This window comes from Atractosteus spatula, chromosome 7 (genome assembly GCF_055471065.1).
Source record: "Atractosteus spatula isolate fAtrSpa1 chromosome 7, fAtrSpa1.hap1, whole genome shotgun sequence".
NCBI classification, from domain to species: domain Eukaryota; kingdom Metazoa; phylum Chordata; class Actinopteri; order Semionotiformes; family Lepisosteidae; genus Atractosteus; species Atractosteus spatula.
In genome coordinates this window covers 38,080,769-38,203,279 of record NC_142712.1, presented here as the reverse complement: position 1 = coordinate 38,203,279, position 122,511 = coordinate 38,080,769, and the positions used below count along the sequence as shown (strand labels likewise).

Sequence of the window (122,511 nt, the reverse complement as noted above, 5' to 3'; positions counted from 1 at the left end):
GTAGCCCACCATGCAGAATACTATTTTAAAATACAGTAAGACTCTTGGGACATTCCTGACGCGGTACAATTGCGATGTTAACTCTAGTCCTTAAACACTTTGCTTTCGTAAAGAGTCCTCATCACACTATTATGTAGTACAAAAATGTTATACCAATGACCGTTTCCGTACAGTCTAGAGGTAAAATGTAGCACGGAGACTATAGGACTGGCACCGATAGAATTAAGCAGGCAGGCCTTCGGCAAAGGTGCCAAGGTATGTGCCGTGCGTGGTGTGCGATGGTGTACGTGTTGGTGTGTGTGTGTGAGAGAGAGAGAAATCGAGAGAGTCGTTTGATTAGATGCTCAGAAAGCAACATACTGTACACGGGCCTTCGGGTTGTGGCAGCAAGACGCACTCGTGTGGGTGGCTTCGAGGAAATGGCTCGTGCTCGCCATCTAGTTTTCTTATTTGTTTCTGTTGATTCCCGATGTCGGAGCTTGTGATATTTTGGGAATTGCAGCAGCAGCACGAGTTAGCTCTACCGAGTACGCATCAGCGAGCACAGCGCCTCCTGTCACTTCAGCTGTTACCCTGAGGAGTCTTTATTGGATTGGTAACAAAAAAGCGCGGCCGGTAACACTAACTTCGAAAACATTGAATTTCTTCAAAAAGACAACATCATCATTATTTACATCATAAATATTCTATGCCAAATCTGTACCACCGTTATGTGTGGGATGAAATCAAACTAAGAATAGAGTTGAACGACATGCCGCAAATTCGCCTTTCACTCTGTAAAGATGTTGTCAACGTCTTCTTGTTTTATAACTTGGGCGAACAAATCCGTGTTAATGGACTGGCATTTCTGTGTGCCGTCAACAGCGGAGTACTGTGTGAATGCTTGCACGGCCCGCCTTTCTAGGAAATTATTATAATTATCTCGATGTTGTCCCTAAAATTATTTTGCAGCCCGTGTTTATTTGATTCAGGTTCTCAGAAATAACCTGTTAGTAGACGCGCAAAGACTGGTAGCTAGGCAATTTGATTTTCTTTTCGGTTTACATACATGTAGCATCTGCAATGCCAGACATTTAAGCCACCGTCAGTAAAATGCGTAAACGGGATAATGTCATATATTGAAAGAGAAGAGGTTAACGTATTGCTAACTTATTAATATTTCGACATTTCCCCTTTAAAAAGTGGCTCATTCGTGTCATTGTTCCCTGCTTTATTTGGTACCATAAGGTGTGTGTGTGAGGGGTGTGTGTGTGCTTGTGTGTGCGGTATTAACATGCGATTATTACACAGCGTTCTTCCTACTTGTTTGGTTAGAGACTGTCGGTTTTGCTCTTATGTCAGGACGTCTCTCCCCTTACAGCTTAACTGAACGGCGGCGCCGTCCGTCGCAGAAACAGCCTTGACACGGTTAATCGGACGCTTTCTTCAGGAGTGGATAATTACAGAAAGGGATCGATACAACTGGCTCCTACAAGGGACTATTCCTGACGCAGAAGAACTGGGGCACAATTCACTCCTCGCTTGTCTGTGTTGAGAGGCGAGGGGAGAGGAGCGAGTCACGCCAGGCTCGTGAGAGAAGGTGCAACTTGGACAATAGCGAGGATACAGACGGGGAATAGCTGGGAGAGTAGCCCTCCTCTCTGGAAGACTACTACCGGGGACCCAGTCGTATTATGGAATCGAGGTATAATATTTTTGCAGGCTTTGCAACCCTCCACACAGTACTAAATCATGAGAAATCATCATACTGTTCGGCTTAGGCTACTGTTAAAGGTTAAATTGGAGTAGTGGCTGAAACGCACACGGCATATTATTTTAAGTGGGTGATGGAACATTTTTTTTAAACGTTGAAGAGAGACACCCCTTTTTAAAGAAAATAACTTTGTATATAATAAAGCACTATTATATTTAAGCTAAATACTGTTAGTAGCGGTTCTATTCTGATGAATATGTGTATATCTTTAATTTATCTTACCTTGTACACAATTGTTCCTTGTACTTATACAAGGAACAAGGTCTCCCTGTATAAGGGCATTATTATTATTATTATTATTATTATTAATAATAATAACACTAATAATAATGATAGTAATAGTAATAATAATAACCCTGTTATTGAGATTTTTAGCATATTGAAATTCTCATAAGCGAAACCATATGAAGTTGGTCCCTGTTGCATTGCTCAGAGCTGTTCTTGAGCGACAAAGTTATTCAGAGGTTTTATTGCACCAGTGTGTATTTAAACGACCGGATTCCTTAATCACAATTTTCCCCTAAAAATACACGCCTACCACAATATTGTATATGTCATGTATGAACTAAACCATACAGAGAATGCACAGGCAAACACACACTGGGTATATGCTATAAACAACCGTTTGTTATAAAGAAGTATTTGATGTACAGTACAATGTAGGCGTACAGTAGGTAGTCTGTGATCCTTGCTTGGAAAATTTCTGTGTCTATCATAAATTTTGTTTCACGTTTAGCCTAGAGAGAGATAAAACCGTAAAATGTTCCCTTTTCCCTATCGGATTGTGTAGTTAACAGACAGACCCCAGTATGAAGTAGGATATGATTGCGGTGGTAACTAGTGCCCATTTTTGGAATACAGATAGACGTGCATGCTATACACCGATAATGGAAACTGGCTTTCTGACTCACTGCAGATGAGGATGGAGCCGAGAAAAGCGCACACATTTTAATAGCCAGCGTCTGTGATGCTTCATGCGCGCATATACATTGACATCTTTAAGCAGCCTACAGTACTTAGAAATGTTCTAACACGCGCCTGTACGTGTTTTTCTTTTTTATAGGGAGTGGAAAGGGATGGGGAGAGGTGTCCGGAGCTGTCACCAGAAATCGTGATCTCCCTTTTCTCTTTTCTTTTTCTTTCTTTTTTTTTCGCCGTGGGAAGGAATTGTGATATGAAATGTGCGGAGTCGGTATACCGCTGGAGCGCTGGAAAAGCCTGAGTCCAGGAGATGTATGCGGAGTGAACAGTGAAGACGCGCCTTTCCAGAGCCTCGCGGCGAGGGCGCTCGGACATGCTGCAGACTGTGTCGGAGGCTTCAATATCTGTACCCAGCGTCTCCCTGCAACAATGCCGGGGTTCAAGCAACCTGTTATCTGCATCTAGACTGGGATGTTACTGCACTTCTGACGAGGACGAATAATACAAACGATGGCGTTATTCTTTCAGTGAGACGAACACCTTTGACGGCTGCTGCTGATTTCCCGTTAAACTCGGTTCAAATAACATTAAAGAATACGCTATCTAGATAAAGCAAATTAACTCAAAAACTTGGACCGACGTCCACGTTTGGATTTTTACGTTTCTCCTACTTGTGTTTCTTATGCTTTTGTCCAGGAGATGCAAATGAACGAACGCTCTCCTTCATTTCAGCTGACCGGATTGCCTTCCTCCTTAGATAACTTTTTAGTTTCTGGTTGATTTTTTATTATTTCTATTCTCGCTAGTCATTGTTCTCGGAGGGATTTTCCGGAGGATTAGGCGACCTTTGGAATTGCCCACCGGGGGACTCGGGAGAATGCAGGCCGGTGTGAGAGCGCTGTGTGCCGGCAGCGGAGCGTCTCTCTGCTGCCTTCTCCTTCTCTGGGTCATCTACTCGCATTTACTGAAAGAAGGCAAGTGTCCCTTGTCTTAACTTGCTCTTATTGATGGTGAACAGGGACGATATTCTCTCCCTTTCCCCGTCTCGCCCTTTAGAGTATCATATTATTCCTCGGGCACTTTTTATTATTTGCTGTCAGTAGCTTAAAAAGAATGAGCTGCTTTAGTTTCAAAGTTACTGTAAATGTAGTAAGAGACAGTGCCAACAGAAAATGTCCGGACTCGCTAAACCGCACTGGAGCACCAGAAGTGCCCAGCGTCTTTATGCGCCGACTTCGGATTCCAGCACTGCATTCTTTAAGAGGTACCCTGTACCAACAAACAACAGCTGCTTGGGTTTACTTTAAAATGTAATTTGTGAGCGAAACAATAATAACAATTAGTAGTGAAGTCTGTAGCTGAATGTGCAGTTCCAAGAAAGAGAATGAAACGCTACACCCTTCTCATTGTAATGCCATATGAAAAACGAAACATAGCAGTCACTCCCTGTAGCAGACGGTAATAAGAAATGCGATATTATATATGGTGCTTGTACTAATTAAATCTAACATACAGATTTGTTTGTTTTATTTAATTTTTTTCAAATGCATTTTACTGGTTGAACGACATAGCCCTTGCAGTTAATTAAGATCAGTCATATCAGTCATATCTCCGGCAGTCATTAAAACAGTGCGTGACTTTAATAAAGCTTACTACTAAACATTTTTACAACAGGCATTCTTTTCTTTTTGGCAAGTCACGGTAGTAATTAGCATCTCATAAGGTATATAGAATGTATACAACGTGTATGCATATGTGTTTATGTGTAGCGCAGAGCGTGCTTTTATGAGTTTTTCTAAATCCAGGGTTTTGAGCAGTAGTCTGGGATGCGGGAATGTTCCTGCGGTGTAGCCTTCTGGCTGTCAAAACGCCACAGAATGAGGGCGCTAGTGATCCAGGGAGTCTCTGATTGCAGCGTGGTTGTAATCGTCTATTTAAAAGCGTCCTGTTGCAGAGAGCCGAGGAGGTATTTTCTGCTTGTTTGGAAAGCGCAGTAAGACGTTTTGCAAAGAGGCTGATTTCAGTTCAACAGAGAAACTACTCAGGCTTCATTAGGCTCAGGTGTGTACGCCTACCCGTCTGTATCTACTCCATTGTGTACTCCATCATCATTAGTATGTTTGTAGGGCAATTTGTTAAAATCTTTAAAATTTTTACTAACCTACTTGCAATTATTTCAAGAGCATGAAACAACCCGAGCCTGTTTTACCTTTTCCTTCACTTTTGTTTTGTGTAGTATTTTATACAGAACGGTGCCACTCTCAGCCTAGATCTTTTATCTTGGCTTGACTTTGTATTTTACTTACCATGTTGAACACAAAAAGGAGGTGACTTACACTATTTCCAATTCTGAAAAGTAGCTGCGTGGCGGAAACTTCTCATGTAAACACGGAGGTTTTGGGGCGGGACAAAAAACGAGTCACACTGACATTTTTGTGATATCAACCCTTGTTTCTCAATTTCGACTGAAACTCACTCACCCCTGAAAAAGAAAGAACGAAAGTCAATATTTTAATATGGCAGGAGGGTGTGATGAGACTACAATAATAAAGTGCAGACAGATTGTGAAAGGTTGTATCCAATGTTCTTCCATGTCTCTGCGTGTAACAAGTAAACATTAGAATTTTGCTGAATATCTGCCCCGTGCGATGCACAGAGCCAGGCTGCTGTATATATTTTAGGTCTGTTCTGTTTTGTACTTAGTGTTTTTCCACAATTGCAGGATCTATGCTCCTTTTACTGTGGCAGTATACTGTAATAGAAGGGGTCTGAGCAGCAGTTAGTAGTGTGAACCTGTTAAAAGTTGGAGTGCCTTCTAACATGAGCATAGCAGCTGGAGTCTTGGCGCTTAGGAGCCTTTGCATTGGTGTAGAATCTTTTTGTTGTATGGGGAAAAAAAAGTAACCAGGTTCCTTCTTGGAAAGACTGCAGAAGCCGAAGCTTTATATGGAGCCGGCAATCTCTCCCTTCAGGCAGTTCTTGGAACATGTTTGCGACCCATTAACGATACATCATCACCTAAGGCATCTTTTATCTTGTCAATATGATGGAATTGCTCGTTCGTTTTCATGCTTGGTACAGTGTTTCAGACTCTACTTGATCCCTTCACATCACTTTCTGTCGTCCTGGTTTACCTCCTGTGTTTTATGGTCATGCAGTGTTCAGAGAAGATGCACAGCACCGGAGCAGCAAGAAACAGAAACAGTTTTATGAGAGATGTTGTGCACAGTGGTCACTTATGCCATGCAGCTCTCACAACACAACTGACAGCTTGTCAGATTTACCTTGGCCAGCTGGTGGCTTAGTAGCAAGACAGATTCTTACGGTTGCAGAGATAGAAACCTTTAAGGAACATGCTATAAAATTAGTTTCCAGCATTTGAAAAATGTTTTTAAATGAGTAACAGTTGAACAGTAATGGTAGCGATAATGTAGAAGTTTGTAGAAGTCATTGCTATAATGAGGCAGTAGCAGGGACCATCCTTTGTTATAAAACAAGGGCTTTACAAAGCAAATAGATGGAAAAAAAGAAAATCCCTATTGGTTGAAGTTTCCATGTCTGCTCCGTAGAAAGACTTGATTAGAAAGTTTAATATGTGAACCATCAAAGAGTTTTGCAAGGCAATAGGCTGGCTCGTTGATAGAATTCAGAACGCTTTGCAGCTTGTCATTTTTTTTATTCTTTTTTTTTTCCAAGGCTGTGTCTTTAGCATTTCAATTTGCATAGTGATTTTTCCTCCTCTTTGGTATTATGGCGAACACAAACGGAAAGCAAATCAGAGTACTGGGGTTCGCTCTTTTTTTTTTCCAACTTAAAAATGCAATAAAACTGAAAAAAAGCCACTCTTTGAAGAATTCATCCTGTCTTCTGCTCTTTGAAAAGCACAAGGTATCAGATTAGATTTGAACATTGGTAGTCCTTCACGGTTTGGCATATTAAAGGATTGTGGTCAGTCAGGAGAATGAATACTCATTGGGTTTTTGCATGTTAAAAAGCAGGGAAAGTTTGATTGAAGTGAATTTGCTAAGCACGATGGGTATTAGTGCTCACCTTGTAGACGAATATGATTACATATAGGATCCTTATCCAATGATAAACTCCAGTGGTGATAAAGGAACAAAGCAAAGATCAAAAGTGAAGCAAAAAGTATTATGATGTACAATAAAGCCCTTTGATAATAAAATGGAGTTAAAATGATCAATTTCAAGCAGTACTTCAAACTACTGTTTCCAACCTTAGGCATCCTGAAGAGAGCTAAAGTGATGCAAACAGAACGTCTGCACTTAATGTTGATAAACATATGTACTGTATGAAAGCAGCAGTGTAGCACAGTGGATACAGCTCTGGACTGGAGGGTCATGGGTTTGAATCCCAAGTGGTGAGGCTGCTGCTGTGCCCTTGTTTAAAGTACTTTACTCACAATTGCTATAGTAAGTGCCCTGCTGTACAGATGGGGTCCTCACCAGGTCGTCATTGTAAATGAGAATCTGTTATAAATTGCATCAACAGACTTGACAAAGAGCTCAATGTTTCGTGATTTTGTACCAACAATTCCTAGTACTTACATACAATTCAAGCCATAGGGGAGAGAGAGGACAGGTGAGGTACAGCTCTTTCCTTCAAAGGTACCAGGATTTAAATCCTGGTGGCAACCATTTAAAGTAGCCAATCAATCCTGTCTGTGGGAGGTGAAAGAAAACTGGAATACCCAGAGAAAACCCATGCAGAGAGGATTCCAAGACCAGAACTGAACACAAGAGCTGGTAGTGAAATTGCAGCATCACTACCAACCATTCTAACATGTGCTGTCTGCATATGATGGTCAAAAGATGAGTCAGTTGTTCAGTATTTCATTTCATTGTTCATTTTGTTTGAATCTTTCGATGCATATTTTCTGTGCTTCTAATTGCTCCTTTGGGAGATGACACTGTGCTTTGCTGCTGTTGTCAGTTAGGCTGCTTTTCACAGTGCGATGAATGGACGAATTGTGTGGAATCGCAGCAGAATTTAATTCCACTCCTACTAAAAATGTGGTCATGGCACGGAGAGAGGTCAAGTGTGTGCTTTGGCTCATTCTCTTCTTCAGACTCATTCGATACAAGATTTTATTTCACACAATGCCAAGGCCAGTCATGTTCGATCCCATTCCCCAAGACAGAATTTAGGATTTAAAGTATAGTTAAGGTAAACACAGATTTGGCTGGTTAGCGCTTAAAGGCAACGAAACTGGCTGAAGGTGTTTACATAACTCAAGTGTGATTTCTGATTAGGAGCACTGTCATTGTCCAAGCACTTTTTCCGAAAACAAACTTTTCATTACATTACCCTGTGTTTCATTACATAATTGAAAAACCTGAGTGACACTGCTTAAAAGGTATTTTAATTTAAAAGGGAGATCAAAGTTGATATTTTGACATAGCAGTGTCGCGTTAGAAACCCCATTGGTCTGACATGGAAAGTCTATGGCTGGGTTATTTATGGGCAAGCTTAACCCAGCTATCCTCAAATGGCCATCCAGGAGACAAGTAGTGTGGGCTGATCAGTTAATTGGTTTGATCTTTTAAAACACCATTTAATGCTCTATGCCATTTTCAAGAGTTACCCCCTCAGGATGTAACTGACATTCTCTTAAAATGCAAATGGGCTGGTCACTATTGTTGCAAAGTCTTTAACTTAATGAGATGCAGAACTGACGTTTTAGGTGATATCGCTGTGCCGCTTTCTGACTGCAGACAGACCTGAACTGTGTTGGCCCAGATCAGAATATTGTCCTTGGTGTTTTGTGCGACAGGATAGAGAATCTAAAAGTATCTGTGTGTTTAGGAATGTACAGTATGTCACCTGCTGATTTAATTAAGAATCAATTCTGAAGTTCTGGAGAAGGCCCCTTGCACACTTTGTCAAGTTGTGATTTTGATTTCTGGACAGGTGGCATTGCACACCTGAACTTCAGATAAGCTTGAAATGCCAGGATGAAGGTACCCACAGTGCAGTCAAAGTGTCAGCCAAAAAGACAATGAATTCCTGCTGATGAGGGAATTGCATTTGTGAAAACAGATTGGGTTAAAAAGGTAATGTTGACATGAGCGCTGGGACCTCACTGTTGCTCAATGATGAATTCCCTCATCCTTGGCTAATGAAACAGTGCCAATGGCATCGTGATACATCTGGCTGGACTCTTTCTCAGCTGACTAACCCATCTGTGTGCTCAGTGTAAGTGTGTGTCCCGGTGTGTGTGCGGAAGAGAGTGTGCACAAAATGTAAGCTTTGCATTCTGACACTCTATCACAATATTGGCCAGGGCGTCTTTTCTCTATCAGCAGAATGTGGGCCACAAAACGTCCTTACATATTGGGTGTATATTTGTCTGCATGCCCTTTCTGAAGGGCAGCTTCTGACAGGGGCATAGGTTCAGTTTTATATTGTATGTTTAGATTAGAAGGTGCTTATTCAGCTCTTATGATAGCTGCAGAAAGTGCATCTCTGCCTGTTGCTACTTGTTTTGCCATCATTTGTAAATTGACAGTCCATATAAAGCTCTTTATGTGTCTCCCAGCCTTGGGCAATTGGATAGCAATAATTAATGTGCGCTTAAGATAAGATGCTTAAGCCAGTTGTGGGAAATGCTAAGGTATTGCTTTTCATTAAGTGTCAGAAACAACAAATGCTGATCCTTTTATTTCTCTATTTAAAAACAAAATGTTTAATTTAAGATAAAATGTCAGAATTTCTGATTATTGCTTATTCTTAATTTAAAACAGGCCTTCTTTTATTATGGCAAAGCCCAGCATGATAGAGCATGCTGGTCTCGCAGAGTTGATGTCCTGAATTAATTACTGTATCTCTTCAGGGCTAGAAACTTCAGCTAAAGTCATTAGAACATCATTGCTATTGTAAACGTAGCCCTGATAAGATAAAGCGCTAGGATTGGGGGTTTTAATAAATCACAATGAAGACCAGCTAAAGCCGAAAATGACTAGATTAGATTCCTTTGCCAAAAGTAACAAAGCAAGTAAAGCCACTGTAATAATAAGTACACATTAAAGGTTAAGAAAACTGTCACTACTGATGAGACGGTTATCTGTGTATAGAGTATTTGACAGATGTGATTAATTCTCATAGCAAAAGTATGACGTTCTGACATACTTTTCGCGGTGACGTCTTTTTCAGCAGCGCGCTAGTCATTAATTCACTGGAAAACAGTAATTCAATAAATTTAACTGCAAACATAGATAAATAATTAAATCCGCACGGATTAAACGGAAAATCTTCCCATTGTAAGGAATAAGGGTGTCTGTTAAAATCTTAGACATGTGTTACCTGTTCGAAACGGGTCGCAAATTTAGACGTACCTGCAAAATCAGTACATCTCCTTTTTAGCCCTGCGTGTTTTAAGAAAGATCATTCGAAAACGTTAGCACAACCTTTAGCTCCATTTAACCTAATTCGCTTTCAGGTTCTAATGAAAAAGCGATTAAATGGATGTTTAAAGAATTTTTTTAAATGTCATTTGAGTGCTGCACTATCTACGTGAAATCTGTTAATCTCATTTTATCATTAATTTCTGCAGTTCATCCCAGATGCCCACACTTGTAAAAAAACGTTTTAGGTGTTAGTTATTTTTAAACACTTTTAAGAAATGCGGGTAGTGACAAAAGGAAGACATTTTTTGGGATTCCCATGGAAGAACGGAAGGCTTTTAGTAGCATTAGTTTTTAGCTGAACGTCTTTTTAATAGAATCAACAGAGCGCATATTATCACTACTCCAAAACGAGTCCTTTAAGTGTCGACACAGTGAGCAACGCAACTATTTTTAGCGATTTTTTTTTACTGGACAACACCTCTACAATCTTTGTGTGCGCCTTCTTACTTTATTTTTTCCTACTTTATTTTGACCTCCTAAAACAACAAAGACAGAAGGTCAGAGGTTAGGACGAACGAGAAGGTTCGTTCGCGTCTGTATGTGCGGGTATCCGTAATGAAGGTTTCAGATGTGTAAATGTAGTGAAGTGAAGGCATTTTGGTGTTTGTGAAGAAATGTGATTGGTGAGCTTTCACCAGAGTCAGAAACGGGAAGGGACGTCCCTGCCTTTCTGCCGTGCGACCTTACCTGGTGTTTGCAGTGTGTGTGTTATAATTATAATAATTAATTAATAATTGCAGGTTATAACCTGTTATAGCAGGTTTACTCCGTCTGTCTCTTAGCTGTCCGTGTTCTCAGCCATCAAGACGGCAGTGAAAGTTGGATGGACTGCTTTTTCTTACCCCCCACCGTCTTTTTCTGATCACTCACAGATGACACAGATTCAATATCACAGTTGCATATTGCTTGGAAGTTGTAATTTCCATTTTAATGAAGATAGATATCTACAGTATTCCTTATGTACTGTATACATGATGTACATACAGTATAGGGCAGCATGGTGGCACAGTAGCATTGCTGCCTCACAGCACTGGAGCCCTGGGTTCAATTCTGGGCCTGGGGTACTATCTGCATGAAGTTTGTTTGTTCTCCCTGTTAATCTCTGTTTGTTCTCCAGTTTCCTCCTACAGTCTGAAGACATACTGTACTGTACTGGTACTGCAGACTCTTTACCTTCAGGGAAAATTAGCCCTAGGTGTGAGTGTATGCATGTCTGTGTTTGTGTCTGTACAGTACAGTTTGTGTCCTGCCTTGCAGCCATTGCTTGCTGGTGTAGGCACTGGCTCCCTCTTGATGCTGTATTGGATAAAACAGAAAATGAATGGATGTATATGTGTTCAAGAAATCTCTTATTACTGCCCATGTCGGAAAGGTGACTCTATATCTGCATGTGTGCACACACTAGGTGCCATTTTAACACTGAGCTGGAGTTATTCTCACTATTATCCAAATTGCTTGCAGTGTCCTTATGGTCTTAATGAGAAATTGAGGAAATATATTTGGCTAATTACTAGGGTGTCTTGATAGGCAACTGCGGTAAGGTTGTCTGAAAATCACATTTTTAAAATGTTTAAAATCACTTTAAAACTATAACGTTTTAGAATACATAATGGTGCCTTGGAAATTTCAGTATGCAATCAACTGTGCGTTGCACAGGTACTGATCAGTTCTGAGGAGTTCGATACATTTTTAAATTGCATTATACAAAGTGCTTTTTCATGCCAAGGCAATCCCAGGGTGCTTTTGAATAGTAGAACAAAATGTAGGTACCTTACCTAAGCAAGCGTTTACAAAGCCTTGTAGCAGTGCTAACCGGAATGTGTGAATTTCATTGATTGCTGTTTTGTCCTGTTGTTTGTAAATTCAGCCTGTGTTACTTTCAGTACTGTATGTGAGCGATGCACAGTGTGTAGGTCCGTGTGCATTACATCCACTTTCCAGCTCTCTTTTATTTTTTACAGTCCCTAACTAGGAAGCGTCCCTTCTCGCACTGCTGTGAATTGTACTATGACAGGTCCCTAACAAAACGTTCAATTTATCATCTGAACGACAGAAAATCAAAGCCCAGCCGCTTGTCCACAGCTTCGACTGGGCGCCTGCTATGGCAGATGGATGGGCTGTCAGGACAGAGAGGTGCTTGTTTATTTAACAATAAATTTAGAAATGGCTGTGGTTGCAGTATGGCCTCCCCCTCACTTCCCTTTGGCATATCTGGGTTCAGAAAATGAGAAATACATTAAGGTCAAGCAGGTTAAGAGGTGTGCGAGACCCTGGAGTTTCAGCTTTCTGTGCTAGGCTTTGTTCAGGCAGGGGAATCTCAGAATATTTGCAATTGTGTCCCCTTGTGATAAATTTAAGTCTAAATCTGCAGCAGTGCAGCAATAGGTAATAAAGCTGTAAAATAAAAAGGACATTTATATAAAAAGAAAAGGTTTTAAAAAATCAATTTCCTTGGATTTGAGAGCCCATATTTCAGAGCTCCCCAAAGAGGACATTCTCTTTAAGCATTTGCTCATGTCAGTGCCTCCCGTACTGTCTTCTACCATGCAAAGCTCTGTGATATTTCTGGGCTGTTTGCTTTTACTTTTCCAGGGATGCAGACCCTGAGAGTTGAAAGGCAGGCTATCATGATCTTTAGCTAAATGGATGCAGGAATAACTTCCAAATTAAAAAAAAAGAACAGAAGGGTGGTGAACATTTCTTTAAAAAGTGCATTAGTTGCAAAATTTCCATCAGGAGACTGCTTTGCGATTTTCTAAGCAGTCTGGGCTTCAGCAACATTGTAACTTAAAAAATCAAATTATGCTAATTTGAAAAAGAATAGAGAGTTCTTGTATTTATGAAGGTTACATTAGAGGATAGGTTTTTGAAAAATTAACTTTTTGCTTAGTGTGCTTGCCAAGTTTTTCTGCAGGAGCTCACACTTTTATGATTACCAAAGTACCGTAGAGTGAAATATAAGTATTCAATCAAAGGTAAGTATAAATATAACATAAGGGAATATTTTTTATTCCAGATATTTTTAGATTGTTTGGCATTAGTAAGAGGCCTCATTTGCTAAATTAATTACATATGTTACATATTGCATTTAAGGTGAATTATGTTAATTTTCATTTCTTAACAGAAATACACTGAGCAAAAATAAATCACTAGTTTTAAGAACCTCATCACTTTATGAGCAGGTAAAGCATTTTTATGCATGTATTTATTCCCAGGAAATTTTTTGAGAGAATTTATTAATTTAAGAATTTATTCCTTTTATCTCTTGAGAAGATCTGAGAGAGATGGACTGCAGTAAATTGCTTTGTGCTCATTATCATTCAAACCTCAGACTGATGCACTTAATAAATATGTTTAGCCAGCCATCAAGGCAAGTATTGATTCCAGGAGTGGGAGATGAATTAATGAAGTGTGTCAGCACTTTGGATGTTTAAGTTTTCACTTCAGGGGGTCAGATCTGTCCCACTGGGAAATGCTTTGTGATAGTTTTCGGTGAGCTCTGTTCTGGTACCCCCGACCTTTGCCAGAGAGGCTAAGCAGGCAGCCGCAGTGTCCATTGGCCACAAACTCACGAGGAAGAGCCTCATGTCAATATTCTGTAATATTCTGTGCAGGAAAATGAGCTTAATTTCCTTAAGTAGGAAGTTAAAAGAAGTGGTTGCCCTAGCTGTCACCAGGAAAGACAGAGAACAGCAGCAGGGCAGAACAAATCAATCAATGGTTGATTTTCAGTGGTTAAGCCACTGAATAACAGGCCGGCGTTTCTAATTATTATACACTCCCGTAGGGCGCAATGGTGGTGTGGCGGTTAGTGCTGCTTCCTTGACGCTCTTGTATCTTGGGTTTGAATATAGTTCGGTTCTAAGGTGGGGTGTCTTCTGTGAGGCGCTTGCATGTCCTTGTGGGTTTTCAGCAGGTGGTACGGCATCCTCCTGTGTTTCATAAACATGCTGGTTAGGTTCATTAGTGTTTTTAAAAGGTTCCTTCAAGGGTGCAGCGCCATCTTATTTCCTGTTCTTTCGTGTTGGGCTTGCTAAGCTCTGGGCTGCCAGGACCCTTACAAGGGATTTTTGCCTGGACTCCTACCTTTCTGATAATACGTGATTACACTCCCGTAGACATGAGTCCAGTAAAAGATCCGACTGGTAGTAATAAAGAAATGGTAGTGAAACACATACATTTGTTTTACTCCCATCAATCAAAGGCTATCCATAATATGCCTGTTTAGGCAGCAAGTCATCCATTCTCTACCTTCGGTTCAGTTCTGCAAATGACTTTAGGGTACTATATTGCAGTATGATAGGAGTTAGAGTAATCCGATCTTTATCGCTGGGATTTCTGAGCAAGTAGAATGAACAGAGAACCTGGCCTGAGATGTGTCTGAACAAGAGTTATGGGGATGAGACTAGTATAGACCAGGGACTCCTGCTTGGACTGGGATCCTTCAGGAATTCATACTGAACCTCCTCAGACAATGTGAGTTGGCCAGAGTTGGATTTATTTTTCAAGCTGAGATAAAGACGAACATCCCACAAAACAAATAGCTGTCTCAAGTACATGTTTAGTGTTCCCACCCGGATTCCAACAAAAGAAGTATGTAATTTTTCCCTGTATGTTGACAATGTGATGAAACCTACAGAAAAAAAAGTACCCACCCTTCACAGCTGCAAAGCAAAAAACAAGTCAATATCTCTCACCTCTCAGTGAGAGCTTGTTTAGGTGTTTATAAAGCAGTCAGGTTTCTGAAGTTCTCGGTGAAGTTAAATCAGTGGCTGTCTGTAGCAGGCTGAGAGCGACAAGGAGTTCAGCGGGGGTCAGCTGTCTGACCTGCTGGATGAGGTGCTGACTCGTGCTCTGTCACAGTGCTCTGCTGTCAGTGTGAGTGTTTGAGCTGGAGAAGAACTCATTTCATCCCCACAGACAGCTCCCTCTCCTGCCCTAGTGTATGCATGGCTTCCCTTCATGTGAGTGAGAGGAGAGTAAGTGACCTGATCTTAAAAACAAAACTAGTAATATACACTTTAGCACTAGGATTTAATCCCCATTAAATTACTGTGCAGGCTGTGTTATGATGTGGGCTGAGATGACCAATTTCTCTTGACCAATGAGCTATAACCTTTCAATACAGGCTGCAGGCAACAAATATTACTACAACTACAGTACCTTTACTGCTTCTACTAATACTGCAACTACTGCTAATATTATTGCTACTACAGTAATACTACAGGTACTGGTTCTACAGAAATACAGTGGCTACTGCTGCTATTAATACTCCCTCTACGACTACCAATACCAAATGAATTTATGAATTTGAATGCCACTGTATAATATTTCTTAAAAAGAGGAAAATGAATCCATATTTTTACAAAATATGGCTGGATTGCAGTTGTCCTTATTTGAACTAGGACTGCATAGGCTGCTGATCTGACCAAACAGTGCCAGGTTCTGTGGCATTAAGATTTCTTCACCTGTGAAGATGGCTTTAAGCAAAAACAGTCAATTCCATCCTGCCTGCTCCTTCTCTTACAGTGGTGCAGATGAGCATGTAAAAACTGTCATCATGTTTTGCTTTTATGACTTTTTTATTCTCGTTTTGTTCTAGTTTTTGATTTTTTTATTTCTCACTGCGCAGTAATGAAGCTTACTAACCCAGGCAATTTGGTCATAATCTAGATTTCAGGTCAAAGAATAGTAAAAAAAACTGTCAAGCAAATGAATGTCTCTGTTAAAGCAATCTATGAAACCTGTTACCTGTTACATGTATAGTAACTCCAGCCTTTGTGTCTTGCGTCTGTGGTCAGTCAGCTTATACTGGAGGAGTAAGTGTAATTTTATGCACTTAACAACAGTGTAATATTGTTAAGAACATTTACCAACAAGAGTTGGCCATTACTTCATTAATTAGTAGCTAGTAGCGATAGAATAGGTTATCAGCTATCATGTGTGTAGCTTGTTCCACATTCCCACATCCCTTTGGTTAAAGAACTACCTCCTGCTCTTGTTTAAAAGCACTTCCATGCAGTCTGTCCTTGTTGCCAACCGTCTATCAGGTCAGGCTAAACAAGCCCAAGCCTTTTCGGTACTGGAATGGGAGACCTGCTAGGAAAATCCAGGTTGCTGGTGTAAGTGGTGTTGAGGAAGTAGTCCTCCCACTGGACTAAAATTTCCAAAACAACACCCTGGTATGGCGACCAGGGAAACGGCACTATAGAAGGTGACTACTTTGGCATTAAAGGTCCCATGCCGCTATTCGTAAGAGTAGGTATGCTATTCATGTTTCCCAGGCTAAATCCCACTCTTTACCTGCACAATCTGACCTCCCTAAAGTTTCCCCTTAATGTGCTGTAATAGTTGATGCAATAACTGATTTCACTACCTGATCTGTTGTGTAATGGGAATGCTGGTGCACTACTTCAGTGGCGTGTTCCCTGTATTTGTATGACATTTTGGGATTCTTTAGGATTAACAGCTCTATACACAAGTGATTTAGTTAATTATAATTATTATTTAAATAAATGGCCTCTGTACTTTCATTTTAGGACAAGGAACTAGTCTGAATCCAAAGCTTCAGTACACTCTTTCTATACTAACCCAAAACAGCTGTGTAAAACTATAGACAGCATTAAACACATGGATCCCAATAGATTAAATGCATAATTTAGATTTATTGTGTTTTTCTGGCATTTGGAAAAAAAACAAAATTCCCATTAGCCATCATCACAACCATTATCACTTTCAATAACTGCACAGTGGCCCTGATCCTATCCTGGGAAGCACTGGGTGCAAGGTGGAATACACCCTGAATGGGATGCCAGTCCATTGCAGGGCACACATACAGTAGATGCAAACACACACACACAGCATGGTCAATTTTTAATAGAAACTAATTAAACTACCGCCATGTCTATGGACTGTGGAAGAAACCGGAGCACCCCGAGGAAACCCATGTGAACATAGGGAGAACTTACAAACTCCACACAGATGGGGCCCTGGGAATTGAACCCAAGGCAGCAAAGCTAACCACTGTGCCACCAGCCGACCCAATATTCCCATTATTACCAAATACAAAGTCTGTATAGTAACTGCTCTTAAAATTGCATCCTGAAAGATCTATGTTACACTACACAGCACTGCTGCTTTGTTTATAGCAAAGGAATAGGCATAAACATCTGACATTGCAACAAATACACTCTACATGAGGATACAGAAATTATTGGATGGGCGCAAGCTGTAACCGTTGTGCCAGTCGGTCGCGAGAGAAAAGCGCGCAGTCTTCATTAAACATAACAAACGTTTAGAGGGAAGTCGGCAAGCGTCGCCCATGGCTCTGAGCAGCGACCACGGTGTGGACAGATGATGGATGGTGATGGGACAGGTTTATGACCCGAACACGCAAGCACTGGGCGAAGTGAGTCAACTCCCTACGTGCTAAAAATAAATGGCATTCTGGAGGAAAGCAGGAATCAATGCTGATGGCGTAATGGAAAAGGAATTGCTGAAACAATAGAGCGGGGCTTTAAAGAACAATTTCCCTGCTAGGGCTGTATTCATGACGCATTTTTTGTCATGCTATTTTAACTGCATTGGTTTTGAAAATATTGTCCAAAATAAAAAAAAAAGAATTGTGTCACCTGTCTGAAAGAATAGCGTGGTGGATAATTTAAGAAAGGGCAAGCTGGTGAGGACTGGGAAAATGACCAGCGATGGTTTAGCACAGCACTCACTGAAGCTCCTTAGGATGAGAGGCTGAACATAAAACCTTGTCCTTCTAGTCACAGCCATACAGAAATCTGATTTCCTACCTGGGCGCCAGAGCTATGCAGTGTTACAAATATGGTGAGACTGGGAGGTTGTGGGCAGTATCTTGATGGGATACTTCAAATCGGAAACATTTCCACATTTTCCCCAAAAAATGGAATTATCCTAATTCAAAAAGATGATAGTGAAGTGATATAAAACTAAACAAAAATTGGGGGAATACTGTAAATGTTTGTTTCTACTTTTTGGCAATTCACACATGTGACTGAATAGTTTCTATACAGTATGTGTATACAGCACTAAACAGCTGTAGACCTGCTCTACAGAAGGTCCGTCACCCTGCTGTAGGAACTCCCTCTCATATCAAGTTTAAAAAATAAAATGAAAGAGGTATTATTTTTGTGTTTTATCAAAACTTATATTTATTTTCACTGTTTTCATTTATCTTGGAATAGGTGGCTAGCTCGTAAAATATATACTGTAGCACACACAGATTCATTAACACAGTCAGATAAGATTCTATTGTTCACTAAAATGAAAATTTCCTCTGTGTGTTTTGGTTTCCTCTCATAGTCCAAAGACATACTAGTAGGTTAATTTCCCTCTGGGAAAATTGGCCCTACATGTCTGTGTTTGTGTCAGTGTGTCTGTCCTGCAATACACTGGTGTCCCATCTAGGGTGTACCCTGCCTTGTGCCCGTTGCTTATTGGGATAGGCTCCGACTGCCCCATGGCCCTATATTGGAAGAAACCTTTAGGAAAGGGATGGATTGATATATCCTTGTTGTCAAATTCTTCTTTAGTTTGTACTGTCTTTCCATATCCCATTTTAATCCTTTTGACATGAGATCCCACTTCAATTCCAGAGTATTTGTATGCGGTTCTGGTTTACTGTTTTTGAAAACTTCTAATCACCAGTTCTGGACTACATTCAGACTAAGGTCTGAATCTTTGTAGACAGTCTTTAAATTTTTACTGTGCATGTTCTTATTTGGATTCATGTTAAACTCTAGCCAGCTAATTGAACCTATGTTTACTTACTACACTATATTAATGCAGATTAAACTGGCTCTCCATCTTGTGTGTGGAGTGAACTACAGAACCACTAAAGAATTGAGTCGGCTTCAGGACTACATTACAAAACTGTCTATCGAAGTAGCAATTCATTAAAAAAACAAATACTTGCCAAATAATTTTTCAGCGAGTTAAGAAACTGGTGTAAATCAGTAAAAACTGAAAAGTTGGTCATTTATAAATGTTAAACCAAAAATTCAGATCACTGTATACAGAAGAGGAATTTTCCTTTCAAGAGGCAAGCTGCCCTATAGTAATTAAAACAAAATAAATTGATTTTTCTGATATTGCCATTTATGTCTGCTGTTAACATACTGCTACCTTCTGAGACGCTTTGCTTTGCATCTTCACAGTATTCCAATCGGACCTATCTAAAGGAACACATAGGTGAAAATACATACAGTGTATTGATGTTTGTTGTTTGCACCGTAGCATTAAGCATCCAAAGTTTGACAATAATATTGACTATTATAATGCAATATAGCCTGACAGTAATATCCACAGAGATACTCCAGGAGGTTAATCCAATGACCCCAGTTCTAGCTGATGCCATTCCATATCCTTGTGGGACTGCCCCTAGCAACCACAGTGCTGTCAGAGCCAAGCCGAATCATCCAAACAGTTGCAAGAGATTGAGGCTGTATTTCACAATTAAAGAACATTGTTTATCCCTGCTAATTGTAATGAGCTCAATAAGAGTGCCAAGTAATAAAGTTAAAAATAACTGAAATGCTTCTTGCTGATGTAAGGATATAAGAATGTTTACAAAGGAGAAGAGACCATTTGACCCATCTAGCCCATTTGATAGCTCAAAGCTAATTGATCCAAGGATCTCATTCAGCCAGGTTTTGAAAGAAACCAGAGTATCCACTTCAACAGCATGGCAGGGCAGCTTGTTCCATACTCACACAACCGTTGGGGTAAAGAAGTGTCTTCCTGATCTTGATTTTGCATTTACTTCCAGAAAATTTCCACTCTAGTTCACTTTTCAGTGTTGATTCTGATGAAGGCATTTGGTTTGATTTTATCAATGCACTTAAACCCTGTATTGAGTCACCCTGTTGTTTTCTCTGTTAAAGACTAAAAAGGTTCTGTTCCTTCAGCCTGGCAGTCTTTAACTGTGTGTAGTACAGTGCAGATAGGGTCTTTTACCTTTAATCAGTATGTTGACCACTGTATGCTGTATTACAATGGGCACCTCTGACATACAGATGGCAATAGAACTATTACAGAACACCAACAATTTATTAATATATTAATAAAAGAATGGTCTCTGAAAAGGTGTGCGAAATGGGTAGTTTTTAAGTTTACAGTGTTAGTGGGAACTCGTATATTACAAACCTATATGTCAAAAACCTAGTGCTTTGAGACTCAATTTTATTCTTCTTTTGAACTCACAGAATGCAGTATAAAAGTTGGACCTTTTATTTGTTTAATAGAACTTGCAAAAAAAAGGCAGATACGGCACTGTTAATTCTTTTGCAGAATATCCTTTGTTGAGCACTTCCTTCTTGGATTTTTGAAATGAAGTGAATCATTAAGCCAGTTACTGTAGAAGGGCTTTCTGTTTTTTAAAACAAATTCTTTATGAAAACTTTGAATGTTAGGGGAAACATAACTAGGCAGCATATCATCTCCAGGTTGATACTGTTCTTCAAGAAGGCAAGAGGTAAAGAAGGTAATGAAGGCCTTACATCTTAGTGCTTGGAGCTGTAAGTCCACAGTGCTCTGCAAGCACAGTGTTTTTGCAGACTGCAGCAACATTTGCCTTTGTGGCTGGCTGACCCCCAAAACAAGGACAAATCCCGAACACACTCCACCGTCCTCCAGGTTAGCCCTGAACAAAATTACATTGGGATATGCAAATGGAATTCACGGTCGGGTGGTCATGCCGATTCTGCTGCAGAATGCTGAGTAGCTAAGTGTATCCGAACATGATGGTTAGTGTGCCATTAAAGAAATTTATTACCTGCTCCTAACAGCCACTGATCAGTGCCACTAACTACAAATGGACATTATTTGATATTTATTTATTTTTGGCCTTGCTGGCTTTCATGGAAGGAGCCAGTGTTATCAGCAGGGTGTTTAAATTGATTTGCGAACTTGGTCATGCTGCCCACAGAGCTGCTTACTGTGGCACATGAACCTGCTGTATCCTGGCAGTCACAGGCTTAACAGAGCGTGTCCTGCAGTATACTGTATCTATCCTTCTCTGCCATGGCATTGCTTTTAGATAATAATTAAAGATCTGCTGTACTTCCATTTGGATCTCTTTTAAATCTGCGCTTCTATTCTGCCTTCTTTGACAGAACAGAAACATTTGCATTTGGTATCTTTGCTGTGCTTACAAAATGAAAGCACTTTCAAGCCATGCCTCCCTTGAATCTGAACCACGTTGTCACCTTTAACTCAGCCTGGGTTCAAGTGAATCTTCATTATGTCTGCCAGTCACCAATCCCGGATGTGCCTCTTGAGACTTGACATGGATACGGCAAAGCCAGGTTAAGCATGTCAGGGTGTTCCAGGGCAGGATAATGAAATATTTATTTACGAGGTTTTTTTGGAGCCTGGAATGGGAATACTCCCGTTCTGTTTGTCCTGATATTTTTCCCTAAAATTGAAGATTTGGATCATTGGAGAGAAAGAACTGGAGTGATTGTGCAAGTGGAACCTCTGAGGAATGGACTGGCTGTGGGACTGTGCAAGGCTGCCCTGCAAGGGGGCCACCTTTACATCACAGGCACCCAGAAGGGTCTGTCAATAACAAACCTACAGCGGTGAAGTGCTGTCTCTGGGTTACCTGTTGTCGCCCAGGGGTCACCTTCACCACAAGAGGACAGCCACAGCATCTGGGGTAGAAATGTCTGACTTTTTCCGATGGGTGAATGCTTTGTTTTAATCAGGCCTCAAGGTGTTCCAATAATGAGTGACAACCTCATTAACAACAAAGTTTTGAAAACACAAAAGAATGGATGTATTGCAAGCTTTGCCATAGCTTCTAATTGTTTGTATAAAGACATTAGCAGATCTGAAAAGGGAAGTGTGTCTGTGTAGCCCCTGAGAAGCAGATTAAAAATACTCTTCTTTCACTTCATGGCTTCACTTCAAGCTTGTTGCTGAATTCCATTAGGTGGGACAGAGTCCCAACAGATTCCGCACACGTGCACATACAGGGTGTAGGTGTACGTTGCTGAATTATCCAGACACATGTTTACGCCAAGCACACTGAATGCACAAAAACATTCATGATCGCACCTTTGCAAATGCACAACACCCACCCACTCAAGCAGGCACAGTGTTGTGTTGTTTAGGAAATCTTCCCACACTCAAAGCAAATGCAGAGAGAGGAGTAACTAAAGTTAGTTTGCATGCAGGTGAACAGGTGGTGGAGAATTTAAAATATGCCCAGTGCTCATAGGCATAGACAGTTTGCTTGAGCAGCCCAGGGCTTACTTCACTGAACAAGAGCACTCTGGCCTTTAGATGTCAGCTGTGATTGAAACCAAATGTCTCCGACCCTTGTCTCAGACGCTCTTCACACACGTATTTAGATTTGTAACTTGAAATGGAGATAAGGGCAATTGCCCTGCTGGAATTAGATGGCAGAGAACTCCTGTCATATCAATTAACTCTACCCTGCGTGATCGAATTGCTGTCTTAGCTAAGGGCACTTTAAAAAGTCTTATTTTCTTTTTCTTCCTTAACCCCTCCTCCCCAGCTTTCCTCAAACCTTATCACACGAAACAGTTCATCTGTTGTGCTCCTTTAAGCATGTGGATGGGATTTTTATCACAAGGGGCACAACCACCCATGAAGACTAAAAAATAATCGGGGCATGTACTGAGAGAAAGGCATCAGACGTTTATCTCTCCATTTAAATTACAATTACTCATGCCATTATCACAAATATTCAGTATTATGAATAACTGATGGCCAGAAATTAGTAGTGACATAAATGCCTAAATCTAAACATAATACAGTCTCAGCAGATGTAAGATTTTGAAGATTAATGATGGGTGGGTGTGTTAATAGGAGTTGGGCAGAATAAAAAATTCTCCTTTCTGGAGGGCTCTGTTGTAAGGGCAGTCTGTACAGTGTGGGGAAGAGGAAGAGAGGCGAGTTCATTTCCTCTGAGTTATGTCCTTTAGTTTAAATTGAAATATGTACTATTCCTGTATACTGTATACTGTATACTGTATGTGTACTGGAGCATTACTGGGTTCTGCGCTCATAAATGGGAGCAATGCCACTTTGGATTAAGTCTTTAGGTAAATAAATCTGTAATGTATATTTAACAGTTATTTTTAAATCACCCAATTATTGTTGGATTCAAAACTGAAAGCAGAAGGCACATCTTTATGTAAAGAGTTGTCTGGAACAAGCTACCCAGTCATGTTGTTGAAGCCAATACCCTGGCTTCTTTCAAGAAAGGCTGGATGAGATCCTTGGATCAATTAATTATGAACTACCTATCACTTGCAACTGTTCTTAAAAGAATGTGCTCAGGGCTTTTACTTTTTCCTGGCTCTTTATGATTTTTGTGATGGATGTCATGTGAAGTGAGGAGGTTCTTATGTCATGTCAGCCATGTGCTACCATTTGGTAAATCCTGGTGTTACAGTTATCTAGCAAAGTGACCCAAGTGCAGGCTCATGAAGTACAGACCCGAACGCCCTTGCCATTTCTGCCATTTGGAAGTCTGAAGGACAAATTTTAAGTAAACTTTGAAATATCATTGCTTCCATAGCCCAATCATGACCCTAAGTCTGTTTTAAGACAGTGAAGATGCAAACTTTTTATACAAAAAAGATTAAACAAATGCAAAAGGAAAAAAAAAAACCCAAATCCTCCCAGTTGCATGCAGGACCTGGAGTGCTTGGGATCAGAGCTAATGGCATAATCTGACTCATGCGGGAAGTTCTTTTGCAGACACTCCTGTAAGACATGTGTCTGTCTGTATTTATAAATCACCCAATGTTCTGAATATGAGGAAATTCCCAGAAATTCACAACAAAAGAATGTTTCTACAACATGCCACACACATACTATACAGTGCTGTATATTTACTATATATTGTATGATGATACAATGATTAATGATTACATACTGGCACAGGAGACAGCATAAGGACTTAAAGTCACAAAGTATCTTTTCCATTCAATGCTTCCTGGGCCAGCAGTGTTCAGTCTGACATGACCCCATGACTTCTTTCATGTTCCTGCAAAGCTGAACAGCGAGCTGTCCTAGAATCCTCAGCTGTGGTCAGTTGCTGCACAACAAATTACACTGCACCTGAGCCTCCTGTCCTGCCTCCCAAGGAATAGCAGAAGCTCAGGGCTGGGCAGGCATGCTCATCCAGCCTAGTGATGATGGGAGCTCTGGATGGGGGCAAAGGTCATCTCCCATTCCATCTGCCATAATACGCTTGTGATGATGTCATCAGGCTGCAGAGTGGGAGATATAGTGCAAATGGCACTCCTGCTACACAGTATCTGGAGATTTCTGAAGAATATCTGAAAACTGCTAGTTGTGGCATTTTCTATATTTCTGTGACATGCTTATTGAGTTTATTGCCTGCCTTTAGGCAGCAGGAGATACTGTTGGTAGAAGGTTACAGACTAGGACAGGTGGCCATGGATGTTGTTTTGTTCCTGTGATGATTCTCATTATATATACGTACAGTACGATCTGTGTGTCTATCAGTCTGGTGCAAGCAGTTTAACCAAGGCAGATGAGAATTCAGAACATTTGGAAATGTTTCTGTAATACCTCTACTTAACAGCCTGTTATAAAATTATGCAGTGCAATCTCTCCTCCATTAATGTAGTTTGAACATTTCTATAATAAGCAATTAATAATTATTTGCATATGCATACATACCACTTTCCATCACAAGGGATCTCAGAGTGCTTCATATACATTGTAGGAAGGGACCCACTTCAATCCTTCAATCATCACTGGGTATAAATACAAAGTGAAAATTGTATTTCATCATTGAATTTGGAGGGTAATTGTTTTGGGATGGCTACAATAAACTAGACCCAGAGCAGTATTTAGTCAGAATACCAGGTTTGTCACCCCTGTTTTCAATGGGTTCTTTGGCATTTGTTTTTAAGTCTTATATCTGTTTAAGATTCTGATGATTGTAAACTAAAGATTGCTTCTGTACATGACAAGCTTGATTTCTTGTGAACTGTGTTACCAACCAGGTTTTTATAAAAGTAGAAACACCAGATGTGGCTCGGAGTAAATTGTTGAGGATTGTAAAATAAATATAATAGCTCCTGATTTAGACTAAGGCTCTCGCACAGCTTTGATAGTATATCCCAAAACTTTTATAGAGGATTGGATGGGACATTCTACTTCTAATGGGTGTTTCAAAGGGCCTGAGAGGACACTAGACAGGACCACAGCTGATATTACTGACATGAGTTTACGCCAGTGAACCTACACTGTGCCCCAGCACAGATCTTTGATTTAGAGTAATGGAGCGAACCATTGGACACCCATTATAGATTTACCCCATGTCAGGTGTTTCCTGACAGTTTTGACTGAAGGAGAGACCTGCACCTTATCTGGAGGTGACAGAGAGATGAGGCAAAGTGAGGGCTTTTTTGGCAATGGTACCGACATTCTGAGAAATGTTTCAGAGTGTGGTTATTGGAATGTCAAGAGTAGGACTGATGGGTAGGCCTTTGTGCAATTAGAATTTCAGGAAAGCTGTTCTGAGGCAGCTGTCCTCAGGGATCTGTCAGAAGGCACCCGTGAGGGAAGACAGATTATGTGACCAAAGTCCCTTTCCATCTGCCTGTAGTGTATGAGTCTTGAAATGACGGTGATAGAAGAGATTGGAAGGTCTCCCTTATATGAGGGAGGACTGTGCAGCACCTCAGTAAATACCTCTGCTTTATAAGAATGTTTAACATCTAATAATTGGTTACTGATTTAGTGGATGGCTGTCCCATACATGTGAGAAATAACTGAGAAAGATGCTCCTAGCTGAGACCTCTGGCCTGATGACAAACCCAGTTTGCATGATGTACTGTACAGCATGCATCTCCAACAACGGTCCTGAAGGGCCCCAATCCAGCTGGTTTTTAATGATTGGTAGCACAGATAGATTATTGATGAATCAAACAAGTGATCTGTGCAGTTATGAGTTAATTCTGGTCCTTGAGCACTGAAGTGTACACCAAGTTTAGTCCTAAAGATCTTTAAATTACACAATTTACAAATCAATTGTCTAATTGATCACAGTGGAATTGTTCCATGTCTCTAGAAATTGGTCATTTAATTGTGACCTACAGCAATTGGGCTGTGCAGGACCAGATATCCTTGATGTAGAGAATAGCAGATAGAATTCTGATTGCCCTGCTTTTCCAACAGTACTGTACCCTTGGCATGCACATCCTCCTTCTGTATGATTGTCTAGAAGAGGTCCTGTGTGAGTCTAGCTTTGTGATGCTGCTGTGTATGTACAGCATATGTGCCATTTTTTGCTGTGTTCTGTCACATTGCAATTCCCTGTGCTGTTCACTTTAAAAAAGGCAGGGCTGAGTACATGTAAAATTTGTAATGCATTTTACCTTAGTTTGTGCTTTTAAGGTTCTGATTTTGGCAGGGCATTATTTTAAGGATTTTGTAATCAAGTGCCATTTAAAATATCAGGAAAATATGAATTAATCAAGTGCTATTTAAAATATCTACCAGGATAATATGAATTCACCATGACCAGTAACAATTTATTTGAAACCCTTTGCATCCGTACAGCTTATATTGTTTCACGTATTAATAAACAGAGGCATTAGTGGGGGAACACTCAACCATCTTTAATAATGACAGAAGGTTTTATATTAAAATACACTTCCTTTTGGTCTCAGTATGAGATGCAAAAAAGTGGTCATTTATGTGGAACTGCTGTGGTTGATTAATTGCTGTGTTAGCAGCTTTTGACCAAAGCTTGTCAAAGAATGTTCATTAATTCAGTTAGTTCAGCTGAATCAGGACCAGTTGGGGATGCTAATTAAATAAAAATGGCTTTCTCGCTTAATAATTACCAGTGTTTTAAAAGTTCCATTTAATAAAAGCCAACCAATTCAGTGCCCATCTAACTGTGTCAGCTGGAGAGAGGAGTGCCACCTTATCAGCCTTTACAGTCAAATACTTTGTTAAGATCCTTGCTAGGAAGAAGGAAGGTTCTGTAGCACCCCTTGATTCAAAGTGTCCCCTTGATGTTTTGTAGAAAAGCAATTGTTGTGCCAGATTTAATTAAGAATGAATTGTGTTTTGGTGCAGACACTAAAGTTTGCCGTTGCTCCTTCCAACCAGAATATTGCTAGTTTTATACAAAGCATGGAAGAAATGTAATTTTACAAACAGCTCATTAAATATCCCCAACATTTGGATATATTTATATCACATATTTTGATTGGTCTGGACAATGAAAGCAGAAAGTCAGAGTCATTCCATGTTGGTGAGAGTGTCTAATCTTTGTGTATCATTTTTACGTTTGTGCCAATGGAGGCAGAGATATAAAATTATGTGAAATCAGAAATCATTTGAAGTTTTTGTACTGTCACTACGCAGGGTAATCCATATATTTGTAAGTCATCAAAAACAGAAAATTGTATCTTTTCTGTTTTGTTTTGATGTTTTTGGAATAAGCAATTGTTTTCAACCCCCAACCCCACACACTCAATAATTCATCACCACTTCTCAATCAATCCACATTTCATCTCTTGTCATGGCACAGCAGAGATGAAGTCATTATGCACACATTACCTGGCTATCACAAACCCATGTTTCCCAATGGGATGTTTAGTCGATTGTTTTGCACAACTTGGGGAAACCTGGTCAACTAATGATATAACCAGGATTTCAGCCAGCACTGCTTGGAAAAGGGAATTTTTTGTAAAAAAATTGTAGATTTCCCTATTTTTCTTCTTCATCTGCTCTGGGTGTCAGTCTGAGCCCTCTCATCTTTGTAAGACTTTATCTGTCTCTGCAGTACATAGTATTTAAAGTGTTTGTTGAAGTTGCTGCAGTAATTTTGAGATTTCTTGATAAGTACCTTTGCAATTAAGAAGGATTTTATGCCTACCTTTTAGTTGTTGTAATAAGGTGGACTGACCTATTATGTATTTAGGTAGATTTCATTCTTTATATCTGTGGCGTGAAGTCTAGTTTACAGAGCTACAATTTTCTTCCACCCATCACTCAGGCTCTGCTGCAGTGCTCAATTAGCAGGACTTAGAGAGCTATTTGAAATGGGTTTATTTAAGCAGCCATTGACACTATGAAAACACCACAATGGAGGGGTGTTGCTGAATTTCAATCAGAACAGATCAAACTGTGCAAAGCTCTTACATGCTCAGATCCCATAAGCATCCTTACAGACAATATAGAATTTTCCAGATCTGTTTACAGAACTTTAAAGCCTGTATTCTGTTTTACATAAAAATGTGAATCAGGCTCTGAATGCAACACCTGCTTCATTTGTTCTTCGTCCTATATAACCACATACTGCATACGGTATTTTTGAAGTAACGTTTGTTTTTGTTAGGCTTAAGACAAAAAATGTCTGCGTCCAGGCTGCTCATTTTAAAATGTCAGGACTCAGGACTTCTGAGAAGAATGTTAATGTATTTAGTAGTATGTATGGTATGTATCCATTTAGAAGTACCGGTAAATGGAATAAAGACATTTTCTGTAAAAATATATTTCAATGACATCAATACTTGCATTAAAATTTAAGATAAACAATTTAAAAGCAGGGATTTATGATGGCAATAATTGTGCTTTGTGGGAAATGAGAATTCTTGGTGTCATTTTGGTTGCTCTGTTGCAATTTGAAGCTTGTGTTGGAAAAGTTACAATGTTTTATTTTCACTTATGAAATACTGACTGGCAAAGATCCGCTTTGTCTGCATCAGAAGTTCACATATATATATATATTTCCTCACATCTAAATCATTGCAATGCATTAACCGGCAGGAGTTTCTAGTAAAGTTTTAAATCAGCTCTATTTTGTGAAGAAACCAGCAGCTTCAATCTTCAAAACATGTCCAGTCCTGAACAGAAGATTGCACCACTTCACAGTGAAATATAAGGATCATTATAAAAATTCATTTTCTTACTTATCAGACCATAAAGGCTTAAGATCTTGATTAGCTTAAGTATTTACTGCATGAGCACATTCCTGCTCACCATGTAAGATCCAGTGTTGACATGTGTTTCATACTATGTAAAATGAGCCTTCACTGTGAGAGTAGCAGTTTTATAATGCCAACCATACTGTACATCCCTACCACAGTATAGTCTTCCCAGAACAATTAAAGACCTTAGAACTGTGGGCATTTGTAAACCTTTTTTCAAAGACACCCTTTTAAAATATGTAACTAATTAAATTAATCTTCTGAGGCTTTGTATTTTATCCATGTATGTTTTTTTTGTCTTTGTGTTGAAGAAAACATTTTAGAAATACACGTCTTTTTTATTATTCTCATAGTAAAGGCACATCAGAACCATAGGTAAGCCTTTCTCTAAACTACCTGTAGAAAGATTTAGACTAGGATTGTACAGAAGATGTAAAACATCTGAAGAAACTGTTCTTGCTGTTCATGCAGTGGGGGAGTTTGTGGGCGTCAGCTCAGCTCAGTGGTGTAAAACTGTGCTGGGGTGAGGGGAGGGGAGAGGCACCTCTGTTCACAGGCTGTGAGCTTCAAAACCAAAACGCGATAATGCTCCACAGCCCGCCCAGGCCATTGGCGCTAATTAAACCCAACTAGCAGGGATTTCTGTTTCAGAGCATTCACAGTTTTGTTTTGTGGAACCAGTCAAGGCCTCTTACATCCAGCTTATGCAACCTGCAAGAAAAAAAGAATAATCAATTTATATCCTTTTAATATATTTTTTTTTTCATTGAGAGAGAATGAGTGAGAGAGAATGCACTTTCCTTAGGTTGCTGCTTGAATATCCTCCGTGATTTAATGAGCTCTGTGCCTAGCACCAGTCACGTTTATGTGGAGAAGGTGTGATTGCTTCGAAAGCAGTAAATCACAGATGTACTACCACTCGTGGTAGAAGTGGCCCTCGGTTTCTTTCTTGCCAGGGTTGACAGTCTCTCTCCTTGTTTTACAATAAAATCAGTTTGTGACATTTCATGAGGGGAGAACAGCTAGACAGGGTAAACTTTTGCCTTTCCCATGACCTTTAGTATTTACAATTAATTAAATGTGCATATTAAAATTACCACCGGCTCCTAATTGCTTCTAGGCGACTATGCTGCTTTTTTGCATTAGAAGAACTTTGTTTTCTCCTGACCGACAGGATGGTTTTCCTTTCACTGTGGCTGACAGTATTCTGAGCTGCGCTCTCCGCTGGGGGAACCTCAGTTTGCCTCAGAGCCGCAGTATGAGCTGACAGAGAGCAGCAGAGGCTGGAAGCTCACTCTGAGCATTTCCTGAGAGCAGGGCCAGCAGTCCTAGAAAGCCATGATGCTACAGACGTCACGGGGAGATTTAATTGGTAATTAATTGGATGCTAACTTAATGTAGTCAAAGCTCAGCTTGAATAGTCAGAAAAAGAGTTTAGTGCTCCCCATGAGAGAGCATGTACATTGATAATCTTCTGGAGTAGCTTCTCATTTCTACAAGGAAGTATACATTACTGTAAGCCCTTGTTTATTAGTATTGTTTTTACCTTTGTATCATTGACATTACTGATATTATTTTTTGAGTGACAGAAATTCCCCAAATCTATGAGTACTCAAGACGAGAAAGCTTTGTTTTATTTTTCAGAATGCTCAAACATTAACATGTTTCATGTTCCAGTGCTGTACATGCAGTCCTTGTTGGGGTCAATGACATCCTGTAATCTTTTCAGAACCCATGGGCCCTGCCCTCGCTACCTGAGCCTCATTGTAATCATGCGTTAAATCAGGTTCAAAGAAAAATATTGTCAGCCCAGGTACGTGTGGGCACCAGGGATTTGGCCTCTCCTACACTGCATAATACATTTTTTTATCAAAGACTGAGTACAGCTTTCCAGGAGCTGCCTGCGGTGTCTGGTGTTTTTTTCGGAGAGGAAAGGGGTTTTACAAAGTTGTCACATTAGATTACACAGCTAGGGGAAAAATGATATGGAGAAAAACATTTCTAGCTAGTAAGTATAATGAGAGTCAGCTGAAAATGTGAGGACACTGGAGAATTAGGTCAGCATAAACCTGTAGGAGAGAAATTCCTTTCGGTTCCTGCACTGTACTGCATAGCCAGGTGAATGGTGTTGCTGGAGCACAGAATTTTCCTTCCACAAAACTTTACCTTCCTAGTGTATCCTTCAACACTAGGACTGCACAGTCCTACCCCTTTTACAGCTTTTCATTGAAGCAGAGCTCACTGTGATTTAATTAAACCCCTTATTGAAGTAATAACTAGCTTGATTGTATTGTTTTCAGCTTCTTAAGAAGTTTCTGATTTCTTGCAAAGGTTACTTGCAAGACTTTGTAGCCAAATTAGAACTCTTCAGTGGTGTGAGAGCTGCACACAATTGTAATGGTCTAATTAATTAAGGTACGAGCTCAATTAAGGGTTCAGTGAAGTCAACGAGAGCTCAGCTGCAATGAAAACAGTGGGATCACAAGGACTGAAAAGGAGAAGAATGTTATAAAAATAATCTTTTGCAACATTTAATTGGTGGAATATATAATGGAACTGCACTGGGATTTGCAAAGTACTCTTCATGTAATTAGCTGTTATGTCAAGTTTTTTGTGTTTTTCACCTGAAATGAAGCAGTAGCTCAAAATAACTCATTATTGCTGTGAAATGTGCTAACACAACATACCATAATCCAAGGGTCTCCAACCCTAGTCCCAGAGTACTCCCGTTTAGCAGGTTGTACAGGTAGGAAACCCATCAATTTCTAAAGATTTCAAAATATCTGGACATAATCAATTTAACAAGAGATTTGCTAAGTTAAGTAATTTAGAGATCATCTGAAACTAAAATCTGAATACTCTTCACTGTAAAGGACCACAGTTTTCAGATTTCTTGCATGATTAATCAGTAACTTACAAGTGCTACCAGTCTTAAGTTGCCCTATAAGACTCTCTGGATGAGGATGTTTTTTATGATGGAATCAAGTTTCCCCTTATGATGGTATCACCTGTGCAGGAATGTGTGGTCACATTTCCTCTTTATTGACACTGCGAGTGGAAAATAATAAGAGCTTTCAAACAAGAAGCAAGCTAAATGTTCACATTTGATAAATGATTAAACCTTTCGCCATGCTGTAACACAAACTTCTTCCACATTCATCAGGACACATTCCACAACTGGTGTTATTTTAAATCAAAACAATTCCCCCTTTGTGTCATCTCTAATATACCATAATTTGACCATTTCTTGAGTAGGTGAGAGACCAACAGCAGAAGTGATTGTGTGTGCACAGAAAGCAGAAGTGTGGAGCTTGCATTACTGCGTCTGCTGATCAATCAGGTGCAACTGAGGATGTTACTGAGGTCCATAAGATGCAAGTGCGGCTGACTAGAGGATGCAGAACTTGAGCAAACAGAAGTCTGTGTGACACCTGGCTTCGGTTATGGATTACTGACTTTCAATGCTACATGGCTCACTCTGGCCTCTCCTCTCTCCTCCTCCTGTGCAGGCCAGCTGGCAGTGGGGACGTGTGAGATCGTGATGCTGAACCGGGACAGCAGCCAGCCACGAAGGACCATTGCCCGGCAGACTGCGCGCTGCGCCTGCCGGAGGGGGCAGATTGCGGGCACCACTCGGGCCAGACCGGCGTGTGTAGACGGTACCTATCCCTTATTTTTTTACTAAAAAGAAGGAGCAAAGCCATGCACACACTTAGAGAATACCTTGCCCTTTTCATATTCGAGTGAGTGGCCACGACAAAATACAACCAAAAATATGCCAAAATACAAAGCACAAAAATGCTAGACAATAAGACCTAGCGGCTCACCCCTGTGCACTTTGAGAATGGCAGCTTCAGCGCTGTGGTTGTTATCCTGCAATCACTGCTTGAATGATGGAAAGTGATTATAATAAGTAATATGGTTTTAGCCAGTGCCTGTATCTGAAGTTAGTGTGTTTACAGAGACTTGGGAAGACTTCTGTTCCTTAGGCCTAGAATCCAGCAGATGTTCAATATGGATTTAAATTGTCGACATGTTGTAAAGGTAATGGGGAGGGGATTTATTGGTCCAGTTAAGCCTCAGTTTAATCAATTTAAACATTTTCTTAGGTATATGGCTGATTAAAATTTAAAAGCACCAAAAGGTGCTGGATTCTGAATTCCTAGTTCTGGTGCTCAGAGTCCTAGGACTAAGGTGTACTCTGCTTTATGCACCAACAATTGATGTGACAGAGTTACACAGTGCAGGAGTGCAGGACATTAGTTCACATCCTCATCAGAAGGATAAAGCAGTTGTTCAATACTCTTGGAGTGGCACACTATGAGTTGGTGGCAGAGCTTAGACCTGAACTGGGAACCTCTTGCTAATAATCCATTGACCTTGTCACTGAACCCCTCAGCTTGCTTAAAATAAGCGACCATCTTATTTTTTTTATGTCAGTGTCGAACAAACTGCGTTGTCTCATTTAGCAACCAAGAATGTGTGTGTCCTGTTACAAAATGACCTGTGCTGATGAGGAGCACATTTTTGTTGCAATAGCAAGACCCTTTGTTTAAATGAATAATATAATACACCCTCACTGGTGATTAAATAGTGTTAAGTGCCTGTTGAATGCCTTTCGTTCTTTTTTGGTTTGATCCACTGTACGAGAGTGTGACCTGTACAGCAGAGCCCCAGTACAATAATACATTTTGATTGGCAGACGTAGAAGGTTATGAACCTGGCTCACCAGGCCAGTGGGAATCAGACAGCATTTAAGCCCTGCTGGGCATGAAGCTAAAAAAAAATCTTGCAAGCTAATTAACAGGAGAGTCTGTAATTACATCTGTGGGGAATTATTTTATTGGCTTTCTCCTGCTGCTCTCGGTCCATTAATAGTGGGAGTTCATTAAAACTGAACTTCTGTGCTCAGAGGCAGAGAAAAGCGGGTCTCTTTATAAAAGCTGCTAAAAATACTCCCATCCTGAAATCGTTTTAAAAGTCCTCTGTTTTGTGTGTAGATTTCCAGTTCAAAAAAGTGTGTAAACCAGCTCCCTGACTGCAGTTGCTTTATTCATCCATCCGTGATCAGAAAGCTGCTAATTTCCTGGAAAGGCCCCTTACTGTGGAGCCTATCCAAGAAGCACAGGGTGCAAGGTACTGTAGCACCACCCTGAGCAGGATGCCAGTCCATTGCAAGGCTCACACATACAGGAACTGTGACAATTTAAAGAGACCAATTAACCTGTTCAGTCTGTGGAAGGTGGGAGAAAACTGACGCACCCATTAAAAACCAATAGGTGAATTCCAGAGGGCAGTGATTCCAGACAAGATGGAAATACTTGTCTGGAGTCACTGCATTCTCACACAAAGAGAACATGCAAATTCCATATACTGTAGAATGCACACCAGCCCATAATTTAACCCAGGACTACAGAGCTATGAAGCAGCGGTTCTTACCACCATGTTTCCAAGCCACCTTCTCTCTTAAATGCGAGACTGAGCTGTAACATAATTACTACAAGAAAGACCGTAACTGCCCCTAAGTCATACATCAGCTGATGGAGCATATAGCTGCGGTGTGTTTTCTGCTTGCACACTGCTGTGACATTGAAAGTCATTAGCATGCACGGGCACCGCAGTACAGCGCAAGATGTAAAAGGAGAAAACTTGCTGGTTATTCTGCCTGTCATTGGTGTCTCTTTCCAAACTTGTCACTCAGTCTGTCAATGCTAATGATTACACTATAATGAAGCCTAGCAGGCTGAAGAAAGGGAGACAGCCTTAGATCCAGTAGCTTGGAAGTCTGAGTGACATAAAGGAGAGAAGCAAGACAGGCTGCAGTTAAATCTGCGATGCAGATTAAACAATTTACCCAGCTGTGTTAGACTTTGCCATACAGGAGTAGTATATACAGCACCAGCTGTGAGTGTTCCTGTGATTTCATTTTTAATGTTGAATATCCTTTTCTATTTGTTTTGCCCGATTCTCTGCTGCTGTTCCTGCTGTGTTGGTTACGTGCTGCATTCCATTCTGTCTTCTTCCTGGAGGCCAATACTCGCGAAGCCAAAGACAGGGTTCTCTTTCTGAAGGGCTGCCGAGTACCACACAGCAGCTGTATGCTTCCCCCTGCACGGTTCCTTGTGATTGAGATGAAATAAATATTTAGAAACTGCAAATGATCCATATTTTACATCATCGCTGCCTCAACAATAAATAAAGGAATAATTATTTATAAATAGAGTGCAGCATTAAGTGAGTTTTTAGGACAGCAGTGTTTAACACAGAAATGGTCTATTTTCATTGACGTTCTTTGCTTTGGTTTATCACAATTCATTCAGGAAATCTTTCTTTTTTTAAGTGTTAATGTGTGTGTCTGCTTCTCTCTGCTATGGAAAATCAAATTCTACATCGCTGAAGGGCATGGACAGTTGGCAGAGGACTCCAAGTGAGGTCAAGCCAATAGTGACCGAGCCGTACCTGTGCTGGTCTCTCAGACTCCAGTGGAGGAGGTCAGTGGGTGGGGTGATTGCCCTGCAGAGTTTGTCCCAGATGTGTAATTCTCAAAATAGGCACCTGGAAGGAGACACTGCAGTGAGAGCACATGTAAACAGATCAGGCACCACAGTGCCTTCAGAGGGGTGTGCAGCAGGTGGCTGAACCTCTCTAGCCTGTTCCTAGCACACCTGATCACCTGAGGGACTGTCCGTCTTTCTTCCAAAGGAGTCTGACAGAGATGAAGTGGCACCGGCACTGCTTGGGCAGCACTTTAATGAATGGCATAAACTGAAAGAAAAGGGCAAGCGCAGTTAACTACCTCAGCCACACATGAAAACTGTGGGCTGTGGTGTGATTAAAAATGGTCTTCACACAAAAAATGGGGATTCTGGAGAAGACAATAACCTAGCAAAGGGGACCACCATCATGGGTATCCATGTAATACAACATGGGCACAAACAGTGGTCACACTGAGTGTTCTGTATGTAGAACCCACTGTTTGTGCTGTAATTGTCCTTGGTAACACTTCTGTTATGGTCTCATGAGTATCTTTACTAAATCTTTTTGCTCCATCGAGCAGTTCTCATCATGCAGCATTATATATTCAAATAGGCCACTTAACTTTATTAAAACTCTGTATAATCTGTACAGAGCCCTGTTACATGAAAATCATCTCCCCATTATATAATGCAGTTATTTTTTGTTTTCCTATCCCATCAGTGTGTACCAAGATCTACTGTAGCTGACAGGCACCTGTTATGGTTGCAGTCTTCCTGATTTCTGCCTGATGTGACACACCGATTTTTCTTGTTGGCTAAGGCTGCTCATTTCAATATGGCAGGGATCTTTGTATAAACCTGCCAGAAAAAAAAAAAACTCCTGACCCCATGGAGACAAGCTTTGTACAGGAAAAAACAAATGGGAGAAAAAGTCATTATGAGACACCTGTTCTTCCTGGTGACAGACACTGCATACCTCGAGCCTATCCTGTAAGCACAGGTTGCAAGGCAGGACTGAGAGTCCAGTCTGTGGGAGAAAACAGGCACTCAGAGAAGCCCCTGTATGAAGCTGGGGAGAACATGCAAACTCCACACACAAGGCACCCTGGCCAAAATCAGGACCCAGGAGCTGTGAGGCAGCAGTGCTAGCCAACACATCACTTCTTCGTCTTCCTTCAAAGGGAATATTTAAGTTGAGATTCTAATGTTGTTCTCTTGCATTTTTGTATGTTCCCAAGACACTTGTAGAAAAATGCAATCTCTTATAATGGACATGAACATTGATTTTTTTTTCTTTAAAACAAATGTGGTTTCTGGCCTACTGTTAATTGTACACACGGGGATACTGTATTTAAAGGAAATCAAAATTGAATTTAATTTTATACCGTGGGACACAGACCTCTTCTTGGCTTCAAGAAATAACCCACTGGATATTTAATGTATTTTAAGAACACAAGAAAGGTTACAAACGACAGGAGACCAATTCAACCCACCTACTCATTTGTTAGTTAGCAGTTAATTGATCTGCAGATCTCAGCAACATGACTGTGTAACTAGTCTCCCACAACTCTTTAGGTAAAAGGTGCCACTGTTTTTTTTTTAAAACACACTTACAAATAATCACACCAGTCGTTTACCTGGAACAACATTTTCTAAACCTTGAAAAACAGGTGGCGTGTGCTGTTCTTTAAAAGTAAAGGAGGCTATGGATGTGTTCTGTGTCTGAACAGGGTAACTCTTCTGAAGATTATTGCTTTATAAAATTCCTGAGAGTTTATCACTTGCTGACACTGAGACCTCCCAGTCGTTCCTCAATTTACCAGGAGACCACTACAAAGGAGGTTCTTTCAATTTTAGCGTGATTGTTCTATATGCTGAAATAAAGAAAAAGGGCAGAAGAAAATTAATTTGAGTTTTCAGATTCACTTTGAAGAGCTGATCAGGTGCGAGATCAAAGCCAGGCGTCAGAATGTCGTTTTTAGAAGCGGCCCTGAGGTGGATGAAAAGGGAAAGGTGGAAAGATAGTTTGCACAGACCTGCTTTGCGCGGTTTCTATGAGGGCTGACTTTGCATCTCTGAGCTCAGCGCGCATAAGTAAAATTTGATTGTAATTACTTATCAAGCATTTGATCTTGGGTTTCAACAGTCTCAGTCATGACGCTTCGCTTCGCCTTTACTGTGATTTGACCGCAGAAAACGTCGATAAGTATCGACGGCGTCTTTTTTTTCCCCCAGCCGGTTTTTATAACGGCTCTTCATCTCTTCCGCTGCTCTGTTCTCCTCCCCCTCTCTCTTCGGCCTTGCTTCGTACGCACCAGCTGTTGCCGCCACAGCTCTGCATCATTAAGCTGGGAGGCGCAAGGCCCAGGGTAGTGAGAGAAAATACTTCAGTTTATCGGCATGAACTTATTACTGGAGTCGGCCATAATCGCTCGCCGGCTGATGAATTCCGTGTTCCTGTCAGCCGCCCTGATGACTTATATTCAAGAGTTAGGCTAGAGTGAAGCCGAAAATGGAGATGTTAATGAAAAATCTAATTCGCCTGAGCTAAAGTCTAGCGTTCAGCCTATTTAAAGCTGGTGGTTATGTATTTGATTATGTGGTGGTTTGAGGACAATGCATACTGGCATTTTACGGCCTGCAGTTTCTGTTTGATTTTTTTTAACGCACGTTACAAAAACATTATACATAAACAATATCATTCTTATTTCCATCACACATACTGTGATATCTTCTTGCTCTTAAAAAATGTGAACAGTACGTTGCTGTTTGACCCTCCCATTCTGTAATAATTTTGTTGGTTGTTTAAATCCTTCCATGATATTGTGATATTTGAACACAAAAAAGCGGTCCAGTCTGAAAGCGAAAAAATGCAGATACACCTGATCCGAACCATTAGAGGAACACAGTTAAACACCTTTTACAGTACATTAAATTAGTAAAAAGCGTTAGCCATTATGTTTGTGGATTTAAGAGGTAAAATACAGAGCCTGACAGGCTAGATTAGCAGCTCATAGAGTTGGGAGCACATCGCAAGGCAGATGGTCTAGTGCAAGACATCTGCTTGTATCTGTACACTGCATGTTCTGTACATTCCTCTGCATATTTTACAAAATGTTCATCACCGTAACACTCGTTACTTCAGGTACTGTGTTTACTGAAACAATAACATTTTAGTGTGTTGTGTTTTAATTTGCCATATGGCTGAGAAATGCGATGCAATTAAGTGTATTTCCCCAGCGAAAATAAGGAAGAAGTCTGGGACCACACAGTGCTTGTTCCGCTTTGCTAATGAAGACTTTGCTCTATGGTCTATGATGACGGGAGCCTTCCTCTGCACTTAGTGTAACAAGCACGTCTTGGCTACATGGTGAGACACAATCAACAGTCGAGTGGGTTTTCTGTGAACCATTCCATTGCCATGTCACAGTTTTTGGCTAATGTATGGATTTTGTTTTTCTGTAAATTATGTTGGCTGTGAAGAAATCAACAGCAGCCAATATTAAGCTGCAGAGACAAGGTGCTCAGTGGGTTTGTGGCAAGGGATTGTCAGCACAAGGTTCCCGCCTCTAACCGGTGGCCTCTCTGCCCCCTGTCTGCAGCACGGATAGTGAAGAATAAGCAGTGGTGCGAGATGGCGCCTTGCTCAGAGGGCGAGATCTGCGGGCTGCTGATGAACCGCTCTGGTTGGACGTGCACCAAGGGGGGAGGAAGGATAAAGACAGTCACGGTAAGACAGATTCCTGCAGTGGGAGCGTCAGGGTGGGGGAGAGCTTCCTGGGCGAACGTCTTCATATCCAACACAACAGTCAGCCCTACAACTATATTCAGTTCTATAGCACAGGAGCCCCCTTAAACCGAGAGGGTTTAGCAAATGGTCGTGACAAAACACCAAGCACAAAACCAAGCTCACACAAACACCTCTTTATCTCGTATTCCTGCAGGGGATTGGGGGGGATAACCTGTTCCAGTTTGGCTGAGATAAATCACAGGATTGTACAAAGAACTGTGAGCTCCATGGATTCACAAAGATATATTCTTTTAATCATACACAGAGAGGCTCTTTATACTGCAGAGTAAAACTGGAGAAACACGTAAAAAATGAAAACAAGAATTATTTTCTGCCACATTAAATTTACAGCACCTTGTATTTGTAAAAGGAAAAGCAGACTGTCAGTACTACACACACAAAAAGAAACATATACTGTACTGTGAAATTACTTCTAGGAATCTTAAATGAGTTTTGTGATGCCTGACAAGTTCAAAGTGTTGTTTTCCTCTTAGGATGAAAAAAACAGGTGTACACTCAAAGCACACATAAATGTTTTATGAGCATGTCGGATAGATGCACAAAATTGGTTTATTTGAAATGAATGAAGATAAATTCTATTAACTTGTTTATATCATGCACTTACATTTTGCCTTGATATGACTTGAATCATGCCTAGTGATACTTTATGCAATGTCATTGTGCTTAAAAAAATTTCCATTGGTATACAACATCAGTTTTTATAAAGGTACTCAGCACGTGGAAGCTAAGGCTCATGTACTGTATCTAATGTTTGGTCTCCTGGTGACTTGGCTGTATTTTGCCGTATTTTAGCTCTAACTGAATGCATGTTATAGCTCTTGTCTGGAGGCTCTCTTGGTAAAGATAAATGACTTGTCTCAAGGGAAATCTTCACCATCTGAGTTGTTTAAAGATTATTTTTCAGAGTCTGTCTTTAGGAAAGCAATACACGATGACCTGGAGTATGCTGCCTTAGACTGGAAATACAGAGGTCTTGAAAGTCCAGAAGGCTTTTTTTTTTTACAAAAAGAGAGGCTGTAAATATCTGGAGTGAAATTACTTTGAGCCAAATTGCTTACAATAAACATAAAAATGAGACCAATAGAGACCAAAATGTTTCACTGGATTCCTGGAATGGTTTGGGGTTAATGTGGTCAGCTGCTGTACTTAGGCAAACGTTTCTGAGATTTTGAAAAACCCTTTTTTGAAACTGTGTTTCTCAGTACCAGTCCTGTTTAATAACATGATTTTGCATAATGGTTTTACAAAATTATTTTTCTTCATTTTGGAGTCACTTGCCTTGCTTTCAGCATGCTTCCTTGGAGTGTTTCTTACTATCTTTTTTTATTTATTTTGAATTGGAACACCAAACTGCAACAATTCCATGATTTACCCTTACCATAGTTAGTCTGTTGTAGTAACATGCAGTTGTCTTGCAGGTGAAACATGCAGTTGAAATGATGGTAAATGACTTACATTTTGAGTGGCGAAAAAGGCATGAGAAATATTGTGGAAACTCAATTGCTTTTCTAAGGAAACCCACCTTTCAGAGCGTTTAAGCAACCACCACTCCATGCAATTATTTCATGATTTCAGGCCTAGCTCCAAGCCAGGCTTGCTCTAGCTATCTAATGTAACCTCTACTAAGTGTGCTGCATACCTGTTTATCAAACAAGAACATTTTTCATATTATTTGTTTTCTTTTTTTTTGCATTGAGATGCAGGGGAAGAAAAACTCCTCTAATACATGAAGTTTTACCATGGACCGAAGAGGGTTTTACATCCTTTTCCTAAGCAAAACAACAAAAGAATATTACTAACGATGCAGTGTGACATGTTCCTGTGTCTTGGTCTCAGTTATTGAGCCTTATGCCACACACACTGGATCAGAAGCTATGCCATGGTGTACAAAGAGAAAACTATCTTTACTGGAATATGAAAGAACTTTATAATCCTTCCATTGAAACTCACTCATTTTGTGTCTATTAATAACAAAAATATATCATATCTGGGTTGGTTCCGGCTCCTCCCGATACTGTATTGGATATCGCAGTTAGAAAAAGGATGGATGGATAAAAATATATCACTGCATAACTAGACAGGTGTTAGAACATTGTTCCTATTGTCTCATTCTTTTCAGAGCAAGGTTGTTCACTGGCAGGTTGTTCCAGAGCTTGCTGCTTCCTCTAGCTCTGGTTGAAATTATTCTGCACCCTTCGAACGACTGGGGTCACAGTCTCCGTCTGCTTAGCTGAAGAGCTGGAAATATAACAGTGCAGGTTTTCAGATCTTCTGTCATGTTCCCTTTCTCCAGTATCTACTCTTGCTAATGAGCTTCCTTCCAAGGGATATCTCTTGGAGTGTGTCGATGTGCTGTATTATTCCTGGTCTGCACTGTTTGGGTGCAAGTGCCCCAGGATGAAAAGAGCTCTGACTTGCTCATTTCTTTTTTCAGTTTTTGAGCAGATTTTGTATTTGTTTGACCTGTAGCTTTACACATCCAAAAAAGAAAAGCAAGAATAACCTCTGTACTTGATATTTGACTATTTCCAAATGTAAGACTTTTTTGTGGAAGGTTGTTATTATTATATAATTTTTGAACAATTAGAAAAAGAACTGAAGATGACATCTGTCCTTAACGCTTCTTAATCACAGTCAGTCGACATTGAAATTCATGGGTAATAATTGTAATCATGTTTTATTTTAATTGAATTAATGAATAATGATTTTTCTTTGGGTTGGCGCTGTGATTCCCTGATTCAGAAATTCAAAAGCAGCATTATGGGTGGAAGGTGGAGGGGGGGGTGGTCTTTGAGTGTTATCAGATGTGTGTCTGGGACAGTAAAATACTGCCGTGTGCAGCTGTGGCCAAGTGTATGTGAGTATGAAAGTGAGGATGGGGGACTGTCTACTTGTGTTGTATACTGGCAGGCAGTGGGAGAGACAGGGCCAGGAATTTCAGCACTCCTCAGCTGCACAGTCGTAGCTGGCTCCTGAAAAGCAATGCACAGCAGATCAATAACCAGAAGACTTGTCTTTGTAGCATGCTGTCAGGCTCCTGAGACATGACGATTATAAATCCTGTTGTGCTAAGGCAGAGAGCAGGCAGCACCATACTGTCAGGGATATGGGGACACAGCATCCCTGATCACTGGGGTCCTCTCCTCAGGGCCCTCTGCCCTTGTTGACACGTGAACAGGTGGCTCCTGTACAGCTGTTTCCACACTGACACGCTGGAAGAAGCTGTGTACGGGAGATCATGCAGTAGACATGTGTGTCAAGTCATGCATCTGGCATTATCCATAGGAATTTAGCCCCATGCTCATCTTTAATTTACATTTTTATATTTCAGATAATGATAATGTCTAACGTCGTAACTGGTTAACAAAGTCCACCATGTGTCAAAATCACATAGCTGTCCAGTTAGGTTTTGTTAATTTAATATGTGACTTTTATATGTTAGTGTAAGAATATGGAACCAGGATTTCGCAAAATCTCTAAATATTTTACTAAATGTCAAAGAGCTGATTAGATATTTCGGCTTTAATGTTTTCACTGACTCATACAATACATATATTTCTCTAGAACAAAATTTGTTGTCAAGACAATGAGATACTGTATGTACAGGTACCTAGGGGAACAACCAAGTAAAACAGAGAACAGACACACTAGCAGCAGAAGCTTGGATTTGAGTGTCATGCAGGGCCTGTCACAGATGTTCATAGAAAAGGTGGATGTTTATACAGTACTAGTTGTGTAGGATCAATATATACGGAGGTTCAGGGAAGAATCTTGGGTGACTCTATCTTGCTGGGATTTAACACATGCTGAAGATCATGATAATTATATAAATATACTGTATATAAATAAAATAGAGTGTATTGGAAAAGAAAGAGAAATTGGTAAGGGATATTATTGGCCTCAGAGGATGAAGGTATTGATTTTCTATATGCAGATATGGAGTTGGTTGTTTGTCTTTTTAAAAGATCAATGTCAGGGATTTTAAAAGGCTTTGGAGAATATTGTCTTAATCATGCAACATTCGTCTACTCCCTCACTCCTCTTCCCTTCCTTTTCTGAATTTATTGGGCAGTCCCAAGTCCCAGACCCTGGGCTGAGCGATAGCAAGGGGGAACATCCTGAGTGGTGTGATCGATACTGCAACAATCCAACACTAGAAAGAGGAGCCCAGCTGAAGTTAAGATTTCACCACTGCATGTTCATCATCCTTGGCTACAAAAATGATGGAACATAGCAGTAGTGATACAAAATGGGGTTCTGGTAGCAAGTATCTGGAGAGTGCTCTGTCAGTATCACCATCCGAAGGTAGAGGAGGGTGGGACTGTCCATTCAGTCTCTCTGTTTAAGGCACAAATTGTGTATCCGGTCCAGACATGCGTGGCATGCTCCGGCCTTTCCATGATATTTCAGTGCCTTTTTTATTTTTGAATGGATTTTATAACGAAAGTTGGGGACGGATGACAACAGCCAAGTTCAATCAGACTCAGCTGGCATTAATTAGCCATCGCTCCTGACAATCCATTCCTCTCCTAAACGCTATTAATACCTACAAGATCCCTATCTCTCTCTCTTGCATGTCTCTTGCATCCCACCTCCACCCTGTCTCCACCTCTGCAGCTGCCCCTTGGTCACCCTGCATGGGGGTCCTGGTCTCCTTGTCCTATGGCCGGGAGGCCAGCCCTTAGCCAAGCGGGTTAAGCCACAATTTCACTCCATGACGCTTTTGTCTTGGGTGTTGTCATTCCAAGAGAACTCAGTAAATTTTAAGTCAATGAATGGAAATGGAAGGGTATACAGATGTAGTTGTTTGAAAAAAGGCTCCATCTCATTCTGAGAAAGCAACATTTCTCCTTTATCATTGCAGACATTGTTGGACACTTGCTGTGCATTTTTTTATACAATGGTTCTGTTTATGTGTTTTAATATTTTTCTTTTAAATTAAGCTTCTATTTTACAAGTTGGAGTCGCAGAAAATTGGAATCTGGCAGGTTTTACTAAACACTTTTTAAAGAACTAAGGCAATTTCATTTTGATCAGGGATGTTGTGAGCTCAGCTGTGTTATTAAATCCTGATCACCTGCAGCTCTTCTCTTAGAGTGCAAGAAAGTAAGAAGGGTTACAGACAAGAACAGATGATCCTGATCATCTTGGTTGCTTGGTTACTGATAGGTAATTGGTCATGGGATCTCAGCCATTTCATGAAAGATCTCTTGGTATAAACTTTAGGAATGTGACTGGCCAGCTTGTTCCAGATACCCATCACCCTTTGTGTAACGAAGAGCCTCCTATTCTCAACCTTATGTGCCATTGATCATTATTTCCATTTGTCACCCCTGAGAACCTGTTTCATTGCTGGTAATCAAAAAGTTTTTTTGGTCCTTATAAACAATGTTCACAATGGACACATTTAAAAAGGACAGGATTTTAAAATTGCTTTAAACAGAATGATGTAAGCTTATTAAATATTACACTTTTACGGCGATGTAAATTGCTGAGCAATGAGCAGTATGTAATTTCTGGTTTAAACTCCTACTGAAATACAGTTGTTCAGTTTTCTTATCAGTAATAAGAGTGAACAGCTGATCAGTGTTAGTGATTCGTTTAGGGGAGTCATTATGAAATAGGATTAATCTGTAATGTAATATAATTGTTACATCATTTACTGTACAAAAGCTGCTCACTTTATCGTATTAGCAAATGAAACAGCAACCAGCATCAAAAAGTAAATACAACATATGCTAATATTTACTATACAAAATATTTATTTTTCTGTTATTGTACCTCTATAGGATAATTGTGTCGCAGATCTTAATTTAGTAAAACTGCATTGTTTTATTCAGAAGTTAGTATCTTTCTGCTGCTTTAAGGAGGCTTGTTGACCCTTTTGTAGTTTCCCCACACCTACAGCTCTCCCTTCAGCCTGTGAGGTCCTTCATTTCCATCCTGTAATCTAAGTCAGAGGTGGACAACTCAGTTGCAGTTTTTGCAGTTCTTACGGCTTCTTTGCATACGAAGAAGATCTAAACATGGATAAGAAGATGTCTTATCCAAATAATAAGTTCAGGGGAGCAATTAAGATCTGTGGCAGAATGAAAACCATAGACTGCTTCAGCCCTTGAGGATTGGAGTGATTCTGACTTGGGCTCTGTATGAGTCTTACTGTAAAGGCCCCCATTTTGTTAGATTCTCAAGGTCAGAATAGATGATCAGATGATTTCAAAAAAGCTTCTTACCTGGAAAGGTTCCTGATTTGAACTCTGGCTCTGCCTCTGACATGTTGCGTTGCTCTGCTTCCTGCTTTGCTGCTTGCAAGAAACATTAAACCAAAGCCTTCCTCTAAGTGACTTTGCAGCAGCTGCAGTTACTTTTCTACTCTGTAGTCCTTGTTAAGTGTGTTTGCATAAAACTATCAGCTAAGCAACTTATTTAATGATTATTATCATGAGCAGGCCAAATATTCCTTTTTTTCTGAGGGTATATGTCTGATGGGAGAGAGAAGAGCACCAATGTTTATTTCCAGTACAGTGACAATTCAGTACACATTCTTGCACCTGCAACCCTTCTAAATAAAGAACTCCCGAATCTCGGCAGAGCACAGTGCCAGTGGATACATGGGGAGCTGACCTTGTTAATAGAGTTTACATATGCACAGTGTATTGAACATTCGCCAGCTATTAATATAGATCACTCACAGGAGCTGAAACACGGCCGCAATTTGTCTTCACTAGTGCACGGCTGAAAGGTTCAAAGCTTGTATTCTCTAGAGCTGATGCTCTGGCAGCTAATATGAAGTAGATGTAACTACAGACAAGTGCAAAGGTAATGGGATATAATATTAAGTAATGAAAAAGGTTGTTTGGGCTCTCTTGCTCCCCTTCCCTTCTGTGCGTAATGACTTAAGATAATCGGCATGGTGCCTCAGCACCCCTGCTCCTTTTCCTCTTCTGTTCTTGTCTTCTTTTCGTCTTCATGGCCTTCTTAATAAGAAGAGTGCTGGCCATCACAGAGCAAGCTGGGGGTGTGGGGGGTGTTGTGGGAGATAGAGATGCCTGCCATTTCCAAAATGAGTCCCATTAAGACTGAATCATTTTCATTTGCACTCTGCAACAGCAGCGCCGGGGACGAGCTGCCTTTATTACGAGTGACCTTTTTCAAGTCCCTGCCAATCCGAAGCTCTTTGGATTGTGAGCCTTAACCCCCCTTTGAATCAATGGAAATGAATGTATCACTCCATACGTTGGCTGATTGCTTTTCTATTCTGTACTTGATTGTTTTGTTCATTTCACAGTAAAGGAATTGCAACATCTCACAGCCAAAGAAATATATAATTTTTTAATCTTTATGTAAAGATCTAGGATGTCTTTTAGCATTGTTAAATGCTTTATAGAGGACCCTGGTGGATCTAAAAGGGGTGACAGTTTGGAAATATGTGGAGTCAGTGATGTAGTCTTGTAGTACAGACCGTCTGTGTTTGTGGTCAGACAAATTTTAGTTTTAACTGTAACTGAGCTTAGTGTGTCTTGAGTCAGTTGATCATGCATTTTTAAACTTTCAGAACTTGACAAAGGCAAAGTGTTCAAAGAAGGAACTGGAGACTTTAAAAACAGGAGGAATGTTTTATAATCTGCTTTATAATCTTTAAATCTGCTGATTTAAATTTAAGGTCACATCCTGTTTGTACACCAGTGTTGGCTTTTCTCAAGGTTTTTTGCCAGCTCTGAATTTGCAAGGGAAGGAGGATTTAACTTGGATCTTGACATTATTTGCCATTTATTATGGATTTATTCATAGAGTTTTGCTTGATTTCAGCATCTTTTGGATACACAGATCTGTGGCAGACAAAAGTGACACCTGTTTATCAGGAAAAGAGCACCTAGCCTTGCACTTCACTCAAACTGTCCAGCCTGCCATTGATTGTTTATTAATTATCATTCCAATGTGCTAGGCAGACACTTAAGATACAATAGCTAAACACATTGAACTGTTGACACATCATCCACACTGTGTTTGTGGCACTTTATGGCAATAAAAACCTGGTTCGATTGGGAACGTTAGTGTCTCTCTGCAGGTCTATGAATCAGCAGAGATCAATACTTGATTACTTGTCACAAAACAACAGGGACTATACATTTTAAAAGCAGCTATTATCTGCACCAGTAATTATAAATATATAAATCTTTCTTGGTTACCTATTGTTACTTGCCTGCTATTTAAAATGTTCTGTTTCTAAGTCTTAGTTGCGTTATCTTTAATTTCACACAGTTTGGAAAAGTAAGGATGGAATATTTCTATTTCTGTTTTTTTTTCCAGTTTTTTTCAGTAGCCCCAGCTCTGAGCAAGGTGCCGCACCAATTGGTAAATAACCGTTCATGGTGGGTGGGGGTCAGAATTAGTGAGAAGATTGCTCAGTTTACTAACAGCAAAGTCCATGACATGCTGGGGACATCACTGTCACTGAAAGCTGTCACACTCCTTTGGCGAATTGAAGCTCTCCTGAAGGACATCGTGGGCTTGAAGTGTATATCTGTCAACTGGCTCAATGTATTACAAATGAAGTAGATAAGAATGGAAATTACTTTACATAAGTATATATATGCAAAGTATATGCATTTTTTCATAAAACATAGAACCGTCGCAAAATAAAGTCAGCCACTTCGGAATTAAAGCTCATTATTTTCCATTGAGCTTTGCTGGGAATTTTACAAGGTCACATCATCCAGTGTTGTAAAGGAACAAGTAAAGGTTTATTCCATGCTGAAAAAAAAAGAGACACCACATTTCACCTGAAGAAGGCTCCACAGCCACTGTGTCTCTTTTCTTTTCAGCATGTAGTTAACCTTTACTTGTTCCTTTGCAACCTACAGTAGGCATGCATCTGCAGCTACCTACTAGAACATATTCAGTGTTGTATATTGATACTTAGGTGACAGTAGGAATAAAGAGAGCTGTCATAATTCTGCGAAATGACGACATCACCCGCATCCCACCGACATTGAAAAATTTTCATAGACTACTATTTCTTCTCCCTTTAAGGAAATCTTGACTGGAAGGCTTGCAGAAAACCAATGGGTCGAATACATTAGTTGATAATGTGGCTCCGGACCACAGTCAACTTGTAAAGTGTAACTTTAAAAAAGGAGCCAAAACCTTTTTTCTTTGTGCATAACAACCTTTAAAAAAGAAAATAAAATCCAACAATTGGCTTAAAGTATGTAATTATTATGTAATTATGTCATTATTAAGCCTCCACAGGCTTAACATTCATTAGTGCTGCTCTTTGTCCATTGGTGGGTCTCTGTGTGGTCTTTGTGCAGCTGCCCCTCGTTGAGAGCCAAAGTACCAGCAGAGACTATATTTGTGTTCCTTGTAACCAGGGACCCCTGGCTGTACTCCTCTCTACGGTCATTGGTTCTCCAAGTTACCATCCCCGTAAGTGGGTGATTTTAAATGTAGAGGGGTCATTTATTTTGCTACAATCGGATCTTTGCATTTATTCATTGTTTGACTGAAGTCATATCTGTCCTTGATGTTGCCTCTTATTTTTTCTAATCTTTTTTTTTCTAGGTTAATTTATTTATGTGACAGAAGAATCCCAGGGCACCTCTCTGTGCTAAATAATGCTCTCCCTCTTTGCTCTCCTCTTCTCTTCCCCACTTCTTTTCACCTTTTAGCAAATTTTCTGTCATCTTCTTGACAGGTCTGAATCATCAAAGGAGTCCTTGCTTGTCATTTAGGTAGTTTAGTCTGCTCTCACTTGATGTCATAGCATTTTCTCCCTTTGAACTGCCACTTTTTAAAGGTGTGTTTCAAGTTCTTTTAAACAGCCTGTCACCCAGTCTCCTAGGCTGTGCTACTGCAGATCAGAGGGGTTGTTAACACAGTGTGCGTGTGTTGGGGGAGGCTCTTAGACTCTTCTCTAGTCTTTCAGTGTGTTGTGAATTTAATGATCATAAGCAGGACATTGCTCTGCTTTCTGTGGGTTATTCCAGAATTCCACTGGTGGCAGCGCGCACTGTGGGTTATTCCGGATTTCTATTGGGGTATCGCTCATTGTGGGTTATTCTGGAATTCTACTGGGGGCACCGCTGACTGTGGATTATTCTGGAATTCTACTGATGGCACCACTCACTGTGGGTTTAGAAACTTCAGCAAATAAGGTTGTTGTAAAATACATTTATGTACCACTGCTAGTCTACATACAGTATAAATTGGTCTAATGGTTATTTGTTCAAATTTTAACAGAAAAGTTATGTCTGCTAGAAAAGGAAGACTTTTTTTCCTTTTCAGCTGGTGAATGCATGGAATGTGAATTCCAGGTGTGAGAGGCACAAAGCCAGGAATGACATGTTCTCACTTTTGGCTTTAAGGGGGAAATCCAGTGAGAAACAAAAATCAAACATCTGCATGCTCCAGAACACCTCTGTACTGACACAGTCCTGAGCAATGGAAAGATGCCTTGCATACAGTATGTACCAGCACTTGTACTGAGTTCATTGTTGTAAGCTGGGGATGCACTAAAGGATCTGTGCAGAAATAATTAAGTTAAATGCTAGTAAAGTTAGACAATGTGTTGTACAGACTAAATCTTGTTGGAATATACACAAATATGTTCAATTACACATCAAAGTATATAGATGTTGGATCTTGTGAATATTCCTTAATAAAGTTCAGTAACCAGACAGTAATATCTTTACAATAAACATGAGCATTCATTCTTTCAGCTGCCAAGCAATTTGTTGCTCTCAGAGGTATCATCAGATCTGCATTTTTATCTCTCCAGCAACACACTAAGATTAATATTTTTATGTTTGACACTTTCCATTTTGTTGCTGGTATTGTTTATTAATAAGATTCGCATTTCTGAAATACAAATGAGAACAAAGAGCCTGCCCAAACACGCAGTAAATATTGTATTGTTAATATTAATTCAGTGCATTTGTACTGCGCTTTTCATCTTTTAGGATGAAAGGCTAACACGTGACTGCCACTATGCACCAGCAGCCCAACTATGCAGCAGATCAGGTGGAGAAATGAGAAATTACTTCATCAAACATTTTTGAGTCTTCAAGAGACTCACAAAAAAGCCTTGGGCAAGCCAGGCAAATTATTCTTAACTTGTATGTCTATCATGTTTAATACTTTATTGCCATAACAACTAATTTTGTGGACTTTGGTTAAGTGAGACCATGCAATTAAAGACATACAGTATAATACAAATATACAACATAAAGCCAATAAAGGAATGCATCCACAAAACACGTTCACGCACCATCTTCAACGCACACCAGTAATAAGATAAATAACAATGAGCCATGCAAAATTAAAGTGCAAAGTTCATGCATCTCACTTCTTGTCTTGATAGACCTACACTGCTTACCAGAAGGGAGGGACATCAACAGAGGCTGGGCAGGATCACCAACCAGTTATGGTCATGAAATAATCAAACATTTCAAGCAGCAGAAGGAATTAGGTGATTTTAATTTCCGTTATCAATTTATTAAGCTGACTCTTTTATCCATTCTTACAATTATGCCAGTTTATGTGACTGGTATTTTACTGGGGCAATCTGAATGAAGTTCCTTGCTCGACAATACAACAACTCACCACCTGCGATTCAAATCCACAACCTGTAAGTTTATAGTGCTCTCCCACACTGCTTTTAAAATTGGCAACTTAATTATTTTGTGGAATCTCAGTACGAATACTCATAGGCATGAATAATCTATAAATTCTCAGTACAGTTACTAAATTGCCTGCTTGGGATTTTATGTATGTGGTAACTGTGTAGCACTCAATTAACAATGAAGGAACTGTTGTGGCAGCTACAGTACACAGCTTCATAGCTCTTAGGTCCCAGGTTTCATTGGGATTTGGGAGACTTCTGTGTGAAATTTTGGATTTTGAAACCTAATAGCCCTGGTCTTGGATGTTGTCTCCATGTTCACTTGGGTTTTCTACTGGTGCTTCAATTTCTTCCCACTTCCCAAAGACATGCTTTGACTTGATATATCCAAATTGTCTCCAAAATGTGCTCTTGCTGTATGGGTCTGTACTGTATGTGTTCCCTGTGACTTGGTGTTCCAGAATAGGCTTTGGGTTACTACTGTATAACCCTCACCATTCTGATAATGGATAAACAGATGGAACTTAATTTTAATGAAAAAAATATTTAGAACACAACCTATACAAAAGTTTTGAATTTGGTAGTATATTTCATTGCTTTTTCATTGTACTGTTTCATTGTACAATGTATTTTGTTGCGAACATTTTTAATAGCACATGTAAATACAGTATATACTGTACACCTGCCCCCTTGCTAACTTTACTATATATAGTTTTTTAGCGATCAAGGATGAAAGGCCTTAGATTACATTTCTGAATGCAGAGTATTACCACCTGGTGTTTACAGATTAGTGACTGGTGATTAATCATTTATGAATCTATGTTTGTCCTCTGTTGCTCATAGTCTCAGGCTGGTGCTACCACATTCACCTTTTAGTGTGTCAAAGGATACCGTTGGTCTATGACATCAATACAAGTGATGGTTTATTGTGACCCAGGAGACTGCACTGTACTGATGTGCACTGCAGTTTGGTATACAGTAGTTTGCATTTTAGTTTAGTTTTGGACCAGATTTCCCCTTTAACATTACAGTTAAAGTTACAGCACTTACAGTGCCTCTGCACAGTGAGTTTCAGACCTGTGTAAACAGCACAATGCTATTTAAAGAAACCCAGTCTGTCATCTTAAGCACTTTCAGTGTGTTTCAGTGTTCACAGTGCTGTCTTCCTGAAGTTCTCTTGGATTCTATTCCTCTTCTGAGGATAACGGCGTCTACCTGCCAAGCTATTCCTGTCTTCCATCCAAAGATACCTGCTGTCAAAAGACTCCACATCACTTTGGGGCTATCTGGCTTCTGTTGTGCTGACATTGGAGCCTGAGACTGTTTGAAGACTCATGATTTTTTTTCTTGTGATAAAAAATGCAATTGCCAAACATTTAACTTACACCTTTCCAGTACTGTATAGAAGACCCTCATAATGTGTAACTGAGAAGAATGTGGAGGCAGATTCCTGGAATCCACCCACCCTGAATTAGATAAAAGAGTTAGAAAAGACGACAACAACAACAACAACAACAACAACAATAATAATAATAATAATTATTATATCATATTTAATAATAATAACACTAATAATCACAATACTATTATTATTATTATTATTATTATTATTATTATTAACATTTTAATGTTTCATTAAAATGGGGAAAATGAAAAACAAACAATGGCCACAATCTGAAAATGGATCCCTTTGTTTAATTATGGTCTCTAACACATCTTTTAAACACAGTGAAAAACATAATCATTATTTTGGTTTTGTATGCCTCTCCATTGTCTGCTTCTATGAAAGCCATATTACACATAGTATTCTGCTCAGGAAATGCACCTTAGCAAAGTGTATCTCTTCTTCAAATGTAAATTCCACAGAAAGCCCTCATAGGTGCTCTGGGGCTCAGCGCCATCCTGCTTCTTCGCAGGCAGATGCAGTTGAATAGCTAAAACACCAAGATTGTCTTCAAAGTCAAGGGCTTGGTCCAGCTTACCAGGTCTCCTTGCATTGGGTGAATAGGATTTCCGCTGACACATTGTCATTTGCTAGCTTGATTAATAACACATTCCAGGATTCATACTGATATTTTTAATTGAAGATAATTACTTCAATGAGCCTCTCTTTTTCTAATGTATTAAACAATTTCCATTCTTGGAACTCATATAGATTCCAGTGAGTCAAAGCTGAAGATGTGGGTCTCTTCTAAGGTTGCTGGCTGGTTTTAGATTTACCGATGAGCACAAATGTTTGTCTTTAGAGATGTATAAAACCTTTAAACAAGAAAACAATGAAAACAAGATTGTTCATGTGCCACATTTATGCTGCCATGCCACCATGTCTCTTTCACACAAAGGTGTCTGTAAGGATCAAGTATCCCTTGGGCATCTGGTTATTGCCACGGCAACAGAAACCAAGGAAATAAATAAGATGGCACCCATTGTTTACTGAGGAGGAAGGTGTGGTAGCATTTTTAAAATGTGTTTTATTTTTAGTTCTGTTAATTGCCCAGTGTAACCCCGTAGTAGGCAGGAGATTGCAGGAGTTCCTAGTGGAATGTAAATCTCACATATTATTGAGGCAATGCATACCGTAGTCTTTAGAAGAAAGGGTGTGCTGTTCAAGTCCCAGCAGGGAACACAAATATATGATGTAACTATGTGGCTTAAGTGCTGTGCCCATCTGAGTTTTCAATTTCTTTAATTTTCTGAAAGGAAATGGATGTTGAATGTTCTGAGCCTAAATAAAATACAGTATGATGCTTCAGAGTTGGCACCGTGCTGTCATAACTTGGTTGAGTGAAGATGGCTTTTGAGACACTTTTTTTTCCACTAGCCTAAAATATGAAATCAATTAATGCTTAAAATGGAAAGTGATTAAATAATTTGGTCTATTAGCTTTCAGCCAAGGAAGGTTTCCACTGATAAGATTGTATGAACAGCTGATCCTTCAGGGAACTAATCTATGCAAATGATGGTGATATTTTAATTTGCTAAAGGTGACAGCAAATTACAAATAGGCAACCGTTAAAGAAATGTTTAAATACAAAACATGCAAGATCATTTTAACTATATATACTGTCATTTTGGATTATTCTGAGACCATTTAATTGCAATTACACAACAATTTAAAGATTAAATATACATGTTGCATAGTAATTTATTTTAGTTCCAAAACTTAACTTTAAATAGTTTTCCTTTCTCACATTAAGAGCCAGCTGTTTACACCCAACCTTTGGCGGTCATACAGTGTTTGTGTTTGAATAGAAGCTGAATAATTTCACTCCTCTCCACAGTGTGAAAATAACCTTAGAGAAGCAAACTGTACTCCCATTGTACAGGTATTAGATCTCTTGTAGGTTTTGCATCTGGATATACGGGGCATAAACTTATTTAGAGCAAATATTCCATAGTTCAACGTGGAGCCTTCAATATCATTAAGCACAAACATATGCTTCATCGATACTGTTTACAAAAGAGTCTGCAAGCTCATAAATAAGATGATCCACGATAGGAACTTAAGTTGGATTCCTACACTCTGAGTTGTTCATCTTCACTGTCGTACAAAAATACAAATGCCTGATGCTGACAAGTCTGTCAGATGGGTTTGTGAAAAGACCAAAGTGAAAAGATCATGCCCAGGATTGCATTTCTATTGGAGAAATAGTGACTTGTAAGAGATCCAAATCTGAGCAGGAAAGCAAGAGATGAAAGGATAATCTTTGTGGTCTTTTTTTTACTCCCCAAAAAAGAGGCAATTTAATTTCATCCCATCCTGCCTGTAATTACGAGCAATACAGGTTCCTACAAGAGTGCACTCTGTAATGAAAATTGCACTACAGTCCATTTTAATACACCTACAATTGTTTCTTTGATGGTTTATTATTATTTGTCCCTTTCTTAATTTACATATTTTCATGTATTTAGTATATATGTTTCTAAAAAATGCATTTTGAAACCCATCACATTTTAAACTCTTAGGAATGAATCTGAAATGTACAGGTGGTCTTTGGCTGATGTTACTGCTGTAGACAGGTGACTGCAGCAATTTCCACCTCTGGAAGCAGTAATCCAGGAAGAACACAGTTCATTAGAGATAATGACATCCCACACACTGAACACCAGGGAGCTGTGCAATAATTTGGGCACTGATCCATGCATGTTTGCATTAAAATAAAGGCCCTCATGAGTCAGAGTGCCTATGCGTTCAGCCAGAGAGTGACACATACTGTAGAGTACAACCTGCTCTGTTCAAATTTGGGGAATTTGCACTCTCAATCATAACGGTTTAGACTCCGTGTCAGCTTCTCGTTTTGAGTTATGTTGATACTTCTGTGGAAACAAACAAAAAAAACAACCAAAGCTTTTATATAATACCCAACTTTTGACCATTGCTTGAACTGCTACAGCACTTTGGTTGAAAACTGAACATACTACAGTATATGAGGGCTTTAATATTGGTAATGAAGTTTACCAGTTGCCTTCCTCGTTTGTATAAGCCTTTCTTGAGTTTTTATTCATAATGGAAGCAGTTCCAGTGGCAGTTTTAAGAGCATTTTGTTTTTTATTAAACCTCATTGGGCTTAAGCCTCTGGCACAAATGGTTATTCTGTTATCATAGCGGCGTCCGTGTAGTCACATGCCTTTCGAAGAAGAAAGAAGTTAAAGTCGTCGCCCTTTTTTCAGAAACAATAGAAAAACGCATCTTGTAATTCTGCTCACACGGTGCTGAAGTGTTCAAAGAATATTGCATCTCAAAAATCAAATCAGATGCCAGTGCCTGTTAAGACTTTTATTGTTTGTTAATGTGGTTTTTAATACATTATACACCATGTGGCCTTTTTTTCCCATTTTAACAATGCAGTGCAAGTTCTTAGCATTTAGATGACACACAAAAGAGCAAATGGACAGCTGATCAGCATATTGTGAGTGTTTGTAAAACATTATCTCAGATAGGTTCAGTGTGGGCAGGCAGCTGACTGCAGCATCAGAATGTGAATATTCTCTCCTCTGCTGAGCTTAGGTACAGCATTTGTGAATTTAAATGTCACAGTCCCATTGTCCTCTTCACTCAAACATCACAGTTATTTATTTTCCAAGTTGCTTTTTTAATGCTGCCCCACTCCCCTCCAACAAAAATGATTTATCCAAGGGTTTTCTGAATATTCCCTAAACCGAGTTAAAAAAAAAATCCCTCTCTGTCTGTCCTCACGGCGGGCAGAGTCTGTGCGAGGCTGTTCGCTAATGGATCACGCTCCCTCTGCGGAGTACATGCAAACGCAATATGCCTTTGTTGTGACCTGGCACAGAAGCCGCATCCCATTTATCAGCTGATGTCATCCGGGCCAAAACAGTTTCTTAGCTAATGGAGTATGAAGCCCTCCCTTGAAAAGAGTTTATCAGGCGCAGACAGGCGACAGGTCGTTCAAAAAGGGATAGCCTGGAAATCTAGCTGTGAGTCCAAAGCTGTTTTATACAAAGAAAGACCAGAGAGGGGCGTTGTTACTGATGCTACACTCAGACCACGGGTACTGCAGTGGTCTTATTGAACTGAGGATAGCTATAGTCAAGGTAGAGGTGTTGAAATTACTAGAGAACTACAGTAACATCGGGTCTCTGATCCATCTGTTTTCTTAGATCGTTAATTGTACAATTGTTTAGCTGCTTGGACACATTTAAAATCTCTCTCTGGGCCTCTGAATGTTTTCTGTTATCTTGAATCAGGCATATGTTTTCTTTAATTGTATCATTCATATTCCTGCCCTGTGATGGACTGGTGTCTCATCAAGGGTGTATTCTGATAATCATTGTACTTCTGATTTGGAGAGGAGGAGCTCAGCATTTGCCCTGTAGAAAAGCCGTGGACTTTAATTTTGTGGTCTCTCCAAAATAGCCAACCCCGTCCCTTGCTCCTGTCCATTTTAACTTGAGCATGTGAGCACATCAAGGCATGATAAAAAGCCATTTTATAATCAGAACTGTAGTGCAATATAACAGCTTTGATGGTTTCCAAGGGGGGTGGGGGGTTCATTGATTGAATAACCAGTACATGAATTAGAGTTCTAGTCTGGGAAAGTGTCGAACAGCCCATCTTCAGTTACTGAAACACTGTACGAGGTCTGTCTGTGTGTTATGTGACTAAATTTCCAAAGGGTGGTAAAAATAATGGGTACAATTAGATTTGTTTTGCAAATATAGACATGTTTCTGTGAGACATTAAAAATGCCATATGTGCCAGGGTTCCAATTCTAATATGTTTTTAAAGCCTTTCAGTTTTGTTGACATATAAGAACATGTCCAAACTTATTCAAATATATTGTTAGATAAAAGTCACCTTAATGTAGACTCACCACGCTACAAAATACTTTCAGTTCATTTTTTAATATCGGGTGCACTGAGATATTATTAAACAGATATGGTATTGGTAAATAAATTTTGCTGATTAACATTTGTCATCAATAGGGAGTGTACAGTGAAAGTCACAGGTTAGTAGTGTGTGTGGGCATAGTTAGAAAAAAATGCAAGCTGTACTTGTATATCACATGCCTTGCACCAGATTGCAGATGCAGTTTTGTGGGATTCTATGCTATTCCTCTCGCATAGCCTGGACGAGTATGTGACTGCTCACTGGTCTGTGAGCTCTGGATCCCATGTTAACCCAACTCATCTCCCAAACATTCATTGTGGCTATGGTCTGGGATGTTGGACATCCATAGCATAATTGTGATATTCTCATCTGCCAAGAAAGCTGTTGTTATGTGAGCAGCACGAGGGCATGTGTTGTTCTGGTGGAATGTAGTCATGCCAGGCCATCTCACAGGAAGGGAAGTGAGGTAAATGGACTTGATCAGTTTAGCACCGTGCAGCCAGGTTGCCATCAATCACTAAGTGAATTTATCTAGTGACTAAATACTCTTGCATAGATCATCACACTTGGACCTCCCCATCAATCGTGGCCAGGCGACTAGTGGTCTTCCAGATTGTGAATTGTCATTAATAAGCTGTGTCTGTAACGTCTTGCCAGTTGTGGCTGTGAACATCTCAGGTGATTTGTGACAGTGCTCCGACTTAGTCCAGCCTCCAACATACAGAGGACAGAGTCATTGTTCTCGTGATAAAGGGGGCATATTAATTATTCTTAATGAATACATTATTATTCAGTTGATTTATTATTATCAAATTAATCAAAACAAGGTAAAAAACATCTAATAAATATTCAACATATCTATACTTTCGAAAAACATTTATGGTTAAAAGTTTAAATTACTGTATATAAACGGTATATATTATGCAATCACTTCATGCATACAGTTTATAAAAGGTGTATACAGTATATATCTATATGTATACAATGAAGTTATAGTTACATGAATAAATATGTCTGTGGAAACTCCTCAGGGAGGCCTTCATTTCACTTCAAATGCAGCACTACAAACGTGTTTTTTTTCCATTTGTGTTTAGAAGACAATTACATCTCTTACCTATGTTAGTAGTTTTTAGTTTGTACATCTTATGTATCTAGTAAGTCAACGTGACCAGCTTTGCTCTCATCAAATCTATCAAATCATATTTAATTGAAGTTGTTGAACATTGAAAATGGGCATTGAAATGTGTTTAGGGAAATGGAGTGAGCTCTGAGACCATAGTGTACTATGTGTACTTTGATAGTTACTGTATGTAACTGCACTGGCACCAAGTCTTCTTTTTTGTGCTATTACTGAAATATTTTTAAAAATGTGTTAAAATAAATATATTTTAAGTAATGTTGAGTACTGATACTAAAATGTCAGCTACCTGGCCATATTTTAGATTCTATTTCAATTCCTTAATCAGACGTTTAGATGTGAATAAACATACAGTACAGACAGAACAGGTATCAGCGCAAACAAAATTAACTACTGGCCCTGATCCCTGAAATCCCCTGACATGTGATCAGTTTGCCTTGTGGTTTGGGTCCTTGTTTTCTCTGAGCCCTGAGCAGTTCCAATTGCAGTTGGGTAGTTCATTTCACCACTGTGGACAAAGGCACGAGAATGAACAGGCTTGGAGGTGTGGGAAAGGAGAGGAGGGACAGACACTCTGGGAATAGGGAGTGTTGAGGGACTGGAGGTGGACAGAGTGGTCAAGACAGCGGTAGGCCAGAATACAGTAGGTGTATTGAAAGAAGTGTGTGCAGCTACAGGGAGCAAGGACTGGCACTAGAACATTGTATGAGAGCAAAAAGGTGGAGAGACAGCCAGGAGAGAGACAGAGTTGTAAATGATTAGCAGTATACTAGTATAGCACTTCTAACATTACAGTTTAACCCAATTACTGACAGCACTGGGCTAGTCTGACATAAGAGGACTGTTAATGGTAATTGTTTCCAGCAGGTTTTTCTTTTTTAATTCATTTCCAATACACACAACAATAAAACCTTGTTGAATAAGCAGAAAGCTTATTAACTGAGAGCGCAGGGCTTCCCCAGTGTGCTGTTAAACATTTATAAGTCCTTCTGCAGAGGTGCTAAATCTCAGGCAGGAGGGAGTGAGCAGCAGTGAGCTCTCCTGCTCGTGCAGCGGGGTGCCCCAGGTGATGCGGTAATCACAGGACGCGCACCCCCACCCCCTCCTCAAGCCTCACACGTTGCACCAGCACTCTGGGAGAAAAAAGCGGCAGTGTTTCTGAGCGCAAGAACCAAAATATTTCCATCTTCGACGAAGGGCGTCATGAAACTTAATCAGCCCTGACAAGATTTATGTGGGCTGTTGAGCCAGATATAATTACACTGCTTTTGATGGTATTGCTTTAAATGAACTCAACAATGATTTCACAATCTCTTTACTATTTCTTGTACATCTGTCTTATTTTGTGGAAAAAAAACAAACAAAGGACAGACACAAAAAGGCACTTCATGGATTGGTGAGCTATAAAGTAATTATGGTACATATTTCTTCAGCCACATCCACTGCCAGTCAGTGGGGAGAGAGACATTGTGATATCTTTTTGGATAATCAGTGCTAACTTTGATTTGATAAATTAATTGTATGCCAAGTTCACCCAATATCTTCTCTATTAACTGTATTAAATTGTTCCAGGTCTATATGCTTTTTTTTACAGAAATGTAATTATTAATTTGTTCAGCTATCCTCATAATTCAAGACTATTAGCATTCAGTAAACCGTATGATAACACCGGGACGTATGTCTAATGTTTTCTGTTTTGCCCTTAGCCTTTACCCAAGGAACCATCTTAAAGTGTTCACATATGCCAAGAGCAGGTGAGCCTTTTTCTGCTTTTCTACCTTCTTGTCCTGGTTTGTTTCTGCTGTTCCAGTGTTTATTGACAGACCTATGAGTTCTGTTGCACACATTCAGCTAGATTGAATGACAGATTAACTGAAAATCATAGCCACATAACAAAAAAAGAAAGTGAAATTATATATATGCAATAATGTGTATTTATAGATGTACACTACCAGACTGTGCAAAAGCCTTAGACATACTGTATTAGGAGTTAGAACAGATGCATACAGTGAGCATCAGCAATTTACTCAAACACTCCACTAGTGTTTTCTACTTTTAGAACAACTTTTGTTACCTATACAACTTAAAGTGAGTGAGAAGAAACAAAGTTTGTCAGTTAGGTATCTTTAATTCACAGAGATCGGTGTGTTCACAACCAGGATCACAGCAACAGAAGGTGATCTATACTGTACGTGAGCAGCCAATATGAGGTGTTGTAATAGCTGACCCATCACATTAACCAATCAGGCCTATTTCAGTCATTCTCAGTAGTTCCTTCTCATTAACCTAATTGGCTGTGCACTGAAGAATACAGATCTAATAAGGTTTCCATATAATTGTGTAAGGAAGAAGGGCACATGTATGGAGTGAAAAGAGTAGGGGCAGAATGACTAAGACTTTCACACAGTGTACAGGTACACGTAGGTACAGGTGCCATAAAGGTTTTTTTTAGCTGCATTTCTGGGCCTCTCCGGGAGAAGCAGCAGGCTACAGTATTATTTTCAGATGCCATAGTAACTGATTTAAAACATTTCAGTTTTCAAATTGCATCCAAAGCAGACCTGCATTAATATCAATAATAATGAATTCATTCTAATTCACAGGGTTGTGCATGGGCATTTAAGTGGCCAATAAATTTGATGAAGCATGAGAACTGAACAGTTCCACTCTGTGGGGTTGTGGATGCTTGTGCTGCCCAAAAGCTGTAGACCTGAGTGCTGTTAAGTGCCCTTTTATGAAATTCAGAAATGTGCATGATTAATGTAGAAGAACAATATCTAGGAAATTATTAGTATGTATATCAGCCAGTGTTGACATGTTATCATTTCTAAAATATAGGTGTTTGTCTTTTTTATAGCAATTTTAAAGTAGTGTATGTTATTAGCAGAAGCACTGTTAAAAGGAACATATTTGCCATGTTGTCAGGAATGAGTAAGGGCACTGTGGAGTTTGGAGTTAGCAGTTTACCCCCAGGTAAATGATGGACTGAATGATGGGGGCTGTGTCAGAAACACCCGATTACTTTGGAAAAGTTAGTATCTGGAGTTCCACAGGAAACCTGAACCTGAGTGTGCATCGTTTCCTGTGCATGGAAATGTTCATGTTAACATATATTAAGCAATCCGGAATGCCACATGCTGTGTTTCTTATTTTTTTGCTCTGCAGTGCAGCAGAAGTGTCTCTTGCAGATGGGCACTGTAATAGCAGCTAACACTGCAGCTCAGACTTCTTGAGATTGGTTGATGGTGAGGAAGAGGACAGGGTGGGAAGTAATAAGATAAATGCGCATTTTGCGGTCATTTGTCACTGCCACTTAAACAGCCCCCCGTTACGGCAGAGAGTGAGCTTCTCTCTTGTGTTTGTGTGCATGAGAGGAGACAGATATATAAAGAGAGAGAGGAGATCTCTTTTGCTGTTCTCAATCAGAGAGTGCCTCCCATCTTTCCTGCTGGCTACAATGTGTCATTTTAATGTCTTTGCTGTGCCCGATTGCTGAGCTCTTGCAGTTGGAAAGGCTACTGAATTACTAATGATTGTGTAATTGTATTTTTATGATATATATCTGGAACAGTGAGGTCCTGCCGCCATAGAGCCTGTCATGACCAGGCCATCTGTCAGCTCTAGGTCTTTAAGCAGTCGTTAGCCAGCCGGGGTATATGAAGCAGGGGCAGGGCCAGACTAGAAAGAAGCCATTAAACAGTGAAGATTAAATTATTCAAGACAGACCCAAATACATGCTGCCATGCATACACAACATGAGTACTGTACATGTACAATGTACAGCCATGCATGCACATACAAAGTAATACAGACCATAAGCATGAGTTTTAACTAGTATCTTTCCCTGCAGTTGAGGGGAGATACCACATCCTTCTTGCACACTCTTGCTGTTTTGAAATAGAAACAAGAAATCAAAAAGAAAATGGTACCACTTATAATGCAAGGAGCATCCAAAATGTGCAAGTGCAGATAGTGAATATTAAATTATTATTCACAGGGCAAGCTGGGGTTAGGAGTGATTTATTAAGACCTAGTAGGGCTGATGGATCCTTGGTTTTCAGGGCAAAAGTGTACAAGTTTTACATGGCTGAAGAAAAGGGCTTTCTTTTCCAATCTGGACCCGGACTATGCGTATTCACAGGGAAAATCCTAAGATTGATTTCTCCCGTATACAAAGCGAAACCAAATAAATCACCGGCAATTACTGGGAACCAGGAAAGCTGGGGAAAAAAAGGCTCATAAATATTTATTTGCAGAGCTTCAAATTTATGAAATTCTGTTCTGATTTGGAAAATCATATTTAAGTCTATTAAAGATTCATACAAGCAGTTTAGAATGTCAAATTTACAAATCTCTAGTATGAATCATTTATGTAAAAATGGGAGAAGATACATATTTCTGCCAAACTTATAAATTTTAAACATAAATATTCCTTAGTTTTATCATGAAACCCACAGATACTTCTTCATTTTGTGAACCCCAAACTAATCTTCACTTTATGAGTGAGCCTGACAATGCCTCCTGTATCTTTATTCCTGTCCAAGAGCACTCACATGTGTAAAAAAGCAATAATATATTGTAAGGGAACTATATTTCTTCTCTGGGCTCTTTAATAGTTCTTCATTTTATTAAATATACATTTCTGGCCAAATGCACGATTCATTTTTTCTTCTTTCTGGAACGATATCAATGCTCAGCAATCAGACATCTGCTAAACCTGTACAATTGCTCTGTTCATTTTTAATACAGTCATTTTCTTTGCCATGTTCAGCAGACAGCAAAAGAATTTGCAATAAAATCCCACAATACTGCTTTCCCTCCCATGTTCTGGCCTGCAGTATTTATAATGGTATAACCATACAGTAAAGCTAGTAAAGAATCTGTCACTGAAATGACCACATATCTATTGGAATTGTGGTCAGCCATGAGCTGTGAGGGCTGGTGGCTCTGCAGATTTTTATTGGTCTCCATAATAATAATTAGTCATTTAGCAGATGCTTTAGCATGAAATTACAGAGATTATCGGGTGAACTATAGATCAACAACTGCTGCCGCAGAGTTACAATAGAGATTTTGCTCTGCATCTCATTCAAAACAAGACATTGTACTGAGTTTCTCAGGGTGACACACTGTGACTCAGAGGCACACCCATGTGCACCTGGGACTTCCTGGTAATTAACGTATTTTAGCTTTTATATAATCAGTTGCTATGCAAAGTTTGATTTAAAGGAACAAGTGAAGGTTTATTCCATGATGAAAAGAGAAGAAAAGAAACACAGCGTTTATGTTGTGGAGCCGTCTAGGGGTGTCAAGGCTGTATGTCGTTTAAGTAGGTACAGTAGCTGTGTGAAACGTTTGATTTAGTCAGCTTTTGCAAAGAATTTAGTTGCGTTAAATAACTGAGGAACTCAGGTACAATCCCAGATGTATGGCCCTGATCCTGTGTGATGGACAGTAGCAACCCTCACTCCTTGATCTATGTGGGATATGTGTTGCCCAAAGCAAACAGCATGAGCACTCCACTGGCAGTGATGTCTTGTGTTTGACTTTGTTTTTTGGTGATGTTACAGAATACCTGTGACACTACTCTTTTCAGCATTGAGCAGCTGCAGAATGGCTCCGTCTTGCCTAAACAAACATTTGTAAAAACATTTTTAGCTTCTGTTCCACGCTTGTCTTAGCTAAATGACTTACTGTTTACATCCTCTGTGCAGGACATAACTAAAGTATTTTTCGGTATAGTTGGGTTATACACATTTAATAAAAATCTGAAAATTACTAACGTTTTCACAAGGTCAGAAGGCAGATTGAAGCCACTGCACTCAAAGTTCACAATCCATTAGAAATGAATGGAAGTGCTGGAAGTCCTGAGGTCTGAGTGGTCCATGGAGCTTATGCTGGTAGCACACCTGTGAGAATTTCTGAGGCTGCTCTAAAGAAAGCAATGAAATGTCATGAAAGTCTTTAAATTTGTAATGATGGATTCTAAAAATAATGTTTTGTTTCTAGAATCCCCTGGCAGTGTGGCACTGTTGGTAACATGGTTGACTGAGCTGAACCTCCTATCTCAATAAGATGAACAACATCTTCTAAACCCATGTTGTAGGCCAAGAAGTCTATTTCATGAGCATGCGAGCAGTGGAAATGCAGTATGAGTAAAGAAAGAACTGAAAATAATCAAGTCTTCCTTTCACAACAGAGATGTGGTGGGTGGAATGGTAGTTTTGGGCACTGATTCACCAGGATCTTTTAAAACAGACCTTGATGTGGTCCTTGAGATAAGCTGCCCAGGGCTAAAAAGTGAAATATGTGCCAAGCGCCTTCGTTTTGTTTTCTCACACGTACAAATGAGTAGGAAAAAAAAACACATTGAAAACACATCCCAAATCACTGAAATAAAAAAGAGGTGTGGTAGAATATTGAAAACTCTCAGGAATCCCACTCAATGACTTCTGAGCTGTGGCCACGCACTGCAAGCTGTAAAATTACTTTTCTAATCTACCATGCTGAAACAGCCTGAGGGCACAGCCTTAATGCTTTCGAGTGATGCTTCGTGCATAATTCTGTCTGACATCCTGTCTGTCTCTTAAACAGAGTTTCAAAACAGTAATAATTTCACAGCAGACCGTTAGGCACACATGGGCTAAATGAGCTGTGACGCTCTCATATTGTACAGCGATTAGACAGGCGGCATAACAGACAGGCGCCATGGGCATCTGTTCATGGGACAACCCACTAAAGATGCAGTGTTGGGCATCGCACAAGGAGGAAATGATTCATGCCTCTGAAGATCGTGAAAATCAATCATTTGCACTAGACCTGCTGTGCAAATGGGCTTTTTCAATTTTTCATCTTTGACTTTTTCCTGTTTGATCTAAAAAAAATTCTTGGATCCCCGCTGCTTCTGCGCCTTCATGTCTACCATTGTGCCAAGTCATATGTACCCTTGCGCATTTAAAATATTGATCTTGTTTGCAGATCAGATGCTCTTCTAATCCATGTACCCAATGAGCCTTACACGGCGCCATCCGATTGGTTAGGAATATAGGAGAAAATGGACAGAGCAAGGTCGATTTTTTTTTCAAGGTGTAAGAACACAGAGACACAAGGACAGTTACAAATGAGAAGAGGTTATTTGGCCCTTTTTGAGCGTTTAAGTGTTAGTAGCTTATCGATCTAAGAATCACATTCAATCATTTCTTGAAGGATCCAACTGAGTCACGTGCAACAGTGGTGCTGCATGCTTTGTTCCAGACACCCATTGACACAACAAGAGTGTTGCCTGTTTTCACTGCTACCGTAAGTTTACTAAGTCTTAACTTTCATTCTTGAAATTAAGGAAAAGCAAATAAAACAAGAACTAACAATGATGAAGGGAAAGAAAAATCAAAATTGCCAAAATTCTGAAAATTCAGGGAACGTTTATTGACAGGAGAAAATGGTTTGTTTTATTTGGAGCTGTAATCATAATGGAACGTTTATTTCTCAAATTCTCCAATCTTGTTCAAAAAAGTATTTTTTTAAATTTGATTAATAAAAAGGGCCCCATCTTATTCGAATGATGGTGAGACTGTGTGACTATTTGGTAATGTACAGGAGTACATTTTGTGCTTTGCTTGAACAACTCAAATTATGCCCCAAAAATGACTAGGTTAGTGGTTAATTCTCAAGATCCTGTTTTTGATATTGGAAACTTGGTTTTGGTAAATATCCTGTCTTCTTTTGTATTATTAACAAAAAACAAAAATAATGGTTCTGAATACAATTAAGCATGTCATATAACTGCACTGAAAACTAATCTCAAACAGCTCAGCTCTGGGAGAGCAGTTTACTCCAGTGATAGTGAAGCATCCATTCTCTCTTTTTGTTCACTATTTATACATATAGTATAAATAAAAGTATTTTATGTTTGTATGTCTGCTTGTACTTATGCATATTCCAAATAATTCCAAATGTATTAATATCCCTGATGAAACAAGAACAACAAAGAATTATTTACAGAAAAAATAAAAAATCTATACAGTAATGTTAATAACAATGTTATTGTATGAATGTTGTAGCATGAAAAAAGTGCAATAGTGCATAAGCAAAGTCATAAGTAATTTATAGTAAATGTAATTAACCTCATAGCACAGTACAGTGTAATCCCTGCCAGAGGAGGATTTATGTAATGTTAACTACAGGGTTGTGAATAAATATGACCCTGAAATTCGTTTAATTGTGTTAAACTGTTTTGCATAAAGGTTATGGGGAATGCTATTATGATTACAGGATTAAAAAATCCTGTTTCAATGGGGGTATGATTAAAGAGAAGACACTTACTGTATGTACAGGTACCTTTAATTTTTTGGCTACAGTCACTCAGGTGTTTACTCTGTGTGGACGTCTTTTCTCTGTGACAGTCTTGGAAAAAATACACAGTAGGTGTGTCTTAAGAATAGAGAAGCTGAAATCCCTATCTGTGGCTGTCATTTAGCTGTTGAAATTACAAAGTTGTTTCAAAACCACTCTTTCATCAACTGTCAGTTGAAAGAGCATCTTCTAAAGGTGCAAAAGATGTTATAAACAAAGCCAGATTGGATTAGGTGCTTAGCTACAGCATGAAATTGATGGTTTAACCACTGGTCAAGAAAGAAAAACACAGTATTGTGTGCATAGTGTTACAGATTACTATATAACTTTACAGTGTAATTATCCTTCATGAGCACAGTGATGAGTATCATGGCAACTTACCTTATTTTTCAGACAAATCGAAGACAATTTAGATGGTGGAATCCATCCCAATATAACCTTACCAAGTATGGCAAACCACAGAGGACACACAGAACATAAAAAACAGGACTCACAGGGGCTCATCTGATTAAGGTCTCTCTTTGGAGCACAGAGTAGCTGTTAACTGAAGGTTTTCCACTGATCTCTAGGAACGGTATTTTTCAAACTCAAGAGCAGAGGTTATGTCCAGGGAGAATGTGCTTATTATAAAACAGATGTTATTGGTTTGGCACTGGAGTATCCTTACTGGCCTGTTGGAGCATAGTCCAGAGACTGCTGGTTCAAATCAGTCGAAATTGCTAGCTGACTGTGCCATTCAATGGCAGGCGCACAATAAACTGGGACCTGTGAGCTCCCAGAGGCAAAAGAAGGTGACCTTCTTTGCAGTCTTCATCAGTTCTGTGCCACTTCAAGGGCTGATTAAGCCTTACAGATTACAAGTAGGAAATGAAAAAAAATCTTGATTATAATTCTTTCACATCCTCAAGACAAAAAAAACTCAGAAACACATTTTATACATAAACCACTGTCCTTCTGTAGAGCGTTTTCTAAATCTCAGTGACATTATCTCTTACAGCTTGCAAAAGAGATAGATGGCAGATTGTGTGACAATAGCGGCTGTGAGTGCAGCATTCGGAAAGTACAGTAAATAGCTGTGTCTGCCATTTTAGTCACTAATTCTGCTTGTTAGAACAACATACTGTAGGTGTGGAAGAGTCTGCTTTCAGAAATCTAGAACAAGACGGGATGAAAAGTGAAAAGTACTTTGCATGTAAAGAGCTGCACACAGACAACGTGTGATGAGGCCTAGGATGCCTTGCACGACAGTCATGCAGATCCATCACAGCCTGTGAGCATGAAGATTTGATCTGCTACCTGTCAGAATGAAGTCGGGTCCTCTGATGTTCACTGTCCTTATTGTTGTTTCTCATTTTTCCTCTCGTTTGGCTGCACCTGTGATCTCATAACCATAATGCCTTCTGATCTGAGCTCATAAATGTTTACGGGTGCTGCCGAGTGGAGCATGTATTCCGGTAACTACTTGTATCTCTTTAAGAAGCCTGCAGCTGTATGAGGATTTACTTAAAGGACTAGAGAGGAGAGATTTGTTTGTATGCATGTTTTTTTATGATCTTGTTACAGCTGTGCCCAGTATTACATCTTCCAAAATCAAATACAAGCTTGTGAGAATTTAGAAGTGAGAAAGAGAAGCAAAAAGCTTATGTCTACAAGTGGTATTCTAGTTGCATTGAGAATACCATGTGTTCTTAAAAGGCATTCCATGCCGAGTAAAAGGAAATTCTGTATACCTCTGGCTATAGTCTGGATAGCTGTATCCTGAATAAGTGCTGTCAAATTTGACCCATGAATTTGATTTCCTCCTAGGATACCGATTCCTGTAGACTTTCTTCTTGTACTTCTGTGCATGCTGTACTCCTACTAATAACATTAAGATACAGTATTATACAAACGGCACTGCATAATACAATGAAGTAGAATAATTTTTATTAATTCTTTATAACTGCAAAAACACATTATAAAATAAATTATATTCAGAATTCAGGAAAATTATTAATCTACCTGGAATAGCTGTTTATAAAAAAGGTACTTAGAACACTGCAAGTGAAAATAGTGACTGAGAAGAAAGAGATTCATTAGTATTATTGCCTGTTTGATTTTTCTTTTGGAGAGACATCATTTTCCTTTTTAGCAGGAAGAATGTGAAAACTAACTGTGCGCTAAAGCCAACAACATGTAGCAAATTTCTAGGGCCATATCTCAAGCACTCAGAGAGGCGACTATGATTTGGGATGTTACTGGGAGTAAAGAGCTCCTGCAATTGCTTGTGTCCCATTAATACAGAAACTAATATTTAACAGGCTTTTTCCAGTGTTCGTAATAGTCCTGGGTTGGAAATAAGAGACTAATTCCATTGCAGTTAGAGACTTTTCACATTTCATGAATCGTAAGTTATCGTGCATGGTTTGCCACAGCTTCCCATACACAAAATCTGAAGAGGCCTGCCTAGCTGTGGAGTGGGAGGTTTATTTCTATTCCTGCTGTGAGTGATCAGCATGCATCTCATACTGTCACTTGTCATTCTTAGGTACCTGTTAGTTTGTTGGCTGTGCAGTTGCAGTGTGCTAGCTGCTTACATGTAAGCGCATCACTGAAAATAAAAGTGGCTTTAACTGCTGAGAAATATGGTTGACAATTCACTCTTGATTTGTAGAATTTATTGTCTGGGACACAGATTTCAACAGAAGCTCTCAAGGGGAGGCAATTTACAGAAGGACTCGCTAAGGCTTGTTCTTTCCTACAGAGATAAGACTCCAGGAGGGTGTCTGAAACACACAGGAATGGTGGTCTGCTTCTGGGAAACCCTGCAAGAATATTTTCACGGTCTTACAATACTGCTGCTGATACATTTACTGTACATCTACCAGCAGTGATACCGATACCAAAGATAAATGCAATTACTATTACATAACAAGCTCAGTTATTCGAACTGAAATGTCGACTATTTATACAGTATATGAGAACAATCTGATTTTTGTGAATGACCATGCAATAAACCATCAATAAGGGTCATCGAGTTATCAAGAACTGTTCATGTTCTTTTAATCTATTACACATTATGAAGAATTTCTAAATGGAATTTGTAGCACATAAAGTGAAGTGTTATTTCCTTTTTTTAGGAAAATAAATCTGTGTACTGTACTTTTCAGTGTACCAGTGCAAGCTTGACAAAGAGATTAATGCCAACAGATCAGGCAAAATAAAAGTCCCAGAAACTGGTATATAAAAAACAGCTTAATTTACCGTCTCAAAATATATGAAGACCCACATTGAAGTGAATGTGTTACAGCACATGTCATTGAGCTCCCTTCTTCAAAGAGGTCCAACCAGTGACTTAGCACAGTGCATTGTCTGTGTATTCCACCATCCGGTCTGTATTGATGGCATCGCAGTCTGACAGCAGTGGTTAGTCACACCAGTACACCCTCTGTGAAGTGGAAAGCAAACTAAAGGACAAGGCGACTTTGGGACATGATTTGTTTAATAACCTGTTATGAGTCGTCTTCGAGATTTTTTGATATTGGATGATCCTTGAAAGAAATTTAGCATTTTATGTTTTTTGTATGGGGGTTCAAAGAGATTTTTTTAAAGAAAAGATAGGATCTATAATTGCTGTTGATTTTAGCAGTAGAGTTAATCTGTTCCAATATTAGATCTCAAACCTCATTTAAACACATATTTGTAAGAATAAAAACATTGCAAGAGGCACCCCTTGGATCGCTCAATTTCATGTGTGTCTTGATTGATGAGCACTGTCAAGAGACAGCCTTTGGCAGAAGTTTGTTGCTATTAGTGACTGTGAGACACTTAATATCTGAGCCATCAAATCCAGCACCCTGGCAATCTTTCAGACACCCAATGTACCTTACCAGTCTCCAAGGCTGTAAGTGTCTTTCTCTTCCTCACACAGAGACAGTGATGCTGCAGGAAGCCAGTTTCTCTGGCTGTGCACCGTCGAGAGTAGCAAAATCATTTACAGCTCACACCCTGCCCTGCTGTTTTATGCATTCCTCCATGGTTGTCTGCATTGCAATGTGAAGACTGCACCAAGTCAAGTTTCTGATTTGTTTCAGGCACTCTGGCCATTCCTTTCAACACTTTGTTACGATTGTCTTGCCTAAATTCCTAGAAATCGTTTTTTTTTCTGGAGGTACTTGTGCAATTACTGTACAAACATTTCTAGCTTCTGTTCCACTCTGGTCTTAGCTAAATTACTTACTGTATACATCCTCTGTGCAGGACACAACTAAAGTACTTTTCAGTATAGTAGGGTTATACACATTAAATAAAAATCTGAAAATTATGAATGTTTTCCACAAGGTGAGAAGGCAGATTGAAGCCAAGGCACTCAAAGTTCACAATCCATCAGAAATGAATACAATTTCCTGTTTAATTATGATGACAAAATATCAGCACTACAGGATATTTCCAAAAGTTACTGGGAAAAAAGGAAGTACAGTATATTGTAATACTCATTTTGTTTGTGGTATTCTGTGACTGGCTGTTTATGGCATTATTAATAAATTGTTGATACACACATAGTTAATCACTAAACCTGACTCCTTGAAAGGAATTAGGTACTGTATATGTGGCTTTTCCAAAGCGTCTTGAAGTTATGATGCAGTGCAATCAAAGCCAATTCTTCTCCTTTAAAGTCCAGATCTTTGCCATCTTATTCTCCCCCAGCTTATTTAAACTACCACCATTCTGACTGTTTAGTGAAGAGCTCTGTGATGCTGGGTCTTTGTTGTCTTGCTTGTTTTTATATCCATTATCTTCAGCTCTCACTGATAGCATCAGTATAATCGGATAACAGCCATGGTGACATTTAGTCTTTTACAGGAATCGTTTTCAAATCTAACTGGCTGAATACAAATGTTTTTATAAAAAGCAATTTTGCCAGTCCCACGATTATACAAATTCTTAAAGACATGCATTGGAAATTTTAGAAGTACAACTTATTCATAACCTGCCATTGCTTTCTGGTATTAAAGCAGTGGTGGGCAACCTCAATCCTGAATGCCTGCAGTTATGTACAGTAGGTTTTGTAAGACTCTCCAGGTGTCCACCTGCTTCAAATCCAGAAAAAAATTGATTTGATTTTGTTTATTCGACAGCTCAAGTGGAACTCAAACCAGTAGACCGAGCAGGCCTCAAGGGTCAGAGCTGTATAAACACAGCCGAGGAGTGCCTAGTTGTTTTTCCTAAATGCACAATGAATTCACCAAGTTACTCTTGAATAAAGTTGAGAAATGCATTATTATGGAAATTATACTAGTTTATGTTACTAATGATACTAGTTCCAACTAGATAATTGGAAGTGACACTCCATTATTGTGGATTCCATGCCTGACATAGTTTACAACTACCAGCTCACCTTAAAAATCTATATGTGCAAAAAACAAAATGGCAAATGTGGAGACACAACCTTTCATGGCCTTAGTGCAGAACATCTGGAGAAAACATCTACAAGTATTGGAGATTGTTGTGGTCAGAGCTGGTAGTGCCAGTGGTACATCTGATAAGTATTCAAGACTCTAAACAAAGATAAAGAATGAAAACTCTTCCCGACTATGCTTTGCAGTTTTGTGCACTGGCTTATTGTGTTGGCTCTTGCATTGCTTAAACCTGTAGTCAGTGCAATCTTTTCTCTACCTTAGTACATCTCTGAGCGATTCTTACTTCACACTTTGAAAAACATGACAAAATCCTGACTTAGAAAAGTCTGCCACTCCATGGCCTGAAAGAGCAGATGTGAGTCAGACTTTGCAATGTGGCTGCAAAGCTGTTTAGGATGCTTCTGAATGAAATGGCTGACAATATTGGAAACCCTTTAAAGAAGCTTAAGGTCAGGCATGCTGGTAAAGCACTGCTATGGCCACAATGGAAACTGCAGTTCTGAATACAGATGCTGAGAGTTAATTCTACTAGTAAATCTCTTCTAGCAAATACAGAGCTTGTGCTTGCTTCTCATTCTGTATGGCTCAATAGTGACCTGATTGAACAAGTCAGAATAACTTTGAAACTTTTCAAAGCAAGATGAAGACACTAACAGGTACAAAGCACTACAAAACAGTCCAGGAAAACTGGAAGAGAATTTTTGGGAATCACTATGTCCTAATGTTCAAGAGCAACTTTTAATTTTGAAGCCTATAATGCCATTTCCACGCCAGAGTCTTGATGTGCAATTGTAGAAATATAATCAAACATACTGTAGTAAGAACTTGCCAAGAAATTAATATGCCTAACTACTTAATTTAATGGATATCTTGAAGCACTGTGGAAAATCTTAAATTTTCCACAGGACTTGGAAAAGAGGTTTCCTGGTTTCCATTTCTTTCAGTTTACCATACTGTTGCCGAGTCATTGAGATATCACCTGGAGCAATCCCAGATCTGTAGGCACTTCAGAGAGTTAGGAAAGATTTCCAGATATGCACATGTGTTTGCTCCTGGACAGAAGAGATATTTACCCTTTTTTTCTTGTGTCAAGAAACACCTATGAGTTGCAAGAAAGTGCAAGAAAAACAGAACTGCATCATTATTCTTTTGAGGACATTATAAAGGAGAAAATCTGTTTTAATTCCACTACAAGACAATCTATTAGTGATTTTTAATCTATTACATTTTTGTAATAATTAATTTTCTGACTAGTTAGAAAAATAGCTAATGCAAAAATTGTTTGACTATTGCTGACTATTTTGCTGTTTCCTAGGGATATTATTTCCATGTAGGTGATCCTCTTGTTTAGTTGTTACAATTGTTTCAATTACATAATAAGAGATAGAAGGCAGACATATTGGTTTATAATTACTTGGTTCAGTTTTCTCAACCTTTTTATGGCAGGAATACTATGTTAGCAATTCCCCAGTCCCTGAATGACTGTTGGAAGAGTTGTATCAATAGCTTCGAAATAACGTCTCTCATTTCCATCAGTGCGATTGGTACGATACCATCAGGCCCTGTTACTTTATTTATCTTGACTAATTTCTAGTACCTCTAACACTTCCCCACTTCTTCAACAATTTATTGCATGATTGTGTATATGTGCAAGTATTTACATCTAACCTATGTATTATAGAAGTGTGGGCAGCTTTTTAATAACATAGATATAGGGGCTCTTTTGTGTACTGTAGGTTCCTAGTACCCAATGAGGCCTTGACTTGGCTCTTCTAGGAAGCTCATAGCACATGCTGTCAGATCTTGTAGTTTGGGACCTGGGCACTGTTTCATGCATCCCTTCCCATATCATGTTAGAACACAGACACTGCAGTTATACTGGAATGGAGAGAATCAATCGATGAATTAAATAAATAACAAGGCATGCAAGCTAACTGATGGTGAAGTAATGCAAAGTAATGACTTTATAGCCAGGACTAATTCAATGTGATTATAGACGTTTCATGTTAGCTGAAAGTGCAATATGGTTATTAGTGAAAAAAGACATTTGTAAAAAAAACATTGAATGAAGTAGGTAGAATTGATGTGAAAATAAAATATCAGCTTGCATGACACAAAGAAATAAAGCAGTGCTGTGCCTGTGAATGAGACACTGGTATGTCTGGGGACTTTATAAGAAATATCTCCTCTTTTGTGCGGTGTGTCCCTATAGACTAAGATCAATTTGGATTTTTCTGCGGCTCCATGTAAATGTGACATGGACTGTCATTCATTGGCAGTAGGAACAATCCCGAGATATAAATGCTTCTTCTCTAGGAGGCAGGGGATGTCTTCCCCAGTTGTTGGCTGTCAAGACTTTAACTGTCTACAAGTATGTTTGCAGGCCCAGACACTCCTGCTGAGTACAGCTGCATGCCTCTCTCTCCTCCACCCCAGCATTGCCATTAAAAAAAGAACACTCACTGCCTTTCTTTCTTCCTACTCTTACAGTGCTGTATTATAATGAGCAGCCTTGTCACAGAGGTAATGTGCATCCAGCTCTACAAAACCACTCTCTTCAAAGCCAATTCTGAAGCTTGTATTCCAAATGTCTTGACTTTATTATACCGTGTCTGAAAGACAATTGAAGGCAAAAACATGGGCTCCGGTCTCCTTTAACTTCTCTTTTGGAACTTGCCAGGAAGTTAAAAAGAAAGGAAACATCTAAGTTCAGAACTGACCTTGAAGAACCCAGTTGTGTCGAAGAATGGGCTGTACACAACTTTGTTTCTGAAAACCTGACTTTGTCGGTTGTGCAGGGCCTGATGTAGACACTCATGCACATAAACCAACACTTGTACCAAATGAGTAGTAATTGTCGTGGGAGAAATAAACAGGATTTGTTGCAGGGCTCCTATTGTGCCATGGTAGGGCTATGAGATGCAGTTCTTCAGCTGAGTATTTTTGTCCATGTTCCCCCAACAGAAAAGACATTACCAGCTGCACACCGTCATCACAGGACTGTTCTTGCACCTGTAAAAGCCAGGTGCCACCTACCAGTACAACTAAAGTCCATTTTATGTAATAAATCTAAATGAGCACACCTGCATCCAAGCGCAACTGTTCCAGCTCTGGCCTGAAGTTACTGTGGTTTTGGAGGTTTTGATATCTCAGATGTCAATTCTAACTGTTAAAAACATGGTCCATATTTTGCATTACAGCGATAAGTGTAAACAATTCATGTATTGTAGTTAACCAGTCAAATATTTCTGTCATAGAGGAATGGTTAATCTGCTGCTGGATACTACCTGTTGCATAAAGGTTAAGATAGCAGCTGTCCCGTAGCATAGGCAAAAAAGTTATTGTATTTCTATAGATGGTGATGTGGCCAAATTTCAACATTTAAAGATTTCTCTTGAGACCAGATGCAGATCTGAAGTTTGCATTCAAATAAAAAAAATACAATAATATGACTACGTTAATGAATTTTTTATTCATCTGTGATTGTGATGTCCTTTACTGAGTCTATAAGCTCTGTAATTAATATTGTTTTCCAGGGAAACTGCTAAGGGGTTTTAAATATTCTTGTGTTTATTGTATAGATCTAAAAATATATACTACAGTAATGCCAAAAGGTAGAATAGCTAAAGGCAAAATTTACATCATAGTGTGAATTATTAGTGTGAAGTATTAAACATATGCCTAAAGTGTGTACATAGTTTAGTTTTTCTGCGTTCAGTGATCTGGGATGTAAATAAAAATGCTGTTCATGATTAACAGATGAATCAGAGTTCATGTTCAAGACATACAGTAGAACAAACAAAAACAGAATCTAGGAAGTATTAAGTATAAAATGCAACAGACTAAGTTGATTAATGTGTTGTCCTTTTAGTTTCATTTCAGACATATTGTTCCATTTCCTTCAATAATTCAACTTATTCTGTGTTGATTTTTCACATAGTTTCTTATAAAAATGAAGCAATGTTGTATTGTAGTTGGATAAACAGGCTTCTGCATCAGGTAATGATCAAAGACAGATTTCAAGAGCACAGTCCAAATTCTTACACAAACCTCCTTGCAATCTTTATTATCTGGTTCAAATTGCACCTTATAATTCACTGTGCATCACCTTCACAGGTTAATTAAAAATGGAAAGAACTTTTTATATCCTCAAGCTTAATGGATGGCCCGGTGCTACTGATAGACAAGACCTATAGCCTTCAGATGTGAAATTTTGTTAAGGAACCTAAGTCGTTATACTTACTGTATGCATTTATCCTATTCTGTCTGAATGAACTGTAGACACTTTATAGAGCTCTCTGAGTCATGGCTGTGGAGTTCTTTTAAACGTTTGCACGATTTTTAACAAACTCATCATTGAAGCATTTTGTAATGTGCAGTCTGATCATTGGAGAATTTGCCATTCGAGTAGTGTGCCATCCTTTTTGTTCAGTCACTTATAAACACTCATTAAGGTACTGCATTGCTGGCACTGTTTCTCTCTCCAGCTAGCAGTACCACAGTTAATGAAGGCATCTGTGTGGACAGGGGAGGTAGTGGCAAAGAAGCAATCTGATTTTTTCCCCCATGTTCTCTTTCTTCTTCCCACAGGTTTCCTGACAGGCTTGGGAAAGAGGAAAGAGATCATTATCCCGGCAGCATTGCGTCTCCACTTAAATGTACCTCAGCTCAATCCCACCCCTCTGTGGAGCTCATCGTCTGTCCTTGGCGCCATTCACTCACCTCGCATCCAGCCAGAGATGACCTCCCTCCCCCGTCCATCCTGCGCTCTCAGCAGGCCAACACGCTGCACTTCCGCAGCCAGCGAGCCCAGGAACTCTCCTTCAGCTCTTGTGGACTGAAATGCCTGTGGACTTAGAGGATCAGGATCCAGACTCTCCACGTTCCCTCTCACGCTCCCTCTCTCCTCCTTGGCACCTGTTGGGAGCAGAAAGTTATCGTCAAAACCTTTAGGGAAGGTCTGGGTGTTCATCTGTGCTATTTTGTTCCGAGAAGAGCATTTGTCCTCAGTCCACAGCTTTATATGTGATTGTTTCGTTTTTCAAGGAAAATGGGGGATAAAGAACATGTAGAAAAAAACGTATGTGACCAAGAGGAGGCTGTGAGGAAACACGGTAGTTTGTTGAGAGGAGAGACAGAAGCAGAATGAAAATGCTGACCCTGCCGATCTCCAGGAACTGAAAATCCCATGTAAGCATGGCCTGGAGCTCCAGAGGTCTGGAGTTCACTGAGGAGAGAAGAGGACAGACTGGCAGCTATCCTGCTGATGGAGCACATTTTGTGGGGAGAGGGAAGGACACAGATGCTGAGCACTGGAACAGCTGTAATTATTCATAGAAGGTCACCCATTCATGAACAGAGCCAGAGCCAAACTGCCACAGATGTAGACCTTACAGTGACCCCTGCCTCCCCTGCTCCACTCTCGTTCGGCCCTTCTTTGGGGTTTATTTTGGCCTTTTTTCTTTGGTTCATAAAAACATAAATCCAGTGGAGACAGAAATATGTGTTTATGTTTGTGTGTGTGTGATCACAAAGGTCCTAAACGCTCTGTGAACACAGAGATCACAACTGTGTTTCTGAATAGATACACCTGTCTTTTCCCCCTCAAAAGCCTTCCAACTCACTTCTGCTCACAGTCACACTCACTGGCACATACATCAATGCATCTTGATGTTTCTCTGCACTGCCTCTGCAGGGTGGTTAAGGCTGCAGACTGCTGGGAAAGCATGCTTGAGAGAAGATTTCTCTCCACTCCACATTATCATATTTCTCTCATGTGAACAGGGTGGTTTTCGTAGCCATGGGTGCTATTGTAGCTGATGGGTTGATATCACACTACATTAAAATAGCAGAACATTTCTGATATTTACTCTATTCCAGCCTGGACTGAAACGAGAAAGGGACCTCGTTTCCTGAGGAGCAAGGCTTGTAATAAAAATGTCCTTACAGTAGCATTGGTTGGTGGTGGCTGCAGCTTTGATAAAAATCAAAGGCTCTGCGGTACTTGAAAGATCCTCCCCTGTGTCTTTTTATGAAGAATTTGCAAGGCTTCTATAGTTGGCTCTGTTGCTGCCCTCTCTACACTTGTGGAATAAAGCTCTAATAGAAATCGAGGTATCATGGAAGGGCCTTTAGGGGGAAAGAAGCTATGCACAAAGAGATTCATGGAGAAGCTATGTGATTTCATTCTAAAGAGATATGTAATCCCATCTGATGGTGGTTCTGAGGATTTGTAATTTTCATTTTCATGCAATTGAAAGTTACCACATATACATTGAGAAAACCAATGTATATGCCGTAGCCTCCCATGAGCGTAATGTGAGTAAATGTTTATCCCACTGTATTGTTGGCTTCAGTGGCCCCTTTTTAAGGACAATCTGTTGCCTATTTTTAACACTTGATAAGAAGAGGAAGCAGCAGCTTCTTAATCAGAGGCAAGTTTAAGATATCCAACAGGAGTGAGACTGACCTTTTGTATATGGCATACCCCTTGATTATGAATCAATGACCAAAAAAATCATTAATTCATGAAACTTAATGTACATAGTCAGTGTATGGAAGGTATTGCAGTATAATAAGGGTGATTTTTTACATCTTTTTGGTGGTAATGGAAAAATACAGAACACCTGCTGTCAGATCCCAGAGTAAAATTGACTAGAGGGAAAACGGGTGAGATTTCTACCATAATTTTAATACCATTCTTCTGAGTTTCATCAGGGCATAAAGAGAGTAATCTTTTCCTGAATTTATTTGATAACGCATAGGAATGTCAGTTTTTGCATTTTTGTTAAGATGAGTACATCATAAAGGCATGGGGGGAGTCGGGGTTCTGAACTTGTGGGCTATTTTTAGGTTACCTTACACCTTATCCAGTCAGCACCTCTCTGGAGGTGGACTCCCATTTCTCTTGAGGTTCAACCGGGTTGATGCTAGCTCATCTTGTAAGAGCAGTATTAAACACAGGAGGTGCTTCATAACATTGATACAAGTTACAGAGAGGCTATAAGTTTGTGGTGTGGTTATAGGGTTATGGAGCCACTTTTTGGGGTCCGCAATGTGAAAATGGGTGCAGGATTCTTTCATTCTGTATTTGCCAATGTGTTAACCTCTTTGTAGGCAATGCTACCAGACACCAGCTATTAAAGCTGGGGTGCTGCCAAGGAACCTATTGTTCTCACATCTGGAGAAAAACACAGAGCCCTGATGTATTAAAATGAGTAGTCTTAACATCATACAGCTGTGCTAAATACCAAGCACAAAGAGGAGCAGGCTCAAACACTTAAGCATCTGTTAGTTTGGAACTGCTTATAATGCAGGGCTTGGCATAGATGGTTCATAGTTAGATTATGTGCACAAATGTAATGTGAGGAAATTGAATGATATTGTGGAAGTGCTCATTTTATTAGTGCAGGGCTCTGTGTATATATAAATATTCTGTAATCTCACGTTTTCTGTTTATTTTTTACTATTTCAATAAAACACCCACCAAAGCTACCAATAGCACTCACACAATAAATACCTACTCTTGGTTTCTGCACTTGGAAAATGCTTGTTCATGTACTTAAAGAAATATTCCAAACTTGTAAATAGATATAAAAACAGCGGTTTTCTATGTTGTACCGTTAGTGCCAACTGCAGTTACCTTCTCTATATTCATTCTATTTAACATGTTTCCAGAGCTGACAGCTGTGGTTTTAGTAGAGACAACTCATGCTGTTCCAGTTATAAAGTTATAACTTTATTAAATATACATTTACAAAAAGGTTATTAAGGGGAGACTGATTATTGGAATGGGAAGAGAAAGTGTGTGTGCAATGTCACAACATAACCACATTGCAAAAGAACAAAATCAACATTACATCTGTAGTCTTTGTAAAATAAACACAGCATCCGATAGATTCTAACAATATTTTTAGAAGAGTGTGTGATTAATTTATTTATTCATTATAAAATAAGGAATATCAAATGAAAGTCTGGTCAAAACACCCACTGGCAATGCAAAAAACCCAAAGAACAAATGTGGCCCGTTTTAGTCAAGGAATACTGAAAGCATCATGGCACACATTTTCTTGGCTTTACTGGCACAGCTTGGTAAAACTGTAATAACCAGATGACAAGCTCAAAACAAACGGATAGTTACACACAACTGTCATGGCTATATACAGATATTTACAATTCTGCAAGCACTAGAGTATTTTCTTCAATAGGCACGGAGAATACGGAATTCTATCCTGACATTGAGAAACAAAATGGCTTAAAAATGAAGGGCACATGCACCCTAACACACAGGCGTCTGGCACAAAATGAACTCTCTAGAATGGATGCTAAACAAGTGTGAACTTATTTCCCTTCACTTATGAGCCCAGTTTTTATCAGGTGCTCAAATTACCTGCACAAGTTTTGGTTTCATTGCCTGTACTGTGAGAGAGAAATCTCATAATCTGAAATAATTATTGTATGTGCAGTTTATCATGACTTTTGGCCTCATTTGTCCTGTGCTGAAAAGAGAAGAAAAGAAACAACGTTTCGGCTGTAGAACCTTCTTACTACGACATCTGTAAAGGAATAGGGAGTGGTTAGAAAGCCTGGTCTTGGTACAGATCGCTGTGAAGAGTTGAAATGTCACTTTGGTGAGATAAGGGGGCAAGCAGCCCAGAGAGGAGGAGAAGGAATGATGACGAGATCTAGAAAAAGATTTAGCGGAAGGCATAGTGGGTCACTGCAGAAGTGGGCTGAAGTAGTTCAGGTGAAGAAGGCTCCACAGCCTAAAAGGTTGTGTTTCTTTTCTTCTCTTTTTAGCATGGAATAAACCTTAACTTGTTTCTTTGCAGCCTACACATGCTGACGCAGCTACCTACTTGAACTACTTTGTCCTATGACCCCTGCATAGTGAAGTCTGGTTTAATGACGTCACTCAGAATGCTGCGGTCATTGTTCAATTTTCATGTTCTAAGATTTCAGATTTAAGGGTTTAACAAAAGAGGTTTAGCTTGAGTTAAGGATTAGTACTAGTATTTGAGACCAGACTCTGGCTGCTGGCTTCGGGTGAGCTGATCACATAAGTCTGTTTGAAATACTTAAACAATGCCAATTGTAAGATCCTTTTAGAGTGGGGTGCTTTTCTTGGGTACTTCAAACATCCTTCTAACACCTAACATTCTGCTAGGAATATACTGAAGGTTATTGGTAAAGCTGACTAATTAATTGGTTAATAATGTCAAATACAAGTGTATATACACATACATTTATACAATATATTTGTTATGTTATCCTTCCAGAAAAATTCAACAAACTGCACTATATTTGTCACAAACAACAAATTACTGAGAATGTAAGGTTGAATTAGGAATTCAGTACTTTGCATGAAATCTAAACAAAGCTAGTAATAAACTAGTCAATCTGGTAATTGTTAGAGAGTATAATAGTAATTTACTTAAAATTAATAGTGGATGGGAGATGATACTGTAGATACACCAGGATCTAACTATGTAAATTATAAACATACTGTATCTCTCTTTGATTTAGAATATGTTGGCAAAAGATTTAACCAGGACACATCTATATTTGGCTCAACCTTCAGGTTAGGGATGGATGATAATTTCATTACAATCACGATTATCAGTTAAGCAACTAAAATATGCAGTTTCTTTTGAGCATCAAATTTAAAGCTATTGCTACCTGAAGAGCATGAAAGTGACTTCTACAAGTCATTGAGTGCAGAAGAAAAAAAAGAGTGAATTTCTGCAAATTTCAAAGACTGTATGATTGCTACAGTATATGTTTTACAGTATGCACATGGAATGTGGACAACCGAAACAGCTAACAAATGCAGTTTTCTAACAAAGCTCCAGGGTTTAAACGGAGTGTCCTTCTGTTATGCCCCAATATCAATAAACATTAATGAGTGCAGCGGCAGTTTCCATCTTTCTGATAACATTCCATAAGTACGATTGGCAATTTTTTTGCAATCCTCCCATGGCCAAAATAGATACTATACCTGTACATGCATTTGTCAGAAAAGGCTACCAGTTCTTGAATATTTACCAACTGAATTACAAAACACCACCTTGTTCACTTGACCCAGTGGACCAAAATCAATGATGGATGGTCGTCAGTGGTGTATCTGTTTGGGTGACTGAAAGAAAAATTAGAAATAAAACTCCCCCCACTTTAAAAAGCAAGGCTGTTTCATTGTAGATGTTTGTCCTCTTAAAACGGCAAGTGCATAGAACATATTCAAGCCCAGACAAGCAGAACTGCTTGGCTCCCCACACCCATGAGTAATGCTCTTACTGGGCCAATTACCATGCTGTTGATCTGATAAGGTTCTGGAAAAATGAAAGGCAATTACCCCATCTGCACACTGCACCACAGGTCATGCTTGTGTTCCACTAACACATTTTAGCAGAGGAGAAAAATGTACTAAAAGAAAACCAATGAAGTACAGTAAGTGTTTTACTTTCAAAGGAAAATTTGCAAAGACCAGATTATCCTGCAGGCAAAAGAAAAATGGTCAGTTTCAAGGAACAATTTTTACTCTGCTGGCACTGAATCACTACAGTACCTTTAAGAGACTGAAAACACAAAATATTTGCTTTTTGGTACATTTGCCTACTGCTACACCATTCCCTCACCAGGTAAGTGCATAAACACTTAAGACATGGGGAAAAATTAGGTAAAACTGTAAGTTATTATAGCCCTGTATCCTCCAATCTGCAAGATCCAGCCACTCCTTCACATACCACTAAACCATTTCCAGAGGATAGGACCAGACCAGCTTTCTAAAAATGCATGTCTAAAACCAGGATTAACAGGCAAGTTGAAATTTACCTTCTTCAAGTTTCACTGTTATGAGCCAAACACCTTAAGAAAAGTCATTTTCTTCAAGCATGAAATTGGGTTCGCATAATGGCTCAACAGTAGAATGCTACATATTGAGGCTTTTTATACAGATGCTAATCATTCAAGGGTGATTCTGCCTTTTCAGCTGAAAAGGAGGTTTACGGTAATGTGATAAATACCAGAAACAAAATTCAAGGTGCCTTCTTTCACCTGCCATTCGTGGAGGTCAGGTGTGCCCCCTCCAGAGCGACAGGTGAGGGTAGGTGTTATTTCTCAGCTCCAGTGGTTCTGTGGCCAATAGCTGCTGAAAGAACACTAATTGCTAACATGCATATTTGCTGCATGGCCGCCTGCTCTATTTCCCCCAATTAAAATGTGCACTGTAGTGCCACCCAGCTCCTGTCAATGCAGATACGCAGATCACACATTACCATTCCTCCTAAGGGGAGTGCCATCTCAATTACTGGCTTTAATTGACAGCCACTCTAACCTTTTGGGGCTTATGTTCGCATTGATGTCCTTGTCCCAAGGTTATAGGCTGACACATAGGATGATTGGTTGAGTTTTTGTCTTACAGAGAAGACAGAGACCATTTTCACCACTTAAAGTGAATTCTCAAATGAACCACTCAATCCTTCAGACTGGCATATTTGTATTTTTACCTTTTTAATTGTTTAATTTATTTGAAGTCAGACTATTTCCTTTCACTGGAGTTTTGAAGGTGGATGAGTGGTACAATTCCAGTCCTTTATTTTTTAAACAAGTTGAACTTTTCCCTCAAACAAAAAAATGCAAAGAAATGAAATGAGAATTCTCATACCAAAATGTAGCAGTAGCTTTACAACCTGATCTTATCAGATTGCAGAAGCGCAGCAAGATTGAGAATGGGGAGTACTGGTGTTGGTGGTTGGGTAGGCAGAGCTGTTTTGTCTGAACCAGTTTCCGAACTAACAATCCAGGATGGTGATCGAATGACACTTAAAAAAAACCGTTCCCAGCTCCTCAAGGGCAGCTATCAAGCTGATTTTATAGGCTGCTAAATGTCCAGCTTCCCAAGAAAAAGGACAAGCTTCAACTTGTCCAATTAAGCAAGCAAGTTCAATTAAGTACTTAAAGAACTTAGGTAAAAAGCCAGAAACCTGCAGGCCCTTCAGGACATGACTTGTGCACCACTGCTTTAAACTGGGTTCCTGATTTTCTGACTAAAGATCCCATGACACTGTTTGGAAGAGCGGAGATATTAACCTCCGTGTCCTGGTTAGATTTAAATTTCTGTTTGTTCATCTGCCCTACCTAAAGTATCCTCTTAAAGGGTGAAGCAATTTCTCACTACACCACTAGATCTGTTATATCCTTAAGGGTCGCAACCTAATGTTTTCTAAGAATTTAAATCAGCAGATCAAGAACTTTGAGAAAGGAAATATTGGTCCATTTAATTACATGTAGTTTAAACACATTAAGAGATGTAATGCAAACTCAAAGCCCTGATTCATTAGAGTACCACAATGCAAGTTAAGCATATTATACCAACAACGGTTAGTATAAACAGCTGTACAGCAATTGCCATCACACCAGTCCCCTTAATAGCACTCGTTGAACCCAAATTTCAGCAGGTCTGCATGGGACACTCCATGGGAGTTTGGTTAGGGATGGGCAATCCTGCAGTTGCCAGTTTGCTTCATAGCACCAACACCTACAAGCACCCACAAAGCTCAGAAATTCGTTAAATTTAGAGTTGATTTAAAAATGATATAAATCAACTCTTTTTTAAAAAAAATAAAAATATAGAGTTGATTTACTGTAGCTCATAAAGAACCACGTTAGGAAACCTGCAGACATACCAGACCCCCCGGAGTAGTGATTACCCACCCTTGGTTAGATTCATGTCCACTGCTTCTACAACAAATAATAGATCTATTGAAAACGATAATGAGATGCTCTAAGCATCCACTATCTTCCCCCATTCAGAGTCTCATGCTTTTCATCTTTTTCTGAATTGAAGTAATTTTAATTCAATGAACACCATTCATCTACTCTCAAGAACTGGAAAATGTGAACAACAGCATCGTATTGACTAAGAACAATCAGACTGTGGTCTACATGTAAGGCAGTTGTACATAAACACTATAACAGCAAATAAAATGAGGGGACTTGACTGGTCTCAAAGTAAAAGGTGTTCATTCACTATTCAGCTTACTGATAAAATATTACTATGAGACACCTCAAGGTGTTGGCCTTAACAGCTGGTAATCAAAATTAAAGGGCATACGCAAAACATCACCCGATTTCCAGCACAGGTAACCACGCAGCTACAGTATGCTGTGGCATATACATTATTATTATCCATCAAATGTTTAGAGCTGTGAGACCTGATTACTGCAAAACATAGCACAAATACATTATGGTTACCAACATACCTTGTCCTTATAATTACAGTATATGAACATATGTTGTGGGATTTCTCTGTTTCATAGTATTGGAAAATGTATTTAGCACTGGAAAAAGGAGGCCTGTACTTTACAAAAAGAGTTGTGAGTGCCCAGATTAAATAACCCAGTCATGCTGTTGAAGGTGATTTCTTTGGATACTTCAAGAAATATACAGTGTTTATAGGATCATGTCCGTACTCAGCTACAGACATTCAAATGATGGGATAAATGACCTTAACTTTTCTTATGCTCTTATGAAAATTCATTTGTTAGCTGATGCATTCAAATTCAACTGCAAACATGGTTTCTGCAAACATGTGAGCCTTACATTCAGGCTTGGGTCTGAATGCAGTCGTAAAAGCAGTTTCAAGATTGTCTTCATCAAGAAGATCCGACAATCTCATCCCCTCCAGTCACCGTCCATTCAACTCTAGCTCACCAGGTCACTTTCACCTCAAAAGCTTGAGAAGTTTGATCATTTTGATTAAAGTGTATACATTAAAATCTAAGATATTTAATTAACTATAAACTGATCTTCTTTAGAACATTAATAAAACCCTTAGAGACATTAAGTCACCAAGACTTTTGGGACTAGTATGACAACTACAGTATATTGCCAGTAAGGATGCTTCAAAACAATCATACAGTACCTTAATTTGTAATAAATTGATCACTGCCCAAAACATCTATTAAGTCCCTATTTATGCAACTTAATCTACAGTATTGTTGTATATTTCACCCAGCCATACAGTGAATATAAAAGGAATCCTAAATCACTGCTGAGAAGATGGAAGGTTAAAAAAGGACTAAAGCAGAACATATTATGAAAAAAATGACTCATAGAGGAATAATCATAAATACACCCTGTCAAGCCTTTCAGCTCTGGCAGGCAACATTTTTCTCAGGTCTGAAGTGTTTACTATTTCCAGACAGGTTAAAACTGAATCTATTCATCCTTGAAGTAGATGAGACTAGAAGAAGGGGAGGCATTTAAACTATACAAAGTCAATGCCATTAACTACTTCAGACCTCTCTCTGTGGAATCAGGACTAGAGGACACAAGTTGGAAACCAGTACAAAAGAGGCTCAGCAGTGAGTAGATTTTACGGACGAATGTGCCAAGACACATACAGATTGTAACTCAGCAGGACTGCTGATTTAAGAGACTGAAGAAACTCAGTTTAGTGCTACAAGACCGTCTTACCATAATGCAAGGATTGAATGGTGCAGGAAAAGTTGACAACAACCTAAGAGTTAACAGGTCATTTTCAAAAAGTCTTTACCATTGTGTTACACATCACTAACAACTGCTTTTTTTACCACTTGTGAGAAAACAAGACAAAAACTTGGCAGGTGTCGCACAAATCTTCTCTGAATATAATTTGCCAGTTCCTAAAAGAAGTTTAAATGTTCTGTTCTAATACTGCAGCACCAGGGGTTTATTCTCCCATTTTACAAAGAAGTGGTGAACATGATATAAAGGTCCTGTGAATGTGGCTCTACATATTTGCCTTCTTTTGGGACATTACAAATTTTGTTATGGGTGAATTGGGTGCACAAATAAAACCTGGAATTGTGATCATCCGAGAGGAATCCATTTTTTTTTATTTCCCTCCGCAGAGAGCTTATCGGTACAAACCCTAGCAGCTGTTCCTCCATTTCATGTGTTAGACACCCCAGTGAGGATGATAGCAACTCTATCCCAGAAAGTGCAATCCAAATCCCTTTCCTGCAGCTATAAATCCAATCTGGATCTGTGTGTACCTAGTAGGCTTTGGTGAGCCTTATCTCTGCGGGTTTGTCCAGAGAGTTATGTTGCTGCCCTGGGTGTGTTCATGAAATGAGCCCCTGCACTCCCCCTCACTACACATACAAATGTTTGGTGACAACAACTCCTCTCATAGAAGAATTGTTTTTGAGTTTCCTGGCCGGTGTGCTCAAATCCCTCCAAAATACAGAAAAAGATACCCCAAGACACCATACCAAAAGATTGTATGACTGAACAGTCAATCAATCGATGGAACAGGGAATGTTTTTAGCACCATGATAGATGCAGTAATAATTAATGTACTGCAGTCACTAAACATCCACAGCAGAGTGGGAGAAAGCTGTCTGTGTTGATATTATCAGTTTTGAATTTTAAGGCTGAGGTTACCGATATTAGATGTGATGCAAAGGGAAGATCCACCAAGGTACTATAGCTCTGCATCCTGTATTTTCCAGAATCAATTAATATTTCAGAGCGAGTTACAGAGCGCAGCTCTGGCATTTCACTAAAAATTAGTGAGGTCTCTTTTGAAGCTGATTCCTAGCATCTGCTTGTGCTTTTTCTGTATCGTCCCTTGTAACCGGTTGCACACATCTGGTCATGAATAATTGGCATGTGGAAATAACATACTTTTAAGGGGATGGCTTATATGTTAGTGCTCCATCTTTATATCATAAATTCATAAAGGGCTGTTGCGTTACTTTAAGTGCACTGAGGGGAATACATTATCTTTAGTTACATACTGTATCTGTCAAAGTTAATTCGCTCACTAATATTGTGCAAAACCATAAGACACAAATGTGAATTGCTGCTGTTGTTCCTCTCCCTCTGGATTTTAAATCTCCTGACTGGTAGGTTCCAAAAGTGGAGGTTCTTTCTTGTGTTGTGAAAGAAATAGAGGTTTTACAGACAGAGCTGGGGGTCTCCATAATCAATTTGCTGTGACAGACAAGTTTGTTTCAGGAGCTGCTAATTAAGTAAGTTCTCTCTACCGGCAATCTTGACATTGGCTTGTTGTGAATTGCAATAGGAAAACAACACAGTCAGAGGAGAAACCTAAAATGTTGCCTTTTTTCCCTCAATCTGAAATCACTACCTGACAAAAAAACAAACCACTGGATTGCTATGTAGTCACAGCTCTCTTTCAGGTGCCAGGGAAAGTACACTCACAAAACAACCAAAGGAAATACAAATTTTTTTTTGCATGCACAATTTGTTGCCAGTGTTAACTCGTAGACTTCCTACCTTGCACATAAAGTTCACGTAGATATCATACAGCAATTTTGCTAATACTGGGAAAGAAATCTAGTCAAAGAGGACACAACTTGCAGTTTGTGAAATCAAGGTATGGTGAGTTGATCAAAGGGCTGCCGATGAATATTAGGCTGCTCACCGAAAAAGTGTCACGGCACTGACAGCATGAAGGAACTGCAGCTGACTACGTCCTCTCACCATTTTCCCCAGCAGCCACCAGTGTATGCACAGACCAGCACAAGACAGGTAGATTCAATACTGGAAATGTTACTCTGCACTTAAACTCACAATTATAAGAGGAAGCACAGACAACTAAAACAGTATAATATTATAGCACATCAAGGTCTTTACTGTTCAAAGCACAGTAACTGGCCTTTGCCATCTAACTTGGTCTACTAGATAGAAGATTAGGCAGCCTTAGTAAAACAATCACAGCAAGTTCACCTTTCAGTCCATCTTTTACACTGCATGCAATGTCAGAGATACTGTTTTGTGTTCTGTTCAACAGAATTCACTTTTAGTCTCTGTAACTTTAATTTGTAATTGTGTAATTTTTCACCTTTACACTACATTTCATGAATTGTGGCCTCCTGTTACTGTACTCCGGGTGAAACTATTTATACTATAAAGGAACAAGTAATAGGTTTATTCCATGCTGAAAAAAAGAAGAAAGAGAACACAACGTTTCGGCCGTGGAGCCTTCTTCAGGTGTTCTCCACACCTGAAGAAGGCTCCACGGCCGAAACGTTGTGTTCTCTTTCTTCTTTTTTTTTTCTTCTTTCTTTCTTCTCCACACCTGAAGAAGGCTCCACGGCCGAAACGTTGTGTTCTCTTTCTTCTTTTTTTCAGCATGGAATAAACCTATTACTTGTTCCTTTGCAGCCTACGCATGCTGACGCAGCTACCCACCTGAACTACTATTTATACTATAGCTACAAGGAGTCTTATATGTTCAGTAGGAGGTCAAAACCTAATTTTTCCCACCTATCTACAGTATGTAAGAATATAACCCTTCTTGCCTGCTCTCTTGTGGGTTTCATTTTTATATTTTTACTGGCCCAATGAACCATAAGGCTTGAATACAGAGGCTGTGTGGTCCCTCTATTGTTCTAAATTATCTGCCACCAATTACCAATTACTGAGACAATTACGGTATTTAGGAATTGAATAGAAGTAAAAAGACACATTTCTTGAGTTATATGGGACAAGAACTAGCTATCCTGAAACTACATCACCCTTGTGCTTGGCTGTATGCTTTTTAATTCAGAGCAAATGATGCCTGTCCGAACTCAGGGACGGTCTTTTCTCCAGGATTTCATGTGGATATACTGTCATACGTCATAATATTGTGCTTTTGTTTCATCCTCTTGGGGGTCCCTTTTCACAAACTCCACAATTTACTTTGTCTGCGGCTTTTGTAACGAGCTTCAAAACACCAATTGAAAAATGAGGCACCATTAATTTAGGTTGGCTGAAATGCCCAGCTGGCTGTTATTGTGAACGGGGTCTGTTATTACAGTGGCTTTCAGAAAAGAAAAATGTCAGGTGAATTAATTGAGCTTGGTTTGTAGTGAAGAGTCTGCTTGAGAGGATGTGAGTCAAGGATAATGTGAACCAAGGAACAAAAGGTCACACCTAGCAAAACATTGGGCCCATAACCTTAGCCTGTTGGTGCTCATAAGAGGGAAAATGAAACAAGTCTACTTCTATCTCCTGCTGCATCATTGTACTGTGATTATAATAGTGTATGGTCACTGCTTCACCTCTATGTCATGTGTGAATTAACCCTCTATCTTCTGAAAAGGGAAAAACAGAAAATCGAAGGATGACTCAGTGTGCATAACAATAACAATTTGATCTCCTTGGTGTAAATACTGCTTCACTCTGCATTGCACAAGCTTATAGCACTCCAGAAATTCATTTCATCTTCCTAATCCTCTTCTGGAAAGCATAGCACTCAGCGTGAGATCAGTTCAATATTTTGTAGCATTATTTCTTTTCTCTACTAACATCTTGTGCAGTAATATGTAACCAAACGTCATGAAGGTGATCAGAATTTCTTTAGCATTATAACACAGGCACCGGATGGTATTAATTCATGGCCAGCCTTAAACAATGACCTTTTTAAAGGCCAAGTGGTGCCACTGTGTTTTTGGATTGGATGTTTCCCGAGGCAATTTATTTAAATGTCCAATGAAATCTATATTTAATGTTTAATAGGTGTTGCCAGAACTTTATGATGCTTGGTTCCTGGTCACTACTGAAAAGGTAGGTGGAGAAATTCACAGCTCGAGCACCAAATAAAGTTGCTTTCACTGACTTGATCACAGGTATGAAAATAGGTTGGAGAGATGTCCTGTGGATCGAGATTTTTAGTTAAGCTGCTGAAGAAAAATCAGTGACCGGTCAACTTGTTTCCAGTTCTGAAGCACATCTTTCTACATGTTGCTGTAAAATATGCAGGCGTTGCAAAAAAGGCTGTTCAAAGTAATAACCACACCTGGCACATACAACTCCTACCACAGAGATAAAGTGCTAAGTGGTTTGGAAAATGTGTTTGTAGGTGGACTGATTATGCATTGAAGGCATTTTCAAATAGACTTTTTTCCCCCTGAAATCTGCCAGCAACAATACAAGTATGTGCTACACCTGACAGAGCTGCAGGAACAGGTGGGTGTCTTTACATTTCCGACAGCACAATGTCGTAGCAGAGCCTGAGAATGCTGTACACAACAGAAAGACTAAAGGCTGACTTTCCTCCAGATGTTTTCAGATGCTCTTTACCTGCAGCTAAACCGACACGGGCTGTCACTTTCGTGGGTGGTGCAAATCCTGGAAACATGAGCTGCGTTTTTCCCTGCCTTGTTATAATCTGAAATAGATTTAGATTTTTTTTTATGAGCCAACACGTTTGGAATCCCAGAATTTTTAATTAACTGAGCTCACTACTGCATCTCTCATGCTTGGACAGGAGAGAGGAAGGCATTGTATATGCTCTGCAAACTCTATTAGGCCAAATAGTCCCCAGAATCCAAAGGAAGGCCAGGGCAGTGGAGAAAGGGTGAGCTTAGCTCTTGTGAGCAGGCACCTGCGACAAGGGTTGCTTCTTCATAGCAAGTGTTGCTACTAGCAGATAAAGTAAATAAACAACAAAGCCTGATCACACAAAGTGCAGAATTGCTTTTACTTGAGATCACAAATACTGGTTACAAATGCTATCCTAAACACTCAAAGCAGAATAATAATAATAAGAGCATAATATGCTGTACAGTATACTGTATGCCTTCCTTTTCACCTGGCTTTTACCAAAGGAACCACTTTGCAGGTATCAGTCATTCCTCTTCACATGAGTTGTTATTCACTCCTGTTATGTCTCTTCCTCTCTACTGTCTCCTCCTGTTTTTGTGTTGTCTCACTGCAGCGTTTCAAGAGCAGTACTCTATACTCGGAATACTGCCGTATACTGGAGGTGTACTTTAATGGTGGGAAAAGTGGGTCCCTTCTTAATACCCTCGTTCTTAGGGAGGAACACTACTACATAAATAGAACAAATTGTTATTAATAATTACATTAATTCAAAGTAGTAGTTTCTGGATTGTGAAGCCTAACTCTGAACCGATTCCTCCATTATAGTGCTTGGGAGTCCTCCACAATTTTATACAATGTGCTTTTTAACAAACATATCCCCATTCTCCATGACAAGACACAATAGAGATAGTGGAAATACCATAATTCTTTTCACTTACACATATCAATGTAATTCATGATATCTGTCAAAATCAGGGAGCACATTTCCTTTATGGAATGGTGACTACAGTGTAAGGGGCAGAAAAGCTTAGGTTTCATATATGTTTCTGAATATTGAACAATTCCAATTATTCACACTCCATTTTTTTTAGTAAATACTTAAAAAAAAAAGTTTGTTTTCTACTTGCTCCTCTGCTCTCATTTGAAATGACACAAAGGGCTTTAGAAACCCTCCACAACTAATCGCTGAGTGTTAGATGCTGTGTCCAATTACATCATGAAAGCTTGTGCCCCTGTTAACAGCTGATAGACTTCATTACCGCAAGAGAGTGAGAGAGCATGCAACCGGCCAATGAAGGAAATGATGAGCCTTAGCGAAGAGGAATAATGCAAAGGGCCAGCCAGCATTGTGTGCCAGGGAGATAGTGAGGCTGTCACAGAGCAGGGGCAGGAGCAGAAATACAGTTGCTATTAAAATAATAAACTGCGTCTGACAGACAGGAAGATGAAGTGGGTCTGATTCAAATATTGTAGTGACCTGGAAGAGCTTACAGCTGTATTTACAACATTGGATCTTTGTATCCTCTTAAGAAAGTCTGTAGTTTTGGAGATTAGCTGACTCTGACCAGGATTAACTGAAGCAGTGCCCCATGATTGGCTGAGCACCTCCAGAACTGAATGGGTTTGAGTCAGTCAAACGTTCCTCAGCCTGCTGTTAAGAGCAACTTACAGTACAAGTACTGTGAGAAGCCTGCGAGCTCCTGGTTGTGTACTGTAGGTCAGAGAGATGCAATGCTGCTCTGGTGCTGAGTCTCAGGGCTGTAGTGCTGTGGAAATGATTAAGGGTTCTGACAAGTGGGGACCTACCTCTGGAAAAAAGGGGAAAATAGGTTTCATTCACTTTATCATGGGTTTAGAATAATTTTTCAGTGTTCACTGTGCTTTAATATACTTTATGTAATATACAGTATCTGATATTATGATTCACCATGATAAACATTTCTAAAGCAAATGTACTGTACTATGATCTACTGTAGTAAAATGCAATCAAAGCATATTAACGTCATGGAAAACCACAGCAAAACCATTGCATAAGTATCATAAAATCCTAAATTTGCCACTGGAGACATTTGTAAGGCTATGTAGAAGTGCATGTGCTTGTTTTCATTCTCCCCATGCAGCACAGAAGTGTTTTTATTATTTGATCCACAGCAAGAGCAGATGTATGTAGATCAGCAAAATCAATTACCAAAGTCAGTTAGTTTCTGGGTTCATGCAACTCATTTTCAGTGTAACAGCAGGGTCCATTTCCATCAAGGACTGTAAAGGCGGATGTAAATTTGGAATTGTTTTTTTCATACTTGTTGAATGTTTGTCAGTGGGGCTTGTGCTGTTCTCGGGAAGTGCTTTGGATGACCTTGGTCATGGTTTCAGATGGAGCAGATTCAATTCCTGGCTGATATGTTTGGCTGCTTCTATTCAAACACAGCAAGAGTCCTGTTTTCATTTCCATGTTTTTTAGAAAGTGGAGTGCTGCAAATGCTGTTAATGTGGGACAGAGCCTACCTCTTGTGTGCTGTTTGCCAGCCATGGGGGGTCATGCTGAGAAAAGCAATATTCCATTTTCGCAAATACAGTGCGAGTCATGTTAGAGTCACTCTGTCTGAGCCATGGACACCTTGAGGACAACCATAAATATGCATACGGTGTTCAGCTGTGTCCATTAAAAACATTGCTGTTGATCTAAAAGAATTTAGGCAGTGAATGCATTTAATACCCTGGTGTGCCAAGCCTTGTTGTATGTGGAGGTCTAGCTCAAAGGTGGCTTATGGAAACAGTGAGAAGAACTTGCATGAGTGTGTCTAACTTTCTAAAGTTTTTGGTGCACAATTTAAAAGAAGGGCAGACATTTTCGGGTTTTGCTCAAAGTAGGTTTAGTAGGAAGTGAAGCTGACTCTGGTAACTGTGACAGCAGCTACTGGCAACCTGACTTAAAATTGATTTACTCTACAGGGCACAGTAACACTTCTAAATGATAAGCAGTAAATAGCTAAGATGGTAGAGGGGATGTGCTGTTGATGGTAGTTTTAAGATGTTGTCACCCTACTTCTGGATGATGCAGTGTTTGTAACCACAGACTGTAAGGCAGGTTTTGCATTCATCTGCGTTTTTGCATTTGTGTTTTCTGCAGTTTACAAACACTACCTGTAGGTACAGTTTTTAGTTTGTCTTGTCTTTCACCTGTACTAAAAAAGAACTGGAGTTGCAGAGGACATCTTATGAAGAAAAGGAGCAGAGAAAAGATTTTCAGATTGAAAACAAACCCAAACATATCCCTTGAGTAAGCTTAAAGTACCCAAATGCAATTTTACATTTTTGTATAGAGGTTTTAGTCATACATTAAGACCTATTTATCTCAAGTATTTATACATCTAACACCTTCATGACACACATGTACATAAAAAATAAATCCATACTTACAGTGCTTGTGATTGCAGGGGACAAATTACACTATCCTGTGATACCTCATAATGCCAGTCGCCATTTTTGCTCTTGTATAAATCTTTATGATAAAAGCAAATTAGCACTGAATGGGTGTTTCTTACCCCACCAAATACACAGATTCACACACTGTGTCTCATCTCAAAAATAAGGCTCAGTTTACAAGGAATAGCATCCAATAACAAAATGTGTTTAGGAATGTTAACTGAGAAATTAGGTATAAGAAGCTTTGGCTTAACCCACCTGATGAGGTGGAGGAGGGATTCAAAAAGACGAATGTGACTAAGAGAGAGGGACTCACTGTGGTATTTACAGATTTGTGGGAAGGGACATCACAAATGATTATGAGTTACAGTGGCAGCAGTGAAGGAGAATGTACATTCACATTTACCTCAAGGTACTAAAGAAGGAAGTTACATAAAAAGAGGATCTACTACCTATTGTTTTCAGTCATACTCTGAGGATGTTTAAAAGTCCAGAATCCTATGAGCAGTGAGTGACCATGATTCCCTCTTATTAAGGTTAAGGATATAATTTCTGTCACTGTTATTTCACCTCTTCGTTTCTCTCATCAGGCACTGTACAGTATATACCATTAACTTTCAAGACCTGGCTTATTCTACTGATAATGATTTTTGGTCATTGACACCCATGAGTAATATGAAGGCTAAAATGCTGACTTGTAACATAAGAAAAAAAAACAGATATTACCATGATTTCATTTGAAACAACAAGAGTTTTAGAATGACTAATTGTCACAATATTATAGGTAGGCTACTGGGCTGCAGAAAACAAATCCAAACAAAACCAAAATAAAACCACACCTGAAGAAGGTGTGTTTTCTTTCTTCTTATTTTCAGCATGGAATAAACCTATTACTTGTTCCTTTGCAGCCTACGCATGCTGATGCAGCTACCCACCTGAACTACTAAAACCAAAAGATGTCTTATTTTTATTATGAAGGAATGTTTGGAATCTCTATTGTGGTCAGAGGGAGTGGTAAACCAGTAAGACTCTTTTTTCAAAACTAGTTTTTCAGGTACAAATACACTGGTTTTAGTTTATACTCCAATGACTTTCAATCCTGAATTGTTTTAATCTCCTGGCCAAATCCCTGCCGGAACTCATTGAGTATGCTGTGAGCGGGGCGCTCCATCATTCATAGCAAGGTGGTTGACACAGAGTAGAGGCTCTTTCTATGCGACTGCATAGTTCCTGCAAAGGCATAGTTCCTCTTTTGTTGAGAAAACAGTCCGACATAGGAGGCAGCACTTGTTGTCATAAGATTGTGTGACACTCTTGGACAATTGGCCATCAGAATTTACATCCTGGTGGTATTTAAATCTATTCTTATACCATGTCCTTTTATATTCTGTGCTATGTCCTTGTCCTAAATGCACATTTATGGCAACACAAGAGGTTGATTTGATTTGGGATCTGCTTGGTTTCTAAAATGCCCTGTTAAGAGATGGTATATCATAGCTGACTAGCCAGCTTTGCTCTTCGAGGTCCTTCATAAATTAAACTTGTTTCTAAACTGCACTGGACTGCAGTGTAATTCATTGCATCCCTATAAGGCTCTGTGGGAGGTATCTATGCATTACCAGATCTGAACCAAAGCCATTCAGCTCTCATAGTCTCTACTGCAAGCTTAAGATAGTGTTTATGTCCTGCTGCTGTCATCAACAATCACATTGCCGTGAAGATGATAGCCAATTCATTCCCCCCTTCCGCTCAAAGCATGCATATTTCATCATCGTCTGTTGTTTGGTTTTCTGCTTCTCCAAAGTCTATTTTAGGAAAGGTCAATATAGTTTTTCTATAGGTCTTTGAGAGTCTGACAAAGCATGTGGTACCATAATCTTCTTCCCATTTCTAATACAATATGTTTCTTGCATCCTACAAAGTGCACTGGTGTTTTTCACTGTGCATTGCCAAAAGAAGCAGAAACCCTTTTAACACTTATTGATTATGACCAGTTACTTGCTTTTCCTTTCTTGAGTTGAAGTCAATTTTACTTACATTGCACTGAATAACATTGCTACAGATCACCATACAAACCGTGCAAAAGCTTTTAGTTTCAGGCACATTTCACAAACATAATTTCAGTAGAGTCGTCAAACACCTCTTAGGTCATTCATTGATCTTTTTTATTTCTTGTAGATTTTGCAAAGTGACATAAGCCTTTCTTTTCTTTAATTACCCACTGCTTAGGTCTGGAAAATGTGTTCAGAAACTACAGTATATGAACTGATCTAGCTATCTTTGCATGCTGCAGCCAACAAACACAGAAATTCCAAAAGCAACACATACTGTAGCACAATTGAACACGTCATAGAGAAGAAATGGAAGGAGTAGACAATGTACATGATTTTAAATGCTTTAAGATGATTTAAAAGCCACTGCCTTTCACAGGACACACTACAGAAAATCAAGTGCTTACTGTTCTAAATGCATGGAACAAAAGACTTCCTATTGATTTCTCTGTTATTTCCTTTACAGCGCTTTCAGTTTCCTAAAGTGTGTGATCAAAAGCACAGGAGTTGTTTTCACAATCTAGCTATTGTCACATTTACAGTATGTAAAGAAAACCTTATTGAAAAGCCATTTACCAGCTTTACTTAGTCCCCTGTATTGAGGATACAGTACATTAACAAGTACAGTACCTGGAATGAAATAAACTTTCCTCACAGTAGGTGCTGTTCTTGGTGCTGCTGCTTCAGAGATGCTGGGTTCAGTTCTGGATTAGGGTGCTGTAACACACCCGGAAATAGAGTGCAATATACTGTATATGAACTTTTATAGGCAGGTCCAGACATACGAAACAAAGGCAGAGTTAGTGTTCTTTTATGTACAGAAAAAGGCAAAAATATAAATTCCAAAATACCAGCAAAAGCCTAAGATCCTCATTGTGCTTCTCACTAGGCTTCTTCAGTTCCTTCTCTAGACAACAGGTCAGCTAAGCTGCTTACTGACTCCAAGAAAAGTCTCTATCTGAGACTGCTCAAAACTAACATGTCAAAACTGAAAACTTCTTACACTTCCTCAGTCAGTCAGTTTCATGGTTCTCTCCCGCTAGCATATCAGAGAGTCCATCCTTTGTTTTCAGACAGCAGATAATGGCCATCCCTGGAAGCCTCAGCTTCCTGGATCTTAAACTGTCACTTCGCCAATTGTCTTCCGTTAATTGATCAGGTGACTAAGGATGGCAGGTCAATCCCCAAAGCTTTCTGGGGAAAGTAGTTCAGACAAAGGACTCCATCTTGTTTGAACCTATCACCCTTTCCCAGGTACCTCCAGTAGGAGATTTGCATGTTCTCTGTTGGTTTTCTTTGGGGGTTCTTGTTGACAAACTGATAAGCTTAATTGGTTTCTCTAAATCGACCCTGTGTGAATGTGTGTGTTTTCTACAAGGGACTGGCATGCCATCCAAGGTAAACAATGTTTCCAGGGTAGACTCTGGATTGCCGCCATCCTTAACAGGACTAAGAATCTTTCTAATAATGGATTATAATAATAACATAAATATACAGTACATGCTGCACTGTTTTTCACCCTGAATCTCCAGAAAACGTCTCAAGCTCTTCCCCTATTGGAACTGTCACTTACCAGGACAGAGATGAAAAAGAAGACAGAATCAAAACAATACTTGCCTCTTGAGCTGCACTTTCACATACTTGCTAACCTTGACTTTCATCTCCTATCTCCTTTCCCTCAGCCATTGGTAATAAGCAGCACCGACTTTTGAAAAATCATCTTTTCAAAGTGCTTTCCCCTTCTTTGGTGCCCCCTCACTCAGCGCAGCTCCTGTCCATCGCAGTGCTGTGATCTCTTTCCCTATTAATTCACACCGGGAGCTCCAGCCATCTCAGCCAGCTCGACCTTGGCCTGGCCTTCAGTGCTCTCTACACCATCACCTCTTGTGAGGCTGCGCTTTTCACACCTTCCTGAGTAGCTTTTTGTTACTTCGGTTGCCATGTACTGTAACTACAGCATGAAAAAATCTTCCAAAGCTGGAACAAACACTAGAAACCGATGGTATGCAAAACACATGCTGCCACTCGTATTAATTGACATACTGTATATGTATTATATGTAATTTCCACCATCTGCCTTGGCAAGATGTATATTACTGTGACTCAAGCAGAACACAAGCCGGCTAAACATATTGCAGCAGAAGCCTGCTTTTATGCACTTGTTAAAAGAGTTTTGCTTAATTCTTTTCTCCCCACTTTGAAGCCTTTTAAATTAGGATTTTATAGCATCTGTATAATGCTGTCCATTATAATGGATCTCAACGTGATAGAATTGCACTCACTTCATCCTCTCATTCCTTCATGTTTCACTTCTTCACTTCTTTGCCCGGTCTGCAGTGTAGTGAGCTGTGGATACAACATGGCAGCATTCATTGAAGTGACATCCTGCTGCATGTTGCATCTGCAACTCATCACACTGGAGATTGGGTGAAAAAGCAAGGAATTACACAGACAGTAAAACACAAAGGGATTTTAGGATGGCCGGGTTAGTTCGAACTTAAATAGGATGCTGGGGTCAGAGCAACTATTCTAGCTAATAATGTAGTGGGGTCTTTAATAAACAATTCTTTTGGATTTTCCTTAAATAAATGCTCTGAAAGAAAGAAAAACATACAGCAGAGCTGCTTGTTACCTTCTGACCCTCTCTATTACAGAATTCTACTGCTGTCAGCTTCATAGTTACTTCACTGATAATTAGCAGGTTCAATTTTGCAATTAGGAAGTTGGTTATATGAAAATATCAAAAGAGAGCAGATTAAAAGGGCCGCACGTTGAGTATCCCTGCCCTACAGAATGATGTCTTTCATTGTCATTTTTAGACATTGGTTTGGAGGTTTGAGAAGAAACCCACCTTACAGTAGCCTGACAATTCTTGGAGGTCTCCAGTCCCATTATTGTCCTGGCCACACTCTGCTTAGCATCTGAAATCTAATGAGTTCAGGCTTCCTGCAAAACAGGTGATCATTCTCAGCACTGAATTCATGTACATCGAAAAACTAATTAAACAAGTCCATGCCACACATTTCTGCACCTTTTGGTTATCCCTACTGTGCACACAAAAGGAAAAGGGCTTCAAAGGAGCTCTGTGAAGTTGGCCCCCCTACAAACAGCACAAACGATGAAACCCAGCTCATTTGTTAGTGCTGCTTTTGTGCTGGTTTGCACTGTTGAAAGTAGCTTCCCAGCTGCTTTATTTCCTGAAATATAGCGCCTTCTTTTTTTGGGGGGGTGACGTCACTCAGCCCCCCATAATGTCGTAGGGGAACCGAACCAGTCACATTCATTAGTGCTGCGTTTGTGCCGGTTTGTGCCATTGAAAGTAGTTTCCCAGCTGCATTCGTTTTCGAGATATAGCGCCTTGGTTTTTTGGGTAATCACGTGACTATCTACAAGGACATTTACAGGTACAGTACCAACATACTTGGTACTCCTGAATGAAATGAAAACAATGGGTGCAATTTGTTTTCTAAGTCTGTCTGGTCTGGTGTGGTGGATGTTTCAGTATAATGCCTTCTTTTTCTGGCTGTGACGTACAAAAACAGCAAGGTCATGACCACCAGATCTTTCAGTTGTGATCTTTTGATCACTTGACCACACCCTTTGCAGCCTTTACACTAATAAACAGTTTTACATTTAAGGAGGAGTCAATATGTTAGTTAATTGGATTATGTGTTTTTGTTTTAATTTTTAACCATATTCTCAAAAATGCATTGTCTGCGTACTCCTTTTATTGGCGAAGAGACACCATTGTTGTATCCTGACAACACCATTTTCCAAATTACTTCTGTTTCAACACGAGTGCCCATATTCACATTTTTAGGTATTAGTTTCAAGATCGATATAATTTAACAATAAAAAACCAAATTGAAAGCACAAGCATAATAATATAATGATCATAGACTTTACATGTCTATTCATCTTTGTAGTACAAAGCAGACAGTGTTTCCCCTACCTCAAATATACAATTAAAACTTCAAATACCATGTGTTCGTTACAGAAAACTGCAGTTATAAATTAATTAAAAAAATATTTTTAAGAAAAAAAAAAGCCAATTTAGTTATTTTGCAAAAACGTCAAGCATTTTAAAAATAGATTATCATTGACAGTAAACAAGCCAATCCACTTGGCTCTCAGACCCGTGATTGGCTAAACCCCCGGCCTGAATCTTGGTGTACAGTTCGGGCCACGATTAGGTGAAACTTAGCAAGACTGAGAATCGACACTCTGATTGGGTAAAGCGCCAAAGAGGAAGTTAAGAGAACATGTAGATAAATGATGGCTTTTCTTCTTGGTCCAAATACTGCAGCCCCGGTTAACCGTGTGTGCTGTATTAACACGCTGGATATACAGTAACACATCCATTGGTTTCCAATAACTGATCAATCTAAGAGAAGTCCCACTGAGCTCAAGACTGAATAGCACAGACAAAGAATGTCATGGCATCCACAGTGCGTTCACGACTCAAATAGCGTGTCACGATAGGGGTGCGCACATCACAATCACATCGTGATACCAGCCGCATTACTATCGCGATACCTATCGCAGTTGGCACATCACTGTCATGGTGCTCTGGTGCCACTGACGCGACATGAAATCCATATATCGTGATATGACACACCCAACAAAATGCCCCCGCCCCGATGTCGCGACATGGAGACCATATATCACGGACACGTCCTATCTGGGTATATCATGTCGTGATATGACACCTTTGTCGCGACAGCAGCGCCAGGGTACCATGAAAGCAAGGCGCCAGTTGTGATAGTCACACGCCCATTGTCGCGATATACACTACCGCGATATTCATGCGGTCCCTATCATGACATGCTGTGGAGGTCTTGTCGCGATAGTATCCCATAGTTACACGTTTAGCAACAGCATGTCACAGTAGGGAAAGAAAAGGAAAACGTGCCTTAGAAAATAAAACAATATATTTTACAATCACTGTGATTTTACATGCATTACAACCAGAGTTTTATGTCATAGATGGTTAACTTGTTGGCATGCATAATGTCTTAAGTATCATTCACATCTAAGGAGGCTCATACTGTATGTTTATGGATATTGATCATCTTTAAAATGTTAAGGGTACGAGCTAAACTGTCCTTTTGCTGACTGTGTGTTGTAAAGTTCACCTTAACTACAGTATTTAGAGTTTACAACAAATCCAGTAAACTGTGCGTATTGCTATAAAATCCAAAGCTAGAAGTTTTCTTACAATGCTTAAGTTATACCGTCACAAAACAGAGTATATTAAAGAAGTAAAGATTTTAGTACAAAATTGCATTATCTGGTGTGTTACACTGTTCAAGGAAACATACTGGGTTAAAGCTCTGTATTGTTCCCCGACCATAAAGGTGTGAAATTGCAAAGGCTGCGGTCAACTGATCAAATTCACAATTGAAAGATCTGGTGGTCGTGAACTTGCTGTTTTTGTACGTCACAGAGTGACGTCACAGCCAGAAAAAGAAGGACAGACTCAGAAAACAAATTGCCCCTATAGTTTTCAGCACATTCATGAGTTAAAGTACCGAGTATGTTGGTACCTGTAAATTAACTTGTAGATAGTCACGTGATTACATGAAAAAACAAGGCGGTATATCTCGGAAAAGAAAGCAGCACAAACGCAGCACTAACGAATGCAGTGGGTTTTGTCGTTTGTGCTGTTTGTTGGGTGAAGGAGGCAACTTCATGGAGCTGGAGAAGCAGACATGCCCTAGGTAATTACATTGCATACGCTGTATTCTACACCAACGATTAACCAGAAACACAAAGATAAAAGAACTGTGAACTGATCGTTTCATGTTTGCTCATAAGAACCTTGTGAACTCAAACCCGTGGATAATGACATTTTATTAAAGAACTTAGATATATGTTCACTTCTGATATGTGAAAATAAATATTTTTCTAATATTGCCGCGGTGTGCATGTGTGAGATATTAAACTTTTTAGTGTTGCTTCTCAGATGTGTTATGAACTACACGTGTCAACTTTGTACGTAGTGCCCCTTAAAATAACATTTTGGTTCTTTTTCATGTTGACGACTGTGCTTTGCATAAAAAGTGCAACAGTGGTCTTGTTCATAAAGTTGCAAATTCAAGCCTTTTTAAATACGCGGCTCGACAGACGGGTCGGATCTCTACTCATCCCTTGGTGGGCATGTATATTTAAGAAGGAGACAGCGAGAAACTGATTGTTTCTTCATATTTTAAAAAGGACACCGCTACGACGTATTAAAACGTGAACGTTAAAACCTCTTTGTAAGAACATGCAATTGTTTGCTAGTGTTCAAGACTACACCCGCAACTCTTCTGATAAGGGTATGATATTCGTGAGAAATGTAATGGTCTTGCTCACACAAAAGCACAGAAGATACTGATATTAAACGCAAAATCCACCGCCGCGCCCCACCTGGTCAAGCAGAGAAACAAAATTGCGGAATTCTTATCCTCGCACCAGTAACATAGCACTTGAACTCGGCAGACGAGATCACTGGAGGTCAAGGTCGCCGTGCATGGTGATCACCCGAAAAAGAAGGTGCTACTGTATATATCGGAAACAAAAGCAGCACAAACGCTACTTTCAACGGCACACAACGGCACAAACGCAGCACTAACAAATGAGGTGGGTTGAATCGTTTGTGCTGTTTGTAGGGGGGGGCAACTTCACGGATCTCTTCAAAGGACATCTAGACAGCAGGGTGTTCTTCTAGGACTAGCACTCAGAAGAGGGAAGAAAAGAGGGCAAACAAAAAGGTACAGAAAATAAGGACAAAGAAAAACAAGGCTAAAAAAAACCTACAACAAACAGGAGCAGGAATTAACTGACCAACTGCCAGCATCTGGTTCCTGGAAGCTTTTTAAAATGTCCCTAGGCTGCTTTACTAAGCACTGCAGGAGCTGTGGGAGAGTCGAGGTGAGGGCCTATAATTTCACAGAGCACTGAATGCTGAAGTGGCTGAGTGCTGAATGCTGCCATCACAGTATCTCTCCATCTCTGCTCCCGCGGCTATCGTGTGTGTGCGCACACCTTTCCATGGGTACAGCATACCAGTGTTATGATTTATTCTGTGCCTTAAAGCCATAGCTCTACTACTGAACCAACATTTACAGAACTGAAATACTCTGTAGATTTTTCTAGCTGGCAGCTAACTCTGAGGGACAGGACTCAGCTTGCGAAACCCCTGCCCAACTTCCTCGTTAGGGGAGTGTGTGGGGAAGACGGGGCTCATTCAATCAGCTAAAGATTTGCGTGTCCCTGATGGACACACATGCATCAGAGCAGCAATGCCCATGGTCAGGCGTGGACATTCAATGCACTGTTTCGCTCAAACACAATTGTCTTCACGCACACCACTGATTCGATTTAGCCGTTGAGAATGCCCACAGACTCAACCCAGCAGCCTTGGGCAGCTGGACTTACAAACTTCAGCAGAGTAATTAAAGCCAGGCTGGAGCCCACAGCTCTGTCACCAGGCTCACACTGCACAGTCCTGCCTTTCATCCTCCCCCGGCTTCGTCCTCTCTCCTTTTTCAAATTGCGGCATTAATCACAAAGCACTTTTTTTATAATCATTTTTTCCCTTGCATTTCTTTACTTTGATCCTGTTCAGGGGCTTTCTGACTGTGATCTTTTCATGTGGGGAAAAAAATAATATCTGTTAAAAAAAGAGCAATCACAATGTTTATGTTTCATTAACTCTGGCTTCTTTAATTAACGTTCTTTTCCCCGCTGGTAAGGAGCTCAGTGGTGCACTTTCACTGCGTTCTCACCGTAATTTGATTTCTCAAGATTTAAAAGAGTTCAAATGACTATCTGTTCCGTTTGTCACTCATTAGGCTGAAATGGAAATCATCTCTCAGACATTTCTCAGCTCCAGCCTCCAACAGGCTATCAATAATATTGTATTTAAGCATCTGTCAAAGAGATCTGGTGAAGAAAAACCAAAGCGTGCTTTCACAACTCATTTGTTGAAAACTACTTCAAAGCTGTGCCAAGTCCTAAACAAATCAATGCATATATAGCACATGTGTACTCATGATAGCGGAAGTGGACCCTAGCATCTAAAATTAATTCAAAGAAAACAGCACCTCTCCAGCAATTAAGGTCTCAATCACAAAGTAGAGCTTATTGACTAGAAGGAGTTTAAGAAAAATGTAAATCTGTAAATTCACACAATGAGTGGAACAGGCTGCAGGCTGTTCATTTGACCTGTGTCTGTTTACTGCTGCTGGAGGAGTTGTACACATCTTGAACTTTTGTCTATCTGCTTTTAAAGCTTGGTTCTCTGTTACCTATCTTAAAAAAATAATTAAACAGGGATCCTTGAATCAACTGTGGATGGGGAAAATGAAAAACAGAAGAAAAAAAGCAAAAAAAAAGGGAAATCCTTCAACCACTTCTGCATGGTCTGCACTATTGTGCCAGTTTCAGAATCATGGTTGTGTGCAGCACAAATTAACTGCTTTTAATCTCTTTGTGTTTCAGGCGACAAGGACAAGAATTTACCTAGCTTCAGGCATACTGCTCAACCTGTAAGCTCCTCTACACACTGCTTGAACAAATGTCTTACCGTGTGGGAGAACAGAAGAAACTGAAACTGGCTTTAAGACAGATGATTGCCCATCAGTCATATAAAACACGCCTCAAAACTTTAATTTAAATGCTCCTGGCCTTCCTTTCCCAAGCGGAAAAGGATGATTACTTTGGTTATAGCTCATTTTCCATAAATACAAAATTGAATTGGCCATAACAATCCTACACTGGGAATTTACTCTGCATAAGTTCCAAAAGACTTCAAAATCTCACCTCGGAGACTGCTTCAGTCTTGTTGGAGAGCACCTTCTGGATGACCCAGCTTGCTGAGTGAGGCTCCCTGTGTCTGGCTGTGTACCAGCATGTCACCTTGTTGCTCATCAGAGATTCGGCACCATATGTACATCTTGCAAAGCATCTTCATAATTGTCGCAGATCCAGCGAGCAAGGTAATTAAATTTTTATATTATGCCATGGCATATTGTCGGCCATAAAATGAGAGGAAAGCGTTGCTTTAGTTTTATGTCAAGGAAATCAAAGCTACTTGTGTGCCACCCAGTGCCCCCTCCCCATTCCCCCAAGAGACACGGCAGAGACTGATGAATGACTAATGGATAGAAAGCATCCTTCGACTTCAGTCAGTAACATTGTCCCAAAAAGACTCTCCCTGTGAAGTCTTGCCTTCAAAATCCCTTCTGTGGCTTGCAAAACTCCTAACACACAATCACAAGAGACTCAAAAAAACTCACAATGTTGCTGCAACACACTGCTTCACACTGGAGGAATTCCAGTTTTTGAGGCAGTGTTTAAGAAGTTATGATCCGTAACATTCTCTTGTTTAAAATAAGAACTTGAAAGCTTCCAATTCCAATCAGAACTGAACGCTGATGGAACTAACAGAGCCGCTGTACTGGCTGAAGAGGATCAAGATATTTGCAGTTCAGTTGTGCATGTGTATCTTATGTTTTTGTACCACAACAAAATAAAGGGTCAACAATTATGCCTCCAATTAAGGTATTCACATTATTTTGGTTTTAAAGTTTCCTTTGATTTTAACGATGATATAACTGTGTTTTTCTTTTCAGGTTTTATACTGAAAGGTTGATCCCCTCACAAAGTAAGGTACAGCTACACAGTTCATTTCTCTTTAGTGTTCTGCAATGGTAATGCCCAGTATTGTAGCACTGACCAGAACACAGTTGGATCAAAGTCATTCTGTGAACAGCTATAATCATTTAATGTGAGGATACATCTCCAACACAAACTATTCCATTGTCATTTTTATATCATATGGAGTTGAATGGTTCTTTGTGGTGTGGACGTTCCACATTTGTACAATCTCACAGAAGACACTTCATTTCTCAGAAGCAAAATCTCAATGTGTCACTTACAGGAGACTGTAGAGGACTGTGTGAGGTATTGAAAGACAGTGCTGTGCTCACTGCCTACCTGCAAGACTCTGACTGCCTTGTTCCAAGAATGCCAGCTGCCCAAAGATATAAGGAAAATTTTTGCAAGATTTCCAGCAGAAATGTGTGTAGAACAGTCCATCTATGGTATTAAAGACAGATTGATTAATCCATCAAGGCAATATTCTTTAAGAATGCACTGCAACCTACTGGATATTTCAGTTGGTTGAACCCTAATGAAGGCAAAGAGGAGGTATGATTCAAATAGTGAGCTTTATTTGATAATAGCGAGGGTAACCTGAAGAGAAAATATACACATCTGTACAGGACTCTGCCACCTTTTAATGAAGAATTAGCCACAGTGTTGCAAGGGCTAAAGATGGGGAGCTTGTCCTGGTTTCTGTAGTGTTTTGTGGATTGACCTTATGTGACTCTCTTCCTTTGCAGGATCTTAGTCCATCAATGACAAAACCACAGAAAGGCCAGTATCCATTTATACAGTAGGGTAGAGCAATCAAAGTACATTGCTAAAGCAGCAGTGTCCATAGTGAGGATGTATGACCCTTGGGGTGATGTCCGAAGCCCCTAACCAGTAGGTCACTCTCTGTCAACAAAACTAAACATTTTGCATTCGCACATTTGCTGCATTGTCAGGGGTCAACAAGCACTCACAATAATGTACTTAGAAAGAATTTGTGAAATTATAAGCCCCCAATTCACTTTGGGGCATGTTACAGTTGGACTGCTTTGAGAACTTTACTTTTGGCAGTCTCTATAGGATCGCATTTTGAGTCAGTTTTAAAGTTTCACACAAAACCTGCCTGATGTGATTTATCGAAGAGCAGGGTTACAAACCCCCTTTACAGCTCTTCAACAAGTGCAGTTGGCTGCCCTTCATTCAATCCAGAAATTAGTTATCTCATTTATTTGGAACCTTGACAGTGTTATTTTATAACTTCTTCCCATCCCACAAACTGGCAGCAATTGTTATCTTAGTAGAAACATATTTGGATAAGCTCTGTTGGTGTATTAGTGCTTTCCGTGGAACTTTTCCTGGTTTCCTATGAATGGGAAAAAAGGCCACCCCGTCTCAATTGCCCCTTTCCTTAAAAAAGCATATGTCAGTGAGCACTCAGTCCAGCTGCTATTGTACTGTACCTGAAGTGAGAAACGTTCTTTGCATTTACATAGGGATAGCTAGTACTTCTTCTCCAGCTTTCAAAACTTGATTTCCTTTGTTAACATTTAAAATGTCCCCCTAATTAGACAACCTGAAATGAAAGACAAAAGGCTGCTATTTGGGCAGAATGGTGGCTCTGTGGTGCTTTTCTGCCTCACAGCACCGAGGCCCTGGGTTCAGTTCTGGACCTGGTGCTATTTGCGTGGAGTTAGTATGTTTTCCCCATGTTCCCGTAGGTTTCTTCCAGATGCTCTGGTTTCCTCCCATAGTCCAAAGACATACTGGTACTGCAGGTTAATTTGGTTTCTGGGAAAACTGGCCCGTGTGTGCCCGTGCCCGTGCCCGTGCCCGTGTCCTGAGATGGATTGGTGTCGCATCCAAGAGGTATCCTGCCTTGAGCCCATTGCTCTGGCTCTTTGGTGACCCTGTACTGGTTAGGTTTCTGAGAGGTTAGAAAAGAGATGAATGGGAGGCAGTTACTTATGCTTAGCATCAGTTCCAGTCATCACACACAGCTCTCTCCCGAGCTGCACAACCATGTTCAATTACCATTCTGATTAAAAACCCTAACTTAATGTTAATTTTTTAAACTTCCAAACACACTCTACCAAAGAGCTGCACACATCTCTCATTATTTTTTAAGGACATCTAGGGTCATATTATTTATATTCTATCATACAAACATGAGTTTAAATTAGCTATTTAAACTAGCCTCAGGCAACACAATAGTCTCTCTGAACTGTCTACTGTGTGAAGGTGAAAATCACAGGACTATCCACCAATAGCTGCCAGTCCTGTAAGAATGGCATGCAGGCATATCTAATACAGTCATAACCTGCAAACATGCTTGCACTCACACATAATGTATACATACATATAACATCCATACTTCCATGTTAAGTGCTTGCACACATTTACATATAGTGTATACATATAGTATTTATTCAACATATCCATGCAAATAAACATGACAAGCAACTGCTGTAAGACATAGTACAAACAAAAACTGTCGGAGCGTGATGCCAGGTTGTAGTGAAGGGGGGGTCTAATTGTCACTGCTGGTGCACAGTGACTGCAGGGCTGTCAAGTCTCTGGAGGAGACTGTGGACTGACACACAGAGCCTCACCACTCCCCCCTGCTCCTCCTCCTTCACTTGCTACCCTGCTATCTCACCCCACTGAGATAAACACACACCACAAATAAAGGCTTTCAATTAGCTTCTACTTCAGCAGGAGCAGCACTCTGGGAGGAGAAGGTGCCTCTGTGCTGTTTCTAGATTCAAGGTATTGTATTGCTGTAATGGGCAGGTTGCAGTATATGGGGAAAAGAATTGCACCTGATGCCACGGTGATGTTTCTCCCTCTGCCTGTAAAACTGGAAAATATCTTCATGGAAACTTGCTGCCCTGTCAGACCTAAGAGGTCTGCTAACATGTGGGTAACATAGGCCCTTTATAACAAACATTTTCACACAGAAATTCAAATTCAAAGAGCTTTATTGGCATGAAGGCTGAATTATGGTGATGCCAAAGAACTAATAATTAGTGTGACATTTTCAGACATTTAGAAGAAAAACATGATAATCATTATTCGAATCAAGACTCTTTTCCTCCGGCTCTGACAGAAGGTCACATTGTGGGTTGACAGATCTATTGAGTTCCCTTCCTCTCTGCTCCTGCAGGACTGGAAGATATTCTGACTTTTGCAGGTGTGGAAACTCTGGGATTAGATTTGTTATTTTAGGGATGAATGTTTGTCGAATCCCAAAGTGTTTCTTGCAGTGTTGCAGATAGCCTGAGACAGAGATGCATTATCTTGTAGCTTGATCTTGTTGGATCTCAGAAGATAAACAAAGCTGTGGTTGGGAAGCATGTTAATAGAAGACCTCCAGGAAAAACTAGGTTGTTGCAGTAGTAGTGATGGTGGACCAGTAGGTGGTGCTCTACCCTTGGACTAGAGTATCCAAACCAGTGTTTCAGATTGATGACAAAAGACTCGTTCTGTGCTGTATGAGGTACCTCTCTTTGTATGTGATATCAATAAAATGTACGTAATTATTGTGAGAATGGATTTTTTCAGCAGATGTCAATTGATTTTTTTTCTCCGAGATGTGAGATTTTATTGGTTCTTATGTCAAAGTTTTCTTTTTCGCCATACTAATAGTACATCAAAATGTAATTATTTCCTCTGCTTATTTAATTTAGCATTGAGCTGATCACTCGTTCATTGCAGCACAAAAATGTTTTTGGAGCATATGCAAACTCCTACCTCCGGTCAAAGCTGTGCGAGTATATTTGATGTCAGATAGGAAGGAGGAAGATGGAGAACGTGAGAACAGAAAGAAAAAGAGTAGGGGGATTGAAATTGCACTCTCTGTATCTGAAATCAGCTTAGCCTGGGGTAAAAAAAGTTAATCATGAATACTGTTTACTTATGGCATTAAACTGTTCTGCAGATTAAAGTTCTGTGCAGGTTCAAATGAACTAAAACACTTGTAATTCCCATCTGTGGGTTCCATTTGCCCGGCCTGTGAAAGCGCTGCTGTTACTTCAAAAACTGTAGCATCAAGCCTATAAAAGCAGATCTATTAGGGCAGAAAGTGGTAACAAACATTTTAACTTTTGACTCTTTGATTGGACTCTTGCACTGGGGAATTTTTCACAAAGGTGGAAGGAGGTGTCTGTTCTCTGATAGCTACCCTTAAAACAAAATGGAAGGGAAAGGTCTTTAGATTAGATTTCAACAAAGCAGGGATCGATTTTGGTAGAAAAAAAAAGATTGGCCATGGTTGCTATTCATGCATCTCTGCATGTCGATAAGATTCTTTGCATTAAAATTCTTTAGAATCAGACTCAGATCATTTAGCACACGCATATTGATATGAAGAGAAAACAGAAACACAGAAGATAATAGGAACAAAAAAATGCAGCAGACCCATAAACAATACTAATGAATTAAGCTCAAGGAATTAGTGTTGAATGGCAATTCTGTTCCTGTAATTGCAGGAGTCCTATACTGCTTGAAAAACGTGCAGCAGGGAAATGCCTGAAGGAATAATATCTTGGGATCTAACACGTCTTGGATAATTTGAAATGGATTTTTGACTCAGAAAGACAAAAGTCATGAGCAAGTGTCAGACTCACACCCATCCCTTCTTTTTCTGCTCACATTTCCCCCGCACCGTTTTCCATTTCCCTTCTAATTTCAGTGCCGGAGAGAAGCCACGCAGAGTCGGCAGGCTCTGCCACACGTGTGTGAGTGGCTTTTCAAAATGCACAAAGAAGTGTTCAGTAAATCAGGATAATTTGGTATGAAATATTGAGTCTATGCTTGAGTGACTGCATCTGGCAAAGTGATTCATTTTATTTAGCCGTTCTAATGCGCCAATCAAAATATATTAGCGTGACAATTTTATTTCTTTAGGCGTTTTAAAGCAATTGTATAAATGAATTTAAAAAGAAACCTTGCAAGGTCTTAACAATTACTGTACGTGGACTAAGCCTTCACTCCCCCCTTTCCTCGTGCTCCCTTGATCCACAATCTGGACTAAGGAGAAATCATCATTGGGTACCATTTGCTTGGATTCTCTGGATCTCCTGCCTTCACTAATGGAAAAGACTGGACCGGCTAATGTAAACTGATTATATAGGAGCTGGGATTATGATGAAGACAGAGTTGCTTGTACAGAACTATTAAGTCTCTCATGCAGCATGCTGATCACCTCATTAGTAAAGGGGATTATGTTGTGTTTCTCTAATTGACAAATACAGTAGGTCTTAAAGGGTGAAATCTATAGCTAGTGATTTTTAAGTTCAGAAATAAGGAAAAAGAACTTCTATGCTAACCTCTTGTTAGCTGTTTTGTTTTGGAAAATTGACAAATGCTTCATAAACCATATAGTGTATGGCTGTTTTATTCACACACTCTATTTTCAATGCATTAATTGTGAAAATTAAACTGAAAATTAATTTACATCTAACATGTCTGCATTATTGTATTCCTTGATGATGGAGTAAAGTTAAATTCTTCTGAACAAAGCTGTGTGATCAGTGTTCATCGATGGTATAAAACTCCCATCTCAGTACAAAGTGCTGTGGAGAACTGTACTCAAGTCTTTACTTCTGGGAGATCTAAGAGAACAGTACTTCTGCATTGTGTAGACAGCTCTGTGCCATCTGTTGCTTTCATAAAAGCATAAAATTTTAATATTGGCTGCTTTGTGGCACTATACAACTGGATTAAAGAAAATTCTAAAGGCCCAAAGCATCCTTTACGTAAAGAGGAAACTGAAGACAGGTGGTGAAACTTTTACCAGTTATGTTTCCTATCAGTACTGCAAATAAAGTCCTGTTTTTTTGTGGTGAAGAGGTTGACCAAGCTGAGTTAAATGCCTCAGATGTGAACACGCGCTAATGTTTCGGTAACTGTGCACTCACCCAAAACCTAACATTACTTTCTTTTATTCAGTGATTAAATGCACACAACCAAGTCATTGGGTTACAAAGGCATTTTACTGGCCCAAAAGCAACCATCAATACAGAAAGCTTTTAAGGAGAGAAAATGAGAGGGTGTTCCATTAAGGCATTGTTACTGTGAGGAAGCACAAGATCAGTATGTAAATGGAATGCAGATGTTGTTCATGTACTAGGATCATTAATTCATTAACAACATTAACAATGGCACAAAGCCAGACTAATGTGCAAAGCCTACAAGAAGGAGCTGTTTTATTTTTACATGGAGTCCAAAACAAAAGCTGTTGTCCCATCCTCTGTGAACAGGGCTTTGAGGAGGGTAAGACACAAAAACCCTTCTACTCCTGGTTTGGTAATGAATTGGGAAGACTAGCCACCTCCTTAATGGGGGATAAACTCCAGGAGGAAAAGTAAGTGAAGTTGATTTGGAGGGGAGACCCACACAGTCTCTATGCAGACAGGCCTCCTAGACCACAGCTGACCACAGGACCCCACAACTATGGCTATATCCCATTCTGAAGAAAGCTCAAAGCCATACTTTTCAGCACGGCTTTATCCTTTATCATTCTCCACAAGTTCTTATGCAATAAAATGCCCCTAATCCAATGATAAGGCACATCACATTGCATAAGAACCTTTTGTGAATAATGCCCACAGTCTTTAAAAAACACAGTGAAAGACTTCTGGCTCTCTCATTCTCTAAAGATAACAAAAGAATTCATGGCAACTAGAAATGTTATTGTCCTTGGCAGTATAGGTCCAGATGAACAGGCAACATGTTCAACATGCAGTGCATAGAAGCAGTTCTGAATGACAATTAGGACGAGATCATCAGGCTGTGTTTTACAGACATTATTCTATTTATCCTTTTCCTACCATGTATTTTGTTCTGCATTTATAAACCCCCACTTCGCTACTGGAGCTCTGCACAGTTGTCCCAGTCTGTCCACAATTCTCTTCTTCTAATTTAGGAAACTATTAAAAAAATATTTAGAGATGAGACAGTCATCGATCAGGTACTGTATATGAACTTATGACAATAATGTTTACAGAGCTCCAGAAAGCATATTCCCCACTGCGCAGTGCTTTCATGACCATGTGCATCAATCTAAAGACTTGGCCGGAGGGAGAGAGATAGCTCAGAATAGAGCTCAAAGAAAAAGTGACATTTGTGCACTGAGCTCTGCGGTGAGTACTATCAGAGCAGCTAGATAAAACTGATAGAAGAGAAAATAATACACAACACAAGTTCAACTTAAACTTGTACACTGCTACACAACAGGGCATAAGGATGTTTAGGTAATCCCACATGTGCATTTCCTAGTGTCGAGTTTTCAGACGGTATGACTGAACTACAGGAGAGAGAAGAAAACAATCACAAGGAGGGAGTGTGCCCCGGTGTCTGCGTTACATGGGTTTCCTCCCTTCTCCCAAAGTATGCTGGCTGTGTGTGTGGAAAGTTATCCACATTGTGTGTGTGTAAGCATCCCATCCAGAGTGTTGACCCACTTTGCACCCCTTGCCCTCTCTCCCACTGTGAAGATGTTCTGGAATAAATCCCACACCCTCAATTTTTGCAACAAACATGTGAAAGATTTATTCCAAAATTACTGGAGTATTTACTGGAGTTTACAACTTGTTTAAGAAGGGCTTTCACTCTCTGTATTTCCATCAAAGAATAAATACATGTACTGTAGTGAACAGATTTTTCCCCAGCTTTCATTGCTATGTCTCCCTCTATCCCATCACAACTGTCCAGAATGTGCCTGCCTCACTCTCCTTCTAACAGACCTGAGCTGTGTTATGATGTAAATGGGATACCTTCGCTTGAATTTGGAAAAGGCTGTTATGAGTTTTGATTCTGAAGCACCCCCGAATGCTGTAGTTCCACTTACAGTTGAGGTTTTCAGCAGCAGATTTAGAAATTAGAAAAAGAAAAACAGCAACAAGTAAACAGAGGGAGCCCTGAGTGTCAGGAATAGAAATTCCTCGCCTGTCTCCTCTGGCTTCATCAGAGGGATGTTGAGTGCAGGGGTGATCCAGCTGTGATCCCTGTGAAATCTTATTAAGCCCTGCTAAATTGGAGAGAATAGACTTGGGCTTGGATGGAATTTGGGAGAAATTGAATTGAGGTGGTATGAGGGGAATGTTGATTCCCAGTTTGTGGAAGCCAGCATGTTTGCAGAGCCTTTGTAACTTTTAATCACAGATTCCATACGAGAAGGTGGAGGGTGGAGGGTGGAGGGTGGAGGGGAGGGGAAGAGAGTTCTACAGTACGTGTACAGCAAAGCAAATGTCTCACTTTGAGAGTAGCTAGATGTGCATTGTCCACTGAGTATCAGTTATTAATCCGATACCTTGTCCAAGACAACCTATAAAAACATCACAATTTCTCCAAAGGTAAGCTACAATAAGGCTCCATGTAATATGTTAGCACCCACATAACCTGCTCAACCCCAGTGTGATCTGTTTCTCTTACATATTTACGACAACTACAATATTTATACAGCTTGACCTTGTTCTGAAGGAGTATGCTTCACTGATGCCTTTGCTCATATTTGTGTCATTTTTATTTTTATTATTGGAATCCATTTTAACTAACTTATTTTATCTGTTACCACATCGGCACTGTGTAGTGTACAGTAGACTCTGGAGTTTTTCAGAGTAACCGAAACTGTGACGCTCAGTGAAGGTAAATTGCAAGCTGAAAAAAAAAAACAGGCCAACTCGATGGACAGACATGCATAGTTTAATTGAGGAGCACAGGACTGCCCTCCATCATCCTTTCTGGCCAGAGCAATCAGAATTTTGGAAGAATACATACTTTGCAAGTTTTTCTTGCTGCCTACAGCAATGGAACCCCGAAGAGATGGGTGTCTCCTGTTATTTTAACCACTGAGTTTATATTGTACGTACATTTTAATGGTAATAATGCATGTGAAGTGTAATTTAAATACATAGGCCTTTGCTTCTTTTTTCATTTTTTTCTGTGTTGCTTGTAACACTGGTGGGTAGGGATGCCAGCAATATGTGCCCTGGACTCATGAAGCTTTAATGCCTGGTGGCACCACAGAGTAATAAACTTACTCATCCACAGGCTGGGATTCACAAGGTGTGCTTGCAGGTTTATTGTGACATTAGACAAAGTACCCTTAGATTCTCCTGATGCTCTTATACAGTAGGTCTTTAAATGGGCAATCCTGAGGTCTGTCTATCAGAGTGGAAACTAGCTCTATGAAAAGGAATACTCTTATGACATCAGGCAGCAGGCATTTACACAGCAGGTTATACAAAATGTTATGAAGGGTAGGGGGGTACTTTTGGACCTCTTCTGATCATTCTGGTTTATTGACCTCCTTAACAGTTAAAATAAAGGAATATGAATCACTCATATATTTCATATAGAATTTGTTTTCTCTCTTCCTCGCTCTGGCTAGAGCTATCTGACCTTATTTATAGATAAACACCTCATTTCTACAGACAGGTAAAAAAGCAGAACTCTGCCTCTGTGGTTTTATCTCTGGCAATTTTATATCTGCCAAATTTTATGTAGTATTAAGAAGCCCAAAGCCTAAGCTCATGGTAGTACAGTACATGTCACGGCGAGAGCAGGCATACCAGCCATCTGTTGTGTGATAAATCACACTTTTTTATGATGTCCTAAACATTATAAATGCCCACATGCAGCTCCTACAGACTTTGCATGGAGCTTTGGAAACATAGGCTGTTCATTTACAAAGAGAACTATGGAGCTGGTCTCTACAGTAACAGAGCCTAATGCAGCACATGTTACAATTCTAAAGCATAGTAAAGATAAAGGAAAAGCTGGGAGAACACAGGGAAGTAGTAATCATAATACCCACAAAAGGAATGCCAGAGTGCCCCTCTATATTTCATATACAGTACATCATCTCCTAATAGCAGCAGTTGCAGCAGCTTCTTTTTTCAGATGAGAAACCTGGACAGAGGGATTACATGCTGACAGATGTAAAAAAATAAACAGAACAGACAGCACAATGGCAGTATACATGGGATTATTTAATAATTCTATTATATATCCACTCACTGCTATTATTAAGATCAATATGTGCATCCACAAAGCAGTTAGTTTCATTTGTGTCTTACCTATTGTGGATCTACAGCGTTGTCGTTGGCTCCTGTCCCTTCCACCATTTTGAATCAGATTACAGAACTGTAGTTCACCTGTGGTCTAAATGGAGGCTCACCTGTCCATCAAGAGGAGTTGGGGGAGGGGGGGGGGGCTTAAGGTATTGAACCTGGATCTCACTGTGTAGCAGTTGTTCTTGTCTTAGTCCTTGTAATCTGGTCTATGTACTGTTACATACAGTAGTTAGGCTGTAGTAGGCCAGTGTCTTTAAAACTAGTGGCTGGACAGTCCCTGGAAAAAAACACAGGTTATTCTTTAAATATGACTTATTTTTCTGTTTTATGTTTTTCGTGCACCACAGCACTTTGTGCAAGTTTTGAGTAAATGCTGATCTTGCACATTAATTTTCTATCTGCCCCATTTTTATGACTTCTGTGGCCAACATTGGACTTGGACTGCCAGGCTGTTTAGACACAAAATATGTGTGGATTCTGCGGGGCCTGATGCAGATGATCATGCATTTTTTTTTTACAAAAGCAATGGAAGTAGCAGGGAAAACGACACAAATCTGCAATGCTGTGGAGGGTGTAATGGAGTACTGTAAGACTCTTTAATATTTAGATTTACAGAGAGGTATTCCATCAGTTCTGAACAAGACAGTGACCAAGACTCTGGCTTTCCAGGGCAACATAAGCATTCCTTTTTGGGGTTCTTAAAAAGTTACCTGAGCACGTACAGTGTATCAATTTAAATTTTTACTGTGCATATAGTTAGGCTCTCAGATTTTTTTTTTCTCTAAGCAAAAACAAAATAAAAGGAAATTATATTTCCTAATGTCAGTTTCCCACAGTCTAGCACAACTGTTCTTTTTCAAGTTGGTATTGCATAGCATAGGTAAAAAATGCTTTCGTTGTAGAAAAATCATAATTTGGTAGTGACAGTGCACAGATGTTAGGATGTGTTGGAAGTTGTTACACTGACAATATTCCACACGTAACATTTGACACAAGAGTTCTTTCATAGTGGACAGGGTTTCCAGCATGCATCATCTGATCCAATTTTTGTAATTTCCATAATCATTTGGAAAGGCACTCTACTGACAAAGGCAGAGTGCCATCTTACCTCCTTGATACAGTGTTGGCAGGTCTTCTATGAAAATTGTATCCATTACAGAACACTTTGTTTTGTAAATAATCTGTAACTAAAGTAGTGACTCCAAATCAGTAACATAATCATGTTAAATCTGGGACAGTACTTTAACAACAATAGCTGAGTCAAATAGTACTGTACCTTCTACATTGTATTTTAGACAATTTAGTATGGAACACTGTTTGAAGCTGAGAAATGTATTCACAGCACATACAGTTAAATAGTGATCAATAGTGACTAAGATAAATTGGTTTTATTGTCATACATATTTAAAGAGCCAAGCAATGCAATTCTCAGTCTTGCAGTTAGGCATTTAAAATGCACAGCAAACTATTACTATTAATTATAGCAGGGGAACCAATGTATATTTTTTGAAAAGTTTGCATATGTTTTCATAATGGCCTAAATTATTCAAGCATTTTCTGCCAATATGACATTAGCTTTTTTCTCAAGGCTATAACTATCCATACAAACTGTTAATTAATCCAGGGATCTCATTTCTTGGAAAAAGCCAGGGTATCAGTTCCAACAACATTGCTGGAAAGCTTGTTCCAGACTTCCACAACCCTTTGAGTGTAAAGTACTTTCTTGAGCTTTTAATTTCTCTTATCTTGGAACACATTAAACACATTAACTAAGCACTTAAAAGTATTCTTGTGGGACAGGTTAGGTTTCTCCAAGGCACTTCCAAAAAAGATAAATATCTTAATAACTGAACCCATTTTTGGTAAGTCTGCATGTAACTGAATTGAATTGTTGTAAGGAACTACCAGTAAGTTCCAACACAATCTGTACACTTTCCCTATAAAATGCAGTTCTCTATAAATGATCTAGAAATCATAAAGCAATCTCTTAATCAGTGCACAGAATATTCACCTGACATACAGTAAGTAACTGGGATATATTACATTTATTAGAATTGCAGTCTGAGCTGACAACTGTGACTTGCATTCCCTAACTCTCCAGCACAGCTGGTGGAGTGGCAGCAAAGAGACTAATGTGCTGATCAATGGAATGACAGAGAGCTGGGTCCTTCACCCAGTGATCAACACCATCAAGAAAACCATACAATCTCCACTGAAAACCTTTTAATCAAACATGAAAGACTGGCTATCTAATGTCAGGATGTTTTAACATCATTAAAATTCTAGTATTATTTTTATCACTTTAAATACAACATCTCTGTAGTATACAGTATACAAGTATCTCTCAGGTTAAGCATACAGTGTGTACGGTTAGAGAAGAAGTGCCCTGCAGACGTCAGACCATACAATAATTTTGGATTCCTTTGTAATTACTGCCTAGTCAACTAAAACCTTGATTAATTAAACTATGCAAACAGCAGATAAGGCATTATCAGGAGACTGCTTCATTAGTAACATTTGTAAAATAAGATAAAGTTTATTTAACCAGCATTTCATCTTCAACAGGGAATTTTGTACAGATTTATTGCCAGCATAGAATAATAAGCAAGGCACAAAAAAACACAATATTCCCATTGTAGCAGCATACAGCTTCTTCTACTTCAGACCAAAAGAACAACAATCAAAAGATTAAGAAAAAAAAACAGCCACATGCTGTGATGGATTATATAATGAAAGCCAGGCCTTTAGGACTCATGGTCTAGCAAGGCTTGTGTTCTATAATGAGCCTTCACGTTTATTAAGAGTGTTCGATTCCTCCTCACAAGGGGACAATTCCTTTGGCTCAGCGAGTTTGGCTCTTGCTTAGGCTGTGTGGATGGGGGTGCTCTAATGAGAAGCTCGGGTCTGACCAGGCGAGCTAGCTGGCTTTTAAATAAACCTGGTGTCAGCAGTGGTGAATAAAACAAGCAATGCTGACACCAAGCAAAAAAAAACTCACCAAAATTGGGCTAAACTATAACTGGACCAAAACATCAAGCATGTTGATCCACATTCATGTCTGAATCATATCGCTAGCCAAGTCTGACAGGAATCCCCAAGTGGCATCACCTCTTGGCAAAGTGCCTCTGGGTTTAAGGTTGGGATTAATTATCCAGGTCTCTCTCGTTTTGCCATTGAACAATACCCATGTACCTTGAGCCAGCAGTTACAGTATATCACCCAGCAACTGGCAACTGGCAACCCACTGAAGTTAAGCAGGTGAGAGCCTGGCCAGTACCTAGATGGGAGACCTGGAGAGAGCACTCACCCTGAGACGTATGTGGGTCCTAATGCTGCAGTATACTGTACTTTAAAAAAAGGAGCAGTTCTTAGGATGAGATGTATAGTTCAACTGAAGTCCAGACTCAGTGCACATTAAAAATCCCAGTGTTTCTCAGAAAGAATAGGTGTGTTAACCCTGGTGTCCTGGTCAAAATTACCCCTGTCCTTTACCAATCATGGCCTCCTAGTAATCCCCATCTATTTATTGACTGCATTACTCTATTCTCCTCCCAACTGATAGCTAATGTGTGGGGACATACTGCCACACTTTGGCATTAAACAGGTGGATGCTATACATTGGTGGTGGTGGTGGAGTGGACCCATTACCTGCTCAGAGCTTTAAGTGGAGTTTCCAGAAAAGTACTATACAGTATACTGTAAGTGTAAGGAATTATTATTATTACTTGCAGTGACGTGTCACTCCTCCAACCTCACCTACCAGGCACCGTGGAGCTCGCAGTGTGTCAAAAGAAGAATCACACTAAAAGTGGACATACTGGAAGAACATTCTGTATGTTAATGTCTACTAAACTCCAGAGCACAAAAGGAGTCATTTCCACTGAGCAGAGTCCTAAAACAACTGGAGAATGGAAGACTGAGTGGGTACAGTACAAAACACTGGGAGTTTGATCTTTGTGTGTGCTGACATACAGAAGGTTGGTACAGTATGTATACCTGTGTGCAAACATACTGTGCTAAAGCTGCATGATTTTTCTGCTGGGGGGGTGTGTGGTGGTGAGTTCTTCTCCCATGCAAGTGGGTGCATTTGGACTGTGAAAGGACAAAGCAAATGGATGAAGCTGTGACTTGGTGCTTTCTTTAGTGCACAGGTCTGTACTAAGGAAGGCAGGCATTTGTGACTGTGTTCCCTGTCTGAAAGCAAAAGGGCACAGGAAAGCTTTGAAAACAGCACAGAGTGCAGGAAGGTGGTGAGTGTAATTGGAAGAGGGAATAAGTTACCTAGGCTATAATGAATACGAAAAGCCCAAGATATCCCTGTTGTTTACAGGAGCTCTCTGCCCAAGACAGATGCAGTGAATGAAACCCTGTAATAAAGACACAAGAGGGAATCACTGTCTGTCTGTGCAATCTGAAATGTCTGAAATTTCTATCACGCTCTCTTGATATTATTGTGAGTTGTTTTTTCTCTTGTCCTTTCATTTGAATAGCTGCCAGTCTCCGATGTGTAGGCTTATTATCTTTTAAGTTTAGCCTGCTGAACTTTTGTCAAATTTCTTCTTTTAAAAGATGATAATGTGCCACTCAGTGCTTCCCTTTTTGAAAGAGAAGCCAGCCACAGGTAAGGCAATTATAAAGGAGCAAGGAGAAGAAAGGAGGAAATCTAGCAAGCTCCTAATGAGAGGAGACAGTAGAGGGATGGTGAAGGCTTATAGCACTGCAGGACCAGGGTGTGCAAGTGTCATAGAGAGAACAGAGAAAGAGTCCAAGAGAGAAAAGTGATACAGATGCAGAATGTCTGGGAAAGGAAGTCATAAGAGTCAGAGACAATGTAGAGTCCATGTGAAGAGTCCAGGACTATACTGTACATGTATATAATTACCACTATAGTTTTTGCAGATAACAAGGAGCTCCTTTTGACTTATGTTTTGTTTAAATTGCCTTATTTACATTTGTTCAAGTGAAAAAAAAACATTCAGTTTGACACTGACAGTCAGAAGCATCTGCATCTGAAAGGGATATATTTGGAGAATAATTCAAATGATAATTTTGGAGCTGATCTCCAACTCTGGAGAGTCTTCGATGAGGCGAGGTGAAACGCACGCACTGGAATGCAACAAAGCATGAACGCAACACAGGACAGTTAAAGTAAGCAACAGTGTTCTTCTTAAGGACAAATTAAAACACCATAATAAACAGCAGGGAAAGGAACCCCTTTTGAGAGCTGGTAAGTGCTATGCAGAGAAAAAGCTTACTTGACTACTTGACTATCCTGTCTGTCACACAACCTGGAGTTTGTAAAAAAGAAGAGTCTTGTACAGTATAATGAATGAATAGACCTGTAAATAAGCATATATATTAATCCCTCTTTAATACTGCCCCTTTCACTATACAACCCCCTTCCCACTTTATTACTAATTTTAATGCCTGTTGATTTACGGAGATCTGTTGTCTGTAGCGTTGATGTTTTATTTGGCAGATCTGAATAAAATGGTAAACAACACAACAGCAAGGAAAAACACAGTTCTTTATTTACAGTATGGGAAAAAATAGACTAAAACAGCAAAATACAAACAAAACACGACACTTCATTCACACCATAACTGGTAAGCAGCTTAGTACAGTCTGTTTCTGAGACTCTCTCTCTCTCAAAAAAACTCACACAAATGTCTACAAGATCATTGTCTCTGGCTTCTTCTCCCAGTGCTACCATGCACCGCCATGGATCTCCCCTTTGTCTTTAAAAGTCAAATGTACAACACCGAGATCCTCCATTTCCTGCACTTTAAATTGTCACCTGACCAATTGTCTTCTACCAATCGGTCAGCTGACTGAGACGTGCAGGTCATTCCCAACAGCTGTTTAGGAAATGTAGTTCAGACAAGAGCTGCCATCTTGTCTGAACATGCTGTCACTAGCAGTTACATTTGCATATTTAATAATTTTTAGTTCTGGCTAAATTAATTCAAATCCATCCTCA

General features: G+C 39.6%; 1 protein-coding gene across 2 annotated transcripts; it reads left to right on the top strand.

Annotated features, from left to right (window-relative positions):
* Positions 1-1,307: 1,307 nt before the first annotated feature.
* Positions 1,308-79,997, top strand: tafa5l (TAFA chemokine like family member 5, like). 2 transcript variants are annotated; one of them, XM_088921942.1, is made up of 6 exons: positions 1,308-1,684; positions 2,817-3,648; positions 32,594-32,743; positions 39,163-39,290; positions 60,191-60,238; positions 76,826-79,742. In XM_088921942.1, the coding sequence occupies exons 2-5, from the start codon at positions 3,552-3,554 to the stop codon at positions 60,212-60,214; spliced, it is 399 nt and encodes a 132-aa protein (XP_088778068.1). In that variant the 5' UTR covers positions 1,308-1,684; positions 2,817-3,551; the 3' UTR covers positions 60,215-60,238; positions 76,826-79,742. The 2 variants fall into 2 exon arrangements, with proteins under 2 accessions (XP_088778068.1, XP_088778069.1); XM_088921943.1 differs by lacking the exon at positions 60,191-60,238 and having other exon boundaries at positions 76,826-79,997.
* The last annotated feature ends 42,514 nt before the right edge of the window (positions 79,998-122,511 follow it).

Bases quoted from the DNA above. Each gene is read 5' to 3' on its own strand.
- tafa5l (XM_088921942.1), top strand. From the start codon at position 3,552: ATGCAGGCCGGTGTGAGAGCGCTGTGTGCCGGCAGCGGAGCGTCTCTC. The intron at 32,744-39,162 runs GTACCTATCCCT...CCCTGTCTGCAG, and splicing joins CAGACCGGCGTGTGTAGACG to CACGGATAGTGAAGAATAAG. The intron at 39,291-60,190 runs GTAAGACAGATT...TTTTGCCCTTAG, and splicing joins GAAGGATAAAGACAGTCACG to CCTTTACCCAAGGAACCATC.